At 44.0% G+C, this 119,076-nt stretch overlaps 3 protein-coding genes across 3 annotated transcripts; all 3 read right to left on the bottom strand.

Annotated features, from left to right (window-relative positions):
- Positions 1–16,863: 16,863 nt before the first annotated feature.
- Acta1 (actin alpha 1, skeletal muscle) lies at positions 16,864–22,901 on the bottom strand. Its single transcript, XM_035442751.1, has 7 exons — positions 21,209–22,901; positions 18,687–18,827; positions 18,270–18,594; positions 17,919–18,080; positions 17,630–17,821; positions 17,305–17,486; positions 16,864–17,219 (listed from the first exon to the last, which is right to left on the bottom strand). The coding sequence occupies exons 1-7, from the start codon at positions 21,245–21,247 to the stop codon at positions 17,076–17,078; spliced, it is 1,185 nt and encodes a 394-aa protein (XP_035298642.1). The 5' UTR covers positions 21,248–22,901; the 3' UTR covers positions 16,864–17,075.
- Positions 22,902–23,822: 921 nt separating this feature from the next.
- On the bottom strand, positions 23,823–72,659 carry Nup133 (nucleoporin 133). Its single transcript, XM_027404860.2, has 26 exons — positions 72,391–72,659; positions 70,188–70,306; positions 67,706–67,809; positions 67,028–67,135; positions 64,586–64,720; positions 62,696–62,866; positions 61,223–61,378; positions 60,428–60,498; positions 56,309–56,456; positions 53,595–53,742; positions 52,025–52,182; positions 49,821–49,912; positions 44,901–45,064; positions 43,196–43,290; positions 41,482–41,706; positions 40,087–40,209; positions 39,070–39,169; positions 37,788–38,039; positions 37,074–37,207; positions 35,191–35,349; positions 33,659–33,794; positions 31,561–31,679; positions 29,900–29,980; positions 27,895–27,959; positions 26,603–26,691; positions 23,823–24,652 (listed from the first exon to the last, which is right to left on the bottom strand). The coding sequence occupies exons 1-26, from the start codon at positions 72,567–72,569 to the stop codon at positions 24,516–24,518; spliced, it is 3,468 nt and encodes a 1,155-aa protein (XP_027260661.1). The 5' UTR covers positions 72,570–72,659; the 3' UTR covers positions 23,823–24,515.
- A 2,736-nt stretch (positions 72,660–75,395) lies between these two features.
- Positions 75,396–110,441, bottom strand: Abcb10 (ATP binding cassette subfamily B member 10). The gene is given in 14 exon segments (XM_027404859.2): positions 75,396–77,384; positions 77,386–77,611; positions 77,796–77,830; positions 80,240–80,283; positions 83,579–83,759; positions 85,284–85,363; positions 87,802–88,011; positions 89,058–89,153; positions 91,178–91,313; positions 92,308–92,454; positions 94,206–94,340; positions 96,394–96,596; positions 97,515–97,715; positions 109,941–110,441. Coding segments are annotated over 14 exon segments (2,295 nt in total). The 5' UTR covers positions 110,359–110,441; the 3' UTR covers positions 75,396–77,201.
- Between the last annotated feature and the right edge of the window lie 8,635 nt (positions 110,442–119,076).

Consider the following 119,076-nt stretch of genomic DNA (forward strand, 5'->3'; position numbering starts at 1 on the left):
GAGTCAAAAACTAAGGAAGAGGGCTGGGCTTTCAATCCTAGCACTCAGGAGGCAAGGGGATCTCTGTGAGTTTGAGGCCAGCCTGGTCTACAGAGCGAGTTCCAGGACAGCCAGAGCTATGTAATAGAGAGACCCTGTGTCAAAAACCAAAATAATAATAATTATGATGATGATGATGATAAGACAAGATTTCTTTTTTCTCCTCTTCTTCTTCTTCTTCTTCTTCTTCTTCTTCTTCTTCTTCTTCTTCTTCTTCTTCTTCTTCTTCTTCTTCTTCTTCTTCTTCTTTTAATTTCCAAGACAGGGTTTCTCTATGTAGCTTTGAAGCCTGTCCTGGAACTCGCTCTGGAGACCAGGCTGGCCTCAAACTCACAGAGATCCGCCTGCCTCTGCCTCCTGAGTGCTGGAATTAAAGGTGTGTGCCACCACTGCCTGGCAAAGACCAGATTTCTAAAGATTGAAAATGTCAACAATGAAGTTCTTTCCCTCACATGCACATCAATCCCTTATTTAAAAAAAACAAACAAAAAAAACTTTTATTTTTCTGCAGCCAGCAGTTGGCAGCCCATCTGGCTTCTGTCTCTATTTTTTTCTGGTCCAAGAAGTCACTTGTGGTTCCACAGCTGAGAATTCATCTATGTTTGAGGAAATGCCAGGGACACATTAGGCCTATTTGGAGAATTACTTGGGCAGGAGGGTGATTCTACAGGAATTAGCTATAAAGTATCATTTCCCAGTAAAGACCTGGTCCAGAAAAAAACAAACAAACAAAAACAAAACAAAACAACAACAACAAAAAAAAACCAGTGAACAGTCAGCACACCTTCTAGAAAAAGCACAACTTTCTCTTGTCAATTCTTTCAGAGCAAAATACAGCAACTGGAGAAGAAGGAGGGGGAGGAAGAGGAAGAAGAGGAAGAGGAGGAAAGAAGCATGGTTACATGTTTACCACTCAGGGCCCCCGTGGCCTGGGAGTTGGTAGTGTCTTCTTAGAATCTATGACTCAAGGGAGCAGTCATACAGACCAACACAGAATGTGGGCTTCGGGCTCCAGAGGCTGCTGTGAGCTTCTTATACTGCCATGGCTATGGGAGGGCTCTGGGGCCTCCACCCCTGGGGGATGTTGCAGGAACCTATGTCACCTATGCTCTCACACAGGAGATGGTCCTGAACCTCTGTGACTGTGACCTGGGAGGATGGAGGTGCAGACTGAGAGCATGAGGTAACAGTCATGTAGGAGCCTCTCCAAGTTGAAACACTTTTGCCTCTGTGCTCTAGCAAAAATGTCCCCTCAAATCTATAATCTACTGTGCTCTTCATTAGGGCTCAGCAGTGGAGCAATCTGAAGCGTTGGCCATGATACAGAAAGTTGTCTGTGGGCATCAGGGTTTCCCTGGATCGAATCTTCATGGTGGGACCAAGATGTGGTTCCCCTCACCCTGCCCTGTATGGATGGAATTCAGGGCCTCAAGAATGCTCTGGCATCCAAGGGTACTACATGGATGTGATACACACACATACATATAGGCAAAACACCATACACATAATTTTTTGTATTAAAAAGCAAACAAAGCCTGCCTGGGCTACAGAGTAAGTTCAAGGACAGCCTGGTAATTAAATAAATAAGAGCTGGGGATATAGCCCAGTTGCTGAAAGCTTACTTAGCAAGCATGATGTCCTGGGTTCCATGCCCAGTACCATAAAAGAGTCTAGTTTTATTCTTTTCCATGTAGAAAGCCAGCTATGCTCAACCCATTTGTTGAAAACATTGTTCTTTTTGGTGTGGAGGGCAGATTGCAGGTTACTATAAACATGATAATGACTTGAACTTGGGGAATAGCCATGATATGCCAGATGCAAACCTTGCCTCCAGGCAGCCAAGAGAGCTCATGTCTATCTCAGCACCTTTGGAGCATCTTGTCTTAATGCTGTAGTTTTCTCTTACAAAGGGAAAACTGAGCTTTAGAAATATCATGAGATTTAGGTATGGACAATCAGCTAATAAGATGTAGAGCCTAAGGCCAGTAGAGGTGGTCTGGTTCCCAAAGGCTATTCTAAGAAGGGGTCTAGCCCTGGCCTCCTGTCAAGGTCTTATAAAAGAAATGACTTTTCCTGAACTCAGATGGTAGAGTGCTTGCTTGCCTTAGCACGCATGGGTTCCCAGCACCAAATCAAACGGCGTGTGATAACACATGTCTGTAAGCACCATACTCAGGAATGGAGGCAAGAGGGTCAAAGGTCAGAAGCTGGGCATGGTGGCTTAAACCTATAATCCCAGCCAGCATACAAGATTCAGAAACAGGAGGATCTCTGAGTTTGGAGGCTAACTGGTCTATCCAGCAAGTTCCAGGCCTGCTGTATAATAAGACCTTGTCTCAAAAACAACAACATTAACAAAAAGCCCAAGGTCATCCTTGGCCTATATAGTGAGTTCAAGGCCAGCTTGGGATATGTAAGACCCTGTATACAGAAGGAAGAGAAGGGAAGGGAAGGAAAAATAAAACACTATTCTTTGTAAACAGACTTCTACCTTGCAGGTCTACAGTGACACATTCAGGGTTCCCTGGTCCACTACAAAGGCACCATCACAGGCTCTGGGGAGCTCAGCCTGGCCTGTAGGGTTCAGCATAGCAATCATTGGCTCCTGGCCATATCTGCAGGCTCCAGGGCCCTCCTGCTCCAGAGGGCAGAGAGTCTGCGTCAAAGACTATTTCTGGTTCAGTCTTGAACAGCCACAGTGCACACAAAAAATGCTATGACTAGGGACTTGGGTTTTTTTGTTTTTTTGGGTTTTTTTTGTTTTTTGTTTTTTGTTTTGTTTTGTTTTTTTGTTTTTTTTTGGTTGTGTGTGGGTTTCTTTGTGAGGAGAGGCTTGGCTTTCTCACTCCTGCTGAAGGTTTAGCTGTCTATTTCTAGAGAGATTTAGAACACACACTGTGCACATGCTCACAGACACGGGCACATGAGAGCTGGACTGTAGCCCAGCTCCGGAGAAGCTGCTTCCCTAGAAACAGTTATACAGAAAGGAAAAGCCCACATGAGAAAGCAAATCATCAGGCTGCCTCAAATCCCTATCTACAGGATGCTGTAGTCATCTGATAGGAAATTAAGATGCTCCAAATGCTGAGGCAGTGAGGCTCTTCCTTCAAAGGGGAACTCACAAGGACTCCAGAGAGGGCAGAGTGAATTGAGTCTGCTTCCTCTCTGAGGGACCAAGCAGCCCACACTTGATTTTGACAAGCAAGTGGTGGGAGCCTAGCAGTAATCTACATGCTAGTAACCTAGGGGTCATATGTGTCTGTTAAACCAGCCCTAAGAAACATGCCCCTTCCCTGCAGGTCCCTGTTGCTTTGTAGTTTTGGTCTATACCAAGAAGGGGGGGGGGGTCAGGCCAGAAAGGGGACAGCTTCCAACACAAAAGGATATGTGTAAGTTCATACGCTATAAACTATGGCTGGATAAGTAAATGAGAGGGCAGCCCTTGGTCCAAGGTTCTGAATAATACATGTGACTGCATCCCCCTCCAGCAGGTGGAGCCTATTCACAAAAAAAGTCTGGGCTGTAAGGAAATTGCAGGTTAAAAAGTAATTTAGCAGGAGAGACCCAGCAGACAACATGCCCACACACTATGTGGTAAGGGTGACTTTCCCAGGCATGCACATGTTATTCAATGAGAAGCAGCTTTGTCACTTCCATGTTTGTTCTAGAAGCTCTGATCAGAAGATAATGTCAGGGAACTGAAGAACAGTCTGCAAAATATCTGACCAGGAGCCAAGCATAGCAGCTCACAACAGTAATCCCAGCCCTGGGAAGCAATGGTAGGAAGAACATGAATTTAAGGATATCCTCAGCTACATATTGAATTGGAAGCTAGCCTGGGCAACATAAGACTCGGTCTCAAAAACAAATCAAACAAAATCAAAATCAAAATATTTGACCAAGGACTTCAGTTCTGTCAAAATTATTGAAAAACAAGGAAAGATCAGGACACTGACACAGCTCAGAGGAGCATTGGCAAGCACAATGACATCAGGATGTCCTGCATGGGTTCCTGAACTGGAAAACTTTGGTGTGAGCAGCACACATCTCTGGATGTGGGAAGAACTGGAGCATCAGGCCAGTACGGGACCCAGGCTTGCATAAAGTGTTCTCTGCACCATTCTTCTCTCCCCCGCTCCAGATCCTGGCAACCTTGACACCAAGGGCTCAGCCTCTTTTATGACTGTCCCTGTCTAGTGCATGGATGATAAAATGGTTTCCATAGTGATTCTCTTGCAGTATGTGTTCATGGCCAGAGGCTGTACGTGGGCACAACCCCAGCTTCAGAAGGCACCTCCTGGTGTTTTTACATCTGCCAAGTTCAGCAAGGGAAGACAGCTTTACGGAGCAGATGGTGGGAGTGTTGGATGATCACTGTAGACAGAATTTGAGGCCAGATGGAAGCCACCCTGGAGATGATAATGCTTGTGGCATACAATACAGATGAGCCACTCAGGTCCAGCTCTGGAGGACAGGCAGCATCACTACACAGTAGAGAGGACACCAGAGAGGGAGCCTAACAGCTGGAGGCTCCAGAGCAGCTCACTGTGAAGGGTACTGTGGCCTCACAAGAGGCTACAAACCTTTGCCATGCTCCCTGCGATTGACAAACCAAAGAACCAATGGCACCAAACTCTCCCCTGCTTTGTAACAGCTCCCCAACTGCTTCCTGCAGTATTCCCACTGGGCCAAGGACCACGACCCTAAACAGACACCCCTTGGAGGCATTGGGGACTGCAGACTCTCACTGCCAAGTTCAGATTTGAGGTATGCTGTTCATGGACCTGTCTCTGGAGCCCTGGAGTGCAGTAGGCTCCTCTTACTGGATGTAATGAGTGAAGGGAGACAGGTGCATTTGGGAAGATGCCCGTCCCTTCCAATCACCCACTCCCCATTCTTCCAAATAGTAAAATAGAATTCAGCATACATTCCTCCCAGCCCAAACTTAGCTGACAAGCCCTTGGCATAGAGCCTTGCCTTGTACCAGCCCCATTGCTTCTCAAGGGGTGTTACTTCCCATTTCAAAATTAGTCCCTCTTGTGGAGTTACATTAACTACCCTAGTAAACACACACGTACATAACTCTGTGGAGAAAATAACAGGCCTGGTTAGGCTCTTGCCAGGTTCATTTACAGAACAAAAAGAGTCATCAGGAGTTGGAAACAGACAGCTTAAGCAAGGTGGATCCAAGTGGCAGTCCGGAAACATCAAGAAAAGTCAGATAACCTCTGTCTGGAGGCCCTGGGCCTGGCTTCCTGCAGGACTTGAGGACCCTGGGCAAGCTCAGGTTCAGAGACAGGGCCCTGCCCAGAATGAACACCCCACCCTACTCTACCCCCATGTCTCTGGGCTCTCCAAGCTGGAGTTCCTGAGACCTAATAATACACACAAATCAGAAGGCAGGCCACAGTCCCTAGCCATGCAAGGACAGGAAGAAAGTTGATACCTGCCCTGGCCTGTCCCTGGCTTTGCCCTCAAGCAGCACGGCTGCCCAGGGCCAGCAGGGCCTATATTGAGAGCATGAGCCTGCTGGTGGGAATGGCCGGCATGCACCCAGCTGTCACAGCAGCCCTGCCCAGCCACCCAGCAGAGCTGTGACCACAGGGGACACTGCCATGACAGTTATCTATGCTCTCTTCCAGTTAGAACCCAACCACGGCGCCTGGGAAAGGGATGTCACTCAGGGCATGACAGCATGCACATAGGGGGTCATATGTACTCAGAAGACCCTACCCAAGGTCTAAGTGGGTCACCACATCTCTTATGGGGAAGGAACCACCTGGGACCCCACCATCCCAGCACTTTCCTCAAGATTCATGGGTCAGGGGGAAGCTGCAGTCAGAGACCATCTTTTGTTACTAAGGTATCCATGATCGTGGCCCCTGGGCCTTGCTCTTCACATTCACTTTGCCCCATTAAGCAGTTCCCAGAGGGACAATCTTCTTGCCCAAGATCAAAATAAGCCGAAATGCTTCCCCAATTGGCCCTGGTGTGAGGGAACTAGTTATGAAGGGAAGCTTGGTCTCCGATTTCCCGAAGTTTCTGAGATTTACAAGGTGCAAGTCAGAGAATGGTGTCTGAAGGAGAGTGTCTGGAAGCTTGAGGCAGGGTCACTTCCCACTGGGGACCAGAACCCTGGCCATCTGGACCCCTGAGAAGCACCTATCAAAGCTGCTTTCAGAAGCTGGGCAGTGGTGGCACAAGCCTTTAATCCCAGCACTCAGGAGGCAGAGGCAGGCAGATCTCCCTGAGTTTGAGGCCAGCCTGGTCTACAGAGTGAGTGCCAGGAGAGGCTCCAAAGCTATACAAAGAAACCCCATCTTGGAAAAACAAAACAAAACAAAAAAAAAAGATGCTCTCAGTTCCAAGCTTGCATTTTAGGCTCGGCTCACTTGCCTAAGGTAAGCAACAAACCCAAAGCAGGCTTGTCATTGTCCTCTCCTTCCTGCTGAGGGAGAGGTCAGCTGCTGCCAGAAGGGAGAACTGTGCCAGGGGAGGGTACTTGTAGTGAGCTTCAGTGGGCACAGAGTCCCTGCCTAGGCTCTTTCTCTGAGTGTGGGGTTCTTCCTGAAGACAGACCAATAGGTTTTTGACTCTTCTCAATTAGGCCCACAAACTGGCAGCTACCATCTATCCTAGGAATGTGGGACACACTCACTTTAACCATTCATCTCCTCAAAGCATGCCAGGAAGATGCTTGTTGCCACTACCTCACTTAGACCCCTTTTCTGAGAAGGGTTACAAAGCTTGGGTTAGTATCTCCTTTATAGAGAAAATGGGGCTTAAACATGTAGACAGATTTGTCCAAGTTACTATCCTTTGAAAAAATGACAGCTTCAGGGCTTCTGTCTGTGGTTTCCAGGTTTGCTTCTGGTACCCTAGAGTCCTGCCACATGGGTGCCTGCGCCCACTGTTCTCTGAGCCCTGCTTGAAGCAGCTGCCTTCGGTACCCCAGCCTGCTGCTGCTGTTTTTGTTGATTCTCTGTTTCCAGATCCTCTAATGGTGCTAAGGGCCTGTAGCTCTTTGGACCTGCAGGTAGAGGACTCAATTACTGACTGTTGAAAAGTCAAGAAGCTCCTAGTTACAGAGAGTAATTGCTCTGCAATTCCTGTGTAGATTTTTAAATGACTCTTCCAGTCCTTGCCCTCTGCCATCAGATTCCCCTCCACCAACTGGAAGGCTTATTTCATGTAAGATATGAGCAGGCGCTGGTATAAAAATAGAGGCAGGCAGTGGGCGCTGCTCAGTGACTCACTAAGGCAGGCAGGCTGGTGGATGGCTCTACAGACAGCTGCTGCCAATCTCCTCCTTCCCTCCCCTGCCCCTCGTCAAGCTCCCCTCCCAACCAGTACCCTTCCCTTCTCCTACTCCCACCTCTGCTTACAGAGCAGGGCCTCCAGAGCAGACTAAGGGTCAGGCAGGACTGTGGGGCCCAAGATAAGAGGGGGCCAAGGCAGCAGGAGCTCTCACCCTTCAGTAGTCTTGGATTTTCTATGCAGTTTCTATTGAACCTCCCTGTTATCCCTAAGGCTCCAAGTACCCAGGGGAAGTGAAAGGGCTGAAGGTGAAGTCATGTTACACCAGGACCCAGACTGCACCCCTCCCCGCAAGCCCTCCAACCCAATTGTGCTTAAAATGGGTCAATGGTTTCCCATGCATTTGCTTGTTTGTTTAATGTATGTAATTGTTTGCCAGATGATTGGGTCCTCTGGAAGAGCAGCCAGGAGTCTGAAGTGATGAGCCATCTCTCCAGCTCTCTCCCATTGTCCTTACAATGTAGAAACAGTGTGTGCCCAGCAATGAGGTTTACACAGTGGGGCAGCCACCCTCAGCACCTTCCTAAACCCTACATCCTCCCCAGCCACAACCTCCCTTCAAGACCAGCCATGGCCTTGCAAACGCTTCCCCTCTCAACACAGGTTAACACCTCTTGACCCACTGACCCCCTCCCCCAGCACTTCTCCTTTACAGCCCATGTGGACCCCTCTAGGCAAGTCAACTCCCTGGGGGAGGAGGCACCAATTCTCTTGTCTCTATTGTTTCTCCTGCACACAGCAGGTGCTTTGCAAAGCTTAACTGCATTTACTATCTCCAGCTGCATCCCTTTCCTTGTGAACAGCTCTCCATTCTTCTTCATGCTGAAACTCCAGTTGTGTATACCCCTTTTTCCTCATCTTTTCCTGTCAATGGACACCTAGGTTAGTTCCATAGCTTAGCTAATGTGAACAGTCCTGCAGTAGACATCGATGTGCAGGTGTCTGTGGTTTGACTTGGTAAATCCTCCAAAATGGAAGCGAAACCGGCTAGCAGAATGCGGGGGACTAATGGGAGTAGGGAGAAGAGAGAAAGGGAAGGGGAGGGGAGGGTGGGTGGAGGAAATGCTCAACGCACATTACATGTGTCCTTATATAACCCTGTACCATGTGCAAGGAACATAATGCCAAAAGGAAAAACAAAACAATCCATTACTTCCCCCCAACCCCTCCATGCCTGGCTGATCTTTAGGAAGGGTGTTACCTCAATACTGCAGGGAAGAGACAGCCTGACCAGAACGGGAGATAAAGGTGATGGCTCTCACGGCTCAGCTGCTCTAGCAAGTGACCTGTGATTTCTTTCTTTTTCTTCTTCTCGTCATCCTCTTTCTTCTTTTTATTTATTTATTTATTTATTTATTTAGTTAGTTAGTTAGTTAGTTAGTTAGTTAGTTTGAGACAATGTCTCACTAAGTAGCTCTGGATGGCCTGGAATGCACTCTATGAAGACCAGGCTGGCCTCCTAGAGATCTGCCTGTTTTCTGCTTCCCTGGTGCTGGGATTAAAGGTGTTTATCACCACACCAGGCTTATGTGATTTCTGAGAGGCTGTGGTCCCACTTGAAATTTCCTCCTTTGTAGGGCAGGGCCAGCATGGTGGGAGCAGGACACAGCCCTCCCTCCACACTTGGCTTCTGGGTCTGTCTGGGAACTCCTAGGGAGCTCAGCTAGTCTGCCTGGGCCTTGAGGAACCCCAAGTCCTAATTTCCCCACCGGTTCTGTACTAAACACTAAAAACTGGAATGAAGATTAGAAAATTCAGATTTCAGAGAGAAGTCCATGTTCCTGGAGCTGTTCAATCCTGCCACTTTATCTACAATGGCTTATGTTGGAAAGAGGAAGATTAAAACATTTGCATAAAAGTCTTACAAGGTGGGGGAGATAGAAGATTTGAATTCCTTGTCATAAACACATGTTTTACCATGTTTGATAGAAAATACTAATACTTAATATTTCTAATAAACCCCACATTATTTTTAAACATTTTTTCTTCAAGCTCATTAAGAAGGAGTTGGACTTTTTTTTTTCTATCATATCTTGGAGTGAGAAACTGCTATAGGGAGGGAGTGGAGTGCCTGTTTAGCTGGCTCAGTAAGCCCATGAATTAGGCCCCTCCTACAAAGAATTAATTATTCCCTTTATTCATTGGCGTAGTTTAATGGGAGCCTGCCTTGCTAGGGGTGGTTCCTTGGCCAGGAAATTGACCTGGCCCCATTGGAATGTCAGGTCTGCAGCTAGGCCAGAGATTCCATTCTCCTGACCAACAGGACCTTTCTCTTAACAGGCCTCCATTGCTGCTTTAACATTCTGCTCCTCCTCGCGTCACCCCCGCCCCCGCCCCCGCACACACACACACACACACACACACACACACACACACACACACACACACACACACACACACAAAGAGGTAACCCTAGAATCATTTGTAGAATAACCAGGTGTAGGGAGTCCTTGCCTGATGCCTGGAAAGAGATGTGAGGGGGAAGGAAAGGCAAGAGTTATTAGCGTTACAAGTACGGGGCGAGTAGTAGTGGGGGTGGTGACGGTGGTGGCGCAGGCCTTTAATCCCAGCACTCGGGAGGCAGAGGCAGGCGATCTCTGTGAGTTTGAGGCCAGCCTGGTCTCCAGAGTGAGTTGCAGGACAGACAGCCAGGGCTACACAGGGAAACCCTGTCTCAGAAAACAACAACAATAATAAACAAACAATAGCGGACCTGTCTTTCCTGGTTGTAAGTATGAGCTACAGTGAACCAAGGTTTGCAGTCTTATATCTGGGAATTGCTTGTGCTCTCTCTCTCTCTCTCTCTCTCTCTCTCTCTCTCTCTCTCTCTCTCTCTCTCTCCTGCTCCTCCTTCTGTTTTATTTGTTTAGTTAGTTATTTAGTGTGTGTGTGTGTGTGTGTGTGTGTGTGTGTGTATCTGTTGGTAAACATGTGCCATAGCACACATGTGGAAGTCAGAGGACAATTTTTGTGGGTCCCAGAGATTAAACTTGACTAGTCAGACTTGGAAGAAAGTTTTGGTTTGTTTGTTTGTTTGTTTGTTTGTTTGTTTTTTAACCTGCTGAGCTACCCTCCTGGTCTGAACCATTTATTTTTTTAATCAAGAAGAGAATCATTAGTAAGAAGTAGTTGTATAAGTAACATCATATATAGGTGTTAGCCTAATATTTGGGGAGTGTGATCCCTTGGACTGTTGAACACACTGATCATTTTAGTTTTTGATTATACTTTTGTGGTGGGTTTAAAAACCTTGAAGGTGGCCAAAATTAGTCCTTTTTTGTTTTTGCTTTGTTTTTTGTTTTTTGTTTTTCGAGACAGGGTTTCTCTGTAGCTTTGGAGGCTGTCCTGGAACTCAGTAGACCAGGCTGGCCTTGAAATTAGAGAGATCCACCTGTCTCTGCTTCCCGAGTGCTGGGGTGACAGCACTGCCTGGCCAAAATTACTCTCTTTTACCTTATTCTTTTTATTTTTTTAGCACTGTCAAGGCTAGTTCTAGTTCTCAGGGTTACTTGGACTTGGGGGGAACCTCTGGCTTTTTTTTTTTTTTAACTTTTTTAACCTTTTTAAACCAGGTTTCTCATGTGTGAGGGCATGTCAAAAGGCCTTGCATAATTGTGGCTTCAATTGGAAGAGTTGGGAAAAATCTTCCTCTGTGTTGACTCTCTTCTTTGTAGACTGGATACAGATTAGAATTCACCAGATGTGGTTTCCGTGGCCTCCCTGAATAAAAGAACAGGTGACTCCCCATGGTTACAGAGCATTTCAAGATATAGACACAGTCCCCTGGAACCTAGATGACCTTGGGATCAGGGGAGAATATTCTCCTTTGATCTCTCTGGCCACATTACTACAGGCCTCCAAATAGACACCCAGAAAGCCAGTTACAACACTGCTACTTTTAACTATTGTATAATATTTAGATAAACCTTTCTCAAAAAACCAAATACTTCAGGCTTATACCTTTAATTCCAGCACTCTGGAGGCAGAAGTAGGTGGATCTGCATAAATTCAAGGCCAGCCTGGTCTACATAGCTCCAGGTCATCCAAGAAAATATAGTGAGACCTTGTCTCAAAAAAACAAGCAATCAAAAAACCCTAATGCTTCTAGATAAACTTTGATTAGACATACATTTTTTTGTTGTTGTTCTTTAAGCCAGTTCTTTTAATTTTTTCCAAGGACAGACTCATGGCTCTGTCAATTTAATCAGAAGTTTGCCACCAATGTATTAAAAACTTTAACACAGGGCTTTAATACCAGAACTTGGGAGGCAGAGGCAGGAGGATCACTGAGTTTGAGGCCAAACTGGTCTATAGTATGATTTCTAGAATAGCCAGGGCTACACAGAGAACCCTGTCTCAGGAAAAATAATGTATTAAATTATGACCTTATAAATTTTAATACCACATTCATCATCTCTAAGTCTCAGTTTTTTCATACCTTGAATAACTTACTCTGACTTTATTAATTTGCCTAAACTTTTTAGTTTTCCTCATTCTGGAAACATCGAGCCATCTTAATTTCACATGTCAACCCTTTTTCACTAAAACAATTTCACAATTTCATTTTTGTTCATTTGCTTTTTTGAGACAAGGTTTCACTATGCAGTACTGGCTGTCTTGGAATTCACTGTGTCGACCAGGCTGGCCTCGAACTCAGAGACCTGCGTGCCTATACCTCCTGAATGCAATTTCCATTTTTGCATCTTTCTAACATTCTTTTACTTATTGTTTTCCTATCTTAATACCAGGAGACATTGTAACAGAGCCCCATATCTCACAACTGACTCCATGATGGAAGTAGTATTCAGGCTGTAAAACTCAGCATGTAGACAACACCACCCGTCAAAACTAAAACCAAGGTCTAATCTATAGTTCAAGAAAAGTCTTTTTAAAAAAATCTTTAAATGTGCTAAACTTCTCTGGTTAGTACAACAATATAATAACATTAAGAAATGAATTTATCGGACTGGAGAGATGGCTTAGAGGTTAAGAACACTGGCTGTTCTTCTGGAGGTCCTGAGTTCAATTCCAGCAACCACATGGTGGCTCACAACCATCCATTATGAGATCTGGTGCCCTCTTCTGTTGTGCAGATATACATGGAAGCAGAATGTTGTATACATAATAAATAAATAAAATCTTTTAAAAAAATGAATTTATCATTTGTTATAAAAACTTTTTCTCTGGGGTGAGGGCAATGTTTGTCCCCTCTTCATAAGGATCCAATGACAAACCAAACTGGTTTAATCAAAGTTCACCCTGGGAGAACCAATGAATCTACTGAACTTACTTACAGAGCATGAGTGAAGGGTTATTGACAGGAAGGAGTGTGGGTACTCTTCATCCAGTATGTATGAGGGCTTCCTCATAGCTGTATATGTGGTTCTTCCTAGTCTTTCCCAACCTATGCATTCTACCTCTGCCCCCAAAACCATGAGGCCATCTGATTAGGGCAGAGTTACATACAGCTGACTGGAAGGAAAGGCTAGTTATTCAGATGAGGGTCTGCTGACACTCGAGCCACTGCTTCTACAAAGGAGCACTTACAATCAATAAGCCCAGCTGTCATGATCTTTTATAAGAATCCACAGCTGGTCTTATGAGGGCGGCAGTTGTTTGGCTTAGAGAATACTGCTGTATAGTACCATCCTAGTAAAGAAAGCTGAATCCAATAATACTACTTGTGTATACACTGTTAAGCTATGAGGCTTCGTAAGTCCCCAGATAAATCTTGTAGTAAACACAAGACATCTTTGTATGTATTCATCCCATTGGTTCTGCTCCTTTGGAGTACCCTGACTAATACACCATCCTGGCCACTCAAACTAGAACACCTGCAGCTGGGATAGTATGATCTTTTCCTTTGCTTAATTATTTGGTTTTAATTTTACTTTAACATTTTGATATTAATATGACATATATTCGCTGGAAAAGTAAGTTGGAGGTAACATGGAAGAATTAAAGAAAAAAAAGAAAAAACCCACAAACCCCAAAAAACCCTAGCCTATGCTACCCTTAGAAGCTTTGTGGTGATTTATTATTCTGACCTAATTCCTTTGTCAATTTGCCCTTCATTTTGTTCTTTTTCATGGTTCAGATGGTTCATGAACATGTTATGTGCTAGCTTTTAGATTGAAGGGCCTCCAGGCTTTCTGGCATCCCAGTTGGTGCTCATCCTCCTGGGGACTTGGTAGACTCATGTTTAGTTCAGGAAACAGCAGCTTGAAACATGGCAGCAGGGCTAGGGCAGGGGTTTAGCTGGTAGAGTGTTTGCATAACATATGGGAAGCCCTGGTTCTACCCCCAGCATTCCATAAACTGGACATGCCAAGTTTAGTTAGCCCCAGAGGATCAGAAGTTCAAGGTCATCCTCTGTCTTCGGCTAAAAGAAACCCCACTGGAAGCAACAACAAACAAACCACTATAACAGCAGAGTTTGGGGCAAAATTCCCCAGGTTCCAGTAAGAAGTTGAGCAGCAATGAGGGGACACTGATACTTTTCTAAGACTGCGAGCTATGTTTTCTGTCTGTTCTTGTTCTGTGCTTCTTTGTAGTATTTAAAATGGTGCTTGGACCACAACTCACCTGGCCTTCCTTCCTTCCTTCCTTCCTTCCTTCCTTCCTTCCTTCCTTTCCTCCTTTCTTTCTTTCCTCCTTTCTTTCTTGACAGGGTTTCTCTGTGTAACGGTCCTGCATGTCCTGGAACTCACTTTGTAGATCAGGCTGACCTGGAACTCATAGAGATATGCCTGCCTCTGATCCCCAAGTGCTAGGATTAAAGGTGTGCACCACCTCCACCTGGCCATAGGCTACTTAATAATGGTGCTGTTTCTTCCCACTGTTAAGCTAGAGCCCAGGGAAAATGAAAAGCCACTTAAGTGCATACTTAGAAGCACAGCTCACACCATATTTCTTCTCTCTCTCTCTCTCTCTCTCTCTCTCTCTCTCTCTCTCTCTGTGTGTGTGTGTGTGGGGGGGTGATGTAGTTTGTGCCATGCTATGTTGTTTTGTGTTGACACAGGGTCTCATGTAGATCAGTCTGACCTCAAACATACTGTATGGCCTAGGCTGACTTTGAACTGATGCTGCTTTTATCTCTCTAGTGTTGGGATTGCTGGCATGTGAAGCCACATCCAGTGTATGTGTGCATGCGTGTGTATGTGGGAAGAATAATAAAAAAAAAATTCTCTCATCTTTTTTCCCTGAACAATACTTAAGGACTGAGCAGCTTGTCAACAACAATATCTTACTCCAGTAGGCACCAGATAATGGTGAAAATCGCTGATTTCCCCACCTTGCACCAATTGTGTTCTAGGTTTTTGTCTTGTCAATTTTTCCACACAGAACACTACACTAAAATTTCAGGACATGATTTGTCAGATATCAGCTGTAACAGGACCCCAGACCTTAGTAGCTCCTGGGCCTCACCACAACTGACTTCATGATGGAAGTACCATTCAGGCTGTAAAACACAGCACATAGACAGCACCACCTGCTAAAATTAAAACAAAGGTCTAATGCATCAAAGTCCGTATAGTTCTAGAAAAGTCTCAAAATGTACTAACCTTGCCTTTTGACTTCTGTAGTTCTGCTTCTGGCTACTGTTCTTGTTAACTGAAGTGTGCCAACCCAGAACATTATTTTGTGCTTAAAACCTCACCCTGAGAAAGGCTCAGGATTATGTTGGATTCCCAAAGACCCAGTGTAGTCACCAGCCAGCCAATAAAGACTTTCTATTGGCTTAAATCCAAATCTGAGCAGCCTTCTCTGGTGAATACCTCACAACACTGAAGTTTCTCCAAGAACACAAAAAGGTGCAAAACACTAACAAAATGTATGATACTTGTTTCTTTTCAGAGAAATATCAGGAAGAAATGTAATTTTAGGCTCAACACATCTTGAGTGAAATTATACAGTTCATAATTTTTGTCCCCTTTTCGATAGTAGATTGGTCCTTACCTTCTGATGGGTTCTCAAGGGAATCATTCAACTCCAGAGTGTGTTCAAACTTCTGTCAGCTTCAAAATATCTTCAGTTGCTTACTGGTTGATTATCACTGCAGGAGAAATGACTCATTACCTGTTGTGGGCATACTTAAGTCTCTGGCTCAAACATGCTCAAGATGACAGGTAGCTTAGACAATACTGATGCTTTCCCAGGTTATTTGCTGTGCAAATTATTCAGGCTGTGGATGAGTTTTTTTCAGCATTAAGGTCACTATTGTGTGTCAGCAGGCCAGACATCCTTATTTATATTTAGTGTTAACAATAAATGCTGAGTTCCTCTGTATGGCTAGAAAATAGCCCATTTTAAACTTTCCTTCATTCTGGGTAGAATGTAAGTCTAGTACCCTGTGCTCATTGTAATAAAGTCTGGAGCTTTATTTAGAAACCAGTTCTTCTGTGGGGGGGGGCTCAGAAATTTCTGGAGCTTGTCAAGAGGAAAGAAAGGAGGAAATAAACCCCCAGCCACATAAGCAACCCTATCTATAAGCATGCTTCTAAGTGAGTTTGTTTCCTTCCTTGAGTTCGCATCTGTTTAATTTGGATCACTGCTTTTGAAAATATTGACTAGGAATAGAAAGCTGCTTTTAACAGCAAGTTGGGTCTGATGATACTAGTGCAATGCCAGCAATAGAGCGGTTGAGGCAGAAGGATGACTGAGAGTTCAAGGCCATCCTCCACTGCAAATGAAAGCCTGTCTATGACATAGATAAAAGCAGGTATTGTTTATCTATCTCCTGTAGGATTTCAAACCGTCATGTTTTGTATCACATTTGGTGGTGGCTGGATGTAGTTCTGTAGTGCAATCCTAGGATGCTCAAGGCACTGGGATAGATTTTTTTTAATGGTGAGAGGTAATAAGTGTTTGTTCTTATGTTTTCTTTTATGAGTCTGGCGGTCAACCTTGGACTTTGCTAGCTGCCTTCAAGAGCCACCCCCTTTCTAGACTCCAAACCCTTTCTCGCCCTCCCTCTCTGGTAGCTTCTCCACAGCCCCACAAGAAGAGCTCTTCTCTGAGCCACCAGCATTTAATGGGAAGGGAGCAAAGTACTTCCCAGTTTGGAAGAGACAATGACTGCTAAGAGTTCTCATTACATGCAGAATACAAGTTTTTTTTTAGACTTGAGGATCCAATTTCCAACCCTGGCATGAAGCAGATTTGAGAGGTGCTCCGGGCAGCACCACGGTCAGCGCCCGCTGAGTCAGCCAGCAGCAGCCGCCGCTTATTATAGCGAGCTGTGAAGGGGGAAAAAGACGCTTTACGCAACAGCCGCCAGGGACCTGGCAAGCCACTCCAGCCCCATATAGGGCAAATGGCTATGATCCAGAAGGGAAAACGGTAGGGTTTGGGTGAGAAGACCTAACTTCCTAACTTTGTTTTCTAAGAAGCTCACCCAGTTGGGAGTTCTGTGAAAAGTGATGGGCGGGGTGGGTCTTTCTCCTGCCCATCCCCTACTCCCAGTAAATAAAGACAACACACACTTTATTTCAGCAAAACAGAATGGCTGGCTTTAATGCTTCAAGTTTTCCATTTCCTTCCACAGGGCTTTGTTTGAAAAATAACAAAATGAGGTAAAACGAGTCAATCTATGTACAGGTCAAAAACAGGTGCCGGCTGCAGTGGCGGCGATGGAGCATGGCGGAAGATGGGCCGCCCTGCAACCACAGCACGATTGTCGTCCTGAGGAGAGAGAGTGTACACAGATGAAGGTGCGCCTAGAAGCATTTGCGGTGCACAATGGAGGGGCCGGCCTCGTCGTACTCCTGCTTGGTGATCCACATCTGCTGGAAGGTGGACAGCGAGGCCAGGATGGAGCCACCGATCCACACTGAGTACTTACGCTCAGGGGGGGCGATGATCTGTAAGACAAAAGTGTCAGGTGTCTGCGTGTCTGCGTGTCCCCCCCGCCCCTGGGTCTCCGCCCACACCAGGCATGTCATCCACCTTGATCTTCATGGTGCTGGGAGCCAGAGCTGTGATTTCCTTCTGCATGCGGTCAGCGATACCAGGGTACATGGTGGTACCCCCTGACATGACGTTGTTGGCGTACAGGTCCTTCCTGATGTCAATGTCACACTTCATGATGCTGTTGTAGGTGGTCTCATGGATCCCCGCAGATTCCATGCCTGGTGCCCGGAAAGAGGCAGTGTGAGCAACCACAGAGTCAGGAGACTAAGAGCACGGGTGGGTTGAGACCTGGTACTTTGAGGCATAGGGGGAGGGAGACAGATCCCGGTACACCAGCCCAGCGGGTGGGCGGGCCGCTCACCGATGAATGAGGGCTGGAAAAGCGTCTCCGGGCAACGGAAGCGCTCATTGCCAATGGTGATGACCTGCCCGTCAGGCAACTCGTAGCTCTTCTCCAGGGAGGAGGAGGAGGCAGCGGTGGCCATCTCATTCTCGAAGTCCAGGGCCACGTAGCACAGCTTCTCTTTGATGTCGCGCACGATCTCACGCTCAGCTGCAGGGGCAGAAGCAATAGGGAGGTCTCAGTGCAAGCCCTGGGGCGCATGCTCGCCCTCCGCGGCCCGCCCTCAACGGCCATTGAAAGCACGCACCTGTGGTCACGAAGGAATAGCCACGCTCGGTGAGAATCTTCATCAGGTAGTCAGTGAGGTCACGACCAGCCAGGTCCAGACGCATGATGGCGTGTGGCAGGGCATAGCCCTCATAGATGGGCACGTTGTGGGTGACACCGTCCCCAGAATCCAACACAATGCCTGAGCAGGGGAGGGACAGTGTGTGAGCGGTGGAGACTAGCAGGGAGAGCAGGGACAGTGGCAAAACACTGGGATAGGGCAGGGGATATCAGGGAATGGATGGGACCGGTGCAGAGCACAGGACTAAGAAGGTGGGCTGGGATGTTGGGACACTATCTGGCCTAGAGTGGGCCATATATGGGCACTTACCGGTGGTACGGCCAGAGGCATAGAGGGACAGCACCGCCTGGATGGCCACATACATGGCGGGCACGTTGAAGGTCTCAAACATGATTTGGGTCATCTTCTCTCGGTTAGCTTTGGGGTTTAAGGGGGCCTCAGTGAGCAGGGTCGGGTGCTCCTCAGGGGCCACACGAAGCTCATTGTAGAAGGTGTGGTGCCAGATCTTCTCCATATCGTCCCAGTTGGTGATGATGCCATGCTCGATAGGGTACTTCAGGGTCAGGATACCTCGTTTGCTCTGGGCCTCATCGCCCACGTAGGAGTCCTTCTGACCCATACCTACCATGACACCCTGTAGATGGAGACATCAGACACTTATTACTACAGATCAGGGAAGCATGGGGTGCACTCAGTGAACCTACCCTTTCCTGCCAGCAGACTGACCTGGTGTCTGGGGCGGCCCACAATGGATGGGAACACAGCCCTGGGGGCATCATCCCCGGCAAAGCCTGCCTTCACCAGGCCAGAGCCGTTGTCACACACGAGGGCGGTGGTCTCGTCTTCGTCGCACATGGTGTCTAGTTTCTGCAAGGACAAGGCCATAAATTAGTGTGGGGGGTGGTTAGGGTAAAGCTCCACCCAACCCACCTTCCCTCTGAAGATCCAGAGATTCATTTCCTCAGCCCCTGGCAGAGGACCAGAGGATGCTGTCCCAGCTCAAGGCTATGCTTTCACTCAGGGAAGCAGTCTATCGGCCACATTAAGTCCTCCAACTAGGTATGCAGGTAACATCCTCTGGAGACCAGAGATCCTCTACCCTCACTCCCACAGCTGGCACTACTGCCACTCTCTCTACTTCCCAATGTCATCTGTGAAGGAGGCATTAAGGCCCCATGCCCACCTGCCTGTCCCGTGAGAGGGTGGAGGACGCTGCCCAGGGGAGGGTAATACCGCCCTAGTTATGGAGCAATTGCCTATTTGAACACCCACAACATCCCAAACCCAGAAAGGACACGTCCACCTATCTCCTGTTCCAGAGAAGATTAGCTAAGCCTTGCTGGCTTTAGAAAAGCCTTGGGCTCTGAAGTAGTTGCCCCAAGGCTGAGACAATGCTAAATCTCTCCAAATGCATCTTCAAATGAGTCTCCCGGGAGCTGGGGTGTAGCTCTATGGGAGAGGACTCAGATTTAGTCCCAGCAGAGAAAGGGAGAGGAGGAAGGAGAGGTGAAAAGAGGGAGGGAAAATAACTATTTCAGGGAGAGAAATCTCATCCAGCCAGGGACTGGTGCATGGCTCAGTAGTAGAGCAATGGCTCGCTCACTTGCAGGAGGACCTGGATTTAGTCCTCAGTGAGGAGGGGGGCGGATATAGGGTAGTGGGTAGAGATAATCAGAGCTCAGGCACATCCTAAATGCCAAGTCAGCAGCTCAAATGGGTTGAAGATGAGTTTGGAGAATTTTGCAAGCCAAGTTTTCTCTTTAAAGTGTCTGCCTTTAGGGCAGAGTGCAAGGCTAGATACAGGCCCAAGGCTAAACAGCTGGCTCTGCTGGATCTTCCAGGTCACCCTCCCCACCACCACCCTACCTGCTGCTCTGACTCTGGCCCTGGGTGCCGAGGGTGGGATGTGAGGCTTCACGTCCGTGTGACCGCCTGTCCCTAAGCTCAGGTTTTATATAGTCCCTGGGAGCTCTCACCACACCGCCCCGATGGAATGTTGCTGCCCTTCCCAAGCCATATTTGGGTGTCGGGCACTTGAGTCCCTTCCTTAGGCTGGTTCTCAGCCTGGGTCCCCGCCCGGGTCTCCTGCACTGACCAAAGAAGGAGAGGACTGGCCCTGGCCCAGGTAGCTAGGACCGGACCGGGCCATATATGGAGAGTATCCCCAGCTGTCTGCCCCTCCCAACTGGCTCCAATGCTCACTGAAGGGATGTGCTGGGCCAAAGGTCATTGTTTTTGCAGATGACTGGTCTGCATTTCCCAAACTCTACCTGTTTTAAAGGTCTCCCCAGCTCTGCCCACCCTGGGTACATGAGCCTCTGAGAAGGTACTGATTCATGACATGACACATTATACCCCATTTATGGGTTAACTCAGGCTACCAAGCCCTGTTGCTTAAGCCCAAGAGAAGGGAGCCCTATGGTCAGGTGAGCTGGGAGGGTTCACAGGCCCCAAGTAGGGTTAGAAAATAAGCCCCACATTTGAACTCCATATTCTTTCCTACTTCAAAGCCCCCCAATCCAGAGATCTGACCCATATACACTGCCCTCTACCCCCACCCGGCACAGGCTGTAAGTCAGTGTAGGGCATGCAGCTGTCACAGGGCAGACAACTGTTGGAGAGAGGAGGAGGTGGTAGTGAGGGGAGGCATGGGGGCTATGTGGCCCTGGCACATGGCATTTGAGGCCAGATTAGAGCTGTCCCCTACATTCTGCATTGTATTCTTGAATGGAATAGAGTGGTGGTCAGAGTGGGCTGGGGGGGGGGGAGGTTCCTAACTCCAGAACTCTCATTTAGTTGGCTGGGTTGAGCAAATGCTACTACCCCTTCCCCTTGGGTGGCACTGAGTCCTTCCCCTGGGTCTGAAAGAAGGGTCACACCCAGAACTACTGGAGCCTGGAGGGGGCTGAGGCAGAGAGAGATGGTGACGGATGTCCCCTCTAAGAAGCACCAAGACTTTACACTGGAGCCCAGGAGTGGCTTCTCCCAGGCAGACTCATCTTTATATTTAGAGGATGATGCCTGTCCGTCGGCTGCTTTCCATCCACCTAGGAGCCACCACCTGCCAGGCCTGTGTGGGTTCTATTTATACCGCTAATAGATGGGGCTCTGCCTTTGGGTTTCTAGGAGCTACTTATGGAAGATGGGGTGGGGGTGAGCAGAGGTCGTTGCCTCTTGGCGCCTGTCTCAATTTGGGCAGGGAGAACAAGAAAGACCAAGAAAGTGTTGAGGCCAACCAGGCGACATACTTTGAGGGGTGCATCAGAGCCAAGCCACCATGGAGCCATTCATTTTTCTGATGGCTTAAGCGTTCCCAAAATAGTTGTTCACATTTGGAGTGGAACTCAGCAGCTGGGACAGGTGCAGATCCTCTGAGGGCAGAGGCACGCTGAGGCTCCTCCAGACTCCCACACAGCTCTTCCTAAACTGTGGGCTGCACAGCCAAACAGGGCCACCATTAGCTTTGTGGCTTTGTCTTTACCCTATGCTGGGGCAACGAACTATTAGAAACAAGCAGCAAATGCATAGTACATACAGTTTTGGGGAGTCCTTTATTTAGGCCATGAGTGTAGGGAGAAATGTGTTGATGCCCTCCCTGGACACAAGAGGGACTGGGCGGTAAGAGCAGACCGCCCCAGATTGCGGCAAGTCTGCTCACCATAACTCTTTTATCCCACTACAAAGTTTTCTCAGCACAGCATGACATTCAGCACATCCAAAGTCAACCTTGAACAAGTGTCTTTGAACTCCAGGAAACCTACTGCACCACATCTGGCAGAGCAGCAAGCAGGTGAGCAGGGCAGGTGCCCTCCAACCTCAGCTACAGTTTCTTCCTTTCCTGACAAGGCCTCTTTCTCCGGAATCCTAGCTAGACTCAAACTCATTATCTTCCTGCTGGCCTCCCAATGTTGTGAGCAAGCTGATAGGTTCACACTTCTTTCTTTGCCCCTTTACCTCTCACACTCTATTGGCCCTCACACTACCCAGAGGCAAACAGGGCAGGTAACAGTAACACTGCAATGGGCAGCAGCACAGGCCAGCTCTACCCTTCTAACCCTGTAGCAGCTCTGGAACCACAGAGCCACAAGGAGGCGCACACATGGAGGTCAGAGGACAGCTTTGTGGAGCTGGTTCTCTCCTTCCACCTTCATGTAGACTTTGGAGATTGAATTCAGCTGCCAGGCTTGCTGTGCTTCCCTGCTGAGCTATGTGCTGGCCTCAGAAACTGGCTCTATGGAGTAAACACCCCTTGTTTTTATTAAGGCCATGGTATATCTAATTGCATTCCTATACAGGGGACCTGCCATCTAGCAGGTGAGGAAAAACTTTTGGAAAGGCTTTGACTGAGAACAAAGTCAAGGTATGCAAAGTATTCACCATACCTCACATGAAACAAATGGTGGTCCAATACAATCCAAGGCCCATTTCAAAACAGGAACCCAAGGCTTCCTGGTTACACAGTTAGTTGGGTTTATTTTCCCCACATGCCTCAAAAAAATGTTCTAGCCAGGGATAGTGGTGCACACTTGTAGTCTTAGCACTTGTGAAGCCGAGGCAGGAAGACTGAGAGTTTGAGGCCAGCCTGAGCTGTATACTGAGAACTTATCCTAAAAAATGTGATGTGATTTTTATATATATATATATATATATATATATATATATATATATATATATATATAAAACAACATATATACTTTTCAGTACATATTTCATTTAGTATGTAGGTTCTTGTCATCTTCAGATGGAGTCTCACTATACAACTGGTTTGGACCTCTCTATGTACACTAGATTGCTCTCAAATTCAGATCTACCTAGCTCTGCCTCCCAGGTGCTAGGATTAAAGGTATGTGTCACTATATCATACGTGGACTTTTTTTGGTGGGGGGAAGGGTGGTTTTCAAGACAGGGTTTCTCTGTGGCTTTGGAGGCTGTCCTGAAACTAGCTCTTGTAGACCAGGCTGGTCTCGATCTCAGAGATCCCTGCCTCTGCCTCCCAAGTACTGGGATTAAAGGAAAAGGAGTGCGCCACCACCGCCCGGCTCATATGTGGAATTTTTATACATGAATATATAATCATTCTGAGGATAGAATGGGAGTGGGTAGGCAGTAGTGGGACCGTAGTTAGCCTGGAAACACTCAAGAAGATGGGATAATGATAGCTAGCCTGAGATGCCATGAATCTGTCTTGGAGATTGCTGGCACTTCCCACAGCAGCCAGTCAAGAGGATAAAATGAAATCTCTGCCTCTATACCCCCAGGGCCCCTTACTGGGGTTTACAGAACAACATCCATGGGCAGTGTTTGTGAAAGGACCAACTATGGTGAAACTGGAAACAATCAGGAAATCATAGACTCAGGCTCACTGACTCAATACTGAGATTACAGCCAGTGTAATCACCATATTTGGTAGCAGTGACAATTTACTGATAGCTCAGAAAGCCACACAAACATCTTACTCACTAAAACACTTTTAAGATTCATCCATTATTGATAGGTGTGGTGTCCTTTAACTCCAGGACTTAGGAGGCAGGTGGATATGAGTCTGAGGTTAACCTGTCTACAATAGTGAATTCCAGATCATCCAGTTACATAGTAAGACCCTATCTCCATGTTTGTTGTTGTTTGTTTTAATCAATGTAGAAAGTGAGGAACATTCCCCATGAGTTACCAGCTGTCACCTTTCATGAGTTAAGAGCCTCTATATTTGTTTCTCAGTCACATAGTAAGTCAATAAAATCTGACATTCAGTTTGCTAAGTAGGTACGTCCCTCTGGCTTTGACCTAAAGAGAGATCAACATCCCAGAGGATCTTTAGTGTACCAAATCCAGAGTCACAGTGACTCCAAAGACAGATTAGAGCAATCTTGAAAAACACTGTTTTCCTTAATTTTTTGAAATTAAAATATAATTAAATTATTTTTCCTTTCCCATGCCCCCTCCAACACCTCCATGCTCCCCTGCACTCAAATTCATGGCCTCTTTTAGTTGTTGACCTAAATATATAAGCACAACCTGCTCGGTCCACAAAATATTATTTGTATGTATATTATTTAAAGGTTGACATTGGATAACGAACTAGGGGGAGGGAGTGGCAATCTGTTTTGGTTTTCAAGTCCAGACCTTGCTATGCTGTCCAGACTGGCTTTGAACTCAGTATCTTCCTGTCTCAGGCTCTAGTGTTGGGATTACAGGTACATGTCACCAAACTTGACTCAACCTTACAATCCTCAAAACAGACATACTATGCACAAGGAGGCAGTGCCAGAGAAAAACTGCATGCCTCACTGGACCAAGGGAGACTGGAGAAAGGGCAGAAACACAGAAACAAGGGTGACTTCAAGTAGAAAATGAGAAGAAAATATCTTACAACTGAAAGAAAATCAGGGTTATGCCCCATTTTATATTATAGCTCCCAAATAAAGCATTGAAAAAATACCTGGCTGCCACAGATGAAATTATATAAACTTTTAAACTGATTAAAACTTACTTTTTTGGCATCAAAATTTTTATAAGCAAATATTTATAAAATTTTAGAAGCAACAATTTCTACAAATGTCATATCTGTCCCTGAACATAATACTCATAATTTGCTTTTAGAACAAACTCAAAGTAAGGATTGGATTTCAGGCTTCCCAGCTGGTCTGCTTGAAGTAGGTCCTTCACCTCTGGCAAGTATTCGCTGAGCTGGATGCCTGCAAACAAAACACAGTCACTTATGATTTCAGAGATTCCCCAGTGAATGAGAGGCTGGCGCCAGTCACTAACATGCCCCATACTGGAGCCTCCTCCTAATCACAGTGCCGTAGGTCTGACAACAGCTTCTTCAGTGCCACCTGCAGGCTCTCACTGGTCAAAGCAGCCACTTCAGGTGAGGTCTGCAATAGTCTGCAATTGTCATTTTCTACACTTAATTCCAGCACTCAGCACTCTGAAGGCAGAGGCAGGCAGATCTCTGTGAGTTCAAGGCCAGCCTGGTCTACAAAGCGAGTGCCAGGATAGGCTCCAAAGCTACACAGAGAAACCCTGTCTTGAAAAAAAAAAAATCAAAAGACATTCTTTCAATGCAGAAGTTTTCAACTAATAGTCATTTCTGTGTTACCCTAACTGGGGAATAATATAATAGAAATACTGTCACAGAGCTGGCCACAATACCATAAAGGTATCAGTTTAATGTGGATGGCTGTCCTTCCAGTGCTCAGGATGCTGAGGGAGGGAATCCCTTGAACCTGAAAGCCCAAGACCAGTCTGGACAGCACAGTAAGACAGTCCCAAAGAAATAAAAACGCACATACAGCAGCATTTCAACTGAGTCAGAGACTAGAAGGATAATGGGGTCAGGAAAGCCAGGAAGCACCAATCAATGGACTATTGAAGCCACAGCAATTACATTTAACCTCACTTGACCAAGAAAATGGAACGAAAACTTTTAAATGAATAAGATCATATAATTTGTTGTATGAATATCAGATTGTCTGGTTTTAAGGAAGATAATCCTGGGGGGGGAGTACTTGTCCAGTAAAAATATTCTTGAAGCATCCAGCACCATCTTTTTGAATTTTTTATAATGATAAATTGAATAATTCTGCACCATCAAAAAACAAGGGTCTACTGAGCAACTATGTACCAGGTAGGGGTAGGTATGTTTTATGTAGATTAAATGATACATCTTGCATACATAAGCAGAGCAAATGTTGGGGTCATGTGAATGCCATCCCAGTAAATACCATTCATATTCACTCTGCAGGATCACTGGACTTAGGATACATGTCACTGTATGTTCTTCAAATATAGCCCTGAATCTAAAAGATCTGCCAGAGGTAGGTTGGTTGGGCTGCATACTGCCTGGACCTGGCATGCTGGGTTTTGATCTAATGGATTTTTTTTTTTAATTTACTTAATTTTTATTTTATGTGCATTGGTGTGAAGGTGTCAGAACCATTGAAACTGGAGTTACAGACAACTGTGAGCTGCCATGTGGGTGCTGGGAATTGAACCCAGGTCCTCTGGAAGAACAGCCAGTGCTCTTAACTGCTGAGCCATCTCTTAAGCCATCTTTTGTTTTTTTAAAGATAGAATTTCTCTGTATAGCCATGGTTGTCCTGGAACTTGCTCTGTATACCAGGCTGGCCTTGAACTCAGAGAGATCTGCTTCCCAAGAGCTGAGATTAAAGGTATGTATATACCACCACCCAGTGTTTTGATCTAGTAATTCTATAAGAATCATACTTTTTGTATGTTTGTTTTGTTTTTTATTTTCCAAGACAGGGTTTCTCTGTATGACAGGCCTGGCTGCACCTTAACCCTGGTCCCCCAGAGCAGAGTAGAAAAGTAGCTTCACTGAGAACAAGCTGTACTATGTCATGTTGGCAACATCCAGTTCCCGTGGTATCCCAAATCAAAAACAAGATTTCGTTTCTTTCTTTCTTTCTTTCTTTCTTTCTTTCTTTCTTTCTTTCTTTCTTTCTTTCTTTTTTTTTGGGGGGGGGTGAGACAGTGTTTTTCTGTGTTTGAGACAATGTAACAGCCCCTGGCTGTCCTGGAACTCCCCTAGTAGATCAGGCTGGCCTCAAACTTGGAGATCCGCCTGTTTCTGCCTCCTGAGTGCTGGCAACATTTAATTTCTAAGTTAACAAACCACTTACCATCTTTTATAAGTTTCTGCAAAATCTTCACAAATACACTGTCTTTAGACACTTCGATTGGATCATCTTTGCCATCTGAACTAGACCAGCTGGAAGAAAAACCATGAGGGAAACTGAATCATCATGGCAACTGAGACAAATGGTTTCTGTTTGCTACTGTGGCTTTCTCCTGATGGCTGTGGGACATAATGTTAAGTTCTGTGACCTTGCTTCAAGTTATCAAAATAATGGACTTTAAATGTGGGACACATGTAAATCTGTTTTGAACTAAGCTACACTGGCAGCAGATGCCATGCCAACATTACCACCACCATACAATTTTAAAATGGCTTTATTTGGGGGGGGGGCACATAGCATTTTGCTATGTAGTGCAGGCTGGCCCTAAGCTCTTGATCCCCGTACCTTGCCTCTCAGGTGCTAGAATTACAGGTATGTATCATGTATCATCACACCCGGTGTGAGGCATCATTCCAAAGAAAATGCTTCAAGTAACAAATCTAGTCAGGAACTTAAAATGCTGTCTTTCTGAGCACAGTAGTAGAAACAATTTTCAGCAAATTCTAACTTTATTGAACAGGATTGCACTACAACAAGGTGAAGAAGAGTGGCTTTCTTTCAAGTGGACATGAGCACACACCATTGCTTTCTGGTGCTAAAGATGCACAAGCCACAGGCAACCTAAAACTCAGACTAGAAGCTAGAACAAGGGCTGGCAAGATGGCTCAGTGGATAAACATGCTTGCCATGCAAGTCTGATAATCCAAGTTTGATACTTAGTAAAGGGAGGTGGAAGGAGAGAACTGATTCCAGCAAGTTATTCTTTGACCATTATATGTGTGTTCTGGCCTGCCCACAATCGCACATATACACACACAAGTAGTTAAAAAAAATTTTAAACTAGGACAGGGAGTTCTCATCAAAATTATAACCATATGGTGGCTCCCAATTGTCTGTAATTCTAATTCAGGGGATGAACATCTTCTGTGGGCACCAGGCAGACATGTGTTGCACAGATATACACTCAGCAAAACACTCACATGCTAACTAAATCTTTAAAGAGGCAGAGGCTGTCAGATCTCTGAGGCCAGCCTGGTCTACAGATCCAGTTCCAGGTCAGCCAGGGTTTCAGAGGAAAACCCTACTTCAAAAACCAGAACAAAATAGTGAGATCACCACTATGCTCAGAGCATGCTGAAATACCCAGAAGCACATAGGCCCATCTTGTGCACCAAGTTACAGTTCTGATGGAAGCAGTTCCTGCCTATGGACCTGGCGCCCCAGCAAGGACTTACTCATCTCTCTGCAGAGCTCTGCACAGGATCTCCAGCTTCAGGTCATCAATGCTCACATCTTCCTCCTTCACAGCAAAACAGAACAACCTGATTAAAGCTAAGTTTTAAAAATAAAATGTACATTAAAACTTTAATTATACTAACCTCTAATTAACACTGTTGTTCTGCATTAATTCATAACCACCACCACCCACTATCTATAAAATTTATTTTGTACATATATGAATATTTTGCTTGCATATATGTAATTATACTGCATTTGGGCATGATGCCCAAGGAGGCCAGAAAAGGGCACAGGATCTTTTGGAACTGGAGTTACAGATGGTTGTGAGTTGCCATGTGGGTACTAGAACAAGCTTGGGTTCTCTACAAAAGCAGCAAGTGTTCTTAACTACCGAGACATCTCTCCCAGACCCCTTTCCCCTCTTTCTTTAAAGTGTTAGGATTGCTGATATCTGTGTTGATTTCAGATCACTCTGAGTTCATCAGGAACTCTAAGAAGTTAAGATTATTAAAGTGGTTATGCAGGGGGAAAATCCTAGTGTTTGCCTTGCAAATATGAGGATCTGACCCTGAAACCCATGTAAAAACATTGAGTGTGGTGGTACACACTTGTATTTCCAGCAGGGGGGAGGGAGAGAAAGGAGGATCCCTAGGTCCCACTGGCTAGTGTAATCTAATTGATGAACTCCAGGCCAACAAATGACCTTGTCCCAAAGGATGTGGATGGTGCTCCGGAGGATGATACTGACCTCCGGAGCGCTGTCCTGACCTCCACAGGACACAAACGTATACATGCATACATAAACATGAATGCATATAGAACAAAGGAAAAAAAACCAAACAAATGGTTGTATAGTCAGGTATGGTGGTATACATACCTGTGAGTTCAGCAGCTGGGAGGCTGAAGTAAGGATTTCAGTCATACCAATATCCTGTCTCAAAGCCCCCCATCCCCCACCCCACCCCCATCCCAAAACAGGCCAAAGGGATGGCATAGCAATTAGCAGCACTTTCTGCTCTTACAGAAGAACTGGATTTGGTTTCTGGCATCCAGATAGCAGGTCACAACTGTCTGTAAATTAAGTTTCAGGGAATCTGACATGTTCTTCTGGCCTCTGCAGGCAATGCACACACATGATGCATTTAAATGCATGCAGGCAGTTATACAGATTTAAAAAAAAAAAAAAAGGCCATCCTGGCCTACAGAGCTAGTTCCAGGATAGCTAGGGCTGTTATGTGGGGAAACCCTGTGGGGGTGGGGAGAAGGGGGAGTCCACAACAAAAAAAGGTGTGAAAAAAAGTTAACATTATGACTCCAAAGGCTACCAAACAACTTCTGATCACACAACCAAGAAGCAGAACCACTGATCTTACTGCACTTGCTTTCCAACCTTTGAAAGCTGAAGGGCAGCTTCTATTAGGAGGCTATAGAAGAATACCTTAAGACTTTAAAAAGCTCATTTAAAAAAATTTCTGGGACCAGTGCTCAGCAGGTATGGGCATTGCCAAAAAGTCAAATGACCTAAATTTGTTCCTGGGAACCCACCTGTCAAGGAGGAGAAAACCAACTCTGGCAAGCTGTCCTCCACCCACAAACACATACATACCCATCCCCAATCCCCCCCTCTCCCCCTGCAAAGAAAAAAAGCCAACTGGAAATAGGAGAGGGTTCTCTAGAACTGGCAATTCCTATCAGCTCTTCTAACAGTCTGGATGGCTGTCTGTCTTCAAAGAGCCACAGGGAAGCAACCTTAGGCTCTTAACCAAAACTAAATCTTTTCATGAGGGCATTTTATGATTGACCAAAAGAAGCTCTTTTCCTCCTTTTCCTTTCTTCCTTCCTTTTTTTTTTTCGTGTCAAGACAGGGTTTCTCTGTGTAGCCGTGGCTATCCTAGAACCAGGCTAGCCTTGAACTCACAGAGATCTGCCTGCCTCTGCCTCCTGAGTGCTGGGATTAAAGGTGTGTATCAGTATGCCCAGCTATATAGAGTGATTTCTTACCTCATCAATATATTCCAACAAGTCCAAGGCTTTCTTAAAATCATATTCATTGGCTCGTCTGTTTTCCTCACAGATGTACAGCTGCAACAAGATCCAAGGTAGACAATTACCCAGGAAAGTTTATGAAGAAAGTAAGTCATTGATTTCTTTTATATAATCTACACATATTTTTATAGCCAAGAACAATGACACATTTGGGAGCTATATTCTGGCTATAGAAAGTTGCCTAATAATGCATATTCTTTTTTCCTGGAACTCACTCTGTAGACCAGGCTGGCCTTGAACTCAGAGAGATCTGCTTGCCTCTGCCTCTAGAGTGCTAGGATTAAAGGTATGTGCCACCACCATCTGGCTAACAGTACATATTCTACACCAGAAATTAATTTATATAATGAGATATAAATTCTTTTTTAAAATGCCAGACTACTTACAATCTTAGATTAAGAATATACTACAGACTTTTCCTCATGCTTTCATGTACAATCTTTGACATAAATTCCTGCTCTTGGGCTCATAGGGTCACGCAGTGCATGGCTTTTGGAATGCTACTCCTTTTTAAAAACTACAACCTAGCATACAACTGGGCTTAGTGGTGAGTACCTGCTTAGCATATGAGGCCCTGGGTTCCATTGTTCAACACTGTAAAAGAAGTAAACCAACACTTCCTGTGTGATTCAGTTTCCCTGGTGAGTTAGATGCCAGATAACTTATACATGTTCCTCAAAATCCTGCCATCTTTTAATAAAAAACTTTTTGATTAAAATTATTAATACGAATTTTTAAATATTTTCCTCTTCTAACAATTATATGTAATAGGACAATTTCATTTTTAAAAACTGTATATAATTCTCTAACAACATGAAAAATCTTTTATACATAACCTATATCTTAGTTTTCACTGTCACACAGGCTCAATCCAAATACTTTGCAAAATTACTTTGCTTTCACCTTTGAAACTGATGACTATCATTGAAATGGATGTTATGTCTGAGTAAGACTGGTACCACACTTACCTGCTTAGTGACACATAAAATAATAGTACTTACAGCCTACATTTCAGATCTCTCCAGTAAATGCTCTCTTAGAAGAGAGCACCACTCAGAAGCTCTGTTGCCAACAGTGTCCTACACTCAAGATTCTGGACTGCTTGCTTTCCTTTAACTACAGTTAGAGCAGAGGAGGAGGAGGAGGAGGAGGAGGTGGAGGAGGAAGAGGAGGAGGAGGAGGAGAAAGAGGAGGAAGGTAGTATGCATACAACACCAGCTGCTCATCTGATGCAACCTAGATGCTCTGGTCTTGCCTTGGATCATTTGGTTGCCAGCAAACAGGTGAAGACAGTACCCGAAGCCTCTGCATCTTAGTTCCTCAAACATACCTTTGCTAACAAGAGTCTTAGTGTAACATTCTAGAAGGATAGTTAACCTCATAGCACACATTCCTATTCTGAGAAGGCAAACTACCAGGTTTCCTACTAGTCTCCTGAATGAGTACCTGAAGGGCCAGGAGAGCTGCATCCTGCTAATTCTTTGTGCTTCTAATAGCTGTTCTAGGGGAAAGGTCTCTGGCAGGTAGGAGGAGGAAAAGGATACTGTTGAGAGCTCCACAGTATGGCCTAGAAAACTCAGGCTTGATCTGAATGTGGAAACATATACAACACTTACACTGATGAGCTGTGGTGCAGTCAACACAGGCATTGCACTAAGACTCAGCTGTCTCTCGGTCAGCAGCTGCTCTGGCAGCGTCTCCTGGTGCAGCAGGAAGCGCTCTTGCTCAGCCATTGCTGTTGATCAAGGACAGACAATGATGACATTTTCACTTCTGTTTTCATCAATCAAATCAGATTAAAAACCAACAACTCTAAAGGCAATTCATTGCTACCCCAGAGTCTCCACATTTATTCTTTACTGCTGACAACATATTTACTGTTTAATCCAATGTGTATACATGACCACAGCAGCAGAAAGCAGCTATGGAGAGAGAAATGTACTTCAGGAGGTCTGAGCCCAAGCTGCAGGCCCTACTTTAGAGCAGCTCAGTGAAAGAGCATGGCAGTATCATTCAGAAACCACAATATATCAGAAGAAAAACAAAACCTGTGTATATGGGCACCCAGTTATTAATGGATAAGAACACCCCATTGGTTCCAGGCTCCTGCTCTGATTCTCTGTCCTGATGTACTGGGCTGCTGGAGAAGCGGGGATGAACTGCTGTCTGTCCACAACAGCCACAATAGACAGAAGCACAGCATTTCTACTCACACAGCAACAGTGTTCCACAAACTGCCAGTGAGCAAAGGAAACCAAAATTCACAGTTGTTACTTCAGGAGGTGGAACCTCCAACCAAATACAAAATCTTCCTCCCCCATAATTTAAAATTTTCCATAGGAATTACTCATATAACCAAAATTTATTTAATTTTGAGACCTAGATCTGCCATCTTCTACCTCCTGAGTGCTAGGATTAAAGTCATGCACAACCACATCTAGCTCTTTCAATTTTTTTTCTTTTTTCTTTTGGAGACAGGTCTCACATAGCCCAGGCTGGCCTTCAGTTTATTATGTAGCCATGACTGGCCTTAAAACTCCAGTTCTGCTTTAGCCTACAAGGTGCAGTGATCACAGGTATATGCCACCATGCCTGGCTCCCCCACCCCCCTTCTATCAGAGGAAATCTGCAGGTATTAAGGCATTTAAATTCTGAGTACTTCAGTATCTTCAGTATGTATTTCTAAGAATACGGACATGCCTTTAATACCAAATTTGAGTCAGAGGCAGATGAAGCTCTTGAGTTTAAGGCCAGCCTGGTCTACAGAATGAGTTTCTGGACAGCCAGGGCTACACAGAAAAACCCTGTCTTGAAAAAACAAAACAAAACAAAACAAAAAACAGAATAAGGACATCTAATCAAAAAACAGCATTATTAAGCCTATGGAAGTTAAGAAGCTTATGGTAATATCATCTAATCTTAAATATGTTCATTTATAGCATTCAGGAGGCTGGTGAGGAAGGGCTATAAGTTCAAGGCCAGCCTGGGCTTCATAGTGAGACTCAATTTCAAGAAAGAAAAAAAAAAAAAAAAAAAAAGTTCAAGTTTTCCTAGTTGTTTCCAAAATATTCATCACAGTTGTTTGGTTGAAGGATGCCCAAAGATCCAATCAAAGGCCTCATGATCATGCTAATTTGGTCACCATATGCCTCAGCTCCTTTCTTCTAATAGTTTACCTTTTTGTCCTCACATTACTAACTATAAAGAGGCCAGGCTGACATACGTGTACAATGTCCTGTTTCCTTGTGGTGAGATACTTCACACTGGCAAAGGAATATATGACATACAAAACCATGTCACAGCACTTCAGAAGTGTGAAACATGGGCTTATCTTATCTGAGAGGTCTGTGTACTAACTCTCAACTCAATGGTTTAGCTTTTGTATGTGTGTAGAAGCCAGAGGTTGACATTGGATGTCTTTTTCAATTGTTCTCTGCCTTATTTTTTTTAGACAGGGTCTTTTAAAAAAACAAAACAAAAAAAAAACTGGAGCTCACTAATTTGGCTAGGCGGGTTGGAGAGCAAGCCCCAGGGATCCTCTATTTCTGACTCAGCAGAGTAAGAATGGTATTAATGATTCCGATTACATGTCTGAATGATAAAGTATGGATGCTGAGTAAGATAAGTAACAGCATTCCTACTAAACTGCAATGACTACATAGATGGTCATAGTGCAGCTGACTTGTGTGCCTTCTCATTCTGATTTCCTTTTACCTTCAATTTTCTCTTGCAGCGTGTCCTCTGAAAGGTCTGAAGCTAATGCAGCCAGTTTACTCAAGCCAAGAAGGGTTTTTTTCTTTGCGAAGTAACGAGTTTCCATATTTGCCAAACCGAGCAGCGTTGTATGAGCCTACAATAAACAAAACAAGAAAATCACAAGAGGCCCTTGAAGTAGCTCAGCAAATACCAAACTCATTTCTTCTCCAAGGGGTCTGAAAGAAGACATGCTAGTAAGCCTAACTACCTGGGATCAGTGCCAAAGCAATACACATGGAAATCTCAAGCAGACTGGAAAGGGAGACTGAGAAAATACCGCTCCATAACAACTGTGTATTCACTTAGCACCCTGTCACCAGCACAACTTTAATTTGCACTGTTTTTACCCATAATCTGAGTTTTGTGTTATGGGTTCCCATTTTGTACATGCACATATGTGTGTAAGCAGGCCAGAGGTGTTTAGTGTCTTCATCAGTTACTCTCTGATTTCTTTTATGAGGCAGTAGCTCTCACTGAACTTGAAGCTCGTAGACTAAGGCTGGCTGTCCAGTGAGCTCCAGGGATCTGCCTATCTCTGCCTTTCAAGTATGACATTATATGTGTGCGCTGCAGGTCTGGCTTTTCACACAGGTTCCTAGAAGCCTACTCATTTTACTATCTTCCTCGATCCCAGGATTTGAATTTTCATTAGAAGGGAAAAAAAGAAAAAAGAAAAAGATTAATGACTTTTATATAAAATGTTTGTAATTTTAAAAATTGTAATTGACCAAGTACAGTGACCTGCATTTGGAGTATTAGAAGTAAGACAATACCATTCCAATGATGTGAGAGAATAGGAGGTGTGCAGGTGAGATTTCTGTCAATTCGACACAAACCTAGACATACCTGGGAAGAAGAAATCAATATATATATATATATATATATATATATATATATATATATATTCACAAAGTGCAAGATACACATAAAACAGGAAAGGTTAAATAAGGCTAATTACCATATCTATGAGAACTTATTTGAGAGGCTATGAGATGGCTCATTAGATAAATATACTTGGCACCAAGCCTGACCACCCGAGTTTGATCCCTAGAACCTATGGTGAAGAAAACTAACTCCCTTGAGTTGTCTTCTGGCCCCCCTCACCTCCCGCCCAGCGCTCTCTCTCTCTTACACACACACACACACACACACACACACACACACACACACACACACACACACACACACACACACACACCCCTAAAAGAATTTTAAGTCAGGTACGGTGGCATAAACTTTTAATCCCAGCACTCAGAAGGTAGAAACAAGTAGATCTCTGTGACTTGAGGCCAGCCTGGTCTACATAGTGAGCTGTAGATCAGCTAGAGCTACATAGTGAGACCCTGTCTCCAGTGAGAAAAGAGAAAGTCCAGATACTAACCCTTTATCAGCTGCATAGCTATAAACAACACTTTAATTACTAAGACTCAGATTAATTAAAAATACTTAAACTGCACAACCAGCTGCTTCTTATAACCAAACCATCTTACCTTTTCTAATTCTTGACTATTAATTTCATGTAGCCAGCTGAGATGCTCATGGGCTTGCAAAAAATTTGCCAACTGTCCATGGTGAGAAATGGGTTGAGACAATAATTTGCCCCGCTTTCCTTTTTCCAGGTACCAACGAAACAGAAAGTCTGAAAAATTCTACAAAAAAAAATAGAATAAGAATGTATCAACAGTTAGTAAAACAGCTTTAAAAATATAAAATACTAAGTCCCTTTCAAAGAGCTCCATATAAAAATCTTCAAATTTGTATTTTACATTTATTTGTGTATGTGTGCACATGTGGATGTCAGAGGACAACTTGAGGAGTTTGTTCTCTTTCCACCATGTAGATTCTAGGGATCTAACTCAGGTCATCAGGTTTGGCATGAAGCCATCTTGCAGTTCTCCAGACAGAATCTTTTGGCAAGTAATTCCCATATTCTAAGAATACCTGTGTTAGGGCTAGAGAGATGGCTCAGCATTTAAATCACTAGCTGCTCTTACAGAGGAACCAGGTCCAATTTCTAGAACCCATATGGTGGCTACAACTGTCTTTAACTATTAATTCTTGGTGACCCAACATCCTCTCTGGCTTCCTCTAGCATGGCATGCACGTGGTGTATAGATATGCATGCAGGCAAAACATCCACATACAGTTTATTAAAAGGCAAAACAAAAACAAAACATGTGTTCCATATGGTTAGTGTCTATCCGACATGGACAATGCATTCCTACTCTTGAATTCAGCCATCTCTCTTGACAAGCCTCTGACTGGCTCAGCAGGGATCCTGTAAGAAGCACTAGTATGAGGACTGGAGAGATGATTCAGAAGCACGGCGTGCTTGAGACCATGTGATTAGACAGGTTCTCTCTGGGTGTTGCAACTGTACTGTGAGGGCTCTGTAGAGGTGTTCTGAATTTCATACAAAATTCCGTTGCTAGTAGAGGGGAAAAGGCATTTACAATGTTAACTCATGGGATAAACTGGCTAAATAAGGAACAATATAAATCACCCTGCCAGCATCGAAATAGGTATTTTGTCTAAAAACAGGAAACTGGCATCAAAACTGCTGACAGCAGGAGCCTGTATGAGCATTCTGGACTCTCTTCAGGCAAGTTCTCTCTTGCTTGTGAGGACACCTGGTTCACGACTCAAGCAAGCACTCATGTCCCTGCTCCTAAAAGGTCTTACACTTTAAGGAGAGAATAGAATTAAAAGTTAGTCAGGCCTGGCAGCTGGTGCCTATAACTCTAGCACTTGGGAGACTGAGCTAGAATCTTGAGCTCCAGGCTAGCCTGGCCCACAGAGTGAGATTATGTCTTAAAAGCAAAACAAAAAACCCCAAAGTGAAAGTTTAACAATTTGCAAAGGCCAGGAAACCTCTCAGTGTCTATGTGGTAGTTTGAATGAAATGCCTTCTACAGTTTAGGGCATTTGGACAGTTGGTCCCCAGTCAGTACACTGTTTGGGTAGGTCTAGGAAGTATGGCCTTCCTGAAAGAAATGTCACTGGGGGTGGACTTTGAGAATTTAAAACTCATGTAATTCTATTCTCTCTGCTGTGGTTCAAGATGTGAGCACCCAGCTTTCTATGGCCATGCATTTGCTCTGCTATCAGACTATAACCCTCTGGAACCTTAAACTCAAATAAACTCTTCTGTAAGTTGCCTTGGCAATGGTGTTTTATCCCAGCAATAGAAAACTAATGAATATAACCTATTTACATAAGGAAGTGTCTGCCCAAAATACAATGTAACAGGCCAATCTGCCACCTTCCCATCTAAATCTTTCTTCGCCTCAAAGCCACAGCAGCATTCTGGAAAGGGAAAGCCTTAGACAGTGTGGTATGTTTACCTCCTTAACACACACACCAGTGTGGTTACCTGGTCAGCAAACTGGGTCATGTAGCGCTGGAGTCGGGACTGGTTGTCTGTCTGTTCACACATCTGCACCAGGATATCAAAGTCACAGTACTTCTCTGCCAGAGAAGCTGCCCATGGATACTGGCCTAGTGTGACTTCAGGAGAAAGAACAAATGATACAACATAAACTATGTCCATCACTGATCTACCTAAACTTTCCAAAGAGGCAAATGCAGCTTCGGATCAATCACTTCCTCCCCAGGTGAGACTTACATTACTCACTAGAACAAACCTTCCTGAATCAGGCTATGAAAAAAAATGCTTTCTGTTCAACAGCCACATTGTGCTACCTGTGTCCTTCACCAACTACTACTTGGCTCTGAGATTTTTTTGTTTTTGACGCAGCCTCTCAAGTGTTGGAAAATGCCACAAAGCCTAGCCTGGTGAACTCAAAAGACATGCCCAGCATGTTGAACTCATCAACTAAGGGTATCTCCACGGCCTAATTTACTGATTTTTTTTGTTTTTCAGTCAATTGAATCGACAATGGTATTTGTACCATACCAGAATAGTATTTTCTAAAAGCTGGATGACATGAATACAGAAAGCTAACCAAGTGTGCCTAGCTTTGTCTTTGTTCACAGCTAGATTAACTCTGCACAGACTGCACCATGTGAGCTCTCCAACCTCCATCTATCTTGCAGCCCACAGTCATTTCTAACTCCAGATACTCACGAAGGGGGGAGAGGAGTTCGGATCTTTTCTGCAGGTATTCCACTTCTAGATTGCTGTATCTTTCTTGGTCACTGGATTTCTCTATAGACTTCAGCTGGGAAACGTAACTGTCCAGGAAGCAGTCAATCAGTGCCACAAGCTGCTCCATTACAATGCTCCGGAGGTTGCTATCAGCTTGAGGGTACACCATCTGCAGGATGATCCCATGCTGGCGCATGATTGCTGTGCGGATACCGGATGGACCACTTGTAGCTGTAAAGTCCACAAAGGAACTTCCTAAGAAAGGGTTCCATGATGGTAAGGGAAAGACCAACTACCTAAAAATTGGGTTACCTCAATGCTCTAGGAAAACAAAGAAGTGTTCAGGTTATACCTGCTTGTGCCCTGGTTGAACCCCATCTTTCTTTCTTTCTTTTTCATTTTTTTTTTGGTTTCTCTTTGTAACAGCCCTGGCTGTCCTGGAACTAGCTCTGTAGACCAGGCTGGCCTCAAACTCACAGAGACTCGCCTGACTCTGTCTCCCAAGTGCTGGGATTAAAGGCATCCTGAATTCCTTTAATGCTATTCCACTTACTCTGTGATATGAACATAAAATAGAGACTATTCCTCCAAAGCCAGAACCTGTTTTTATGAAGGATTTGGTACCAAAAGCTAACAGATGCATCATAAACCCCACCCAGATAAAGAAATAACAGGGTGGGATCAATAAATAAATCCAAAGGTCCCAGTGAGTCTAGAGATGTCTCTTGAACTGTTCCTTCATTATTGTGAGCGAAAGATCTCAGGGCTTGGCATGAGATCCTAGGCCATTCTTGGCTGGCCACATAGTTGTATATGTAGAACCTCAGCTCAAGAAAAGAAACAACTTGACTCGGTCCTCCACCCACAGACTCAGTCACCTAGGCAACCCCTTCCTGGACCTCTTACTCATGAACTCTTTACCCTGCCAAACATCCTCTTTGTGGCTTCCTAATATCCTGCCTACACTAACACTTGGTGCACAAACAACCCATTCTACCCCTCCCCATATCCTGCTCTACTGACTATATAAGCTAGCCTGAGAAAAATAAAGTTTACCACTTGATCAGAATCCTGTCTTGTGGTCATTCTTTCTGTGTCTCTTGTCCCCATTCCCTATCCCTGACTCTCTTGTCCCAGGTTGACCTCCTGCAGGTCGGGACACTTCATCTCACTCACAAACCTGCCCTAGGGACTAACACATCTAACACACCAGACCAATAGGAACATGTTCTGAACAGCTGTTAATACTCCAGCTTGGTACCTGTCCATGGCACATACTCTGGTTCTTCCCCTTGTGGTTCTTCCCGACTGTACATGGAGCTTCTGTTTAGGCGATAATGAGTGGCAGCCTGTAGCATGTCCTGGGAAGATGAAATGCATTATCACACATGGGAAGCAATAGGCTGTTGTTAATGGCATAATTCAGTTAATTTCTTTCTGTGGGATACTGTGTGCCTAAGAAGACCTGTAATACTAGGCTACAGGTCAGAGAAACATTCAGTACTTATGAGTTCTGCCTTCAAAAATGTGTTTTATTGGAGCTAGAGAGATGGCTCAGAGGTTAAGAGCACTAGCAGCTCTTCCAGAGGTCATGAGTTCAATTCCCAGCAACCAAATGATGGCTCACAACCATCTATAATGACATCTGGTGCTCTCTTCTGGTGTACAGGCAAAACATGTAGATGGAACACTGTATACATAATAAATAAATAAAATGTAAAAAAAAATGTGTTTTATTCCACAATTTTAACTTCAGTTCGGGAAATTATAATAACCAAAGCAGGAAATAAAAAAAAGAGAGAGAGAGAGAGCACTATGAAGTCAAATAGATAAAACTGAATGAAACCCCTTAGGTAATAATTTAAGAAAGAAATTTTGAGTAATTAAAAAACAGAAGGCAGATGTAGAGGTATGTGCTTGTCCCAGGTAACTGGAAGGCTAAAGCTGAAACAGGAGTTCAAGGCCAGAGAAATGAATGGATTTTGACATCAACATTAACACCAATACCTCTGTAATGACATAGGAGAAAAAAGATTTCTTCAAAGAAAAATTTTACCAAACAGAAAGTCAATATTCTACAAACTCATTAGTAGGCACAAAGGAAGTACTCAAAAGTTTCATTAATTAATAAAAATATAGGTTGTTCTACCTTTTTGAACTTGACAAACAGCTGTAACCTCACTAGGTCAGGCAACACAGAGCAGGCACAAAAAAAACACTTCTTGTCCCTCCCTATATTGGACTATGGTTTGCTGACACCACTGTCATGGTGTGGTACCTTGAGGACTGTATTGACATGGATCGCCACCTCAGCCCACTCCTGAGAGTCTAACGAAACATCACGAAGAACTTGCTCCTCATGCTCCAGCAGGCACTCGCAGATAGTGTCTACCTGGGACACCTGAGGGTAGACAGTCACAGTCATCAGACTCTTATGGATAATGGATCTCACCTGGTAAGCTATAGCATTCCATTACTCAACAGATGTTAATATATTGACTTAATGATGAAAGTAAATGTAAAACCAAGATAGTCTTCTTCAAAGTTACTGCCATTTTAGGTAATAAAGGAACCTAGAGATGATTTACAGTACACTGGAAGATGTGTATAGCTTGTATCTTATGCCATTTTATATATACAGGACTTTTTAGATTAAGGGGTTTATAGGGTGGGGGGGTCTGAAACAAGTTCACAGCAGACATCAAGGATGACTGTCAAACATAAACACAAAAAGGCTACATGTTCTTACCCCCAGTCTACAGTGGTAGCAAACACAGCTCCCGTGCTGTGCCAACACAACATATCTTTTGAGTAGTTAGTACTTTTATGAAGCCTTGAATGGTCCTGGTCCTCTTCCCAAAGTGAGTCAATGGCAAGGTGGAGGCTGCACCTCCAGAACCGGCCCATTGTCCCTTTACTTTCTACAAGGGCTACCAAAGCAAAATTCTCCCCTATGGCTAATGTGAGCAACCTTTCTTCTTAGAATATTAGTACCCTTTAGGAATATGATGCTGCTACTTAAAAGTGGACTGGAGAAAGTAGTGCGCCAGAAGGAAGGGGGAGGGGAGGGGATGGTCACTGGGATAGAGTCAGCTGTACAGAAGCGTGGCCTTGGGCCAGTGAGATGTCTTAGCAGGTAAAGGTGCTTCCCGGAAGCCATATGACCAAGATTGATTCCTGGGACCCACATGGTGGAAGGAGAGAACTCCTGAGAAAGTTGTCCTCTAAACTTCACACAAGTCATTATGTGTCCTGTGCACACGCACACAAACACACGAGTAAAAACAAACAAAAATTTTTTTTTTCTAAAAGAAGCTGTTGTTTGACAAGGGAAATGCCAGTGGGCTGGAGAGCAGCTACTCTGATCTTCTACCTGCACAGTGCCCCAACCAGCAGCAAGCTAAAGGCCTGGAGCCTACTGAACAACTACTTCCTGTGCTAGTCACAAGGGAGCTGGAGAGACAAAGGAAATGGGAACCCCTTTCTCAGTCACCTATATGCCCCTCTTAGAGGACAAACAGTAAACAAGAGACACTGAGTGATAGTATTCATAAAGCAGGCAGCCCAAGTCAATATTTCAATGAGATCCTTTAGCACTCTGCCCTGCCAGGGATGCCCACACATGGTACAGTGTGACAAAGACACAGGAAGACAAGAACCAGGGTGCACTGACCTCTCGAAAGAAGACATCGGCAGGAGTCAGGCTGGTTGGGACCTCACACTCCCTCTTGTTCAGGGCAAGCAGGATAGCTGCATTCACCAGGTCAGGCAGCCGAGAGTGGTGGTTTTTGAGTGTGATGGCAGCTGACAGCTTTTCTGCATGTTCGCAGAGCAGCAGTCGGGTGGTCATGGGTGTCCCTCTGATTGGATAAGAGCCCAGACGTCTAAACAAGCCAACCTCAAAAAAGAAAAGAAAGAAAATACAAGCACTTGTTCTCAAATAGCATTAACAGAAAACATAGCCACATTCTCCTAGGAGCTTCTCTGCCATAGGCCACCTCTGGCTGCCATTGTTCTCAATGTGTACAAGGTATATTCATACAGTACCCATGCAGGGAAACACAGAGGTTCTTGTCTGGTCACCTCATCGTTTCTATTCGTGGCTGTTGTATTTTCTAAACTACTGTTTAGGTATCATAATGATCAAAATGGCTTTTCTAATTTCTATCAGTGACCTAGCCTGGAAATGAAGACTTGGATTTTTGTGTTGTTTGAGACAGGGTTTCTTTGTGTAGTCCTGGTTGTCCTGGAAATAGCTCTGTAGACTATGCTGGCCTTGAATTCACAGAGAATTCATAGGCAGGCAGCTGCCTCTGCCTCCTGAGTGCTGGGAAAACCACTGTCTGGCCTGGCTTCCTTACTGTAAAAGTTACAGTTACATGATCTGACTTCATTTTCCTATTCTTTCACAGGTAATTTAAAAGCACAGTTCCTCTGTGAGAGCAGTCACCAGGGAGTGCTCAGGGGAGCACTTTAAATGAAGCTGTAGCTGTGCACTGAGATCATCCCAGACAACCAGGGACCACAGGTACACTGCTAGCATCACTTCCTACCCCATTCACAATTAGAGTGGCTACAAATACAGAAGAACTTCCTTAGAGCACTTGGCTATATATGTTTCCTGGAAGGCAAATGCTACCTGCTTGGTGATAAAGCTATGGAGATGAGTTAAGCAAAACCGCCCACTCCTTTGGATCTCTGTTTGAGGCCAGCCTGATCTACAGTGAATTTCAGGCTAGACAGATTTATACAGTGAGACCTTGTTTTCAAAAAACAAAACAAACCCCTCCCTTCAAGCCACAGAGAAGAAAATGCAAACACAAAAGGCACCACAGAATCAGGTCTGCACATAAAGCTAGAGCTGTTGGCAGCTAAGATTCCACTAAGGTCTCCAACTTGCTGTGTGCCCACACCCTAGTCGCCTGTGGCTTCTGATAAGTGGGTGTGTCCACAATTGTCACTAGCTCTCAGCACATAGCTTATCAGTCTGACTCTGCCCTCAACACATAGTAAGAAGATAGCTTCTTGATCCCTTCCATCTGGTCAATGTCAAGGTCCTCCTAACAACATAGAACCAATGTACAAAAATCTATGTTTTTACACAAAAGCAAAAGAAAATCTGCATGAGATTCTGTTTTTACAAATTGCTGTTTTTAGGCTGGTGAAATAGCCCTAGCCACAAAAACTGACATCTGAGTTTGATCCCCAGAAATAAGAACTCCTGAAAAGTTGTCCTTTGACATCCACGTGTGCCCCATGGTCCTGGAACTGTTTACTTCCGCATCAGTACACAACCCAGGTCCTTCCAAAGAAATACTGCAGGGGGCAGGGATAGCTCACTGGGCTAGAATGCCAGGCCCACCCTTTAGCCCAGTATCGATGCTTACTTGGTGAAGGAAGTCCACCAAGAGGCAGTGGGCTTTCATCTTGTCCTCCAGCTGGTGCAGAATGATCAGCGATGTGTTGCTCAGCCCAGGGGCCTCTGTTAGAACACAGCAGCAAGGAATAAGCACAAAACCATCTTTACAACAGTAACTGCTAGAAAGCAGTAAGCTAATAGCATCTAAAAGGGGTAGATGCTTTTAAAAAAGTTAATTTAGAGCACTCAAAGAGTTTTAGAACTGAATAAACTCAGTGGTGGCTTACAGTTGTAATCTCACCTCTTGGTAAACTGAGACAGGAGACTGCTGAGGTCAAGACTAGCCTGGGCTATATAGTGAGTACTAGGACAAAATGAGACCTTGCCTCAAAAGAGTTTTTTTTTTTTTGTTGTTTTTTTTTTTTTTAAAGATTTATTTATTATGTATAGACTGTTCTGTACTGCATGTATGCCTGCTGGCCAGAAGAGGACACCAAATCTCATTATAGATGGTTGTGAGTCATCATGTGGCTGCTGGGAATTGAACTCAGGATGTCTGGAAGAACAGCCAGTGCTCTTAACCTCTGAGCCATCTCTCCAGCCCCCTCAAAAGGCTTTTTAAATTTAGAGGAAAACCTAGTAGAGTTGATACTGTACTTACTCAAAACAAAAAGCATGCCCTGGTTTAGCCACCGTATCATTTGGCTCCAAGAAAACAGCAAAGAAACTCCCTACATCCCTAGGCAAGGCTCAGCCGACTCACGGGAAGCATGATCTTTGTGCAGAGACTTATAACTGAGACACTTTCTGGTAACTGGGAATGCAGAGCAGCCTAAGGGATAGTCACCTGGGACAGGCAAGGGTGTTCACTTCTGAATACCAAAAATTTCTCTAATACTTGGGAGCTCCTACTAGCCAAATGCATGGAGCATGTCAAAATTATTTACTTTGAAGCAAGTAAGTACCAAATGCCTACCAACACCACTGTGATGACTATTTGTGGTTGTTAACTTGAATACACGTAAAATTAAGTAAAAAACCCAAGCCACTGGGCACACCTGTGAGGGATTTTTATTTAACTGGATGTTTGAGATAGGGAGGAAGACCCACCTTAAATCTGGATCATTTGAAGTTAGAAGACCCACCCTAAATCTGGGCCACACCTTCCCAAGGCAGCCTAAGTAACACAAGGGAGAAAGAAACTTTTGTTCTTTGTCTGTGTGCTCTTGTTGGCAATGGCAAGTCCATTCCTCCACTGTATTAGAGGCTACTTCTTTGGGATTCTGATGTATACTCAAGACCAGCTGAGACATCCAGCCTTGTGGACCTAACAACTACTGAATTCCTAGACTTTCTGTCAGTAGATAGTCATTGTTGGACTAGCTGGGCCACTACCTGTAAGCCATTCTAGTAAATTCCCTTTCAATAAATAAATATAAATGTATTCTACCAGGTCTGTTCCTCTATAGAACCCTAACACAGCCACCAAGTTCTTTTAGAAACAAAATGCTAAGAATCATGAAGACTTGTTTAACGTCCTCTCAGATTCTACTCTCTCTAACTGACAAACAGGGCCCTGTTCTAGGGGCCTTTTCAAAATGTGTCATGGGGAAGGTTACCTTCAACTGTTTGAGAAACTAAAAAAACATGCTGAGTGAACACTGAATGCAGAAACATTCCCCTCTGCTTTGTACTGTTTTAATTCCTCTATCATAATGAATCAGTCCACTCACCTTGGGGGACTGATTCTGCCCACCGTGGGTCTGAGGCTGGGTAGTCATCCACCAGGTCCACACTGATCTGAGTCACAGCCTTGTCTAACTCAGAGTCCGAATCCAAGTCAGTTTGAGAAGAAAACAACTCATCAGCCATCATCTGAGCACGGCCCAAATCTTTCCTGCAGTCCAATGAGAACACAAAGGTACAATGGAGGCAAACATTCCCAAACTCATCACAGAAAAGTTAACTGAGGTTAAAATCACATGTATAGGCTTTAGCTAAAGGACTGTTAAAAGATTTACCTTAATGCATAGAAAAAAGTTTCTGTGGGGCTATGAATTCATCAATTAAACTAAGACTGAAATCAGTCTTAGGCCTTAGAAAGTCACAGTACCAGGAGTCAGACAACTGAACAAGTAATGGCACACGAGCAGGCAAGTACTCAGACAGCAACTGTGATGGTTTATATTGTTAACCTGACAGGCTCTAGAGTCACCTTTAGACAGATCTCTAGGTTTTTCTAGTTTGAGGTAAAGGTGCCTCCAACTGCAGATGGAATAAAAAGGTGAAATCGAACTGTGCAAGCCCATTGATTGTGCTGCTTCCTGCCTGCAGATGCAATGTGACCAGCTACCCTCCTGCTCCTGCTGCCAAGCATCCCCCTATGATGCAATGATCCCCTGAACTCTAAGCTACAATAAAAGCCCTTCCTTTGTTAGACTGTTTCTTGTCAGATATTTGGCCACAGCAATGAGAAAAATAACTAACACACCACCAAGCACAAGGAAGGAGAGCAAACCCATCAGAGGGCAAGGAATGCTCTGGAGGAAGAGGCCAAGGGTGCTAAGGAGAATGAAGTAGCTATCAGCCACCCACAGACCATGCTCTGTTATCAGCAAGGAAGCTTTATCAGACATAAAATACAGGTCTTTTAGGAAGGGGAGTCTGGGGGAAAGTTCCAGAGCAATAGCCTGAAGGAAAGTAAGCTCCTAAAAAGAGGACTCTTCTAAACTGGTATTTGAGAAAACAACCAGATACCAATGAGGCCAAAAGGAAGGTAAATGTAGTCTACATTCAGAAGGAATGAAACATCAAAACACACAGCCCTGCAGACTATGGTGTAAAGACTGTACAGAACTCCAAGGCCCCAGGGAAGGAGCACATGCCACTCCAGTTCTAACTATCAAGTATGGCGGGTTAGAAGATTCTGGTGGAGGAATCATTTTATTTTATTATTTTACTGTGAAGAGCCTACTTCCTTGCTGTGGGATAATACTCTTGTACACTGTAAAGATTTGTCACTCATACTGGTTTAATAAAATACTGATTGGCCAGTAGCCAGGCAGGGAGTATAGACAGGGTGACCAGATTAGGAGAATTCTGGAAAGAGGAAGGCAGAGAGATGCAGAGGAAGGAAGATGAGACTGCCTTACTGAGAAAAGGTACCAAGCCATGTGGCTAAACATAGATAAGAATTATGGGCTAATTTAAGTTCTAAGAGCTGGATAGTAATGATCCTGAGCTATAGGCCAAACAGTTCATAATTAATATAAGCCTCTGTGTTTATTTGGGACAAAACAGCTGCAGGACTAGACAGAACAAAAACTTCTATCTACACTTCCTTAAAACTCTTGGCGGGATACCTGTTGTGGAATAATATTTTAAGGTGTGTTATATTTGTTTATGCTATGGAGCATTTGTTTAATGGTGTAAAGATTGTGTGACTAGCCAGGCGGTGGTGGCACATGCCTTTAGTCCCAGCACTCAGGAGGCAGAAGCAGGCAGATCTCTGTGAGTTTGAGACCAGCCTGGTCTACAAGAGCTAGTTCCAGGACAGCCTCCAAAGCCACAGAGAAACCCTGTCTCGAGACCCCCCCTCCCCAAAAATTGTGTGACTTTTGTTTATGTTGCATTTATTTAATTCTATGAAGCTGCGTTACTGTGCCTGTCTAAAACACCTGATTGGTCTAATAAAAAGCTGAACAGCCAATAGTGAGGCAAGAGAAAGGATAGGCAGAGCTGGCAGGCAGAGAGAATAAATAGGAGGAGAAATCTGAGAAGGGAGGAGCAAAGAAAAGAGGCTGCTAGGGGCCAGCTACCCAGCCACCAGCGGAGTAAGAGTGAAAGTAAGATAGACAAAAGTAAGAAAAGGAAAAAGCCCAGAGACAAAAGGTAGATGTGATAATTTAAGTTAAGGAAAGCTGGCAAGAAACAAGGCAAGCTAAAGCTGGGCATTTGTTGTTAAGTAATAGTAAATCTCCGCATGTATTTATTTGGGAGCTGGGTGGAAAAACAACCAACAACAGATACCCTCAGCCATGCACAAGTAGAGCTCCCAAGAGTCTAGGTTATAGCTGTATTGGTTCTCAGCAACATGGTTCCCGGGACTACTTAGGCTAAGGCCCCTTTCCACATCTGATAATCCTCTGGAAACACCCCAAACTGCCTGCATTAGGTAGCCAGTGCCCCATATTTATGCCCACCTAGAGCCTCACAGTGCACTTTATTTGGAAACACAGCTTTTGTACCAAGGATTAGTTAAGATGAGGATTAGTGTGGGCCCTAAATCAAATGATTACAGCTGTTATAAAGTCATGTGCTGAATGGAGAGGGTGCTAGCTGAGGGAGGATGATCTTAAGCTCTTGGCCAGCCTGGGCTACATAAGGAGCATGTCTCAAAGAAAGACAAACACAGGGAAGAGGCTATGTGGCAGTGGAGATGCAACTAAGAAAGAAGCATCAACAAGCCCACCAGTGGCCATGGCTGTTAGGACATACAGCAAGGAGGGGCATGAAAGGTTCCCTAGAACCTCCAGGCAATGTACACCTACTAACTCTGTAATGCTGGATATGAGTCTCATAAGCCACAGAGTTGGTAGTAATTTGTTTTGGTAGTCACATAAAGACTATAGTTGCTGGTTGAATTACAATGTATACTTAACTGAACTGTCACTGAAAGAAATCTGCACAAGATGAAATAACCCAAATCTGAACCCAGATTGAACCATGCAATGGAACAAGATCATAAAGCATACTATTACACTGTTTAGTGGTGCCCCACCTGGACAGAACAGGAAGTGCAGCAGATCATTAGCAAGGCAGCCTTAGACTGAGAAACTTAGAATCGAATACTACATACTTCAGTGAATGAACAGCCAACCTGTACCACTGAGTGGGATGGCACGTCAGGAACTAAGAACTTGGTAGTAGAGGCAGTAAATGCTAAAAATCATTTCTTCAAAACCAAGATGTGCCAGGCAAACCAATAGGAAGAAACAGTGACTATCTTGCCCAAAGCTTCACAGCTCTGGGAAGAAACAGACTTGGCAAGGCTTGGCCATGACTTTCCCAAGTATCTATTCAAATGTGAAGCAACTATGTCAATGAAAGAAAGTATGTAATAGGCATCAAACACACGGATAATAAACTGAAATGTGAACCCATGCCCATGATGTCTCTGCTGTAGATTTGTGCCTGCAATACCTAGACCTCACAGCTGTGCCCCAAGCATACTCTAGTACATTAGGAATCCTGCATCCACAAACGAGCCCAGTCAGCCAGTGAGGCAGTGGAGTGGACAGGACGGTGTGCAGTTAAGTTCCAGAGGCTCTTTATACAGGTGGCTCATCTGCTGAAGGTGAAGACACAGGTCAAGACAAAAATGGCTAAAATAATCTCAAAGCATCAACAGCCAGGCTGAAGATGGAAACAGAATCTTACTTACAGGTTATACAAATACTTATAAGACCTGACCAATAATTACACAAGCTGTTTCCCCAAACTCTCATGAACAAAACATTTTGTATTTATATTTTTGAGTAAAGTAAAATGAAAACAATATGAAGTTAAAAAATAGGCAATGCTTGAAAGTTTTATGTATTATGTTTGACTCTGAGGGGCATCTGACAGTGTTTGGAGATAATGTGGTTATAACAAGTAGGGGGAAAGGTCACTGGCTTCTAGTGGGAAGAGGCCAGGGGTACTGCTCTATAGCCTGCAAGTCAACAGACCCCCCAAATGCTTACCTGTCTCAAATGTCAATGCAATGATCAGAAGCTACAGGAAGCAAAGAGCTGTCCAGCCAACGCCCCAGAATGTGCTAAATTCAGGCACAAAACAGCCAGATTGGAATCTGGCCACAATAAGAGCCAAGCTGGGACTTGGCCAACTGCCACTTGGCCTGACCTCCAACAGCCAAACTGCAGAATCTGAGCTTGGCTGAAGAACCACTACGTTCTGTGGTAACTACACCTCAGCTAATGGGTAGGGTCTATTTCTTTCATAACACCCATATAACTCCATCTGCAATTCATTTGCTTTGATGTTTTATGAGAGAGATTTTGTCCATTGTCTGCCAATTTTAATGGTCATTGCTTCCCATGGAGGCTGTATTAGATCTGGTACTTCTAAACTATGTGGGGTGAGGCCTCTTGTGGCTGCCCAGTGCGGATTATCTTGTGTAAAACCCTAGCACCCAGGAAGAGTTCCTTGAAATGGAACACTATCACAACTAGCTCCTCTCTACCCACCAATGCACAGTAAGCACCAGTAAAAATGTGTCTACACATAAGGTAAGCTGTGATTTTTAAAATGTGCTGTGCCAGCTGGGCATAAGTCATGCCTATAATTCCAGCACTAGAGAGGTAAGACAGGTTTACATAGCAAGACCCATGAAAACACAGTGTGTGTGTGGGGGGCGGGGGGCGTCGGGCAGGAAATTAACAGCTTAGGATCATTTGCTGCTCTTGCAAAGGACCTGGATTTGGTTCCCATCACCCCTATCAGGTGCCTCAGGGGATGTGATGCCTTTTCAGGATTCTATAAATAGGAAGACATACATACACACACACACACACACACACACACACACACAGAGGAAGACACACACACACACACACACACACCTTAATGAAGACAACAAAAATATGCTATACCTGCAGTACTGAAGGAATGCAGCTTTAAGGAGTTTTGTCTTATCTTCATGGGCTACAGTTTCATTTTTTGTTGTGGTCTCAAAAACCATACTCTACGAAACAAAAACCAAGCTATTGCTTATAGGAAGATTTGTACATGCTGAAGGAGGATCCCGTGATAGAATATAACACCCCCAGACCTGTTTGCCAACAGTCAATCAAAACCCTACAGAAAAGTCAGGTAACTCAGGGTGTTTTCATCATGGTCAGTACAACTATCCCAGCTGCCCCTATGCTTATCACAACATGCATTAAGCATATGGGGAATGACAGAGTTAAGCAGGACTAAGGAACACTAAGAAGAAATGGAACAGTGCAAAACAAATTCAGGAATATGCAGCAGCACTACTATGTAACTACAAAAACACAAGCAAGAGTTCAAATATGTTACATTCTATAGAAACTGCCAAATCATTTTTTGTTTCAATTTTTAATTTTATGTGTGTATTTGACTGCACATATATGTGTACACATGTGTGTTTTGCTGATGTCCCCAGAGGTCAGAAGAGGGCACAGGATCTCCTGGAACTGGAGTCAGAGATGGCTGTGAGCCACTACATGGGTGCTAGAAATTGAACTCAGGTCCTCTACAATAGCAGCAACAAATGCTCCATTTGTTTAGCCTTCTTTCCAGAACTCCTTTCCCCCTTTTTTTGAGGTAGGGTCTTACTATGCAGCCTTGGCTGGCCTAGAACTCTCTATGTAGACCAGCCTGACCTCTAACTCACAGATACCCAGCCTGAACTACACAGCAAAACTGTCTCAAAAAACAACAACAAAAAGTCTACACATGAAGATTTATAGACATTAGACAAGCCAGTGGCTTATGATGAACAAAACCAAATATGTGAATTTGTCATATATGGAAGAAGATACTTATATTTTAGCAAATATGAAAATATTCTTATATTGCCAGCTTTGGAGTTTGCTGGAAGATAAATGCAATTGATTATGTTGGCATCAAAATAATTAATGCTTCTTGTTTGAAACAAAAAAAAGGTCTATATATTTCTATATACCATTTAAATGAAAAAAAAATCCCTAAACAATATTATTTAGCCTTCTGTGACTGAAATATTTTGTTTCTGTTTAAAAAACCCCATTTTTTTTTTTAAGATTTATTTATTTGTTATGTGTACAGTGTTCTGCCTGCATGTATCCTTGCAGGCCGGAAGAGGGCACCAGACTACACTACAGATGGTTGTGAACCACCAATGGTTGCTGGGAATTGAACTCAGGACCTCTGGAAGAACAGGCAGTGCTCTTAACCCCTGAGCCATCTCTCCAGCCCCTAAAAACCCCAAATTTATAGATAAAGTTACCTCAGGTTTTAAGATAGTAGAAAGGTGTTTTTTTTTTTTTTTTTTTTTTTAGATAGGGTTTTTCTGTGTAGCTCTTGCTGTCCTGGAACTCACTTTGTAGACCAGGCAGGTCTTGAACTCAAAGAGATCTGCCTACCTCTGCCTTCCAAGTACTGAGACTAATGGCATACACCACCACACCTGGCAAAAGCAGATTTATTATTTATTTATTTTTAATCTCATTAAGCCTCTCAGAATTCATGTGCTGTGGTCATTGAGATGGCTCAGTAAATAAAGACATTTTCTGTGCAAGTTTGGCAACCTGAGGTGGGGTCAGGTCATAGGGTCTGGACAGTGAGGAAACTTCAGGAGAAGCCTGGCCACCTTCCCAAGGTGACCTCAGGATAAACTACCCCAACAAGCACCTTCCAAAGTTGCTGGATAGTGTGCGTACTGATCAACTCAGCAAATAAAATCAATGCTGTCAGCAACCCAAGAATCACCAAGTGAACAATGTGTGAAATGTCAGTGGTGCTTCCCTGGGCTCATCGAACCATTCCAAGAGTCATCCTTCTATCCTACTCCTAGGGAAGGTCAAGGAGAGGAGGAAGTATACATTGTTCCAAGTCCTTGTTTTAAAACTGGTGACTTGGAGACAGCAACACATACATCTGGCTCAGAGATGCAGAGGAAAAAGCAGAAGTAATGACTGAGACCAACAAGCAGCTGGTCTAAGAAAGGGGATCTAGGGGATAGAGCCAAGAGAACAAAGAACTGATTTCATCCCAGCCTTTCTATACTGCCTGCCTTTTCTGGTGTGAAAAACTCCGATAAAGAAAATCTTTGAATCTTTGACCACCTTACCTCATTGCCTCGTCCACCAACTGAATAGGCCAAAGACTCTTCCAGGTCCTCTGCTAATAGGGACACATTTTCCCTCGGAGTGACAGACACCAGACCACTATTCCTAGAGAAAAGGATCGGAACACCGCCACAAGAACCAGCACCCAAAATGCCATCTCCTGAGAAAAAAAATGCACAAAGATCACACAGAACAATTCCTCAAATCTCCCACCCCAACTATCCTAATGACATGTGTCCTTTCTCCTTTATGACACCTACAATAAAAATGCTATGGCATAAATGTATTTACTTTTTTTTTTTTTTTACTTTATTTATGGCTGTTGCTACTCAATAAAGCAGACTGTCTTCCCATATTAGAGACAAAAAAAAATTGCTGGAGAGATGGCTCAGCAATTAAAGCACTTGTTGCTTCTGCAGAACACTGAAGATCAGTTCTTAGTGACCTCACTGGGAGGCTCACAACTTCCTGTAACTTCAGCTCCAGGTGACTACACTCTCTTCTGGCCTCCATTGGTACCCTTGTCCCTACATAAAAGTCTAAAAAACAAAAATAAAAACCAACAAAACACTCAAAGAACAAAACTCACAAAACTTATCCCTGCAATAGAACAGTGAGCAAAGCCCAAAGCCCCTCCTCAATCCCTCCAAATTTCTTATTCTGTAAAACTTTGAATGGAAGCATCTCCACCTCATGGCATCCTCATGCTTCTTGCCTAATGATCTTTATTGGGCCAATCCAGGTAGTAGCCAGCCTGCTCTGCCCCTTAGGAATAGCCCAAATACTGGTCCCCCTATGTGAACCACCATCCAGGCTCTATCTGTGGCCTTGTCCAGGTCCTGTCCTCTCTACAGTCCTAGTAGGACTATACGCTGGTCAGTATCCACTTGTCTGGTCTGCATTGCAAGCCATCTCCTCAGGATTCTTCCTGCCAGATCTGAACAAACTAACTTAAAGAGTGTTAACCACACACCTTTAATCCCAGCACTCGGGAAGCAGAGGCAGGCGGATCTCTGTGAGTTCGAGGCCAGCCTAGTCTCCAGAGCAACTGCCAGGATAGGCTCCAAAGCTACACAGAGAAACCCTGTCTTGAAAAACCAAAATAAAAAAAAAATGAGTGTTAGCCCAGAGTGAGCCACCCTCATAAGCCAAGAGGAGCATTTACTTCTCTCAGGGTTAGCTCTTACCCTCTTGTCTCTTCTGTTTTTTTTGTTTTGTTTTGTTCTGTTTTGTTACTAATTTTCCCTGTAAAAATAAGTTTGTGAATCCTACCCACCCTTGGGTATTCAGCAATGGCTGTGAATTCACTTGTTGCAAAGAGTAGTAATGTTTCTAACCAGCAGGTAGCAAAATGTACAGTAAAAGAAGAGAAACTGCCAAGAATGGCTAATGAACTGGCCAAAATGCTTGGATTTAAGAATTACTTATTGAAGACCGTATAATACTGGTGGGCACATATAAACAGTCCAGAAAGATACCACATGCATATGATCAACTGAATTTTGATAAAGGTGAAAATATAATACAATGGAGAAAGAACTATCTTTTCATCTAAAGTAGCCATCCATGTACCTTGTGTATCAAAGACAATTTTCTCCTGAGGAAGAGAAAACTTCCCAGTTCCCGTGGAGCACACGAAGACGGCATTCTCCATAAAAAGATAGGTCATCTGGCTTGAAAAGTTTGGCACCATTAACCGACATGTAATCAGGTCTTCAGACTGAAAGGTAAAATTAGGGTCATAGTTAGTAAGAATTAAGACAAAAATATTTGTGTAATTTTTGGAACCATGTTTATATGACACCATTCCACAAAAATCTTAAAATTCTGATTCACTGATTATGCTTGTGAAAGTTTACACTACACAGACGATTCACAAGACAGGAGAAGTCTATAGCCACTGGTATGGCCTGGACATTTGTGTCCCTTTAGAACTTAGATGCTGACTGCCAACTGTGTTAACATGTGGGGTCTCTGGGAAGGCTCCGCTGGGCAGGCTTATTCACCTCTATGTGAGGACACCAACAAGAAGGTGCTGTCTCTGCTGGAACATTTATCTTGGACCTCTAGCCTCTAGAACTTCCTATATCTTATAAATTATCCAACCTTAAGTATTTTGCTGCAACAGCCCAAATGGGCTAAGATATTTGTCTTACAGAAATTATTTGGAGCTGGGCAGTGGTGCTGCATCCCTTTAATTCCAGCACTCGAGAGGCAGGGGGATCTCTGTGAGTTTGAGACAAGCCTGGTCTACAGAAAACAAAACAAAACAAAACAAAAAACAGGAAGGAAGGAAGGAAGGAAGGGAAGGGAAGGAAGGGGGAGGGGGAGGGAGGGAGGGAGGGAGGGAGGGAGGGAGGGAAGGAAGGAAGGAAGGAAGGATAGAAGGTTGACTTTAAAATATTTCCATGGAGTTAAGATTTTAAGCCAGGTGTAGTAGTAGGATTAAACATCTTTAATCCCAGAACTTGGGAGGCAGAGGCAAATGGACCTCTGAGTTTGAGACTAGACTGGTCTACAGAGTAAGTTCCAGGATAACAAGGCTACACAGAAAAACCCTGTCTTGAAAAAACCAACTAACCAACCAAGCAAGCAAGCAAAGAGATTATAACTAAAAGTTTGTAAGAAATGAGAAAAAAAAGCTCTAATTTGTTATATTATTTATTATGTATACTAAAGGTGTGTGCCACCACCGCCCGGTCCCTAAAATAATTTTTAAAACATTTCTTTAAAGTGAGATTGTAGGATGTTTTTCATTCTCAAATTGTTTTCTTTATGTTCTTTTGTACTTTCTGAAAATTTTTAAATGACACTGAGTTATGATTTCCAATTATATTAAACTGAAACACATGGTAAGGTTTATTCTTGTTAGAAATAAAAGAACAACAGATTTTCTTAATTCAGATGAGCAAATATATTAAGAATAAAAATTTACTAGCTGGGGCTGGAGAGATGGCTCAGGGGTTAAGAGCACTGACTGTTCTTCCAGAGGTCCTGAGTTCAATTCCCAGCAACCACATGGTGGCTCATAACTGTCTGTAATGGGATCTGGTGCCCTCTTCTTTTTTTTTTTTTTTATTTTATTTTAAAAGATTTTATTTGTTCTGACTGCATGTATGCCTGCAGGCCAGAAGAGGGCACCAGATCTCATTATAGATGGTTGTGAGCCACCATGTGGTTGCTGGGAATTGAACTCAGGACCTCTGGAAGAGCAATCAGTGCTCTTAACCTCTGAGCCATCTCTCCAGCCCTAGTGCCCTCTTCTGGCCTGCACTGCATACATGATAAATAAATAAATCTTAAAAAAAAAAAAAGTCCTTCCTTATTTAAAAAAAATAAAAAATAAATTTACTAGCTGGAGAAATGGCTCCATGGTTAAGAAAGCTTGTGCTCTGACAGATGACCCAAGTTTGGTTCCCTGTGCCCATGCTGGGTGGCTCACAATCAACTGTGACTTCAGCTCCAGGGGCACATATAATGCCTCTGCCTTTTACAAGCACCTGCACTCACATGCAAATACCTACCCCCCCCCCAAATAAATAAAAAAGCAAAGGGCTAGGTATGGTTACACACACCTTTAACATTAGCACTTGGAAGGTAGAGGCAGGCAGCACTCTGAATTCCAGGATGAGCCAGGGCTACACAGTAAGACTCTGTCTCTAATAAATAATAAAAATTTAAGAGAATTAAATACTACATAAGATTAAATGACATGTTTCACAGCTGTCATGGCTTCCCCTGGTGAAAGTGTTTAATTGCTGTTTATATATTCAACATTAGTGCAACTGTCTTCCAGTGACTTACTTTGTAGAGTATGTAAATAGAGTCATTCCCTAGGCACACAGTATTTTTCTATAATATAAAGGCCTCAAAATTGAACCTCAGGAAGATAGGGTGGCACATACCTATAATAGCAGCAACTTGGGAGACAAGAGACAGAAAGATCTTGACCATATAGTCAGACTGGGCTATATAGAGTGACCCTATCTCAAACACAAAACAACACACACACACATTCATACACACACCCCAAAATTTGAAGGCAAGTATCCATGCACCTCAACATCAAATTTCCTTTCTACTCCATAAAGAGCTATAGCAGAAGAGTCAGAGGACTTGCTTCACTGTCATCTTTCTTTAGTGCAGACTGGGCTAGAGAGTGAGATGGAAAAACAAACAAGCAATAATATCTGAAAGTATTTCCAAATCTTGCAAATGACCCTTAAAAGACACCAGTGGTCATAAGGGAATTTGGTGTGCTAAGGCTTCTGTGTAATTTTACTTACCTGGAAAGGTGGGTTGTACTGAGTAACTTCTACAGTGACCGTATCTGACATTTGGTTACCATTGTCTTCCACTGTTATCAGAGAGTAATAGATGAGGCAGGGGCTGTCTCCCAGGTGCCATGCTGCTGCCAAAACCAGGAGCCCATCACTAGATACAGGGGAGGAAAGACAGGCTTCTTTGTAAACAGTATGCCAGATTATTACAAAATTAGACACACTCACCATATATACTAGAGCCCTGTACTTAACTATTTACCCAAGGGAGAAAAAAATATTCTCACAATTACCTTCATGCAAATGTTTACACTGGCTTTATTACAGTAGCCAACCTGAAAACAACCCAATGTCTTCAACTACTGAGTAGATAAAACCTGTGTGTGTGTGTGTGTGTGTGTGTGGTGTGTGTGTGTGTGTGTGTGTGTGTGTGTAGCTTTGGAGCCTATCCTGGCAGTCGCTCTGGAGACCAGGCTGGCCTCGAACTCACACACACACACACACACACACACACACACACACACACACACACACACACACACACACACACACACACTTCTGAATATCATTTAACAATGAAAGCAAAGAAATTTCTTAATCAGTTTTAAATCCACCATATCAAAGTTGTATATACACTGCATGATTCACTTATACACCATTCTGAAAAAGACAAAGCTGAAGACAGAAGAGATCAAGAGATCAATGACTTTTGGGGGCACAAAGGAATTTTGGAGGAAAGATCTATTTCTCTACCTCCTGCCCTTTACTGAGGTTCAAACTCTGCCTTAAGTAGATACTACTCTACCACTGAGAAACACCCCCAGCTCTGTTCTATGTCATGACTATATACTGCCAGGCAGTGAGTGGTGGCGCACGCCTTTAATCCCAGCACTCGAGAGGCAGAAGCAGGAGGATCTCTGTGAGTTCCAGACCAGCCTGGTCTACAAAGCTAGTTCTAGCACAGTCAAGGTTACACAAAGAAACCCTATCTCAAACAAACAAACAAACAAAAAGATTACTATATGCATTTAGCAAGACTCACAGAATTAAAATCAGGTGTGGATGGTGGTGCACACCTGTAATCCCATTACTTGGGGCATGAAGGCAGAAGGCCAGCCTGGGCTACATGATAGCCTGTTTCAAGCAAGCAAGCAAACCTTAGAACTACATACCAAACAAGCAAAACAAAACCTCAGAACTATATACCAGAATGATCACTATCACAACATGTAAATTATAGCACAACCAACCTGACTTAAATTTTTTTAAAGGATCACCACATTAATCTGGGAATTAAAGGTAAGTCACAGAGAACTGATTAATAGTGTTCTTCACAATTTACCTTTGTTTAGAGAAAACAAAACCCATCAGTTCTAGAAATTCAAGCTAATGTTTATGTGAAAAAATTCATTATTTTGCTTGTTAAAGCTTATATGCTGTTCTTAATCTAAGTTGTTGTACGGCAAAAAAATTAAATGTTCTCTAATACAAATTCTTCCAAGGTAGCACTATGGGCAACTTTCATTCAAGGATCTGAAATCTATGAGATAGCAAGCACCTTTTCCAGGCAGCCACTTCTAAACAATTTAATGAGGGTCAAGGTGAAAGCTCTTCCCTTAGTTCTCCTGGCTGCCACCCAGACCACCAAAGGAATTCAGGAATTCCTGGCTCAAATTTACAGCACACTGGCATCATGCTAATGTTACAATTGAGTTCTCAGAGGAGAAAGCTTCTCTATACCAGGTGGCACAGTGGGCCATACCTGTCAGTGCTGTAAGAAGGGTCACTAAAGAGTGTATCATCATTCTACCAATTGTGGAGACTAACAGGGTCCTTAAGAAGTGGTCCTAGGGCCAGTACTCCTTGACAACTTTTTAAAACCCAAATTCCAAAAAAATAGGGCTAGAGAGATAAACTGTTATGAGCACTTATTACTCTTCCAGAGGGCCCACGATCATGAAACTCCAGCTCCAAGGGATCAGATGTATTTGGCTTCTACATGCACGAACATGTATATGAACACACACACAAACACACACACACACACACACACACACACACACACACGAGAGACAGAGAGAGAGAGAGAGAATGTAAATCATTAAAAAAAAAAAAAAAAAAACAAACACATACTTGGGAAGCCTGCAGCAGGCAAATCTTTGAGTCTCCAGGCCAGACAATTACACAGTGAGCCCCTGTCTTAAAACAAAACACTCCCCCTATATTTTAGGTAGTGACAATAATAGGTAGATAATAACAATTTTGCAGATCAGTAAACCTGACAAATAGTTTATATAAGAATTTACACATTGGGACTGGAGAGATGGTTCATTGGTTGAGAGCACTGGTTTCTCTTCCAGAGGACCCAGGTAGTTCCAGCACCCACATGGCAGCTCATGGATGTCTGCAATACAGTTCCAGGGAATCTGTCACCTTCACACAGACATACATGCAGACAAAACACCAATGCACATGAAATAAAAGTAAGTGAAATTAAAAAGAATCTAGAGCCAGGCGTTGGTGGCACACCCCTTTAATCCCAGCACTTGGGAGGCAGAGGCAGGCGGATCTCTGTGAGTTCGAGGCCAGCCTGGTCTCCAGAGCAACTGCCAGGATAGGCTCCAAAGCTACACAGAGAAACCCTGTCTCGAAAAACCAAAAAAAAAAAAAAAAAAAAGAATCTATACACTAATAAATTTAAGATGGAAAAATCTCAGCCAGACATGATAGCACATGCCTGTAATACAGCACTCTGGGGACTGAGTCTGGAGAATCCCAAGCCTAAGGCTAACTTGTGCTACAAAGTAAGACTCTCACAAAACAAAACAATCCTAAGTTTATTTATATCTAAAATAAAGAAAGTTCAGCTTTATCAGTAATAATCCAATAAAAACTCATAAGTCTGGTCACTGAACATGTAAGCTGAGACAGTGGCTATGCAAAATATCAGAGTCAATGAGACAAAGGAGACATGACATTCTCACATAAAAGAAACCCCATGTATTCCAGTTAATGACAGCCCATGAACCGGAGAGAAGAGTCATCAAGAAGACAGAGAATATGAGTGTTTCCCAAGTTTCTCAAGGACTTTTCATCCAGAGGAGTGAGGTCTCAGAGCAGCCAACTCCTTAGAATATTTTATTCCTCATTCTCAAGCTAGCCCACAGTAGGCTACACCCTAAATTTCCAAAAGTCAGATAAATGAAAGTAAGCATGATCTTTAATAATAAAAATGCTTGTAGAAATTAAGGAAACACTATCATTTTACTTCCTTGGTGCTTTTACAGGGTCCTTCAAATACTACTCAGAAACATGCTAACAGTCTGTGACACTTCTGAGAAACAAGCATAACAATAAGCAATTACAATCAGAACATAGTAAACATGACTCTGAAACATATATAGTCTTTAACTGCCCGGGTGTGGTGGCACACACCTTTAATTCCAGCAGTCTGGAAGGCAGAGGCAGGCAGCTCTGAGGTTGAGGCCAGTCTAGTGTACATAGTAAGCTCCAGGCCAGGCAAGGCTATATAGTGAGACCCTGTCTCAAAAAAGGGAACAAAAAAAGTCTTCCATTTTGTTTGTGACAGTGTCTTGTATATGGCTCAGGCTGGCCAGGAACCATAACCCTCCAGCCTCAGCCTTCCTCAGTGCTAAGACCACAAACTGAGCTGCCAAGCCCTGCCTGAGAACTGCTGCTAAGAGAAAACTCACTCCAAGCATAAACCACGCACTGGAGCCTCAGGACATCAGCTTAGCCACTATGGGCTACAAGAGCTCCTTCACTGACAAGTGATGAGAACAGAGACACCACTGCTCTGGACTCCCTTGGAAACAGAAAGGAGGGGGTGTTGGCAATGCCATAAGATACAATAAAGACAGAGCTGGTCCAGCTGTGCAAGCCAGAAGCATCTAGTCTAACGGGCAGGAACACACCATTTATAGCTGAGGAATGCTTCAATTTCCCACACAAACCCGCAGCACTACATAAGGAACAACAGACCACACTCAGAGCCTTAGCAGACAGTGCTTAGAAGGGCAGTGCCAGCAGAGCAGGCAGCAGGACACGTTACTACAAAGATGTCAACTTGTTAGCCAACTTCTTTAGGACAAGTTAGCTGCTTACCAGTTTTGCTTCAAGTCCAAATACTGAATGTTGACCCCTTCCTTAATAGCTTCGTAGTTACTTTCAGATCCCTAAATGGAAATACCAAAGTATAAGCTCCCAGTAATTACCATGTCTTCCTTTCCACCCACCAAACACCCAGAACCTGGCAAAGTGCTGTACTCATGAGCAAGGGACATTTAAAAACTAGCACACCAAGCCAAGTGTGGTGTGGTGGTGCACAACTTTAATCCCAGCGCTCAAGAGGAAGAGACAGGCAGATATCTTTGAAATCGAAGCCATCCTGGTCTACATAGTGAGTTCCAAGACAGATAGGGCTGTCTAGTGAAACCCTGTCTTTAAAAAAAATTTAGTAGGTCAGCTGGGTATGCTGGCACATGCTTATACTCCTAGTGCATAGGTGGTGGGGGCAGGAGAATCAACTACAATAGTGAGTTTGGGACCAGCGTGAGCTACATGAGACTGTCTTATATCTTGCCACCCCACAAATTAGCAAGTTAATCACTGATTTCTATTACAGCTAGGGATTGAACACCCAGTTTTACTTATTCACTAGCTATATATATATAATACCTATTACATGGAAGTGTGCTGGGTATGCAGATGGGCTGGCTGCAGTGATGCTTACCTACAATCCCAGCACTTGGGAGGCTGAGGCAGGAGGACTTCCAGCCTAGAGTTCACAACCAGCCTGGGCTACAGAGTGAGTCCCAGTCTCAAAGAAAACAAGAAACAAAGAATGAACACAGTTACACACCATAAATCAAACCAGAAATAGCAATTACTGTTCCTCACCCAAATAGCATCAGTAATGCTTTCCTTCAGGGCTCTGTGCATATCCCAACTGTGAGCCTGTTTTTCTGAAAAATCATCCAGTTCCCATTTACTGATGTTTGAACTTGTCAGGGTGTAGAAACTCGATCTTCCTCTGTCCCACAGAACACTGGCCAGCTGTGCAGAGAGAAGGGGGTCATGTTGAGACTGACTCCAAGTTCATGTGCTTTACAGCTGACTACAAATCTTCCCCCAGGCTCTGGAGGAAGGAGTAATTCTGAAATGGACCTTGAAAGCAAGGACCAATCTCCAAAGGAAGGGCCTGGGAAAAGCAGAGCTGGAAAGAGCAGAGCTGGGAGATGGGAAAATTAGGCGTCCTCATAGAACCTGTTTCTTATTAAATTGGATCCATATGCAAAACTCTTTAAAGAAACCATAGCTCAGTCTTCAGTGTGAGTCTATAAATCTGGAGAGTCAAGGAGATGTTGCTGTTCATGGCTCTTGAGCCTGGAATTTGAAGGGAGTCTGGCAGGGAGGACACTCATCAGACATGGGCACTGTTTTTACGAGTAGACTCTTTTGTATGAAATAGATGTGTTTAAGCTGAATGTGCACCCCCATTGCCTCCATTTCTCCTGTTACAGGAGAAGGGCCAATAATGAGCCTGTCCTGGCCTGTAAACAAGAGCAAACCGGAGCTTTTCATAGAGACAGAACAAGGGGATGAAATGCACCTAGAAGCAGCTGGGGAACCACTGAGGTACAATGGAGAGGGGAGCGCAGTGACTATCACCATGGTTTGAAACTCAGGTCACTTGAGAAAAGGGTCAGTGCCATTAACAGAAACATACATGTCAAAAGATGATTCATGTGTGTTTAAACATGCTGTTTTAGGTTTAAAAGACATTCAAGGGAGCAAGTAGTGTGTTGAGGACCTGAGCTTTGGCTCAGGCTTGAGTATGACAGATGACATCTCAGCAGCTTACTACCTCAACCTCTCCAGCACAACAGAGAGAAAGTGCTCTGCTTCACAACAGAACCAAAGCAGTTGGCAGATCTAGACCTATTCCCTCTCTTCCTCCAAGGCCAGCCAGGAGGGTAAATTTGAGTTACCCTAAAGAACTGGAGGTGTAGAAGATACACTTCAGGCCAAATTCAGCCTTAAAAAACTCATTGAAATTTTTCACAGTAGGACTGGAGATAAGGCTCGGTGGTCATCAACACTTAATTGCTCTTCAAGAGTACCCGGTTTGATTCCCAGCACCCACATGGCAGCTAACAACTGTAACACCAGTTCCAGAGGATTTGATGCTCTCCTCTGGCTTCAGCAGGCACCAGGCAACCATGAAGTACATAGAAATACATGCAAGCAAATACTCACACACATAAAATTAAAAAGCAAAACCAAAAACACAATAGTTTACATTCACAAGAAACCAATAACACTGTCACAGGAATCCTTTAACTCCATGTAAACAGTTCTTCACAAACGTACCATGAGGTCACTAGTAGGGGACAGAATCCCGAAAAGGGAAGAAACCCTTCGGCCAATCCCTGAGAGCATCCCTTGGCCCTGGGGCAGGGCATGCTGGTGAATCTTCCCTGAGCTTTCAGGAATCAGTCGGATCAGCTGGCTCCCCACAGAGGACAGGATGAAACTTCCTCCCTGTGAACACATAGCACCAGATGAGCTTGGAAAAGTTTAGGACCAAGAACTAGCAAAAAAAGAAAGAAAGAAAGAAAGAAAGAAAGAAAGAAAGAAAGAAAGAAAGAAAGAAAGAAAGAAAGAAAGAAAAAAAGAAAGAAAAAAAGAAAGAAAGAAAGCAAGAAAGCAAGAAAGAAAGATGTGTGACAAGCCAGGCAGTAGTGGTTCACCGTTAATTCCAGCACTTAGGGGCCAGAGGCAGGAGAATCTCTGTGAGTTCGAGGCCAGCCTGGTCTACAGAGTGAGTTTCAGGGCAGGCTCCAGAGCTACACAGAGAAACCCTGTCTGGAAAAACTAAACAAAACACAAGAAGTGTGACAAAGCCTGGGGTGGTAGTGCTTGCCTGAAATCCCAGCACTTAAGAAACTGAGGTAGGAGGATCATTCAGGTCAGCCTGGGCTGCACAGCAAGACTTTGTCTAAATTGAAAATCAATTTTTTTTTGATAAATGAAACTTATCCCTACCTTAAACATACCTGAAAGGATTTTTAAAAAGATGCATTAATCCATTAAAATCCTTTCACAAATGAATACCCAGAAATATTCTTACAGCAGAAAAAGAGTCCCCCTTCTTAAATCTGAGGGTTTTAAATTAAGGGTTTACCATTTGTAGGTTCAACAATTGTCAGATTTCCTTCCTTCCTTCCTTCGTTCCATTATTCCTTCCTTCCTTTTCTTTTTTTGAGGCAGCTTTATACATTCCAAGCTGGCCTTGAACTCACTATATAGCCAAGGATGACCAAAACTCCCCATCCTGAATGCTAGGATCTTAGGTATGCACCACTACATCTGGTTTAAGTGATGCTGGGATGGCATCAAGGGCCCTGTGCATGTTAGGCAAGTACTCTGCTAACCAAGTCCTAACCCCAGCCTCAGTTTTCTTCCATAACTGCAGAGTAGACACCAACAAATATTCTCCCAGTGGCTAAGAGTTAGTTTCTTTTTACTTGTTTTTAAATTATTATTTTAATTACTACTCATATTTACATATCCATCCCTCCCATTCCCTTGCCCTCCCATCCTCCCATGTTCCCCACCAACACCCCCCAACCCCTCCCCAGGGATAGTGAAGCCCTACACAGGGGACCTTCAAAGTCTGTCATATTGTTTGGGGGAGGGCCTAGGCCCTCCTTGCTGTATCTGGGCTGCAATAGTATCCCTCCATAGGGAATGGGCTCCCAAAGTCCATTTGTGCTCTAGGGATAAAGACTGGCTCCACTGTTAGAGGTCCCATAGACCTTGGCCTCCTAGCTGGCACCCACATTCAGAAGGCTTGGTTTGGTCCAATGCTGTTTCCCCAGCTTTATGTCTAGGGTCTCCATGCTTGTTTTTTTTTGAAACTAAATCTAGCTGTCCTGGAACTAGTTCTATAAACCAGACTAGGTTCTCTGTGAGAACCACCTGCCTCTGCCTCCTGTGTGCTGGGACAAGCACGGCCCAGCTTGTTCAAGAGTTTCTTTCTAATAGCTACTTTTGTAAAGTACTTAAAAGGAAAGAATGAACATTCTATTGCCCCAATGAATGGCCTTCCCTGCTCTAGTTCATACCACAGCCCTCAACTTCTTCTCTTCCTTGCCTTTCCTTCATGCCTCCCATGCCACTATAGCTGTTTAGAATCTGTAATTCCCGATTCAGATCTCCCTACCAGTCCACACGCACTACAGCTCTCTCCATACACACCTGTACTGCTGTCAGGAACCTACACATTTTCTCGCCTCCCAAATCCACACAGGTCTCTGAGTAGGTGTCTTCCCTGGCAAGGCTGGGCCAGTAGCGGATGGACCCCTCTTTGGTAGCAACCATGACAGCAACAGCCTTGAAACAAAACCACAGTCATCAGCAACAATGAAAAAAGGTCTCAAAACCAGGTGCCTATGAACACTGATGAAAACAAGTTTCTTATTTTTATATTAATTTTATTATTTTACATATTTATTTATTTTAGAGAAGGTCTCACTATGTAGCCCTGACTGGCCTGGAATTCACAGAGATCTGACTGCCTCTGCGTTTCAAGTACTGGGATTAAAGGTGTGTACAAATCATGCCCATCAAAATTCTTTACTTTTAAGATTATGCAACAGGAAAACTGCCTCCACCTTTCTGTTCAGGTTTGTGAATTTTAACATGTGCAGATGGTGTGACCACACATCAGAAGGATACAGAACTGTTTTGTCACCCCAAACCACCTCATGATGACCCCTGATGATTATACCTTCCCTGTTTTACCCTAGCAACCATTTCCATCACTATAGATCTGGCACTTGAGAATGTCAGACAGCAAGAGCAGACTGAATTCCAACTCTGCTTCTCTACCTCAACTTACTCTGAGGTTTATTTATCTGGGTCACTGCATGAGTTGTCTGCTAAAGGACCCAATGGTTGTTTCCAGCTTCAGCGCTGCAAATAAAACTGCTATAACACAAGTGACTGTTTTTGTGTTTTCATTTCTCAAATGAAATTATGAAATCTGCAGGTGGATGGACAGAGCTGGAAAATACTCCATTAAATAAGATACTCAGGCTCAGGAAGACAAACACTTTATGTGAAACTCTCACTGTGAATCTTAGCTTTTACTTCTTACATATTTTTATTTATGTGGCAATGAGTATGTATAGTGGCCAGGAAACTAAAATGGGGGGAGAATAAAAGAGGTGTTGAGGGGCATGGGGCTGGTAATAGAACACATGTGATCTCAGAGTGGGAGGGTTAGGGATAGGGAGCAGGGATGTGGAGAATTGATTAAAGCTAGTCCTTATAGAAGTGGCACATGCCTTTAATCCCAGCACTTGGGAGGCAGAGACAATCAAATCTCCATTGAGTTCAAGGCCAGGCTGGTTTACATAGTGAGTTCCCAGACAGCCAGAACTACATGGTGATATCCTGTCTTGAGACAAACAAACAAGCTAGGCTATATATAAAAAAGATTTAAGAAACTTAATAATATGTATATATATGTCTCATTTCTTTAAGAGAAATGGCCAGGTGGCTGATGAGATGGCTCAATGGTTAAGAGCATTGACTGCTCTTCTAGACGACCTGGGTTCAATTCCCAGCACCCATGGCAGCTCACAACCGTCTGTAACTCCAGGATCCAACACCTTCACACAGACAATAAAATTTAAAAAGAGGAAAGAGAGAGATGAAAAGGGAGAGGGAGACAGGGCATGTGTACCCTCACTTTATAAGAAACTGGGAACTAGGAGTCTGTACTGTTTTACATCCCACCAGGAGTTTCAGCTGCTCCACATCCTGCCTCAATCAGCAGTGTCAGGCTCATTAGCCACTCTATCAGCGGTGCAGCAGTGCTTCCCTGGTGTTTTATCTGCACTGTTCCAACGGCAATGATGTTAAACAGCTATTCATGAACTTATCTGCCACTCTCATACACTCACCAGTAAAGTGTCTACTGAAGACCTTGCCCTGTTTTGTTTTTCTTCCTTTTATGTATTTTATGTGTTGCTTGCATATGCAGCATGTGCATGTCTGGTGACTGTGGAAGTCAGAGGCAACTGATTCCTGGGAACTGGAGTTATAGATTGTGAGCTACCATGTGACTGCTGGGAATTAAGTTGGGGTCCTCTGCAGGAGCAATTATGTGCTCTTATCCTCTGGGCCAGCTCTCTGTTTTTAAATTGGATTGCTTGTTTCCTCATCAAACTTTGCTTTGTGACTTTTTTATATTCTGGATGTAAGTCCTCAGTTGGATTTATGAGTGTTTCCTCAGTCTGTACCTTGTTTCATTTTCTTATTTTAGAAAAGGTATTGTTTGTTTGAGACAAAATCTCAAAGCTCTAAGTGGCCTGGAATTTGATATAGACCAGGCTGGCTTTGACTTCAAAGAGATCCATCTGATTCTGTCTCCCCAGTGCTGGGATTAAAGGTGTGCACCACCACACCAGGTTCTCAATCATATTTTTAAAAAAGATTTAAAAAAAACTATATGTATGTGTGTATGCCTGCTTGCAGGTGCCTGCAGAGGTGAGAAAAGATATCCTAGAACTAGAGTTACATTACAGTCATGAGTCACCCAAAGAGAGTGCTGGGAACTCTACATGAGTCATATAGGCTCTTAACCACTGAGCCATCTCCCCAGCTCCTTCAATCAGCTTTTAAGTCACCTACCTGAACGGAATGTACATCACTAGAGGATGCAGCGTAAGAGAGTGCCACCAGGTCAGCACTCCAGTGGAAATCACTAGGGGGCAGCTGGAGTTCTTTGCAAACAGACAACTGCAAGACAAACCCAAACAAAAAGAAAACCTTCACATTCAATCCAGTTTGTTCGTTCTGACTTCTTTATTTCTTCTGTATATTTCATATGAATTCACTACTAAGATACTATTTTACAAAAGCCTTTCTTTCCATAGTTCTTTTTCATCAGGCACAACAGAAAGTCAGGAACACACAGATGCTAAAATAGACTTCTATATGAACTAGTCTGTGCTGAGCACATTAAGGCAGTTGGCAGACCCAAGAAAACACAGTGTGAAAAACCAAGCACTGAAGCAGGAGAAAAAAAGGACACATGATCCAGAGCCCATGAAGACAGTGACATTGCAAGTTCATGTTCATTTATTTTGGCTGCAGTGGGTCCTTTGAAAAGGAAGAAACTGAAGACATCAACAAAAATAAATTATTAAAAGAGAAGTTGTGTTTTGTTTTTCTCAACAAACTATGAATGCACATTCAGTATTTCATATGATGCATTCCTAATTATTGCAGATTGAGTAGCATCCTTCATGAACTAAAAATAATCAGTTGGAACCCCTTTTCCCCACTTGTTATCTAAAGAGCCATTACCTTAGTGACTGGTGACACAGCAATCTTCCAAATGAGGAGTTTTTCTTTGCACACCAAGCAAGCCCACCCACCTTCATCTATGTGGACAGACAGCTGATCGTCAACTGAGAGGAAATAAGGCATATAATTAATCTCACATTGAGACTATGAAAAGTGGTCTAGTCTCTTTATACTAACACCTTTTCTACCATATCTGTCACCAAAACAGGTAACAGAAGCACACATACATTAACTCAGGGGCTGGAGAGATGACACAGTGGTTAAAAATAATTAACTGCACATGCAGAGGACCTGGGCTTGGTGACCAGCACCCACATGGCAACACATAACCACCTAAAACTCCAGTTCTAGATGATCTGACCCACCCTTCTGATACCCACAGGCTCATGCATACACATGGTGCACATATATACCTAGGTGCACAAATATATAATTATCAAAAATACTAATAATATAAAATTAATTTTAAAAAGCAAGTCACATAACAATTTCCAAATATTTAGGATTAATCAATATCCAACATGAGATTTATTAAGCTTTAATGATTACCTTTAGAAACATATCGCCCCCCCAAAAAAAAAACATAACCCAAGCCAGGTAGTGGTGGTGCATGCCTTTAATCCTAGCACTTGGGAGGCAGAGGCAGGCAGATCTCTGTGAGTTTGAGACCAACCTGGTCTACAAAGAGCTAGTTCTAGGACACGGTCCAAAGCTACACAGGGAAACCCTGCCTCATAACCCCCCCCCAAAAAAAAAACCTATTTGGGTTGATGTTTAATGCTCTTTCATTTTTGTTATAAAGACAATCTTAGCTAGGCATGGTGGCAAATGCTTTTAATTCCAGCACTCAGGAAGCAGAGATAGGTCGATTTCTATGAGTTTAAAGCTAGTCTGGTCTACCTCTATTGCACGCTAACCCCCAAAAAGCAAAAACACAATTTAGCTTCTGTAAGAATTACTTATTTGGTAGTGCAAACAATAACCCTCCCATTAACTACCATTTTCAAAGAAAAAAAAAACCCACATTCCTTCAAAAGAATATAATTTTCAAATAGAGCTATTTAAAGATACAGTGAATCATTTCATTACAAGGAAACACAAAGAACATTGTTTATTAAGGGAAAAACTACACCAACATACTATGTCTAAGCACCAATGGTGGTAAGCCTTCACAAATGCATTCGAAGCCTTGAGAACCTTAACTGATTTGAGCTTTGCTTTTTGTGTATAGACAGGGCAGTGGTACAAAACACAACATTGGAAATGAACACACTAAAATGTGGAATCATGCCCAAGCTACGCACAGCTTTCTGCTGAACTGGAGCACCCTGCTTGGGAGAGTTCTTAGCCTTCAAGCCTTGAAGGTCTGACCTAACATCAGATGTGGTCATTGTAAAATGAAGGAAAAGCCGGGTGTTAGTGGCGCACGCCTTTAGTCCCAGCACTCGGGAAGCAGAGGCAGGCGGATCTCTTCGAGTAAGACCAGCCTGGTCTACAAGAGCTAGTTCCAGGACAGTCTCCAAAGCCACAGAGAAACCCTTTCTCGAAAAAACCAAGAAGAAAAAAAAAAAAAAATGAAGTCTGCACCACTCTTTTGTTTGTAGATCCCAATATCTAGGCACTCACTCTTTTGAATTCCTAGAGTGGAGGTTATGTACTGCTTAAACACAGACTTGAGGCATGACCCAGAGTTACGCTGAACGGTTTAAACACAGTATAAATTGAAATTTTGGGAGTGAAAAAAAGAAAGACAATGAGGTGGAGAGGTGGGGATGGAAGCCGGGTGGAGAAAATAATGCATTACAGATATTAGCAGCCTAAAAAAGACCATCCCTAAAACCCTAGGGACTGACAACCAGGATGCCTACCTAAATTGAAGGAGACAGGAAACATACCTTTTACAACAGAATATTTTTATCTACAGTTTTTCATGATAAGAATTACCATGAATTTTAAAAGTAAATGGGCTGGCTCAGCGGACAAGTACCTGCTGTTAAAGCTTTATGATCTCGACTTCTGAAAGTCATCCTCTAACCTCCACATGCCTTTGACTGAACATTCATCAGTGACACACACAAACCCTAAACACTTAAAAAAAAAAAAAAAAAAAAAATTAGTGGCCAGGCAGTGGTGGTGCACGACTTTAGTTCCAGCTCTCAGGAGGCAGAGGCAGGTGATTTCAGTAAGTTCGAGGCCAGCCTGATCTACAGAGCTAGCTCCAAGACAGCCAGGGCTGTTACACAGAGAAACCCTGTCTCGAAAAATAAAAAGTCAGGGATATCTGAAGGGGACTGAAATTTACACACGTATTACTTCGACTAATAACTTGATGTGATTATGTTAGACTAATTCACTCAACTTCACAAATCTACGTTTCAATGATAGTGAAAAACAGCTGCCTACTTCTCTGACAAAGCCAAAATGTCATTGATTTCACCGGGTTATTGATTGATGTCGGGGCAAATGTAAAGATGACACCTACCCTCAGCCAGTGTCAGAGCTTCCATGATCTTAACAGGGAGAGATGATCCAAACATTCTCACATCATAGTTCACAGACTCTGATATGGAATGGTGAGAGAATATCCGTGTAGGTGTTCCTCTAAAGAAAAGAGACCATGTTAATATTACTTGCAATCTGAAATTTCCCACTATCTTAGCCCTTTAACAGATCTACGCATAAGAGATCCCTGAAGAAGTATATCTGTGAAAGATACTAGCTTATGTGCACTATGTAATTAACTATCAATAGAACTTAGGGAAACCTGATTTCTTAGTTTGATTCCTATGGCTGTGATATAGATCAAGACAAAAAACAACTTGGGGAAGAATTTATTTCATCTTATACTTCCAGGTAACAGTCCATTATCAAGGGAAGTCAGGGCAGTAACACAGAGCAGGAACCTGGAGACAGGACTTGAAGCGGAGCCATGGACAAATGCTCTTTACTGCCTTGCTCAGTTTGCTTTCTTATATACTCCAGGGCCACCTGCCTAGCGATGGCACTTCCCAGATTGGGCTGGGCCCTTCTACACCAATCACCAGTCAAGAAAACCCCCACAGGCATTTTCTTTTTCTTTCTTTCTTTCTTTTTTTTTTTTTTTTTTTTTTTTTTTGGTTTTTCGAGACAGGGTTTCTCTGTGTAGCCTATCCTGGCACTCGCTCTGGAGACCAGGCTGGCCTCGAACTCACAGAGATCGGCCTGCCTCTGTGAGTGCTGGGATTAAAGGCGTGTGCCACCAACACCTGGCTACAGGCATTTTCTTAATTGAGCTTCCCTCTTCTCAGATGTCTGATTCTGGTTTGTGTATTTGCACACTATCACACACACACCATGCCTCACTTTTGACCATGAGCTCAGAAATTAAGAGCACATGTCTACCTCTAAGACCAGTATTATTAAAAACCCTTTCCAAAAGATAAAGTCAATGCCTGGCATGGAGAGGAGGCAGAGGCAGGCAGAATTCTTTGACACTGATTTATACATTTAACCATTAAGTCTCGGTCAGACTCAGTATTTCTTGTTTTCATGCAGGAGAAATTCACTTAAAATTTATTTTACTTTTGATTGTGTACGTTCATACACCTAACAGCAGGTTCCTAGAAGCCAGAGGCACTGGAACCCTTGGAGCTGGAGTTACAGGTGGTTGTAAGCCAATTTAACCTGGGTGTCAAAAAGCAAGCTCAGATCCTCTTGAAGAGCAGCAAGTGCTCTTAACCGCAGAGCCATCTTTCCATCCCAGAAATTCACTTTTTGAAAGAGGAATAGAATAAATTCCTCTGGAACAAAAGGTAACCTGATTCTGGATTTTTATATTATGAGGAAGAGGGGAACAATTCTACTAGACATGTGGATTGGGCACCACACCAACAGTTTTAGTAAAACCAAAATCCCCCTCTTTCCCTCTCCCTCAGCAAATGGTTCATGTACGCTAGTTACAATGTCATTTTGTGGCCCAAAGTCTTTTACTTGCCGATCAGTACACAGTGATGGCAGTTGTTAGGCACTGAGAAACCATTTTGCCAGGGTTTGTAGGCTTTCACCATGAGTCAGATCCGTGTGAGCACGGTATATTGACTCTTGTGACTTCGGTAAGGATGCTGAAATCCTGACATAAAGATGCAACTGTTAAATAAAATTATGGGAGCCAGGCATGCTAGTGCATGCTTGAAATATCAGCACTTAAAAAGTAGAGACAGAGGATTGAACAAAAGCCAGCCTGGGGTACCTGTTTCAAAGTGGATAAGACAAGGTTCTGGGATGCACTTCTACACTAGATCACAAAAAGATTAGATCAGATCAAAATGAGTTACTCATGCCAAATGTCACACCGTCAAACCACAACTTCAAGTAAACAGCTCCCTGAAACTGACCTGATTTCCTTTCCTGCCCATGCCACTATAATAAAGAAATCACTCTAGTTTTAATCTTTACAGTACCTGACGTATGTTTCTACCTTACAAAAGCACTGCTTTGATGCTACTCAGAAGGTGCTTTTATTCTTTTCGGTAGCGCGAAGACTGAGTGAATTTATGAATTCAATAAAAAGTTAAGCAAAGAGAGTGCAACATGAGGGCCAGCATTGAAAAAGAGGCAAGAGTGACTACTTTCCAACTCTGCGGCAGCTTTCCCCCGGCTGCCCGGCTCCTGGAACTGAACCTGCTGGTCGCCGAACATCCACTTACCTAGAGCTCATCGAGCTGCGCCGGCCTACCGGAGAGAAGAGCACAGGCGAGCTAACCGCAGACCCCAGAGACAGACCCCTTCTGCTCGCTCTGGGCGTGGACGACGGCCCGATTCCAACTAGCGGACCCCGTCGGGTCCCCGGCCCCGGGGTCCGAGGAGAGGAGACACCTGGAAACATGTCTGCAGGGAGCGTAGAAGAAGCTCCACTGGGGGGGGGGGGAGAGCGAGAACCTCACGCGCCAGGAGCTTGAACACTAAGGGGGCGGGAAGGCGCCTACCGATGACGTAACAGGGCACCGAGAGGGGAGGGACACTCAATGACGATATACAAATAGGGAAGGGTAGGCGCGTGGCGATGACGGCGAAGCTTGGCGCCGAACTGCAGGGCGGGGTCGGAACTAGAAAGACGTGTTGACGTCACATCCAGTCCCTGGTGGCAAGCGATTTTGAATCGGAAGCGCTTGTTTCCTGGTGTGGCTGGAGCGGTTCGTAGTCTAGAGTCCCGGGGCACATAGAGAAGGAACCCCGTTCTCCAGCTCTCAGGCTTGGAGCTGACCCTCTGCGGGAGCGCTATCTGGGAAAGGAGGCGCCCGTTGAGCGGAGCCGAGGAAGTCACCGTGCTGGTGTCTCGGTGTGCTGTGGCGGTTGTGTAGCGCGATGTTTCCCCGTGCACTCAGTAGAGCTTTTCCCACCCTAAGTCAGATCGGCCGCAGGTTTGGCCTTCGTCCTAATGTCCGGGCTTTTCTTTGGGCCCCGGCTCTTGCTTCCCAGTCGCCTTTTGCAGTTTGATGGGTTTGGCCTACCGCCCCAGGCAGGAAAAGGACTGTGTCGTCCCCCCTCCCCTCACCCCACCCCACCCTGCCACCAGAGACGGGCTTACTCTCACTCCCCTACCCCCGAAATCCCATAGCCTTGTAGAAGTTACATAGCAGGCATGCACACAGCTCTGTTAGTCTCCTGGTCTGTTTTGGAGGACCGCGGTGCATGTAGGGGGCGTGTTTTCCTTTCTACTCTGCTTCCCACACTGCCAGCCAGTGAACTATCGTAAGCTCAGAAGTTTGTAAATATCCAGCGCTTATAACTGCCCAGGGGTTACTTGCTCAACTCCTTTGTGAGGTCTCGTGACTTCCGGCGGCCTTTTCCTCTTTTGCCGCTTCTCACTTGGGATTCCACATTCTACGAATTAGTCTCTAATGCCAATGCGCAACTTTTCTTTCTCCTGGATTGCCTGCTGTTCTAGCAGTTGTCCACCCGCATCAAATTTAGCGCTGCCATTTCTCAAAACCTTCCTTAGATCAGGGAAGACCTTCCCACTCGCTGTCCGTATACATCTGAACTAACAATTTTGTGTCCACAGTGGCCTAAGTAATTTCAGTTTTGGTGTTTTCTGTATCTGAGACAAAGCCTCATGTAGCCCAAGATGGCTTTGAATGACTCCTGGTCCTGCAGAGATTACAGGTGTGTGCCACCACACCTGGCTCAAGTAGCTACTTCTTTCTTGAGGAGAGGGGTGAGACACGGACTCACAAAGATCCACCTGCCTGTGTCTCCCAAGTGCTAGTATTAAAAGCGTGCACTACTACAGTCAGCTATTTCTGAATATCTTTGAGAGGGTGATTTTGCCACCTTTGTGTCCACTGTAACAAGTACACAGTGGACTTTCACAGCATCTTTGCTGAAATAGGAGAATAGTTAGGTAAACCCTGATTGAGTAAATCTTAGATGGGGAGTACAGTGGGCCAGTTGTTCATATTCCCCAAAATCACATTTGTACTACTGGTAGTTACCTTGTATCTTCTCCCAGCTGAGAGAAAGTAACATGTTTGTCTTGTTCTGCAGCTGCCTTAGAGAGCCCAGAACATTTCCTCTTTTGTTTCTGTCTTATAGGGAGGGGTATGCACTCCGAGGTGGAGATGGTGGTGTCTGAAGAGGTTTGGTGAAGTTTGTTCTCATACCTTCAGGACCAGTTGTTCAAAGCCACCTTGGACTACAAGAGACCTTGTCTCAAAACCCAAAAACAAACAAATAAAAACACGTGTGTGGAGGAATGGAGAGATGGCTCAGAGTTTAAGAGCACAGACTACTCTTCCAGAGGTTCTGAGTTCAATTCCCAGCAACCACATGATGGCTCACAATGAGCCAGATTTCTTTTACTGATTTTTGCCTGCCTCAGCCCTCCAAATGTAATGAGATCTGGTGCCCTCTTCTGGCCTACAGGGAAACATGCAAGCAGATCACATACATAATAAATTAATAATCTTTTAAAAAGTGTATACTACTTTTGCAGAGCACCCAAGTTCATTTCCCAGCACCCATACACAAATCACCAGTAACTAACTGCAAAGAGTCCAATGCCCTCTTCTAGCTTCTCTGAGCACAATCTTCTCTGACAACCTTCTCTTCAGTTGTACTCCTGATGTAATGTTTTCCCAGCCACGATGGAACAGCAAAGGAACTTATTTCCCTTAAACTGTTGCTATTTTATTACAGCAATGAGAAACTAAGAGGAGTGTCAAACCAATTCACAACTTGCCAAAGCTGCTTCTCTCACTAGGGGGAATGGGACCTAAGTGTTTTGTCTACCTTGTGGGATTGTGAGAGCACCAACTATTATGTGTACACCATGCTGGAAACCAAACAGCCCCCAAACACCTTGCTGGCCACAGTACTTAGCCAGCTTTCTTTTACTGATTTTTGCCTGCCTCACCCCTCCTAAGCTAGAGCTTTTTGAAGACAGACACCGCTGAATCCCTTCTCAGGGCCACAGCACTGTTCTCTAAGTGGGACAGTAATGGAACTGAAGTAGCTGGACAGAGTGCTAATAAACAGCAAATAAATGAGGACATTAAGAACCTCTGATGAAGAAAGGCATGGAACTTGTAGTCACTAGTCTGTATTTGGCATATCAGTTTAAAAAAAATTCTTTGAGTCTCCATAGCAAATTGTATTAAGAAACTGAATATGTACAAAATTTTAAAAGAAGTGATAGACATGAGCCTGAGGATATGGATATAACTCCAGTGGTAAAGTGCTTGGCATGTGAGAGGCCTTTAATTCAGTCTCAGCATCATAACAGATTAAATTTACTATAAATTTTAATCTGATATAAAATGTTAAAGACAAACATTAAGAAATAAAATGTGATGACTCAATTCAGTTTTTTAAATACATGGAGCAAAGGGGTTTCCCACCAACCTGATTTGCAACTGCTTTGTCTTCTAAGAACCACCCTTCAAGTTGAATAAACATGTGAACAATGGAAGATGATTGTCACAGATATGCTGTTTACTAACTCAAAGACCACTACACTCATTCAGGGAGCCTATCTTACTCATCAAGTTCCCAAGCGTAACATAAACTGTGATATTCTGTGCTTCTCATGGAGAGGTTTCTTCCAGGATGGCCAGAGGCAAATGGACATGGTAGGTGTGTCCATTTAACTCTCAGTGTAGCTATGTTGCAGGCTCTACATCACCAGCATAAAAAAGCACCTTTTCTAGAGGCAACATCCAACCAATAGCATTGATACAAAAAAAAGTGGTAAATCCTTAAGAACGGAGACACTGTAGGTGACTAAAACTACAAACACAGGAGAAAAGGCTATTAATCTCCTTTTATAGGGCAGTGCCATGTTAATGTTCCATGTACTCCATGAAGTAGGACTTTCAAACTCTTCAAACGTCTTTGAAATAAGGTCTCATGCCCTGGCTGGTTTTAAACTCACTCTGTAATCCCAGTTGCCAGGATTAGGGGTGTGAGTCACTATGCTTGTTTTTCTTTTTAAACCAGAAAAGTTTTTCATGGCTGATTATTGGAATCTTCAAGATGAACTGCAACAGCTACCTCTTGACTTTAGATTGTTCCTTCACAGAATCCATGTCTGAATATATGATAAACAATTTTAGGTGCCTCATCTACCCAGTCCCAACAGTGTTTCATCTCTTAGCTTTGGCACTCCAGTTATACTTTTTCTTGCACTTGGCAGGGTATCCACACTTGCCACAGCAGCAGGACAATATGTATCTTATTGCAACGCTTTCCAAAAGACGATGTTCCTTTTGTCATTGTGCTTCTGCTACTGAGGCCATTGAGCCACCATATTCAAGGCTGAAAATTATATTATTCAGATTCAGCCTTATTAATGGAAATTTAAAATATAAAACTATAATTAATATATCTGAAAATTACATATTTTTTCAGTTTTTTCCAAAATACATGCTTCAACAAATGTAAAATTGATTTTAATTCACTTTTGTTGCTAATACCTGCTTATTTGTACCTTGCTTTTCAAGAGAAGTCATAAAACAAGGAAGTGAATAAAAAATAGAAGCTTTCCTGTTTACAGAATGGGACTTCTTCCTTTGGCAAAATGCATCAGGCTCTCATACGCCCTAGTGCTGAGCACAGCACACTTTTTGACAGTTGCAGCCTATGGTGTTCCAGAGCTCTGACCCCCTGAGATGTGGGGGACAGACAAGGCAAGCTTTCCCTAAGTGGCCCCAGGTAGGTGCCCCAGTGATTAGTAACCTGGCTTAAAGTAGTCAGTCCTTTAGTTTATAATTGGCATCAGGCAAAGGAAATGAGGGGCTGTGCTAAGCTAACAAACATTCCAAAACCTGCAGTAACTTCAGTGCTTCAGACATTTAGAAAGTTAAAATTTTAAAACTGAATAAGAAGGTCTGGTGACAGGTACATCTTAAAACAATATTTCACATTCTTTGTGAAAAAAGGCATGTTTCAAATAACTGAAGTTATGATCCACGGGTTTCATACAGTCTCTAAGCCCTGTTTTCTCCAATGCTGTTTGGTTTTAAAGTCTTTCAGACAACCTATCAGTAACTACTGCTTTATTTTTGTTTCTTTTCAGACAGGGTCTTGCTATGTATGTGACGAAGTCTTCACAATCCTCCTGCTCCAGTTTCCCAATAGCTGGGATTACAGGTTGTATACTGTGACAGCTCCAGGTTGTATACTGTGGGACAGCTCCATTATACTGACATAAAACTCTGTTTGTTCATTAGTTTTCTGTAAAGCCCATTGGGCTTCAAAAGTAGCTCTTCATGTGTCCCATGTTCAACGATCTTTCCTTGGTCAAGGACAGCAACAAAATTGGCATTCTTAATAGTGGACAGGCGGTGAGCTATGATCAACACTGTTCTTCCTTCCATCAGCCGGTCAAGTGCCTCCTGTACCAGATGCTCATTTTCAGCATCCAGCGCACTGTAACAGACAAGGTCACACACAAGAGGAAGCAGAGATGTCAGAGCTGCACACATGGTTGCACACATTATTGAGCTACTCCAGCTTGGACACACATACACACACATCACTGGGACACCCTCCAACATGGATACATACAATAGACACTCTAACATGCTTACACATATTCCAGAGATACTCTCACCTGGTTGCTTCATCAAGGAGAAGAATTTTGGGGTTCTGAAGAAGAAAAAAGAAACATGATTTATTAGCAAGCATAGCTCTGGGCAGTAAGAAGGAACAGCACGGGCTGGTGAGAAGGCTCAGCAAGTAAACACACTTGACCACTAAGCCTGACAACCTGGATTTGATTTCCAAATCCCACATTATTAGAAGGAGAGAACTGACTCCCACAAGTTGTTCGCTGACCTTTGAGTATCCTTCACCCCAAGATAAATACATAAAATAAAAATATTTACCATGCCTTTAATCCCAGCACTTGGGAGGCAGGGGCAGGTGGATCTCTATGAGTTCGAGACCAGCCTGGTCTACAAGAGCTAGTTCCAGGACAGCCTCCAAAGCCACACAGAAACCGTGTCTCAAAAAACCAAAAAATAATAATAATAAAACTAAAAAATTAATGTTAACTATTAGAATTTAAAAAGACAAAAGATATGGAGATGTGGCTCTGTGGTTAAGCTATGTTGTTCTTCCAAAGGACCTGGGCTCAATTCCCAGAACCCATATGGCAGCTTCTATAACTCCAGTCCCAGAGGTTGATGCTTTCTACTGGTTTCCATGGGCACCAGGCACAGACATACATGCAGGCAAAACACTCATACACATTTTTAAAAAAAAAGGAGGAGGAGGAAGAGGAGGAAGTTCTGACCTATATGGTGGTTTTGCTGCCCCTGGCAAACAGTGGACTGTCAAGTAGTCAGACACAAAAGATCTGTGAGTCCGCCCACATGAAATGCCCAGGCAGGCATCAGGCCAAAAGGCTGAAGAGTGTCCTTCCAGCTGATTTAGAAGATGACAAGAAGAGGGGAGTTGATAAGGAAGGACCCTGCTGAGTGACAGAAATATTAGACTGTTTCTATCATCCCACGGTGAAGGATGAACCAGTTCAGTGCACCAAGGCCCACAGAACTGTATTTTAATGGGAAATAACTGAATAATAATAATAGCGATGATGACTATTTAATCCCAGCACTCGGGAGGCAGAGGCAGGCGGATCTCTGTGAGTTTGAGGCCAACTTGGTCTACAGAGTGAGTTCCAGGACAGCCAGTGCTGCTGTTACACAGAGAAAAAAAACTTAATAAAGAAAACCTGTTCCTAAGTATCTGCATGATTGTGTGATGGAGGTGATTGCATCGAGCTGAAGCCACTGTCACTGAAATCACTAGATGGAATTGGCTTAAAGCATTGTTACCTGCTTGTGAGCTAGGAAACAGAATCTGAAACCAGCAAGTTCAGTCTTCAGCTATCTTCAACTCCTTCCAATAGGTTAAGAAATGCAAACTAATGCATAACGCAGAAAAAGTAAAACTGAGCCAATGTATACATCAAATTCTCCTTTTCCCCCCTAAGAATCTATCTGTAAGAAATGAAAACCTGTCAACAAAAGGTACTTGCCATGTTCAAACATTACAACAACCTTCAAATCAACCTAGACACAAATGGCTCATTGATTAAGCAACAGGATAAGGAAGAAGTTCTCAACAACACAGGGAATGAAGACATTTCGGAATGCTATGAGCAGAAGTGGAGATGTGTACTGTCTGTTTCTACTGTCTGGACTGTCCAGAAAGGCAAATCTAGACAAAATGTTCCATAGCATGGCATCCTGGGTAAGATGGAGAGTTAGACTGTATGGACAAATGTGTACTTAATCAAAGTCACTACAAAGTACATTTAAACGGGTATCCTATGGAATCATGTTTCCATGATGCCATTAGAAAATTAGAAATCACTTATATGCTGAGGAGAGTAGCAAGGGGATATTTGTTCTGCCCCCCGCCAAGGGATTTTGGGGCAGGGTTTCTCTGTGTAACAGCTCTGACTGTCCTGGAACTTGCTTTGTAGACCAGGCTGGCCTCAAAGAGATCTGCCTGCCTCTGCCTCCTGAATGCTGGGATTACAGGCACGAACCAGTACTGCCTGGTAAGATGTTGCTTCCTTAAAAGAAGAATATCTGGCTCCCCACAAGAGATTCTTCCTGCTCCTGGCTAGAGTCTGTCTGCCTAAGGCTTCCAACCTTTTGTTCAGCAGAACAACTAAGGAAAGGTTAGACATACATAGTAGCATCACTCTGACATTTTGTTAATAATCAGTCACCAGTCAATTGATTGTTCTAGGTAAAAGGTCCATTTGTTAAATATTTCCCCATGCTGACACTCCTTTAACACTGGACTCTTGAGAAATTTCTCAAATATGACAAATACTTGGACAATGACTCCCAACTTACCTTTTTACCAGACAATCAGCCATATATATTATACATGCATACATACATATACACACACACATGAACAAGAGCACACACACACACACACACACACACACACACACACACACACACACACACACATCCCCCTCAGGAAAAAAAAGGTAGAAACTGGTAAGCCATCAATAGTCAGCTTTCTTACCTTCAGCAGGGCCCTGGCTATTGCAATCCTTTGTTTCTGCCCACCTGAAACAAATGGTAAAGGTAAGCTTAACGAAAATTCTTAGCAAATTTTCTAATTAGACAAATGACAATTTGAAGGTAATTTCTTCCATTTAACCATAACAGATAGGCAATACAACAGAATTTTGTTTTTTGGACATACTTATAAATAGAAAAAAAAACGAGCAATTACCACAGTTAATATATACTGAGGATTTCCTTCACAGAAGACATTTTCTAAGTGCGTGTGGCATGTTAACCTGTAACAATCATTCTTGGAAGCAGAGCCTATAATTACTTTCATTTTTACAGATAAAAACTGAGGCATAGCTAGGCATGGTGGCACAAACCTTTAATCTTAGCACTCAGACAGCAGAGGCAGATAGACCTCTGCAAGTTCAAGGCCTGCCTGGTCTACATAGTGAGTTTTGGGCCAGCCAGTGCTGCATTGCAGAGACTGTGTCCTGAAAACAAAAAACAACAATAAAACAACTAACCACACCACAAGACCCCTGAGGCACAGTGTGAAGTGTCACAGCTGGTAGTGGGAGGAGCCTACACCTACACTGATGTAAGGGTTTTCACTTCCAGCCTTCACTCACACATTCCTCTATAGTAGGAAATTACCAATACGGAGTCAGGTAGAAATATAAGGGTATTTAATAGGGAAAAGCCTTACTTACAGAGCGAACCAGCCAGCCGGTGGTAGTCTGTACAGCAAGCAGCCAAGAGAGAAACCGAAACCGAAAACATAGACCCCCTACTCACTCTGACCATGCCCTTACAAGCCTGTCCAGGTACTCCTGTAGCCAGCCCCTAAGAAGGCGTGGCTACAGCTTCCCTTACATTCCTCCTAACATGATGGCACACTGAGGGAACTTGAAACCCCTTGGAAGCAAAAAAGAACCAGTGATGTTGGGTGCACATCTCCATTGCTCCCTGTTGCCACACAGCCTTCAGTCCTTCCCTTCCTGTGGTATTCTGCCTCCTTGCCCCATGGCAGCTTCCTGGAGGTTACAAAGCCACTCTTGTCCACTTTTCTTTTAAGCCCCAATTCCCCCATCCCACCCCAAGCCAGGGAACAGGTGGAATGTTAAGATGCAGGCTTGAAACAAGCAATGTAGCCATTCCCATCTGCCTTGTATCTGGCTCTTTCCCTCAAGTACTCATCTTCCAGCAGCCAGAACTCCCAGAGGCTCACACCTCCTGATGTGAGCCTCAATTCTACTTCAGTTGCTAACAGCACTACTTTCAAGTTGACTATGGATGGAACAACTTTATTCATAGTGATGCTGGGTAGCATGCCAGTTCATCCAGGTGTTTATCATATTCAACAGATGCTGAGGTGCCATACTCACATGGAGCCATCGTGGGATGCAAGGAATCCCCTGACTGGCCCTGTGCAGTAAGTGAGTGCCCCAGAATGGTCTTTGGAGCATCCTAGGGTGGGATCATGGAACAGCAACTAATGGCCTCTTGGAATGTTGTCCTCAACACCAACTAGTAAACTAAAAACCTATAATTGTCTATTCCTTTCAAACTGCAAAGGCCAAAGGCATTTGAGTGCAGTGGTATATGCCTATAGTTCTAGCACTTTGGAGGATGAGACAGGAAGTTTAACATTCTGAGCAAACCTGGACTATATAGTGAGATTGTGCCTCAAAAAACAAAAAGACTAAAGGACCTATAGCTTCCTTGACGGCAAAATGAAGCATGAGAATCCTGTTAAGATGTAAAAACATGCAGAAATTATTCCAAGGGAACAGGGGGCTGGCTTGAAAGATGAACCCCATGCTATGATGAATCTCTCATGATATCTAGCCACAACACCAAAAAACATGTTCCTGCTGCTTTTTATTTTAATCATGCAAAATAGTCACCACCTTTTTTGTTTCATTTATCCTCTGTGATCTAACCTCAGAGCTGGAAAGGGCCACTGTCAGGTCTAGCCATCAGACACCTTAGAGGATGAAAGTTCAGAACCTTTAGAAGAAACAGGTCTTAGCATTTGCAATGAAAAAAAGTTTGTGCTTAAGCAAAAATGTGCTTCCCTTTAGCTCCACCACAGGTGGTCCTACTCCACATTCTACAGCAAGTCAGAACAAGCTTCCCTTTCCCTCAAGAATGTGGTATCCACAGTGTGCAACTGTCTGCTAGACTTGAGGATGTCCCGGATGGTCAACTCTGCCTCCCAGAGATAAAGCCTTTCAACAGGCTTGGACCCAAAGGCCACATAAGGATCACAGTCTTTTCACAAAGCCCTTGAGTGAAGGATGCACTTTACATTTTTCAAGAGTTCTTTAGGGAAATAAGCACAGGCTAGAAGTGTAGCTCTGTGATAGAAAGCTTGCCTACGGTGCTCAAGGCCCAGGGCTCCATCTCTATCACCACACACACACACACACACACACACACACACACACACACACACCACACACACACAAATAAATAAATAAAACGGCATCATAATTGACAGATATGATAGATGGTCCATTAAAGAGTTCACTCTTTGTCCTTTCTGGAAAATTCATTGACCCCCCTGGTCCACACTGGAAAATAATACTTTTGTGGTGATATGAATAAAAAGGACCCTCACTGGCTCATATATTTGAATGTTTCATCACTAGGGAGTAGCACTGTTTGAAGAAGATTAGAATGATTAAGAGGTGTGTCCTTGTTGGAGGAGTGTTGCTGGAGGTAGGCTGTGAGGTTTCAAAAGCCCACACCAGTCCCCCCTCCCTCCCTGTCACCCCCACCCCCCAGCCCCCCACCGCCACTTTGGATCAGGATGTGAAGCTCTCAGCGACTTCTCCAGCACCTGCCCTGCCTGCTGCCATGCTCCATGCATGATGATAATGCATTGCCCTCCGAAACCTTAAGGAAGCCCCTAATTAAAAGTTGCCTTGTCATGGTATCTCTTCCCAGAAATAGGACGGTAACTAAGACAACTTTCGACACTGGGTTTCTTTGGGATAGTCTCCTTTTCCTTGGGCAGGTCATCATCTTCCACCCTGTCACACCTCCTTTTCCTTAATTCCCTATAGCCTCAGTCTGCAAAGCACATCTCTTCTCAGACGGAGACAGGCATGCCGTCACTGGGTGCTACTGAGGAGAGCTCTGGGAGGAAAGTGAAGGAAACACATCCTTTCAGAAATGATGAAGTGATTTCCTAAGCTGCACGGATGAAAACCTCATCTAGAAATGACAGTGCACCGGGAACCACATGAGAATTTCCTGGAGTAAGTGCTTCTGTTACTCAGCGGGGCAGTTATACACCTGACAGGAGTAAGCCAATAAATAAAATGCAAGTATCACATACCAGACAGGAGGATGCCCTTCTCCCCGACCACAGTGCTGAAACCCTGTGGGAATCTACGAATGAATTCCGCAGCATTGGCCACTTCTGCTGCCCTCTCCACCTGCTGGGCTGTGACTGAGGATGGGTTGTCAGCACCATAGGCAATGTTTTCTGCGACAGAGCAGGAAAACAGGACTGGCTCCTAGAATTGTAAATACAGCACATTTGTCAGAAATTTCAGCCAAGTTCAGGTAGGCACCATGGGTACCAAGGAGTTGAGGACAGGCCTCAGCCAAAAGTGATACACACTCACAGAACAGGGCTCTGCCTGGAGGTCCTGCTCTTTTACAGCCTTGCCTTGCCCAGCCAATCTTAAAAGTGCCAATTTAGGGGCCCGCAAATGTCTCAGGAGGTAAAAGGTGCTTGTTGTCAAGCCTGACAACCTGAGTTCAATGAGTTCATTCCCAGAGCTCACCCTGTGAACGGAGAGAACCAAATCCCCTAAGTTGTCATCTGACCTCCACGTGCACACCATGTCTTGTGCGCACACACACACAGACACAAAACAAACAAATAATGTAACTTTTTTTGTAAAAAAAAAAAAAAGGTACCAGTTTACCATGAACAAGACCAACTGGATCTGTTGTCTTCACCACATTGTGGAAAGGAGACCCCAAGATGGGTGCCCACAACTGCTGGCCCATGACAACTTTGTCGATCTCAACACTTCCCTTAGGGCTAGCAAGGCCTGGAAGATGCAAGTCCAACTGTCTACCTTTCATTATAGACAAAGGGTCCTTGTCCATCCATTGCTTTCTGACATACAACCAGACACCACCACAGCATCCTGACAGAGTCCTGTGCCTCTTGTCTCGCCTCTGCCCTCACGATGCACACTTCTAAGGTCTAGTACAGTCCAACCTAGTATAGGAGGGGTCCCCATCAAAGTGCAAAAATGGGAGGTGTGAGTATGACTACAAGGTGCGCATGGTACGAGAAACCTGCCATGATACAGTTTTGTTGCTTCACACAGTCTTGAGCAAGCAGCGTCATGAAAAGGAACCACGTTTGGTTTCCATGACCATGAATGGGAACTGGGAAGAACAGTGAGAGCTTCTGCAACTCTTCCTGCCACCAACCCATGCAACTCTTCCCGCCACCAACCCTCTACATTGCAAAGAAGCATCAGCCTCAGCTCTCAATAAAAAGTCAGCACTTCAACTGATGAAGAGTTTTGAGTCTTCACAGCCAGAAGTTTGTGTGTTGAACAGGTGTGATCCATCTGGAAGCCTCTGTCCCTCTCCTGAGAAACATGAGATCAAGAAAAGCAAAGGAAGAAGGGTGTGATGGCCCACACTTGATAGGCAGAAGGAGGCAGACCTCTGTGAGTTTGAGGCCAGCCTGATCTACAGAGTGAGTTCCGGGACATCCAGGCCTGTTATACAGAGAAAACCTGTCTTGTAAAACAGAGAGACAAAGAGAGAGAGAGAGAGAGAGAGAGAGAGAGAGAGCAAAGGAAGACTGGCATATGGGTATGGTGGCGCATGCCTTTAGTTCCAGTGCTTGGAAGGCAGAGTTAAGCAGATCTCTGAGTTCAAAGCCAGTCTGGTCTACAGAGTTCCAAGACAGTCAGGAGCCAGGACTGTTACACAGAGAAACCTTGTCTCAGAAAAGAGAGAGAGAGAGAGAGAGAAAGGGAAAAGCAGCTTCAACAAAAATGTCTTACCTGACTGACTGTCCCAACCTTGGATCTCAGCCAGGTGGGGTTTAGCTGACGAATGTCGTGGCCATCAAGACTGACAGTTCCTGTTGGGGGTGGGGCACGAGGTCACCACAGGTGAGGGCTGATAACCAAAGTGAACACAAAAAGGACCCGGTGGGAAAATTCTAGATATTTTCTACCTCTCTCTGTCTCTGTCTGTCTGTCTTTCCCTCTCCCATACCCCTCTTTCTTAGAATAGATCTCTTGTAGCCTAGTTAACTTCATACTATGTAACCAAGAATAATATTGAACTTCCAATCCTTTTCCTACCTGGGATTATAGGAGTGTACCAAACAGTGATTTGACCCCTCTCCCGAAATGCTGTACTGGGGATCAAATCCAGATTTTCATGCATGCTAAACAAGCAGTCAACCAATTGATCTATATCCCAAACCACAGACAATTTTCAAAAACTAAACATATACTCAGGACTTGGAGTGTGGCTACTGGTGAAACACTTCCTAGCATATACAAAGGCCTGGTTCCCCCCCCAAAAAAAACCCTAACTTCCACATGGAACCTAAAACCAACAAAGTTTGGACTTTCAGAGCAAGAGGGGTCTTCTGGGAGGTCTGAGACTCTGACTTCCTTCCTGAGTCTGCTGCAAGCTGGGCTACCTGGTAATGCTGGTGTTCCATGAATCTGATGTCTTATGCACACCCACAGGCTAGCAGTTCACATGGCAACCTCCTGACTCTATAGTCTCCTGATCATGCAAGTATCAGAAGAGACCACGAAGGCCTGGTTCCAGGGGAGTGGAGAGTTCTATAAGTGTTCTCCAAGTTAAAATGAAGTCTATTTTGTCACTCCATCTAAGCTTATGCAGGACATATATACATATATCTTATAATGAATGAGACAGTGTCATACTTGTTTTCTAAATCCAAAAATTAAAGCTCATGCACAGACAAACAGGTTTAAAGTCTGTAAGACTTAGTAAGAACCTGTTTCAAAAGAAAAGGTAGCTGGGTGCTGGTGTCACATACTTTTAATCCTAGCACTCCTGCCCTTAAGATGTCCTAGATCTGCCAACACTACAGGCATACCATAGCTACATACCATAGCTGTGCCTGTGACAACTATTTCTATGTTCAGTGTTTGGAAGTCAATGAGCACTAAGAATGGTTTATAGACTGACATTTTGCAGAGCCATGGGAGGTGGTACTGGGGTGTGGCTTTGATGCTGTTGGATAGACCCCAATGTTACCAAAAGGTTACATGGTCAGCATTTTATAAAGTTAGAACTTCGGAGTTGGGGAGTGGAAACTGGGTTTTGCGTGGGGAGGGCATACAGAGGACATACACACACACACACACACACACACACACACACACACACACTCACACACACACACACACACACACACACACCACACACACACACACACACACACACACACACACAAATCCCAGCACTCAGAGGCAGGCACAGGTAGTTCTCTGTGAATTCGAGGCCAGCCTGGTCTACAGGAAAAATTCCTACTAGTTCCTACAATTTTTTTTTTTCAAGATAGGGTTTCTCTGTGTAGATTTGTAGACCAGCCACCACTGCCTGGGTCTAGTTCAGAAAATTTTAGCAGCAGCATTACCACATGAAAGTGGAACCCCCTGGTACCAGATTAACTTTTTATAAAGGAAGTGGGCATAGTGGTGCATGCTTAGAATCCCAGCATTCAGGAGGCAAAGACAGGAGGATTGCCACAAGTGTGAGGTTGGCCTCATCCACATAGTGAGTTCCAGGCCAACCTTGTCTTTAAAAACCTAACAACAACAAAACAAACAAACAAAAAACAGTCTAGGAACAGTTTGGAGGCAGTGCTCCAGTGTGAGTATGGAACACTCCACAGCACCTTTGGCTGCTGGCACTAGAAGGCATTTCCTGGGTACTATTGGGTACTGTCCTGCTGACTCTCCTGGCTAATCTTACATCAACTTGACACAAGCTAGAGTTATCTGAAAGGAAGGAAGCTCAATTGAGAAAGGCCCTCAATAAGATCTAGCTGTAAGGCATTTTCTTAATTAGTGATTGATGGGGGAAGGACCAGCTCACTGTGGGTGGTGCCATCTCTGGGCTGGTGGACCTGGGTTCTATAAGAAAGCAGGGTGAGCATGCCAGGGAGAACAAGTCAGTAAGCAGCACTCCTCCATGGCCTCTGCATCAGCTCCTGCCTCCAGTTTCCTGCCTTATTTGACTTCCTTTGATGATGAACAGCAAAGTGGAAGTATAAGCCAAATAAACCTTTTCATCTCCAACTTGCTTTTTGGTCATGGTGTTTTGTTGCAGCAATAGAAACCCTAACTAAGACACTCACCTACATCCAACAGTAGGAATGCAGGGAAGTGTTGTTGAGTGTGGAAATCAGAGCACTATACAAGTCTCCTCCAGGTGTGATCTTTCCTGGGCATGGGGTGGGAGCAGGCAACAGAAGAGTACACAAACAACTCAGGGATGCATCTGCCCACAGTATCATTAGCCACCTACCAGAAACAGGGTCATACAACCGCAGCAGGAGTGAGACAACTGTTGATTTTCCAGAACCACTGGGGCCAACCAGTGCTGTGACAGATCCAGATGGAATGGAAAGACTGAAATCATGGAACACAGATACTTCTGGCCGAGCAGGGTACGTGAAGTGCACATTTCTGAACTCCAGAGCACCCTGAAAGCTTTTCTCATCTAACACAGTTCCCTCTGAAACACAAGAGAGAATACAGAGAGATAAAGCAAAAATGGAGCTCATGGCAGAACTTGCCTATCTGAAGTGAACAGGGACAGATGTCCTTTCCCAACACAGTTCATCCTGGAGGAGCAGGCCCATGTGCTGGGCTTATCATGCATAGGATAATGTGCAGACAGCCTTGTGTGACCTTACAAACCTGAGACGCCACCTTTCCTTAGGAGGATTTTAGGGCTGTACACTATAGCCTGCTCCAGTTAAGTGCCATGAAGACTCACCCTTGCGGCAGTCTGGTGCCAACTTAATAACTTCTCCCAGTGCCATTGCACTCAAGTAGCTCCTTTGCAGAGTTCTTCATATACCCCAAATAAACATTTCAAAAGTGCAATGATAGAGGCTGTATGATAGCCCTGAGGCTAAGGAAGGTCAAAAGTTTACTTAGCCCCAGTGTGACCTTGGCCCTAGCTTCTATCATCCTGGACAGTACCAATATCTGACACACTGCACTGCAAGCACCTAGCAACATGTAGGCATCCCTGAGTGCTAAGTGTTACCACGTATGGCCGTCTTCCTCCCACATTTCCTCCAGATGGTCTAAGCCCATGGCTTGAGGGAAGCTGATGACAAGGAAGGAGGAGATGGTCCTTGTACTTAGAAGCAGCATTCCCAAATCACTCCCAAATGTCAAGAAATGTGAAGTCTTTTATTCATCTTCTCCCTCCAACTTCTTGCAAATGTCAGAGTCACTAAGGAAGATTCTAGAAAGCCACCTACATGTTCCTACTCACACCAGGTCAACTTGCTGCCATCCTGTCCTTGCTGGTAATGACTGGCTGCAGGTGCATGAGCAGCATGCCAGATCATCAGCCCCACATTTCCAGAACATCCCTGAAGTGTACCCACTCGGTCCCACGGGACTCCTGACTTTCTTCTCCCTGCTCTGAAGTAGAGGCCACCTCCTGGCAGTGGCCCATTTTCTGAGGAAAGCAGAACATTGGTCTAACTGTCCAAAGATTGCTTCTTAAAATCCCAGCAAAGAACATCCCCACCTCAGACCCACCATTAAAAGGCAGTTGTGGCTGTCTCTCCAGCAGCTCCCAGAGCCGCCCACCAGCACCCAGGCCTTTCATCAGCTCGGAGTAGAATGAACTTAGACCTGAGGGCAAGAAGAGTTTATCGTTAGCTGACAAGAAAGGCCTGTCCTGAGGAATCCTGGCAATTGCAGCTATCAACATGAAATCTGCTACTTTCACTAAAGGAGCGGAGGCTGCTAGCTGCTGCATCCGTCCATTATTTACCCTAGCTCTCCCACAGTTTCTCTTTCTCAGGTTTCACAGATTGCTAATAAGGAAAGGGAAACTTATGTGGCCACACTGATTACCAGTAAGAAGTCATAGTACTGACAAGAAGAAACCTCCTCAGACAGCACAGCAAGTGCCTCACAGGGCCTACCTACCCCAAGTGAACTGAAATTCCTAGAAGAAAAAAAAGATTCTACAAGGGCTTTAGGCCATGAGAGACATAAAAGAATCTTAAATGTGCAGTAATAAGTAAACCAACAAGAAAAGGCTGCATGCTTAATTGATTCCATCCCCATGGCACTTGAAAACTTCAAAGCTGTACAGGTAGTAAGAAAATGATCTGTGGATGCCAGGGGTAGAAGAATTAACAGGTGAAAGTGGAAATACACAAAGTAGCAAAGGTAACTGCTTTGTGATATTATTATGGTGAATCCAGGACAATACATATTTGTCTAATCCACACAATGTATATATATAACACCAAGAGCTAAACCCAATGCTAGCTTTGATAACAACAATGTGTCAATGTAGGCTCAGCAACTGTGTAACAAATAGACCATTCAGGTGAAGAGAATGACTGAACTAAACTGGGGTGGGAGGGAGCAATCTCTATAAATGCAACAGTATTGCTTTTTTAAAAAGAATTCTAAGGCCTCTGTGAGTTCCAGGCCAGCCTGGTCTACATAGCAAGTTCCAGGATAGCAAAGGTTACATAGATACATTGTCTCAAAAAAAATTTTTTTCCCCAAAGCTGAGTATGGTGGCCAACATTTGTAATCCCAGTAATCCGGAGACTGAAACAAGAGGACAGAACTCAAAGCCAACGTGTGTTATATAGTAAGAATCTCAATTTTAAAAGATTTATATTTATTTAAATTTTATGTATACCAATGGGCAAATATTACTTTCAGCTTTTCTTAGAGAACCCTCTCCTTGTAGAGAACAGCAGTGAATACAGAGACTCAGTGAGAGAGATCCAGTTGAGAGCTCAGTCCTAAACAAGGCATTTATATAACCCCTTTAAAGTTTAGAAACATTTGCCAAAGAATGGGCCAAAAGAATGCTAAAGCAAGGAGATGGGAGGAAGGGCCGTGAAATGCCACCTTCCGGGCATGGCACGCCACTGCAATCATACACTCATAGGAGCTGTGGTTACAGACGCTAGGCCTGGATGAGAATGGCCCTGCAAGGGACAAGAAAAGGTTCTGTAGGGTCCTACCCGCTCACTGCTGAACTTCTGACTACCCACAGATTCTGGGAAAGAGGGAGTCATTGTCTTCAGCTGTTACCCACTGGTGAGCCTACCAAGCTCAATGGGTAGTTCCAAACCCAGAGTCATACTGTCAGTCCAGGCTAAACTCAGTGGGACACAAAACAAAACATAAAATCATGAGCGTGGGGAAGAGATCTGTAGAGAAGAGAAGCTAAGAGGGATAGAAGAGGGAGAAGGGAGGGCTGGGGAAATAGTCAGAATGTACTAGGTATGTATGAAACTGTCAAAGAACAAAATAAAAAGACAAAAATGTATCACTAATTCTGAGGAAGGAAGAAGAGAGGCTGAATATGGAGGGTTTAAGACTCGGAGCTGCAAAATGTGTGATATAAAACTTACTATCCAGGCTTACTATCTCCATCCACTCCTACCAACCACCCTCCTCTCCCCTGGGTAGCAGGAGACATTCAATAACAGTAGTTTGGGAAACATGGCTCCCCTGTGGCCCTGAGCTATGGAAGGAAAAAAGGGCCCCAACCCAACAGGGAACCTACTCACCCACTCATGTAACTTCATTTTTGCTTAAGGGAATGGCACAGCAAGAATGGCTACTCAGTGAGGCCTGGTTTTCAATGTGTACCCTCAAAGCCTGTTTATGTAATATACCTCCAATGCTCAATCCAACCCAGAAAGCGTACATGAGGAAGGAGGAGAGTTCGCCCACTGTCATATGGGCACTGCCCATCAGCAGGCCCCCCTTGTACAGGACAGACAGCACAATCAGGTTGCCCGAGAGCCCAGCCTACAGGAGGAAGAAAACAAAGTGGTCAGTAGGACCAAAGGCCTCTTGGGACACAAAAGTATAAACTAGGCCTCTGACTCCCTTTTAATATATAAAATTTCTCACAGAAAAGGTTATGAAGTATTTGCAACAGTGAAGAAAATACTTACATTCCCACAAAAGCTTAAATGCTATTGCCTCTCAGGCTATTTCCCCCAACCTACTCAGCTTGTAAAAGACTCTCAACAGTAACAACTATGCCTCCCTAACTGAAGATAAATCAGTGTGCCACATTCATGGCTCTGAGGAGATGTTCTCCACCTAGAGCTGCAGCCCTGCCTCTAAGCTCTGCTCCCCACTCTGGGAGCTTTGGGTCCCTAGTGAGGTCTTCTTGGAGGTGCTGCTTCTCAATCCATTTAATAGCCTCTGAGAGGTTCTTTCCAGTTTAAATGGAAATGTTTCAATTTTCATTTTTTCAGGTTTTTGTTTGTTTGACAGTCTCACTATGCAGCCCTGGCTGGCCCAGACTCACTGTATAGACCAGGCTGGCCTCAAACTTACAACAATCTGCCTGTCTTAGCATCCTGAGTATGCCCAGTACATAAGGTGGTTTTCTACTCAGGGCTTCTGGGTACTTTGTGATCAGTTTCTTATACTTTCTTCTGGAATGTACTGAAGTCATATAGTCCTCAACAGGATTAGCCAAATGAGATTACATTTGAAGGACTCAGAAGCCTGTGTAAACATATGTCGTGGCACAGTCCTAAGGTCCACACAGCATGGATACTCAATGCCAGTGGCTCTTAAAGCTGCCTGGACACATACTGGAGGTGAGCACCAGATTTTACACACACTGTTTTTCTCTGATTCCACTTTCTTGTTCTCCTCTTCTTCCATAAAAATAGCTTAAAGGCCAAGTCATTCTTAGGGTTGAAATAAAATCATTTCTACTGTCAAGAGCCACAGAATGAAAATCTCTTGCAGTCTCACTGCCTACAATAAACAAACTACTTACTGCTCCAAAGAAGCCGGCTCTCGCGAAGGCCTCCTTCCGTGCTAGCTGCAGCAACCGGTCCACTTGGCTGCTGTATTTCTCCACTTCTAGCGTCTCCTTCCCAAAAGCTCGGATGGTTCTTATGTTTCCAATACGCTCCTCAGCTAGCTATGAGAATTCAAACACATAGCAAGGGGCTGGGAAGATGGCGTCACAGTTAAGAATACTTGTTGCTCTTGCAGAGAATCTAGGTTTGATTCCCAGCACCCACGTGGTGGTTCACAACCATCTGTAACTCCAGTTCCAGAGGATCCGGTACCCTCTTATTTCCAGATACCAAGTACACATGTGGTGCACTGACATACATGCAGGCAAAACACTCATACATTAAAACACACACACACAAACTCATGGTGAAGGGAGGAGTGTCACAATGCAATCAACAGTAAAATTAAAATGTGGCTCTTCTTCAACATGCTGCCAATGGAAGGCTGCATGAGAAGCACAGCCAAGTAAGATCACAGAGCAGAGTGCAAAGAAGAATCCCTCTTGCTGTCAGAAAAATAAAAACTGCAGGGCTGGAGAGATGTCACAGACAGACAGGAGTGCTTACTGTCCTTGTAAGGAACTGAGCCTGGGCGCATTAACCTCAGTGAGTGGCTTACAACTGCCTGCAACTCCAGCTTCAGGAAGTAAAATGCCCTCTTCTGGCTTCTGTGGGTATGTACATATTATGTGTGCACACACATAGACACAGACGCAGACTGACAGACTCAGACACACACACACACACACACACACACACACACACACACACACACCCAGAGAGAGAGAGAGAGAGGGAGAGAAAGAGAGAGAGAGAGAGAGAGAGAGAGAGAGAGAGAGAGAGAGTGCCCATACACTTTACAAAGACAGACAGACAAGTAATAGGGCAGCAGAAAAAAAAAAAAAAGACAGGTGGAAAGACTAAACTACAAAACATCAATGACACTAACTCTGAATTATTGAAGAGTTTTGGATTATCTGGAATTGTGGATAAATAGGATTATTATGTTTATGTCACTTAATATTTTCATATTTCCAATTATAAAAAGGCACACTTTTTGAAACATGAAAATACAAGTTATTTTGGATTTAAAAAGATAGTGCTGGGATGGAAAGATGACTCAGCTGTGGAAAGCATGTTATTCTAAAAGACCTAAGTTTGATTCTTAGCACCATTATCAGGTACTACACAATGGTCTGTAACTTCAGCTCCAAGAGACCTAATGCCCTCTACTGGCCTCTGAGTGCAACTGCATTTATGTATACACATACCCTGTATACATAACTAAAAATAAGAAAAAAAATTTTAAGACAGTGCTACACAGTCTGCTTTACTGAGTTAATGAAGGACATGGTGCCACCTAAACATTTTCCCCAAAGTGCATAAGTTTCTGTTTTTATTTTTGTCTTTTAAGAAAAGGTCTAGAGAGGGAGCCTAGGTCTCAAACTCATGATCCTCCTGCCTCAGGCTCCAGAATGCTTATCTTACAGGTGTGTCCCACCACAGCTGGTCATATTAGCTTTCAGTCCTACAAGGAACAGTGATAGAAAACAGTGAGAAATTGATACCACAAGGTATGGAGGCTCACAACTGTAATCCTAGCACTTGGGAGACAGAGGCAGAAGGATTACCATGAATCTGAGGCTAGCCTTGGCTATACAGTGAGTTCTTGGCCAGCAGATTGGATGTACTCTGGGGTAAATGGCAAGTCAGGTGTAGAGCATTTCACATTAAGGTCTACTGGGAGAAAAGGAAAGCCTTTGCTGTGTCTTTCCCTGGTGCTGGTGCTGGGCAGGAACACACCTTGCACACCATGCATTCTGCCTGTTGCTGTGAGCCCCATACCTAGATAACACACATGGGAGGCCAGTACCTGTGTGGCTTGTGCCAAAGAGTCCTGTGTGGCTTTGGACAGTTTCCGTAGATATCGCCCATAAATCACGGCGAGGATAGAGATCGGAGGTACCACACTCAGAACAAAGGTGGCCAGACTGGGTGACACAAAAAACTGTGAAGAACAAAAGTTAAGAGCATGTGTTCCTTGAAATGGCAAGGCATCCTCAGACCTACACTATGCAGACAGGAAGACACTGTCTCTAAGCCATGCCTCCTGTCTGGGTTGGATTTTCCTGGCATCTTTAATCCTTACAAAACCCAACACCAAAGCTGAGTGTGATGGCATAGGCCTTTAAATCCCAGCACTCAGAAGGAGACGGAGGCAAATGATCTCTATGAGTTAGAGGCTAGCCTTGTCTACATAGTGAGTTCCAGGCCAACCAGGTCTACATAAAGAAACCCTGCCTCAAAACCAAAACAACCACAAAAACTCAAAGTGGGCATACTACCAAGGAGAACTGTGGCTGCCACTGCTGGAGAAAAGATGTAAACAGCATATTTGCTGGCCAATTCCAATAGGCTCTACTATGCCAGACCACATCTTCAACAGCAGAGCGAGGGGTGGGATGGAATGAAGATTCAGCAGAGAGGCCTACTCAGCACTAGTAAAACCACATCATGAGTTCTAAACTCAGCCATCATCACCCTAAGGCCCAGAGTGTCCAGAATTTTCCCACATAGATCAACAAGTCAGAGAAGACACCAAAACATCCCATATCATACACAGTTGAAACAGGGATATGAATAAAACAGCCATAGGTTAGAGTGGGGGAACTGTTTCCCTGGCTTAGCAGCCTAGAGCCAGTAGGCCAGGCTTGGTCAGTTTAGCTACAATAGTACCTCAAAGAATAAGAACCTTTTTGTTTTCTTTTTGTTGTTGTTTTCTGAGACAGGGCTTCTTTGTGTAGCCCTAGTTGTCCTGGAACTCACTCTATAGACCAGGCTGGCCTCAAACTCAGAGATCTGCCTGTCTCTGCCTTCTAGTGTTGGGATTAAAGGCGTGTACCACCAACATCTGGTCTAAATGCTTGGGGTTTTGGTTTTTTGTTTTGTTTTGTTTTGTTTCGGAGACAGGTTTTCTCTGTGCAATATCCCTAGCTATCCTGGAACTTGCTTTGTAGACCAGGCTGGCCTTAAACTCAGAGATCAGCCTATCTCTACAAGAACCTTCTTGAATCAGCCGATTAGACTCCCCCAGTTCTGCAATGTGGTGATTGTTTTAAATGGTACTAGTGGCTCTTCAATACATTATTAAAATGTGCCAAATCTCATTTGCACAGAAAATAATATAAATGGCCTAAGGTCTACTAAAGTTGCAGTGATAACACTGAAGACTAAAATGTAAAGTTTATAAGATGGACTGACTAATTGCTCATCTGTTTCTTACTCTCAAATCATAATTCTGCTAAGTAATTGGCAATACTTTTTTTTTTATGTCCTGCCCTTTGCTTTGCTTGACTTTTGTTGTTCATTTGTTTGTTTGTTTTTATACACTCGCATATTATCAAGGCTAGCTTCAAACTAGCAAGATTGACCTTAAATTTATGATTCTCCTGCCTCTGTCTACTGAGTTTTGGTATGACAGACATATGCCACCATGCCAGCTTTATTCAGTACCGGAGATTGAACCCAGGGCTCAGTGCATGCTGGGGAAGCATTCTACTAACTGAATTACAACTCTACCATTCTTTTTGCCTTTTAACCTTGCCCCACAAACATTAAGGTCATTCACAAGTTACTCAGGCCAGCAGCGCTGGTTGGAACACAAATACTACCTGGAGAGTAAGCTGAGATGGGCTGAGCCAGCAGAGATGAGCAAGACAGCTGTGGAACACAGGCCACCTTGCAGGGGCACAGAAAATGAGGTCTGTACCCCTTAAACCTGACAGTTGGTTCCCAAAGGGGCTCTTTAGCCTGACATTCTTAGCTGTCTTCACACCCTGGTCTTACACATCTTCAGGAAAAGCCGCTCTCTAGATTAATACTTACACAAGAGAGATATAGGCCAGGCCAGGGGAGATATTCCCCATGTCCCCACAGTCTGGGACAATGTTCTTGGCTCTATAAGCTTACAAACTTACAAGAATATCTCAAGCCCCTCATGCTTAAAAGCCCTGGCCCCGAGAGCCCTGACATAAAGCACTAAGAGGAATAGGCTGACGTACCATCATGCCAACACCAACCGAGGCCTGGGCCCCAGCCCTCAGTCCATCAGAGAGGTTTTCAGTCACTGAGCGCCCCAGGAGTGCAGTATCTGAGGACAGGCGGTTAATCAACTCTCCTGTGCGGGTCTTATCAAAGAAAGCAACCTCTTGCCTTAGGATAGAGGAGAACAGTGAGGTGCGTAGCCTGTTCACAATGCTCTGACCTGCAAAGCAAACACAGCAGCTAACAGTGAATGCAGCCACCTGCCACTCGTGGGGCAGCCACCAGCAAGCTATTTATACAGCCTGTTTTCAAAGCCAGCTTGTAGACTAAGCACATCAACTCAATGGATCCTGGCATGGAATGAACTCATACAGGGTTAGCATGTTAACATCCTGTTAGTAACTATAGACTGTGGGTACAAGGAGAGGAGAGTGTGATAAAAGGTAACATGGGCTAGCAAGATGATTCAGCAGATAAAGGTGCTTGCCATGTAAACCTGATGACCTGAGTTATCAGATGGAACCCTTGAACTCATATAAGGCTAGGATAGAACTGACTCCAGAACATTTTCCTCTGACCTCACCATATGTGCATACATGCCTGCACAATGTAAACACATCATAACAACAATAAAAATGCATTTTAAAAAAAGGTAACATGTTCCTTGACATGTGAGGAGCATCACAAACCCAGAATGTCAATCTGTTCATGACTGGCTGCCCTTACACGAACTGTACTTTGCAATGGCAGCAATGGGTCAGTCACCCTAGAGAGCAGCTTACTAGCCATGCAGACATGGAATGCTGTCCTAGGCTACCAGCACTGGGGTGGTTCCCTGCTTGCTAAATAGGCCTCTCTAAAGAAATGCTACTCAAGTTCCTATCCCAGTAGCTATACAGCATGAGCAGACAGGTCTTGCTTTTACTACCTGCTCAACCCTGAACACAAGAAAGTAGAGAATGTACTGAATGATCATAATACCATCTTGGTGGGATGTGGGATCTGTCCCCAATGAATGCAATTTCAGGAAGAAACTGGACTGGGGCTTGGAGCAGTGACACTCGAAGCCCTGACACTACCTCAGGACTTTGTCATCTTTGAGATGACCGCCCCCTCCCCCAAACCTAATGAGACTGACCTGAAGATTGCATGAGGTAGACACGAATGGCGTTCGCAGCAGCACCACACAGGAACACACAAGTGAGTCCAGCACAGAGGCGAGTCAGGCTGTCGCTATAGTCCGCACTTGGGTTGGTGTAAATAACATCAATGATCTTCCCCAGGAAGAAAGGGGCAGACATGGTGATGACACTGGACACAGCAAGAAACCCAACAGCGGCTGGAAGACAGGAGCAACACTCAGAACTCACTCTACAGCACAGGACAGGTGCAAGCACAAAGGGCCTCAGACCTCCACTAGCCTCAATGGCTGGGCTTTCTCCTTCACCAATGGGCCTGACTAAAGGAAGGGCCAGATGGCTTCAGGTTAAGGACAAGAAGCTTGACTGTGAGGGAATGTGTGTGCCCAGCTAGACAAGACAATTTTTTTCTCGTGAGACTGGCAAAGACTACGTGCTCAGAATGCTGGTGAAGATGTGGGAAGGGGCTCTCACTGGTGGGGACATACAGTGGCACTGACGGAAGAAGCAAGTTTACACCAGCAACAAGTGAGATCCTTTGAATAGTAATGCACTTCTGAGAATTTTACTTACAAACTTCCACATGAAGTGTGGAAAAATAAATCCAAGGATGTGGGATTATAACATTAGTCATATCAGCAAAAGAATCAGTGTCTTAAACACCCACCTAAACAAGGTAAGTTGCACCTACTATCAAGAATTTAGAGATGGCTCAGAGGTTAAGAGCCCTGGCTGCTGTTCCAGAGGTCTTGAGTTCAATTCCCAGCAACCACACAATGGTTCAAAACCATCCCAGTGAGATCTGCAGGGATATATGCAGACAGAATACTGTAAACATAATAAATAAATAAATATTAAATTTAAAAAAAAAAGAATTTAACTGGGCAGTGGCACACGCCTTTGCTCCCAGCACTTGGGAGGCAGAGGCAGGCAAATCTCTGTGAATTCGAGGCCAGCCTGGTCTATAGAGTAAGTTCCAGAGCAGGCTGCAAATATACACAGAGAAACCCTGTCTTGAAAAACCAAAAATAAATTATATATATATATATATATATATATATATATATATATATATATGGACTTGGTGGAGCACGCCTTTAGTCCCAGCACTCAGGAGGCAGAGGCAAGTGGATCTCTGTGAGTTCAAGGCCAGCCTGGTCTACAGAATGAGTTCCAGGACAAGCTCTAAAGCTACAGAGAAACCCTGTCTTGAAAAAATTATAAATATTAAGCTACCAATATAAGGAATGAGGTAATTCTTGGGGTATCTACTTGGAACAGTTCAGCAAGATGTACCATGGGAGCTGGGCCTGGTGACACAGGCTGATATCAAGGAGGATGAGTCTGGAGGATCACAAGTTCCAGAATGAGTCCAAGACCAGTCTGAACAACTTAATGAGACACTGACTCAAAATAAAGAGAACTTTGGATGTAGCTATGTGCTAGAGCACTTGCCTAGCATGTGTGAATCCTAGGTTCAATCCCCAGATTGAACTGTTAAAACAGAGAAAAACAGACAGACACACAAAGACAAATGATTGGTTAAAAAAAAAAAACAAGTCTTAGAAAATAATGCTAGCATCTGTTGGGTGTTTTCCTCTTTTTTCTTTCCTCAGAGTTTATATGAGCACAAAACTTTTTGTTTTGTTTTGTTTTTCTGAGACAGGGTTTCTCTGTGTAACCCCGGCTGTCCTAGGACTCACTCTGTAGACCAGGCTGGCCTGAACTCAGTTATCCACCTGCCTCTGCCTCCTAAGTGCTAGAATTAAAGGTGTGCCACCACTGCCTGTCAAGTACAGAACATTTTTTAGAAGAATATTAAGAAACAGCAGCCTAGGTCCCTTTAAAGAGCAGTGCTGTGACTGGTAGAGGGTAGATCTGCCTCCTCTGGGCTTCTCTGGTTTGGGGCTACAAACCTCATAGGAGCCTTACTGCTTTATGGCAGGACTGCTGGTGACTCTGGGAAGAGTTCTCTGGCCCCATCTGCAGAGGATGGGTGCTTCTTTCTCCTTGGCCTAATGTTCACACTTCAGCTAAAGAAATCATTCTAACATAGTCTTGAGAAAGCATGGACCAGTGTGGTGGTTTGAACATGAATGCCCCCATAGATTCATGTGTTTGAATGCTTGGCCATAGGGAGTGGCATTATTAGGAGGTGTGGCCTCACTGGAATAGATGTGGCTTTGTTGGAGGTGGTATGTCACTAGGGGTGGGCTTTGAGGTCTCAGAAGTTCAAACCATGCCCAGTGTGGCATTCTCTTCCTGCGGCTTACAGATCCAGATGTAGAAGTGTCAGCTCCTTCTCTAGTTCCATGTCTTCTTGCATGCTACCATACTTCCCTCCATGACAATAACAGACTGAACCTCTTTACTGTAAGCCAGCCCCAATTAAATGTTTTCCTTTATAAGAGTTGCCTTTGCCATGGTCTCTTTGCAGCAACAGAAACCCTAACTAAGACAACCAATGAGCAAGCAGAGCTCTAGCAGTATGTAGGGCAGCAGTGGCCTTTTGAATAGGCAATAGGCCTTGTTATCTTTATTCCAACATCACCTCTTGAGAGGACCAGCTCTGGAGCCTCACTTAAAATGAAGATATCTGACACTGATTCCTGCCCTTCATTTGTCTCCTACTTTCCCTCCTGGAATTCTAAATGTTATCAATGGCTTACTGTTTATGCCTGTTTTGCTTACTGCTGTAAGCCCACCACCTTCACCTACAGCACAAAGCGGGAACTCAGTCAATACATATTCAATGAATGAAGGGGCACACTGGACTTTGACAAAGTATCTAACCAGAACAAAGTCCTTTGCCAGCTCAACAGGGAAGGTCAGACCTGGCCACTCAGGGAGTTTACACACCAGTTTTCAAAACTCGTAATTGAGAGTGAAGAAAATTGGGGCCTGGAGAAATGACTCTGCAGTTAAGAGCACTTGTTGCTCTTGCAGAGGAGCCTTGTCCAATTCCTAGTGTTATGATGGAAGCTTCACCCCAGCCCCTGGCATCCATATACCCAAAGAGTCTGAGATGTTATGGTCGAAGTTCCACCCAAGAGTCTTCCCCTAGCTCCCCCCCCCCCCCCCGCAAACCCTGCTGCATCTCAGAAAGCCCGCCAAATGATGACCCCTCCCCCGGAGATGCTCAAGACCACTTCCCCAGGGTATTTAAACTGTCTCCCAGAAAACAGACTAGTGGCTTGGCTTTTCTGGTCTCCCTTTTCTGTCTCCTCTCTGGGGGGCTGGAAGGCCATCTGGGAGCACTGTATCCATTAAATGTGGACTTTTTCTAATTACATTTGATTTGGTCTGATTTGGATTGCTGCATCAGCGGAGAGGCTTACTGGGGTGCAGAAACTTTTCACCTAATACCCACATGGTGGCTCACAACCATCCATAACTCCAGTTCCAGAGGATCCAATGCCCTCTTCTGACCTCTGCAGAACCCAGGTATGTTATGTGATGCACGTACATCCATGTGCACATGCATAAAATAAAAATGAATAATTTTTTAAAAAAGAATTTTTATCCTGTCTGTGGTGGTGAACGCCTTTAATTCCAGGACTTGGAGGCAGAGGCAGGCAGAGTGCTGTGAGTTTGAGGATAGCCTGGTCTACAGGAGGACAGCCTGGTCTACAGAGCGATTTCTAGGACAGCCAAGGTTATTACACCAAGAAATCCTGTTTCAAAAAACAAAAACAAAAAAACTCAAAGAAAAGTATAACAACAACAAACCCCAAATCACAAACTGGATGTGTTGACATACCTGCAGGCCCATCCGAGCACTCAGGAGTAAAAGGGAGAATATTAAGAGTTCAAGGTCATCCTCAGCTACTTATAGAGTTTGAGGCTATCCCAGGCTCATATCTTAAAAACAAAAACCAAACCAACACAACCCATAATCTCAATCCAACTGGATGATATGAACCAGGACAGAAGCAATTTCCTTTTGATGTAAAGCACCACGCTCCCGGGACAGACAAGCAGGGAGAGTAGTGTTCCATACTGCTCAATCCTAATGAAATGAGAGATGCTATCCTGCTGACTGAAGAACAGGGCAAAACTCTTCCCAAAGACTAGGCTCTCTTCCTATAGTTTTTCTTTTCTTTCCCTTCCCCATTTCCTTTCTTCAAAAAAATTTTTTTTTAATTTTTTTTCTTTGTCTTTTTGAGACAGCCTTGCTATACAGCTCTTGCTAGACTGGAACTCATATATACACAAGTTTAGGCTTGAACTTGCAGTGATCCTACTGTCTCTGCCTCCTGAGTCACTAGGATTACAGGCATTCATGAACACATTATACAGATCAGACTGACCTCAAACTTGAAGTGCTCTTCCTGCCTTGGCCTCCTGAGTGCTGGGATTACAGGTATGAACGACTATGCCAGGCTTCTCTAGTTTTCTAAATCACATGAAGAATATGCACTTTGTGAATTAGATAGCTTTGGTTCCAATTTAGTTCTTACACAGTAACGACATCCATACAAAGATGAGGGGGAAACCTGATTTAGGGGAAGCACATCTGTAATTCTAGCACTCAAAAGGCAAGTCCAAGGCTAGCTGGTCTAACTAGCCAGTTCCAGGCCAGCCAGGGCTACATAGTGAGATAGAGCCTAAAAAAGAAAGAAAGAAAGAAAGAAAGAAAGAAAGAAAGAAAGAAAGAAAGAAAAGCAGATGGGGCTACTTAGCTTAATCTAAAAATCATCCCAGTATATTCCATCAATTTATTTATTTTATTTTTATATGAAAATTTTTTATTTATTTTAAATACCAACCACAGTTTCTCTTCTCTCTTCTCCTCCCATTCCCTCCCCCCACTTCTTTCTACACCTCCCATCCACTCCTCAGAAAGGTTAAGGCCAAAAAGGAAAGTCAACAAAGCCTGGCATATCAAGTTGAGGCAGGACCAAGGTCCTCCACACCTGCTGAGTGAGGCATCCCACCAGAGAGGATAGGTTCCAAAAAGCCAGCTCATGCACCAGGGACAGATCCTGGTTTCAATGCTAGGGGCCCCAGACACAGACTAAGCCACACAATTGTCACTCACATGCAGAGGGCTAGGTCTGTCCCATGTAGGCTCCCTAGCTGTTAGTCTAGAGTCCATGAGCTCCCTGTGGGTTTCCCCAACATAATCTTGACGTGCCAAACCCCACCCCCTTTGCTCATATAATCCTTCCTCCCTCTCTTCAACTGAACTCCCAGAGCTCAACCCAGTGCTTGGCTGTGGATCTCTGTACCTGCTTCCATCAGTTACTGGATGAAGGTTCTATGATAGCAATTAGGGTAGCACCAATCTGATTACAGGAGAAGGCAAATTCAGGCACCCTTTCCATTGCTGCTAGGAGTCTTAGGTTCATCTTTGTAGATTCCTGGGAGTTTCCCTGGCACCAGGTTTCTATATGCAGATGATATGATAGTTTACATAAATGACCCCAAAAATTCTACCAGGGAACTCCTACAGCTGATAAACACCTTCAGTAAAGTGGTGGGATACAAGATTAACTCAAAAAAAATCAGCAGTTCTCCAATATACAAATCAGAGAAACATCACCCTCTACAAGCCACAAACAAAACAAAATATCTTGGGGTAACACTAACCAAACAAGTGAAAGATCTGTGTGACAAGAATTTTAAATCTTTGAAGAAAGAAACTGAAGATATTATAAAATGGAAAGCTCTCTTATGCTATTGGATAGGTAGGATTAACAAAGTAAAAATGCAATCTTACCAAAAGCAATCTACAGATTCAATGCAATCACCATCAAAATCCCAGCACAATTAATTCTTCACAGACCTCAAAAGAACAACACTCAAAAAAAAAAAAAAAAAAAAAGCCGGGCGTTGGTGGCACACGCCTTTAATCCCAGCGTTCGGGAGGCAGAGGCAGGTGGATCTCTGTGAGTTAGAGGCCAGCCTGGTCTCCAGAGCGAGCGCCAGGATAGGTTCCAAAGCTGCACAGAGAAACCCTGTCTCGAACCCCCCCCCAAAAAAAAAGAACAATACTCAACTTCATATGGAAAAACAAAAAACCCAGGATAGTTAAAACAAGTCTGTACAATAAAGGAACTTCCAGAGTCATCAAGCTCTACTATAGAGTTATAGTAATAAAAACAGCATGGTATTGGCATAAAAAACAGACATGTGGATCAATGGAATAAAATCAAAGACCCTGACATAAATCCACACATCTATGAACAGTTTTGACAAAGAAGCCAAAATTCAAAGAAGCCAAAATTCTACAATGGAAAAGAAAGCATCTTCAATAAATGGTGCTGGCATAGCTGGATATCGACATGTAGAAGATTGCAGATATTTCCATATGTATTGCCATGCACAAAAGTCAAGTACAAGTGGATCAAAGACCTCAACATAAATCGAATTACACTGAGTCTGACAGAAGAAAATGTGGGAAGTAGCCTTGAATGCATTGGCAAAGGATATACCTTCCTGAATAGAACAGCAGTAGCACAGACATTGAGACTGGCAATAAGTGGGACCTCCTGAAACTGAAAACCTTTTTGTTTGTTTGCTTGTTTGTTTGTTTGAGACAGGGTTTCTCTGTATAGCTCTAGCTGTCCTAGAACTAGCTTCTGTAGACCAGCCCTGCCTCTGTCTCCCGAGTGCTGGGATTAAAGGCGTGTACTACCACAGCCCAGTTTGAAAAGTTTCTGTAAGGCAAAGGACAACAAGACAAAATAGCAGCCTGAAGAATGGGAAAAGATCTCACCAACCTCACTTTTGATTATTAACTTATGCTCCTATTATTTTTAACTCATTTTTTAAGATTTATTTTTATTTTATGTATATGGTGCTATACCCACATGTATGTACACCTGCATGTCAGAAGAGGACACCAGATCTCATTACAGATGGTTGTGAGCCACCATGTGGTTGCTGGGAACTGAACTCAAGACCTCTAGAAGAGCTGCCAATGCTATTAACCACTGAGCCATCTTTCTAGCCCCAATTTATTCTATTATTTAGAAACATTTTAAAGATTTATTTATTTTATTTTATATGTATGAATGTTTTATCGGCACGCATGTATGCATACCACTACATGTTGGATCCCCTGGAACTGGGGTTATGAATGGTTGTGAGCCACACATGGATTCTAGGAATCAAATCCAGGTCCTCTGCAAGAGCAACTAGTGCTGAGCCATCTCTCTAAGCCCAATTTATTTATTTTTAATCCTGTGTATTTGTGTGTGTATGGGTGCCTGCAGAGGTCAGAACTGTCAGATCCCTAGGAGCTGGAGTTGTTATTGTGTTTTTTTTTGGTTTTTTTTTGGTTTTTCCAGACAGGGTTTCTCTGTGTAGCTTAGAAGCTGGAGTTTTAAGTGGTTGTGATCTGCCTGACATGGGCGCTGGGTATTAAACTCTGGTCCTCTGGAAGGGTAATACATACTCTCAAACATTGAGTCTTCTCTCCAGTCCCAAATGACTTATTTATTTTTGACACAGGGCCTCATGTAGACCAGGATAATCTCAAACTAATTATGCATATGCAGCCAAGGATAATTCTTCTACTTCTACCTCCTGCTCTAGAATGTTGAGATTAGAGGTGTGCTGACATGCTAGTACTGGTATCAAACCCAGGGCTTTGCGTGTGCTAGGCCAAGCACTCTGCCAACTGAGCTGTTATATCTCAACCCCAGGTTTATTTTACTATTGTGTACCTCTTCATATTACAATCTGTGGTGGTTTGAAAGAAAATGGTCCTCATAGGCTCAAAGGGAGTAGTACTATTAGGTGTGACCTTGTTAGAATAGGTGTGGCTTCGTTGAAGGAAATGTGTCTCTGGGGACAATAATCTTTGAGGTCTCAGATGCTCAAGCCAGGCCAGCGGCTCACATTTTCTTCCTGCTGTCTGCAGAACTTTCAGCTACCTTTCTAGCACCATGTCTGCATGTATACCACCATGCTTCCTGCCATGATAATAATGGACTGAACCTTTGAACTGTTAAGTCAGCTCCAATTGAATGTTTTCCTTTACAAGAGTTGCCATGGTCATGGCATTTCTTCACAGCAATAAAACCCTAAGACATAATCTGTATGTAAACAAAATAAGATTTTCGTCTCCAGGATTCTTGGGATCAAGGTTCTGCCATACGGGGCTGTGGCATATCAGGTTCTACTCCAAATCTGGGACCTCACTCTGTAATTTGGAATTCACCTGCCCTCCACATCACGGTGTGGCTTCTACTGCTCCCATCTGGCCTGATGGGCCCCAGTGGCTTCTACTGACTGACAATCTCAAACACATGGCCATTATCCTCATTCTACTGGTGTTCAGAGGAGTCAGAACTGTAAATGTAGATGGTCTCAGGTCTGCAATGTCAGGGTGGGAGGTGAGAGGTTGAAGAGGGTCAGAAAAGCTGGTTCTAAAGCGGAGACTAATAGCACCAAAACCCTGGTTCTGCCACCAACATGCCTGACCTAACACAAGTAGCTCAAATCCTCTGTTCCTCAAATTCTCCTACTACAAATAGCAAAATATATGACACCTTCTCATGGAGCTGCCTTGAGCAGATTAGACACACAGAAAGCATCTGGCTCGGTGCCCAGTAACCAGTAAACAAGAATAGCAGCTATATCCTTTATCAAACCTGATGTCATTTCAGAAATGACCTGTGCTGTGTCTTAGCCCAAAGGTAACTCAATTGTCTTGTCTCAGAGACTGGAAGGAAAATGGCAAAAAGGCAGAGTTACAGCTGTTTGCAGACATGCTGAGGATCTGTGAGGTCAGGGGGACATTTTCAGGGACAATATAGATATGACAGGAACAGGGTAGAGGGCAGATGGGAGATGAAAGCTGAAGTGAATTGGCCCTAAGCTGAGGGAAGGAAGTGAAGATATGTGGACTGGAAACCTAGAATGAAGCTGAGTAAGAAATAGGGGTTCAGGAGATACTGAGATCCCTGGAGTAGCCTCCACATCACAGGCTGTTCCTCTTGTCCCTTAGCCCTGCCCTGCTGGACCACTGCTCTATCTGAGTATCAGGTAGCAGTAATTGTAGGCAACCTCCATCCTTTTCTTGCTGTATTTCACTATGGTCACTCCACAGGCATATCTACAAAAGTCAGCCACAAACTCAGCCATAGTTCCAGGCAGGCATCAGCTTTTAAGAACAATCATTATCAAGCTGGCACATGCCTTTAGTCCAAGCACTCAGGAGGCAGAAGCAGACAGATCTCTGTGAGTTCAAGGCCAGTCTGGTCTACAGAGTGAGTTCTGGAAGAGCCAGGACAAGGCTGTTTCACAGAGAAACCCAGCCCTTACCAGTAATTCAGGAGAATAGCAGACCCAAATCCTGCATACCTGCACTGTCTGAAACATGAAGGGAAGACAGTAGAATGTACCATCCAACAGTCTAACTATATAGTCTATCTAGGAACCCGCTATGAGCCAGGAGATCTGACACTCTAAGCATCTTCTCATCATGGGGCCCACTGCTCACTGGGACATCTGAGCCCTGGCCTCCTATCTGCTAAGCACACAGGAAGCCTGAACAAGTACCTCCTGTCTGCTCTGTGCACATCCTGATGATTCTGGGCTCAGAACCTTCTGAGGTTCCTTGTGGCAAAAGTGATAAGAGGAAGACTTATCAGTGCAAAATGGCTCTGGGTAGAGCTGCAGACTTAGTGATACCAAAATAGCCGAAATCCTGAAGGACTGGGCTACCTGGAGGAAGAGCAATCATGTGACTTCTGTTCTGGGGAAGCATCTGCAGACATTTCAAACAGGAGGCCCTGTTTTCTAAGTTTTGGATACTTAACATCAAAATCTTCTGGGAACAAACTGCTGAAGAGTAGGGAAGGAAGACTTATTATTGAAACACAACCCACAGTTTTGGGATGTTAATTTTGTCTACAATTAGAAAACTAACACCAGAAGTCAGGTAGTGGTGTCACACACCTTCAATTCCAGCTCTTGGAAGGCAGAGGCAGGCAGATCTCTGAGTTCAAAGCCAGTCTACAGAGTTCCAAGACAGCCAGGGCTACACAATGAACCGTCTAAAAAAAAAAAACCAGGGGGAAAGCGAGAGAGCCTAACATTGGGATTTCTTCTCTTCTTTTAATATCTGCCATGGGGGCTCTTTAACAAAATAATGACAGGCATGATAACTCATGACTATCTGCTGTGTATTCATGGTCAGTTTGGGCTACAAAGTGGTATCTGTCTCAAAAACCAGATAGACAGAAAGACACAAACCTACATAACAAGCTCTATTACCCCAGCATTTCAGAGATGTGCCAACTCTTGCTTAGCATGATCTATTACAAATTAACGGTGACCACGACTTCCTTTTACTTCCACCAGCACCAACAACCAGACTGTCTTTACCTATAATAGCTTCTGAAGAAAACATAGGCTATATCAAAGAGTTCTTCAGATGTCCTGAAGCCAGAATATGTTTACTATCTACTTAGTAGCCTTAAGATTCCTAGTACTTAGCCAGGCATTGGTGGTGCATGCCTTTAGTCCCAGCACTCGAGAGGCAGAGGCAGGCGGATCTCTGTGAGTTCGAGACCAGCTTGGTCTACAAGAGCTAGTTCCAGGACAGCCTCCAAAGCCCCAGAGAAGCCCTGTCTCGAAAAACCAAAAAAAAAAAAAAAAAAAAGATTCCTAGCACTTGCAAAGTTGAGGCAAGAGATCAAGTTAGAGGCCTGGTTGGTTGGACTACCGAGCAAGACCCTGACTCAAAAACAAGCCTACTATAATGCCAACTACAGTAAGATTATTCTCAAATCATATGTTTGATGTGTTAGTAAGGCAAACTGTCTGCTCTGACTTATTTAAGGCAGATTTCACAGCATGTTGGCAGGCAGGACAAGTGGGGACAGGTCACAGGTCCCAGAGATGACAGACAGGGACACTATGGAAGGGCTAGGTGGCACTAGCAAAGCTTGACTCCCCAGAACTTTGAAATCTGAAGTTTCAGAAGAAGCCTGAGTTCTTGCTTCAGCCCCTCATAGTCTGGGCACACCCAGGTGCCCAGGGTCTCCAGACTCCTCCATGCACACTTTCGCTCTGTGTCCCCCACAATCCCCAAGAATATATTTTAATCCTGTTTTTGGTGGCTCACACTTGTAATCCCAGCACCTGGGAAATGGACAAGAAGATCAGGAGTCCAAGGTCATCCTCAGCTACATAGTGAGTTTGAGGTCAGCCTGGACTACATTAAATCGCTCTCAGTAAAACACAGGGGAGGGGGTTGAAGAGATGGCTCAGTGGTTAAGAGGACTGGCTGCTCTTTGAGAGGACCTAGGTTCAATTCCTAGCACTCACGTGGCAGCTCACAACTGTCTGTAACTCCAATTCCAGGGGATCCAATACCCTCATATAGACACCATGAAGGCAAAACATCAATGCACATAAAAAACAATTCATTAAAAAAATAAATAAAACACAGGGGTAAAAAGGCTTACAAGCTAGCCAAGAAGAAAAGGACTTTTCCCATTAAAACCCACAACAACTATAGTAAAATGTGTCTTATACCTAAGGGCACCACAACCTCCTAACTCTTGTAGATGGCAGATCCATATGCCCTTGTTCCACAAACACCCGTCTCCAAGCCCAGTCTCTCCCAAAGAGAGTAATTTGTACAGCAAGAGACTCATCAAGCAACTTGGGGTCCTGCCTGTTTCAAGAGTTGAACAAGAAGGTCCTTCCTCCTGGAAACCGCTCATGCCTGTCTCCACCTCATCTCTAATTCAAATATTTTCCTGTCCACTAATCAGGGAATCCTAGCAGGAGCAGGGCTCCATGTGTCAGTTCCCAAGGCAATTCCACAGAGGGAGAGCACCATCCATAGTCACAGAAGGAATATAAACTTAGAAAACCCTCAGGACTTTCTCGATCTCAGTAGGTCTCTGCCCCAACCATTCCTCCTGTAGCTAAAAATGGGGAGTTACAGAATATTTTCATTTAAAATCAGCCAATTCGGATTCCTTTTTAAAAGTCATCCATTGATTCGGTTGAGATACTGTCTAATATCTTTATACTGTGGCCAATGCCTGGTCTTGACCACATTAGGGTGGTGACAGCCAGCATGAAGTTCACAGTGCTCAACTTCATCGCGTGAAATATTTCTGGTTGCTTGATACTGTGTAGCCCTAGTGACGTTTTTAAAAACATTATAAATGGATAATACAAAGTAGACATGGTTTTGGCAAAACTTTTTTCTTAAAGGAGTAAACTACAGTTTATTTAGAGACTGCCCCAGAGCTGACGCTGCCAACAAGCTGGTGGGGGCCGATTTAAATATTCTAGTAACAGGCTCTACGGACCTCAGATGTTGAGCACCCGCCAGTTAAGAAAAGGCACCCATAGCCTTCCAACAGGTGTCCGCAGATCTGAACGCCCTTGTCGAGGCCGAGGTCAGGCCAAGGCCTGCGACAGCCCACTGGTCCCCGCAAGGTTCCTACCTGACAGCCTCCCGCGCTCAGGGTGCACCAGCCCCATGAGCTTCCACACTTCTGAGCGCTGGGTCGCCGCGGGCCGCCGCTGGGAGTCGTTCCCAAGGTCTCGCACACCGGTGGCTACCGCCGGGATTCTCTGGAGCCTGGTGAACGGTGGATGTGCACCGCGGGGTCCTGCCAGTATCCAGCACCTGCGGGTCCCTGAGGACGTGGCCCACCGCCCCACCCCGCCAGGCAGCCCGGATAGGGGCGGGGGAAAGCGGAGGCCCGGGGTCGGCTCATGGATTAGAGACGTCCACGCGCGTACGAGCGGGTTCCACTCAGAAGCCAGCCATGTCCTAGAGGAGACGGCCGGGGCCCAAGCTCGCACGGCAGGGCCCCGGCGCGCAATCAGCAGCAGCGCGCTGGTAGGGGGGCTGCGCATGGTGCTGCGTCGGCCCGGAGAACCTCACTCGCTGGCCCGGCCGCACGCCCCGGGACCCTCCCGGTCCGGCCCGAGCGCAGGGCGGGGACGCAGCAGCGACCCGCCCCTCCCGTCCCATCGGGCGGGCGCCCGGGCCGCGCCTTCCGCTGCAGAAGGACCACCCCTGGGCGGCAACCAGCCGGTGGCTCCAGGGCAATTCCTTGTCTGAACTGCAGTCTCTAGCGCCTGCGCCCGCGAGCTGCACGCGGAAGATTTTTCGCGCTCCTGAGCCCTTTGGTTGCGAACCTGGGAGCGTCCGAACTTTCTCTTGCTGACGACGGGCTCAGTGCGCACGCGCGGTGCTGGGGTCGCTGAATACAGATCAGGGCTGAGACCTTTGAGTGCAAGATGATGATACCTAGTCGCTCAGTTCTTGGAGCGGTGCATAACCTCCCGCTGTGGTGCGGTTGGCGGACAGTGAAGTCTCCACACCTTGGAGAACTGCGCAATGTGGGAGGTGCCACAGAGGCCGGGACCCCGGAGCTGCACCGCGTAGAGGCCCGCAGACAAAAGTGGACTGCGTGCAGTGGTCTTGAGATCTTAAGGTGGGGTGGGGTAGAGGGAAAACCCTATGGAGGCCTGGGATGAGGAAGGGGAGAGTTTGTGGACTCGTAGATATTTCACTGGACCAAGACGAAATGCAAGTGAGAGAGGCATTCGCTACTGGTTAAAAATGTATGGATTCGCCGGGCAGTGGAGGCGCACGCCTTTAGTCCCAGCACTCGGGAGGCAGAGGCAGGCGGATCTCTGTGAGTTCGAGACCAGCCTGGTCTACAAGAGCTAGTTCCAGGACAGCCTCCAAAGCCACAGGGAAACCCTGGCTCGAAAAACAAACAAACAAAGATATGGGCTCAGTCGGGTGTAGTGGAGCAAACCTTTATTCTCAGCACTTGGGAGGCATAGGTAGGCTATCTCTGAGTTCGAGGACAGGTTGAAGTACATAGTGAGAACCTGTCTCATAAAAATAATAATAATGGTAATAATAAAAAATTTTAAAATGGGCCCACAAAACAACCTCAACATAAGTATGTTAGTTCAATATTCCTAAAAACCCTCATGAATGAGGGCAGGCAGGGGATGGGGGCTAAGGAACAAAACATCGGACTTTCAGTGCTGGAGAGATGGCTCAAGTAGTTAAGGACATTCATTACTGCCCTACAGGACCCGGCTTCAAGTCCCAGTACCCACATGACTACTAATAACTGTCTGTAACCCCAAGATCTGACACAAGACACCAATTGCAAAATACCATGCACCTAAAATAAAAATTAAACAAATTTTTAAAAAATTAAAAAAGAACAAACATCAGACTTTTAAATGCAGAATCCGCCTCTGAATTTGCAAGATGATTCTTCTTTTTACCCTAATCCCAACCCTGGAAACCTCACTTATTCAAATAAGAAGTGTGTGATACACACTTCAAATAAGTGTGTGATTCACATCACCAGGTCACCTGAGATCAGACAGATAACAGAAAAAATAAAACCAAGCAGGTAGTGGCTGGCTAGAGTTTCTGTTGCTTATCTGTTTTTTGTTTGTTTGTTTGTTTGTTTGTTTTTTGCTTTGATTTTTTTCCTCTCTAAGAAAGTTTCCATGTTTGACCCAGATATATTGGACAGTCCTTTAATCCCAGCATCCAGGAGGCAGAGGCAGGTGGATCTTTTCAAGTTCGAGGCCAATCTGGTCTAAATAGTGAGTTCCAGGATAGCCAGGGCCACATGGAAAAACCCTGTCTCAAAACAAACACACACACAAAACCAAAAACCCAACAAAATATTAATATAAAAAATTTTCAGGGGGCTGGAGAAATGGCTTACATGTTAAGAGCACTGGCTGCACTTCCATAGGTCCTGAGTTCAATTCCCAGCAACCATTTGGTGGCTCACAATCATCTATTGTGAGATCTGGTGCCCTCTTCTGGTCGGTAGTCATACATGCAGGCAGAACACTGTACACATAATAAATAAATCTAAAAAAAAGAAAAAATCCCCTATTTGTCTGGGTTCCTGAGATTTTAGCATCATTATGTTTCCACTCTCAGACATAGGCCTCACCTATACTTGGAAGTTATGAGGCAGAGCAACAATTTTTTTTCAACTCCAAAGCCAAATTTAATTTTGAACCAGGACTACAAAAAATATCCTGAATATGTATCCATGGTATGGAGTATATATTTTAATTTTCCAAAGTTTGCAAAATGAAACATATCCATTTGACAAATTTTATTTCTTTTAGTACCTCTTTGGTTACTTTCTGCAGGTAGTGGAGTTTGGTTATACAAAGATTAAGTAGGACAGTTTGTTATAATTTCCTTGGCTTGTTGCCAAGTGATCGAAAAATCTATTTTCAAACCCTTGCTAGTAACATGGCATTTCTTATGAAATGTTGAGGCTTCTATCCCATTTCCTACTGATAACTCATTAATCTCATCCTTACTTTGTGCTAGAGGCCTTTGTAGAGCCATATTGGATCTGGTATGCATTATATATAAGGGATGATTTCTAGTTTCGATTGTTTCTTATAATTAAATAAATAACAAAGACATTTCTGAATCATCTGGAATAATTTCAGTAGTTTCAATATGTAAAACAATTCTTCCTACATATTGAGAGTCAGTAACCATATAAGACATTCCTGAAAATCTAATAATATATGAGAATAGCATATAATTCTGACTTTTTAATGAAAGTGGCTTCGAGCCACTTTGTTTAAATCTCCTTGCTTATAACCCTTTTCTGATTTATTTGCATCAGTATAGCATATAGGTGCTCCAGAATTTGGTGCTCCCCAAACAATGTGAGAAAGGATCCAGTTAGCTCTCTTTATAAAATGAATTCTCTTGCTTTGGGGATATTTGTTGTTAATCTCTCACCCAAAATTACTGCAAGCAGAGCAACAATTTGAGTGAGGTTAACTCCGCCTTGAACAAGTTAGAGAAAAGGGAAGTAGGCATGTCCTTTTTTAAAATCCAGCCCTGAGGCCCAAGAAGACTTGAGTTTTCTTGACAGTGGCCTCTTCATTAGTGCAGAAATTCCAAACTCCAGGGTGTCGCAGTGTGAACTTTGCTGCACTTGCTCATGAGGACTCAGGTTCCTTTCCATGCCCCAGAGTACTTCCTTCTCCTTCCTTTTGGACCCCGGCTTAACGGCATCAAGGAATGAGTGTCCTCCAGGCTGACAAGAGTAAGCTCTTTTTAAAAATTGTTATTATTTTACATATATGACTATTTTGTCCACATGTATGTCTGTGTACCACATATACCCAGGAAAGGGCGTGGGATCTGCGGGAACTGGGATATAGATGGTGATGATGTACGTGCTGGAAATTGAACCCTGGTCCTCTGGAAGAGCAGCCAGTGCTCTAAGCCACTGAGCAATCTCTCCTGAGATTAACCATTTTAAGCCAAATTTAAACTTCCTCTTACTTCCTACTTCTCTTTTTCTGGAGCATATTTGCCCCTGCTGTGAGGGCAGAAATGAGGAGCTGTCTCCTCTTTCCCAGCCTGATCCTCTCAGTCGGGACTCTGGAGCCCAGAGTCAACACAAAAAAAAAAAAAAGAAAAAAAAAAGAGTAGTTAATTAGACAAAGCTGAACTCCCCAAGGGTTGTTTTTGGAGGGGGGGAGTTTCGAGACAAGGTTTCTCTGTGTAGCTTTGGAGCCTATCCTGGCACTCACCCTTGAGACCAGGCTGGCCTCGAACTCACAGAGATCCGCCTGCCTCTGCCTCCCGAGTGCTGGGATTAATGCGCCACCAACGCTCGGCTACTCCCCAAAGGTTTTCTGTTTGTAGAGGGTTTCTTTTGGGGGGAGATGGGGAGTGTCTTGAGACAGTTTTGATGTGGCCCTGGCTGGCTTAAAATTCAGTATATAAGGCAGGCTATCCTTGAATTCAAGTAATCAATCCTCTTACTTCTGTCTTCCAAATTCAGGGATTACAGGTAAATGACACCCTGGAGGCTGAAACAGGAAGATAACCATGAGTTCAAAGCCAATTTGGCTACATAGAGAATGCCAGGCCACCTAGACTCATAATAAGACCCTGTCTAAAAAACAAAAGACCAAAACAAACAGAAAAAGAAATGAGGGCCAGTGAAATGGCTCAGTAAATAAAAGTACATGCTGCTGAGCCCAAGTGGGATTCACAGAACCTGCATAGTGGAAAAGACTGACTCCAACAGGCTGTTTTCTGACCCATGTAGTTGTGCTAAGGCATACTCATGCCCACATTACACACACACACACACACACACACACACACACACACACACACACACACTATGTAATCAAAATGAATGAACAAAAATTAAAAATCAGTAGATAACCTCAAAATAATTATCCCCCTTAAAAAAATTACACTTGAACATACACAGAGAGAACTTGTGGAAAGAAGGAATGAAAGACATGGATTACCTCCCCCCCCCAAATTAGGACAATTTCCTTGGCTTCTATAAAAGCACAAGAAATGCTCTAAAGTATGCTGGCAAGGAAAGAAGCAGGCTACTTAGAAATGAGTGAGCTAATGGTACAAAATCCCCCAGTACTCGGGAATTTGTACTAGCAGGTTTCTGTGGGTTCAAGGACAGCCTGGTTTATATAGACAGAGCTACACATTGAGACCCTGACTTGAAAAAAGTAAACAGACAAAATAGCACAGAATCCCAAGCAACATAGAGAAAGGCTTAGCAATGCTGGGATCAAATGGAAATTCAAGTCCTACCCATAAGACAGAAAGGGCCCTGGGTGGAGGTGTGACTGGCCTGGAGGAGTTTCGGCCCTAGGTGAACAAAATCTTAATAGGATTAGTGGTTCACAGGTGTCAAATTCTAAAGTGATCTCTAGAGGAAACTTGAAAGCAGTTCTACCTGCTGGAGCTAGGTGTATTCCGAGGATAATAGAGCAAATATTTTGGGTACAGTGGGAGTAGGAGCAAACAATGTCCTGGCTTACAATCCAGGAACTGATGGGAGACCTTTGATCAGACCTGTAGCTTGTATTGTGGAGCTTGAGTGGCAGGCTGATGCCTGGAGATGAATTATGTCGTGGCCATATGGTCATACAACCCACTCTAGTAGAAGTGTTTTTGAAGTTGCCTTGAAGCTTCTGGTGACTCTACACTGTGTGTTTCTGAGCATTCTGCAGCTAGAGCCTTATTTTTCAACAGTATCTCAGGAAGACAGGGCAGCACAGTTGACTGCAGCATCTCAGAAGAGTCCTAAGAAGGGTTGAAATTTGGCCCCTTCAAATGGCTATGTTGGAATGCCAACTCCCAGTCTAGAACTTTGTCTGGAAACTGGGGATTGCAGATGCAGTTTTACTGAAGATGAGACAAATTAAAAGTGAAATCTCCCTCCCTTGCTCAAACATAAAAACAAACGCCAGGCATAATTTCACAGGCCTTTGATCCCAGCACTCTTAGCACTCAGATAGAGCTCTGTAAGTTCAAGGCCACAAAGTGAGTTCCAGGACAGCCAAGTCTACACAATGAGACTGTCTCAAAACAGTAGCAGCGACAAAACAACAATAAATAAAATACTAAGACAGAGAAGCTAATTCTACAATATTTACGTACAGCAATTTTTAAGAGTCTGGGGTTAGGTTCATATAAAATGAAAAATTATCCAGAGCTAGATGGATAGCTCAGAAGTTAAAAAGCTAACTGCTCATTGTGGGGTAGTGGCACATGTTTTTAATCCTAGTACTTTGGAGGCAGAGGCAGGTGGATCTCTGTGAATTTGAGGCCAACCTAGTCTACATAGTGAGTTCTAGGACAGTGAGAGCTGTGAAACCTGCACATAAAAAGGGGAGGGGGAGATAGGTAGGAATGGAGAGATGGCTCAGAGGTTAAGAGCCCTGGCTGTTCTTCCAGAGGGCTAGGTTTAATTCCCAGCACTCACATGGCAGCTTATAATTGTCTTTAACTCCAGTTCTAGGGAATCTGATACTGTCACACCAGTGCACATGAAGTAAATAAATAAATTAATATTTTAAAAAAAAGAATCTGTTGCTCTTGAGTTCCCAGCATTCACATCAGGCAGCTCACAACTGCCTGTAACTCCAGCCCCAGGAGAATCCAGTAACTCTGGTCTCTAAAGGCACCTGTATTTATGTGCACACACAACACACACATACTTTAATCCTGGAACGAGTGATTGGATGTTTGGAAATCCATTAATACACCATTTTAATACACTTAGGAAAAAATAATGACTATCTCCATAGATTCTGAAAAATACCTGACAAACCAAAACTTCATTCTCATTTAAAAATATGAAAAATAACACTTGATGAATACATGGTAATTTTGGTGTGGAGGTTTATTTGGGGGGGGGAGGGTTGTGGTTTGTTGAGACATGGTGTCATTGTTGGCTTTTTTCTTTTGTTTTTCAGAATGTCTCTGTAGTTACTGTTTTTGCTTTTTTGACAGTATCTCCTTATGTAGTCCTGGCTGCCCTGGAACTCCCTATGTAAGCTCAGGCTGTCCTCAGACTCCCAGTGAGAGTCCTGGTACCTTTCGGAATTGTAGGTGTGTACCACTAGTCCTGTTAATTCATGAGATGAAAGGTATATATCTCAGTTTCACACCAGCATCTTTCTTAACTTCATGCAGTTCTGTTAAGATCCAGAACAGAGAAGAGAAGTTGGAGTCTACATGACTGTTCAACATCACACTAGAAGCTGGCTGTGGTAGCTCACAACAATAATGCCAGGACTTGTGAGGCTGAAGCCAGGGCTAGACAGTGAGTTCCAGGCTAGGATAAGCTGCAGAGATCTTATTTGATTAAAACAAAGAAACAAAACAGCTGATAAATTAAAACAAGCAAAAGAAATAAAAATTCTGATGTGGTTCTTCAGCTAAATTAAGTGTTGAATATAGTTTTTAGGTTGTCAAAAGTTACAAGGCATGGCTGTCTCATGTAAATATGAAGTCAAAATGTGCCAAAGATTTATTGCAAAGTAATAAGAAAGTTCACACTTTAATTAGGAAATATTCTTATTTCAAAGCAACAGTAAACTTGATATGTTACACACAAACCTAGTTCATTTTCAACAGGGCAATGCCTGATACTTTTTGAGGTTATCTTTACTCTGAAATATCATTTGCCACACTGTCAGCTTTCCTTATCTTTCTCCTTCAGAGCTGGAAATACCCTAATCAGTTGTAAACAGCAGAACAAACATAGGTTTCCTAGCAGGCCTGTAAGAATTACACTGGACACTGAAGACAACCTTAATGATCTTTTTGCCTGGAGATTTTGGGGTTCCTTCTCTCCAGTCAGAAACTCCTTATACAGTGCAGCCTCATCTCAAACTCAGTGTTTTCCCAGAGCCCTGGTCTTGAACTCCCCTCCCCCTACCACTCCAGCTTCTACCTCCCAAATGATGGTATCACAGGTATGAGTCACTATGCCCAGCTTCTTTTGGGCCATTTTGTAATTCAACCCAAAGCCCTGAATGTTTCATTGGTTTGTCTTCCAACCTCAGAAGTGTCCATGTGATGTGGAGGACCACTATATTCCAGCTGCTACTGTTCCCTCTTCCTCCTCCTTGTTGTCCCCAACTTTTATTTTTCAATTCCCCCAATTTTTTTTTTCATCATGTTGTCTTGTTTTAAAGACAGGGTCTCACTTTGTACCCCTGGCCAGCCTGAACTTCCCATGTAGACCTTGAACTCAAAGACGTCACCCTCCCTTTGCTTCCCAAGTGCTAGAATTAAAAGCACTCACTTCTTTCTTCATGACAGGTCAGCATGATACTGTTTTGGGAATCTTTCTGGAATAAGCACTCCAGCACCAGTAAGAATGGAAGAGAGATGCTATGAGTTGACTCAAGCCAGGACATCTCCTGAAGGGCTCCAGTCCTGGATCCAGTATGTATCTTCATTTTAAACCATAAATCAAGCTGGGCCTTGGTGGTGCACGCCTTTAATCCCAGCACTTGGGAGGCAGAGGCAGGCGGATCTCTGTGAGTTTGAGGCCTGCCTGGTCTCCAGAGCGAGTGCCAGGATAGGCTCCAAAGCTACACAGAGAAACCCTGTCTCGAAAAACAAAAAACAAAAAATAAAAAAAACCATAAAACAGTGGTTCTCAACCTTCATAACACTGTGACTCTTTACTACTGTTCCTCATGTTGTGGTGACCCCCCAACCATAAAATTATTCATTGCTACTTCATTACTGTAATTTTGCTACTGTTATGAATTGTAATGCAAATATATGATATGCATGCAGGATTTCTTATATGTGACCCCAAAGGGATTGTGACCCACCTGTTGAGAACCACTGTTCTAACTCTAAAACCACAAAGTGGGGCAGAAAAGCAAGATTTTTTTGTTTGTTTTTTTTCAGCCAGGGTTTCTCTGTGGCTTTGGAGGCTGCCCTGGAACTAGCTCTTGTAGACTAGGCTGGTCTCAAACTCACAGAGATCCGCCTGCCTCTGCCTCCTGAGTGCTGGGATTAAAGGCATGTGCCACCAATGCTTGGCAAAAAGCAAGATTTTACAAAAGCCTTCATGGCAAGTCAGCTGGTTGTTAAGGGCACTAACTTAATTGTTTCAGCTATTTCTCCAGGTCATTCTGTTCCAGGCAGCAAGTGAAGACAAACTTGGCAAATAGGCAGTACAAGCAGTTCTTTAAGTAAATCACTAAATAAAATAATAAAGCACTATCAATTTTTGGGGGTGG

This window comes from Cricetulus griseus, chromosome 3, assembly GCF_003668045.3.
Source record: "Cricetulus griseus strain 17A/GY chromosome 3, alternate assembly CriGri-PICRH-1.0, whole genome shotgun sequence".
In the NCBI taxonomy this organism is placed as follows: Eukaryota; Metazoa; Chordata; class Mammalia; order Rodentia; family Cricetidae; genus Cricetulus; species Cricetulus griseus.

Bases quoted from the DNA above. Each gene is read 5' to 3' on its own strand.
- Acta1 (XM_035442751.1), bottom strand. From the start codon at position 21,247: ATGGCTCCATGGTGGCTTGGCTCTGATGCACCCCTCAAA. The intron at 18,828-21,208 runs GTATGTCGCCTG...TTGTCCTTGCAG, and splicing joins GCTCTGATGCACCCCTCAAA to AAACTAGACACCATGTGCGA. The intron at 17,822-17,918 runs GTGCGTGCTTTC...CTGCCCCTGCAG, and splicing joins CTATTCCTTCGTGACCACAG to CTGAGCGTGAGATCGTGCGC.
- Nup133 (XM_027404860.2), bottom strand. From the start codon at position 72,569: ATGTTTCCAGGTGTCTCCTCTCCTCGGACCCCGGGGCCGGGGACCCGA. The intron at 35,350-37,073 runs GTAACCACACTG...TTTTTTTTGTAG, and splicing joins TGACCCAGTTTGCTGACCAG to AATTTTTCAGACTTTCTGTT. The intron at 26,692-27,894 runs GTAAGTCCTTGC...TTTTTCTTCCAG, and splicing joins AGAGCTCTGCAGAGAGATGA to CTGGTCTAGTTCAGATGGCA.